Genomic DNA, 144,179 nt, shown 5'->3' on the forward strand with positions numbered 1-144,179 from the left:
ATGTGTCAATGATGGGCAGGTCATTTATGGTTATCACAAGATCTCCACAAATTCTTAACAATCCATTTGGTTTCTCAGCCGTCACTATTGTGGTGGCCCACTGACTGTAATGGGGGTTAGGATCCCCTGTCCCTATAAGAACTGCAGCTCGAGATGAAGCTTGTCATGTAGAGGTAAGGGAAAGTTTTGTGTCTTAAAAATCCTGAGTGTTGCCAAATACTATAAAGAGATGTGAGCTTCGAAATTGGAGATACCAGTTGATGGATGCAAGAACATGAGACGTATTTTGAGCAAATTTCCTGCAGGCAGGAACTTAGAATGCATGATTCTACATCTACATCTACATTCATACTCTGCAAATCACACTTAAGCACGTGACAGAGGGTTCACATAACAATACAATACAATACAATAATTCTCTATTATTAAGTTCTCAAACAGCGTGGATAAAAGGAACACCTCCATCTTTGGTGTGAGCTCGATTTCCCATATTTTTTAATGTTGTTCGTTTCTCCCTTTGTAGATCGGCGTCAACAGGATATTTTCACTTTTGGAGGAGAAGGTTGGTGATTGAAATGTCGTGAGAATATCCGTCACAACGAGAAACGCTTTTATTTTAATGACGTCCACTTCAAATCCTGTATAATGTCAGTTACACACTCTCCACTAATTCTCGATTACACCAAATGTGCTGCCCTTCTTTGAACTTTCTCGATATACTACAATAATCTTATTTGGTAAGGACCCCACGCTACACAATATTCCTCCATAACAGCACAGACAAACGAATTGTCTCTTTACCAGATGTGGTCCATCTTCTAAGTGTTCTGCCAGTAAAACGCACTTTTTTTGCCTTCCCACAACATTTTGTATGTGTTCTGTCTAATTTGTCTGTAATTGTAAATCCTAGGCATTTTGTTTAATTTACAGCTTTTAAATTTGACTGATTTATAGTGTAATCGAAGTTTAACGGATTCCTTTTAGCACTCACGTGGATGACCTCACACTTTTTATTATTTACGATCAATTGGAATTTTTTCACAATGTAGATATCTTTTCTAAAGAGTTTTGTAATTGTTTTGACTTCCTGACGCTTTTTTAGACAATAAACGACAGTATCATTAGCAAACAACCTAAGATGGCTACTCAGATAGTCTTCTAATAAGGGAACAGCAGATGGCCTGTAACACAACCTAGGGGAATGTATGAAATAACTTCCATTTTACTGGATGACTTTCTGTCAGTTACTACAAACTGTGGTCTCTCTGACAAGGAATAATGAATCCAGTCACACAACAGAGTATACAATTTGATTACAAGCCGCTTATGAGGTATGGTGTGAAACGCCTTCTGGATGCTATTTGGTGAATCGTGAGATTTCAAATCTAGGGCATTGCACAAATCCAACCCAAAATGTTCATTATCGCTTTTATGTGGACCACAATGGTGTGGAATGTCATGAAGGCTGCTTGGTACTGCAACTGAGCACTGATATGGACTTTAACTTCGATACTCACATCACAATAGCTCTTCAAATGCTTTGCAAAGGACTGCAGAAGAGAGGACCCTGGATAGCAATATTTTTTCTAATTGACAGTGGTTGTTGTAGGTCCAGAGTAGTATATTCTTGCCGATTCTGAACCAAAGCATTTTGGAGAAAAAATCCAGCTTGCAAACCAAAAAAAATCTCATTTGCTTATATCAAAAACCAAATTATCATTATCTCGTTATAAAAATTTACAAATCAAATCAGTTTGATTCTTTGTAAATAAGATCCATAAAACCTCATTTGCCCATATTGGGAAAAACAAATTTTCATTTTCTACTTTTTAAAATTTACAAACCTAATAAGTTTTATTCTTTGTAAATAAGAACCATCAAAACTCATTTCCTGACATTGAAAAAAATTATTTCTCATTTTCTTGTTTAAAAAATTTACAAATATAATAAATTTATATCTTTATACATAAGAACCATCAAACCTTGAGTTCATATCATCTATTGAAATTTAAATTAAAAATTCCAGAGGTACAGGAAACATTTTGATAAAATAACAATGAAATTTCATTCTACATAAATACAACCAAAACAAAGTGGTCAACAAAGTATCTAAGAAATCTGTAGTAAAATAAAGTATGGTCTGCGTTACAGAGATTTAGAAAATTATTCGTTCAAATGAAATTAGTGAAGATCTACGAGAATTTATTGATTATTTTAACAGAAAACGAATGAAAAAGACTTGAAGAGGAAAGAACTAAAATATAAAACCATAAAAGATCTTCGATCAATTGCTAAAACAGAAAATTTGAATAATCGCTTCAAACTTAATAAAGAAAAATTAATCAATCTTATTATAAATCCTGTTGACAATATAAATAACAATGATAATGACAATGAAATGAATAAAAAATGTTTAAAAGAACTTCATCAAATCTGTAAAACATAATGATAATAAAAAATGGATACAAGAATTATTTTCAAAATTGTTTAGTAGGTAAACATCAAGAAACCAAAAAAAATTAACCAGAACAATTTACAGTCTTCAATTTTCTAGATGATGAAAATTGTTTCAAATCACCTAAACGAATTGATAAAAAAATTTCTGCTTTTAAATAAAAAATAATAATTTCCTTTATAATAGTCATGTATTATTAAGAACAACTGATTTAGAAGATTATTATCAAAAATCAATAAATCAGATATTAACTGAATTGGAAGAAATGCCAAGGAAAAATTTTGTTGGTCTTTATATATATAGTTCAGAATTAAATATTGATAAACACAACACAATTTCTGGTGCTTCTTATATCGATTTAACAAGAGTAATTTAAGATAAAAAGCCTGTAGTAAAGATAAAAAACAAAGACAAAAAATGTTTTCTTTATTCAGCCAAATCAGCTATATATCCAGCAAATGATCACGTAGTAAGAGATAGTAATTATAAAAGTATTGGATTAGATGAAATTTTTGTAAAAGAGAAAATTAATTTTGCAGTTCAGTGAACACATTTTAAAAATCTGAAAAGATATCAAATATTTCAATTAATTTTTATGCATACGAAAGCAATGAAGGAGAAGAATAAATATTACATGTACTCTTTATCATACACAAAATAAACAAGAAAAACAGGTTAACCTTTTTTTAATTTGAGAAGAAAATAAATAACATTATTGTTGGATAAAAATCTATCTAGATTAATTAGTTCACAAGCAAATAGGAATGGACACAACATTTACCTTTGTGATCGATGTTGAAGAATTTTTGCTCACAATAACAATTAGACATTCATAAAACTGACTGTAAAGAACATAGAGAAGTAGAATTATCTGTGCCACAAAATTATCTAAAAATTGAATTTAAAAATTATAACAATTTATTAACGATACCTTTTGTAATTTATGCAGATTTCGAACGTTTATTAAAAGACATTAAATCCTGCCAAACCAAACCCTGAAAAAATTGTATTAACAAATATAAAAAGCATTTACCACTTTCATTCAGTTATTATGTTAAATATTCTAATGGTGATTATATGCCTTCAGTCACTTATACTCGAAATGATGCATTAAAATTGGTTAAAATGTTAATAGAAGGATCTAGAAAAATTTCGAAATTATGTGGACAAAATATTCTGATAAAAATAACCAAAGAATATGTAATGAATTGTAAAAATTAAAAACTTGTCATATATGTGAGAAAATATTTACATGTGCTGAAAAAAGTTAAGGTCATTGCAATTAACAGGAAAATATAGAGCAGATGCTCAAGAAGGCTGCAACTAACCAAAACCCTAAATGTATCATAGTTTCTATTCATAATTAAACAAATGACAGTGTTCATTTATTTAAGAAACAATTCGCACAAGATAATTAAACTATTGATGCGATTCCAAATAAAGAATATAAATGTATTTCTTTTACTAAACATGCTGAAGATGGATTAATATTACAATTTTTAGATCCATTTAAATTTGTGGGTTTATGTATAGATAAATTGTTCTCTAATCTTAGAAACAATCATTTTAGAGAATCAGCAAAATATTTTGTGACCAATTAATTTTAATAATGAAAAAAGGAGTTCATCCTTATGAATTTATGGATTTTGAAGAACAATTGCAGGAAACTAAATTGCAAAAAAGAATGTTTATATTCGAAAATTGCAAAAAAAATTATGAAGAATATAAAAGAGAAAAATCAGTTTGGAAATAATTCAGTATTAAAAACTTAGATGAATTTACAAAATTATATAAGACACTGATGTTTTACTTGTAGCAGATTTTTCGAAAATTTGAGAGCTACATGTATTTAATCTTATTAACTTGATCGATCTGGGTGTTTTACTGGAGTGATGTTATCTTGGGATTCTATGTTATAAATAGAAAATGATATGATTAAATTTTTTGTGAAAGTAATTCAAGGTGGAATTTCTCAAATTATTCAAAATATTGCTAATAAATATGGGAAAAATTTTGAACCAAAAACGCAATGGAATTATATATCATATTTAGATGCAAATAATTTATATGGTTCAGCAATATCTCAGTTTTTACCATTTAAATATTTCAGTTGATTCAAACCAGTAAGTTTTAATTCTGAACAAATAATGAAAGTGTCATATGATTATAAATATAGTTTTATTTTAGAAGTTGATTTAGGATATCTAAAGAAATTTCATGATATACATAAAGATTTACCATCAGCTCCAGGCAGAAGGAATAATTTATTAGCAATTTTAAATAATAATGGAACATATGTGTACATTATAGAAACCAAAACATGGTTTAAATTGTGGACTAAAAATAAAGAAAATTTGTAGAATTTTATCCTTTGAATAATCAGATTGACTGAAGAAATATATTGATTTTTATAGAGAAATAAGAAAAAAGGCAACTAACAGGTTTGAAAAAGAAATGAAATCAATGGTTGATTACATTGATACAAGTGAATAACCAAAAGATAATATTTATGGACTTCTGCAAGTGAATGAGAAAGTTTTGGGAAAAAACAAACATGAAATTGTGGATAAATTATGTTAGAACATGTTAGTTTAAAATCGAAAATGTATGCATATAAAGTTAGTGATAAAGAAGAGAAAAAGCCAAATGGGTTAAGAAATCTGTTCAGAAATATGAAATTACATGCGATTATTATAAAAAGTCCTTAACTGACAAAATAATGCAAGACAGAAAATTGAATTTGAATAGACCATTTAAATATGAATTGTATACAGTCGAATGTTTTTAAATTGCATTAAGTTATGATGGTGATAAACGTCTCATATTACAAAATGGAATTTATACAGTACCATATGATCATTATAAATAAAAATAAAATATAACATTATAAAAATGATTTCTTTCAAGAATTAATCAGTTGCATAGGTTAATTAAAAAATAAAAAATTAATTAGTTTCTTATATTCTCTCATGGTATGGTAATTCTTGATGCCCTGGTATAAAAAAATTACTAACAAATTTTCCAGAAAAACAATCAACTTTTTCATATTCTCTATATTTTTTATTATTTTAACACTAATTTCTCACGTTTCGAATGTCCACAGTTGTGAATATATTTAGAGGAATTTTTAACATCTTTTTTTCGTTTTCCATCTTTAAGAAAAGATTGATTGGAAAGATTAAATAAAAAATAGTAATTTTTTAAATATAAATGTAGTGACTTGTGGGTCTAAAAATAATAAGCTTATTAAAATAAAAAAAAATTTGAATTGATTTAACAGTAATTCGAATTCTAGAAAATCTTTAATTGATAATGTTAGAAGTAAATATGTACAAAATATAAAGAATTGAAGTGTGACCAACAGCTACAATTACATTCATATACAAATTATATAAAAGCACCTGGTTTATATGCTTTAGTTAAGAAATCCAAAATACCTTTTGGAGAATATTTTCTGGATTTAGTTTATGAAGAAATTTTACCATCCATCCAAAAACATGGTGAGTATGAAGTAATGATAAATGTATAACGACTTTGTAAGGGGCAAAGATACATTTTAAAAGAACTGCATCAAATTAGGTATAATTATATACAAAAATCAGATGAACAATTTGAAAAAGCTATGTAAATCTTACAAAAAAATTACCTTAATTAAGTGATCATAAGTGAAGACCAACTTTCGTTCTTTTGGAAACATTTGATATTGTTTGTGAATACACGTGCTATGTTCTTAGAAATAGGACAAATAAATTTATGAAAACAATTATCTAAATGCGAAGATAGACATCCAAATTGTGAAACAAATTTAAAACCTAATTATGTACCAAATGCAGTAAGTTTATACCAACAAGTGAACGAAAATTGATTGCCACCTAAATTATTTCACTACTTTGGTTGGTAATTCACATGAAAAATTGTGTGAAGATGTAAATAAACTAGAAACGTTTCTTATAATATGAAACTAAAGTTCCAAGTACTTTTTCCTAATCAGATTTAAAATAACATTCATAAATTTTTTTACTTGCATCTAACAAACGATTTTTGTTAATACCATCAACTCAAATTTAAAATCGTCAACCGATTTTGACATCACATCGTTTCTGTTAACCTTTATTTGAATATCACAATATATTAATCTTCTTTTAATGAAACAATAAACATAACCCAATAAAATTCAATATCAAAAAATTTATAGTTTTGTTAACTATCTCCATTATATATAAAATATTTAACTAACATTTAAAAAAGTCATTACTTTTGTTTAATCAACTATAGTGCGAATTATCAAAGACAATTCATTAAACATATACTTGAATAGCTTTATTTTTTAAAACTTTTTCAATGAGGTAAACATCTGGAAATTTCATTCTCAATAGTTCTTGTACATAAAAATTTCCTTTCATTTGTTTACCATTTAAATCTCTCACTTTAAGTGTGATAGGATTAGAATGAATAACATCTTAAATTTCAAACATTACTGTTGACCAATATGATGTATATCCTTTTTCAAAAATTTAATTGAATTGCCTTATTATAACTTAATCACCAATTTTATATTTAGATTCAGTATCTAGCAAATTTGTTACTTAATAAGTTTTCGATATCTTTTTTGGCTTGTTTATTTACATGCTTATTAGTGCAGTTTAGTGTTATAATATTTATTACTCAATTTAGAAACAAAGTCATTACATTTATAATTTCCCTGAAGGGTAAATTTCTACCACATCTTTTCTATCAATATCCTATTTAATCATTCAACAACAGTTGCTTTTAATCCACTAAAAGTTGAGTAATGGTTAATTTTAAATTTTTTCGTTACTTCTATGGATTCTTTATTATGAAATCCTTTACCATTATCTGTTTCAATTTTCTTGATATCTGAAATAGATTATTTATTGAAACAATCAACTACATTGTTACCTCTTTTATCTTTAACTGGAATTCCCAACACAAGTTTGAATAATGTCTATAACAGTCAATATACATTTACATCCATTATTTATTTTCGGTATTCCCTTCAGTTTTCCAGAATCCATTTCAACTAAACAACATTGGCATAAATCATGAACTCCCAAAGCAATTACATTTTCTCTTTTTTAAATTCTTTCTGATTTGTTTCTATAATTCGTTGACAAATTTTTCACAAATATTTAGACCATCACACACTAATTTTTTTAATGAATTTGCTCTTTTTACTTTTACATAGCATGGAGAGCTGCATCAAACCAGTCTCAGGACTGAAGACCACAACAACAACAACAACTTTTACATACTGCAAAAATTCCCACAGTTCTCTGTTTTCCATTTTCAGTATTTAATCTATGAGGATTAAGTGTTTCAGTACACGTTTTGCACTTCAAACAGTAAATATTATAATCTTTCTCCATTTATATGGAACACAAAATAATTACATTATTTCACCAAATACAATTATTTTTATAACAATTGGAACAGAATATATTAGTGTAAAAGTTATAAAATTTAATTTTCGCATGATATTGATCGATTGCTTACCAGTTGTTCTTTTGCAAATTTTGTCAAATATTCTCATCAAAATACAAAATAATTGAATGTTAAATCTCTGTTAATGATTTAAACACCAACAACAACTATTTATGAATCAAATTATATGTATTGAAATTATAGAATAATTGGTTCACCTCCAGTCATAAAAATAAAATCAATTCTTTGTTTATAATATTATTTGCAATTAAGTTTCTTACCTCATTCAATTGTGGAGTTACATTAATTTCTGATACAACATCTTCAATATCTTTTTTGTATAGTATCTACTTATTTCTTGTTTATTAATATAGTTCAAATCTGATAGAATATTTGTAATAAGATTTGATAATTAATTCTGTGAATAATGTTTGTTCCCTACGCCTTTGGCATCTATTATATCATTTACATTTGCAGTTCTTCTACCTTTAATACCAATGTAACCACTAGTTACTTTGAAAATGTTATTCAATTCTTTTTGTAATTAATTAATTCTACGAACTATTTTAAGTCTACTGATGATTGAGTATTTTTGATTTTTCGTTCTCATGTTTGAAAATCTTTTTTTTAGTCTACTGATGACTGAATATTTTTGATTTTTAAAATTAAGTCATTATAAATTATAATTCATGCATTATAATTTCAAAACAAATAAACACAAATGTCCTCAAATTACTTAATGGATTTTTTACTTGTATCGATATTGTACTAAAGATTATTTTTCACAAATATTTAAATAGTTGTTTCAGAATATTTCCTCCATATGAATCAATAACAAATTTTACATCTTTATTTTTATAATAACATTCCAATGAGTTACACCAAATGAGAAGAATCTAAATTTACTATTTCACATTCTAAATTTTTTGGTTCATTAGGTATGTCAAAATTTGATAAAGGCTTATTAAATTTTTAAATTATTTGGTTGCAATTTTTTTACTCCACTTTCCTTCTTTTCCACTGCTAAATTAAGTCTTTTTTGTTCATATAACTCTTTATTACTTTTTTTCTTGTTTAATTCTGCATTTAGAAATGCTGCAGAACCACCAGCAAGTGAACCAATTGCTGCTAAATGACATAATGTGGCTAATAATAATAGTAAAAAACCACCAAAGTGTTTTTTTGTTCGTTAAATATTGACAGTCTTTTCCACAACAGGTTTAGTTAATAAAACAAGTTCATTTCCACCAGTTTTTTCTCTTTCTTTCTATTTTGAACATCAGTTAAAAATGATTCAATGATATTTCATTGTTCATTGTTGTGATTAAGTTTAACTTATTTTAGTTTAGTTTTGCCAATAGGTAACAAAATATCATCAATTGAAAAGTTATACATTTATATAGATTAAAAAATAGAAAACAATTTTTTATAAACCCCATTCATTTTTTTCGACATTTAAAACCATTATTTCTTTTAATTTTCCATACACTATTCATATAACAGCAGTTGCAGAATTTTTTCCTCCTAATGAGGTATCATTTGCATACATTTTTTCTTTTGCAAATAAATGAAGTTTTTTGTCTGCTTCATATGTTGTTTCTTATTCTTTATTATCTTTGCAACAATATTATGTGTTTTAAATTCTTCATCTAAGGATTAATTCCTTTATCATTCCTAGCTCATCTTTCTTCTAATTTTGTTCCTGCACATCAATAATTATAACTAAGGTAAATGCATTTCAAATGGTAATATTTTAATTAAACAATAACTAAACGTTTTCGTATTTTTCACTTTTCCCAAATGCATGCTATATGACGCTGGGTCTGGCTGCTGATGATGTCTATCTTGGAAATGTTTCTAACACCAGAATGTAGAGAGCCAGTATGGGTGACCTGCACAGTGTCAGGACTGAGTTGGGATAGTGGTTTGTTGTCAGGATTTAGTCCAGTGGTGGCTCAAGAAAACGACATTAACAGTCTCAGATATTATTGTAAAACAAGCTAAGCACTCATTGCATTGTTCCATAACAATAATGACCCATCACATGTTTACAGTGCAAGGCTGGTCGTGTAGAGGCAACACATAGCCAGGAATACTTACATTGGATGTCCACATGAGTATGTGCACCATACCGTTGCAACTCCTAAACTCAGATACAGAAGGCCACTGTGATTCTTACAGAGGAAGACAGACTCAGTGGTAGGAGTGGAGGTGTACAGCATCTGTTTTCCTGCACAAATACGGTTGGATCGACGGCTGCACTTCTCCAGTCAAAGTCGGAAGTCCCTGTGCCTGATATGAGTCTGAAGGCGGCACCAAGTACATGGGAGCGGCCTTAGACCACCAGAAGTCGGCTTGTTGCTGGTGGAGTTAAAGTCTTATGGTGGCAGCTTGCAAAACCATGTCACCCTCTCACCTGGTGTGGATGTAACCTATTCATAAGTGCTCCCAGATTGTGATGCCTTTGGCTGAAAAGATGGGTATTTATAAGGTAGTTGTCCACTTGTGCTGAGGGCTGCTTCCAGCCACATATACCAAAACAAGGTGGTGGCCAGAAGGTGTGGCAACTAGCGTGCTGTTGTCATGGTTGGCCTGTCTTTTTGCTGCATGATTGGTACTGTGAGCGTTGGCCCCTTACCTGCAGTGTGGTAACTGGCTGGTGGTATTGCTGCATCTGCTGCAGCGGTGTTTTGGTCTGTCCTGCGCCTTGTAGCGTCTGTGACCTGCTACAACATCTGTGGCAGTGAGACTATTTCGCTGTATAGCAGCGAAAAATAGTGGTAGCGCTACACGAATTTCATGTCTCTAGGATGAGCCAGGCAAGACCAATAACACTGTATTCATTTTGTTTTGTATACACTTCTGGGTCAAAACATCTCATTTTTTTACGTTCCACAAAGATTTATCCAAATTTTACTTTCATTTATGAAGCTGAGTCAAAAAGCCGATAATTCCCAATGAATATTACATCTTTCACATCACAGCTCTGCCACATGAGGATGTATTCACATTGTCTGTCATGTCATTTCACTGTAATTCACTTAGCCCAATTGAGATGATGGAAGTGATGTTACAATTTACCGTTCATGATACAAAAAGTTAGGGTATACTATCTGAATTGAGAAATTAATAATGATAAAACCAAAGCAAACTCCATAACGTATGTTCTTGATTAATTTTGTGTGGTAAAATGCTTTGAATAGAAATAGTATTATCGAACATCGACATTTAATTGCCAGCGAAAATATATACACAAAAACACATCAAACAATGTTTATAAGGGAATAATAGGGCCTGTCTGCTTTATCCATTATGTTCCCCCCTCCCTCCAATTGCATAACTAATAACTTCATTAACAACTGTAGTTTTCTTCTTCATTACAGCTGACTTTTCACTTAAAATATTATTTAATGAAAATGGCTTCATCAACTTTTTTCTTTTTTATAAACTGCGTGAACATCAGCTCTGTTTTTTATTGCAAAATTTAAATCATTTTTCGTTTTCAGGTATCTGACCTCGCCTGTGGAAGAACACTCAATGGAAAAAATATCCAAATTGTTATAGAACATTTGCAGTTTGCCACGAAAACAAAGTAAAATAATAAAATACAGATACGAAATTCACTACTATAATAAGGGTGAACACAGCAAAAATAAGTTAACTTCCGATGTTAGCAAACAATGACACTGCTAAAGCTTTCTTCCTGAAAAAAGGCCAGTTCACACTGACCATCATATCACATCACATCAAAACACTCCACGATTTCAAGTGGTGGTATTCACATGGGCCATAAACGGATCGTCATGTCATGTCACGGTTTCTCAGGAAGAAAGTTTTGATGGTGTCATCTTTTGATGGGACTTGACATTACGTGATGGACAGTGTGAACACAACCTATCATATCGGTTCAGGGATGTGGTGCGACAGCCATTGTTAATTAGCCTAAACCTTGAAGTGACATGATGAGCATGATGTCAGGTGACAATCCATTGCATGAATGTCGCCATTTGAAATGCATTGTTAAATGTTTTGATGTGACTTGATGTGCATGACAGCCAGTGTGGACTCACCATGCTCTTGTTGTTTACACAACGCCATTTTAAGTTTGAAATTAGCTAAAAAATTCAGATGCCCCAGAGCTTTTTGACACTCACTGTACAACCTGGTATAATTTTTCCTTCATTATTGGCTATATTTATGGTACTAATTGTAGGACAATATACACTGGTCATCACAGCACTGTCACATCAGGGTGTATTCACACTGCTTGTCACATCACATCACATCACATCAAAGTATGGGAGGGATGAGAGGGTGGCTGTGCATTGAGAAGAAATGTGCTTGGGGTCACTTGCTCAATAGCGGACGCTGATGTGAGTTGTCAGAACTTCATTCCCGGGAAACTTTGATGGTGCCATAACATGATGTGATGTGACAGCGAGCATGAATGCCGCCATTTGAAATGCATTCTGAAATGTTTTAATGTGTCATGATGTGATGGCAATTGTGAATTTGTCTCATTGGGTTCTAAATCACTTCATAGTTTAAAATGTGTGGTGCTGTTTGCAATACTACCCAGAGACTAAATGTCATCATATCAATTTGAAAATTTCGGGAAAGTAGATGCCAATGCACACTGGCTGTCATGTAGCGACATGTCACAGCACATTACCATTGAACAATTCATCTCCAATGGCGGCATTCCCACTGGCCGTCACGTCACGTCGCGTCATGTCGAGGCACCGTCTGGGTTCCTCGGTAACAAAGTTTTGATGGATGACGTCACAGTGTGTTGTCCAGCATGTGACCCTCATGTGCATTTCCTCCCAATACGCTACCATTATCTTATCACCGTCACTTCTTTTTGTCATGCTTTCGTTAGATCGTCATGCAAAAATCAAACAATGGAAAATCCATGATGGACTGTGACAATATTATGAAAAGGAAAGTTGCTACTCACCATAAAGCGGGCATGCTGAGCCGCAGATAGGCACAACAAATAGAGTGTCACAAATAAGCTTTCGGCCTGTATGGCCTTCGTAAAAAATAGACCACACACACACACACACACACACACACACACACACACACACACACAAGCAAACGCAACTCACACACGCACGTGACTGCAGCCTCTGACAACCGAAGGCGGCTTCAGTTGTCAGAGTCCGCAGGCGTGTGTGTATGAATTGCGTTTCCGTGCGTGTTTATCTATATCTGTCGTCTATTTTTTACGAACGCCATACTGATCGAAAGCTTATTTCTGACAGTCTTTTTCTTGTGCCCATCTGCAACTCAACGTCTTCGCTATGGGTAGCAACTTTCCTTTTCATAATATTGTTTCGTAGATCGTGGCTTTCGTGGTTGGTATCAGTTGTTCTGCATCTTGGTTATTCGTTCTTTGCTATTGATCCTTGTGACTTCTTATTACTTGTTATAGACTGAAGACAGCTGAGGACAGCCATGTGAGTTAAGATCACGTGACTTGAATTGACTTGACGTGACTTAACGTGACACAGACAGAGTGAATACAACATGACGTGACGGTGACGTGACTGAAGTCTGAATTGGCCTCCTGCTTTTTAATGGCAGAAGGTAATTGGGCTAAAGCAGTTGAATTCATGGATTCAACTCAGTGCTTCATGATAAATTCGACTTCAAAATTCTGAAAATTATAGTATATGCTTTTTCATTGAATTTGATTCACCTAGGATAAATATATCACGTTTCATTTTAAAATTATTGTATTTTTCTCGCTATTTTATCTTTACTGTAGATATTTATCAGTTGTGTTTAATAAAGTCAAATGCGATAAGTTTATTATTTAGTTAAAATTTCTTTAATACCTTACGTAATTAGTCGTAGTAAGGAATTTCAGTTTTCATTCTTTATTATGTTTTTATTTTTTTACCGAAGGTCAAAGATTCGTTGGTGCACCGAAAAGTTTGATGTCTTTCTCCATCGTTGGGAAGTATTGTGATTGATGGATTTGTGTTTGAGATGTTAGGTTCCAGCTGATGTTATTTGGAATAAGATTATTTATATTAATTCAAGTATCAGAGTGTTTTGTGCGTTGTACATATAAACAATCGCTGGTCCCGTTTTCCGCATAGTTGTGTGCCTTTTCTTATATCTTGTGTAAGTGTTACACAGCCAAACAGAATATATGGGGCTGCGTTGTTTGAGATTGTAAAATCGGATCCTTATTCGTATTTCATGATATTATATTTGTATTTCATGATATTATGTTTGTATTTCATGATATTATAAGAAAGTGCCAGAAAGATGTGGAGTGTCGAAAAGAGCGGACATCGTTATTCAGGCTTTGCATAAGAGAGTTACAGTTCCATGTCATTGTATTACACCCTTTCTATGTGTTACGAATGTATATCGATTAGTGTTGCTGTGAAAGACAGAGCTTATTACGGTCTCTAGTGTCATTACTGTCCAAGTAAAAGATAGTTACGCTAACATAGGTGAACCTCTCATCTGTCATCAGTGAAGTGCCGTATGCCGCCAAGTTATCAGTTTTCATATATTGTGTTTGGCCTGTCTTCCTGCATTGGTAGTGAATTGTTGCTAACAGATAAGTGTGTTACATTTTTATAGTTATGTTGTGGATATTATAACAACAGCAGCTGTTGATTGTACGTTTATTTTATCGTAATCGTATTCCAGAATTTCATTTTGGAAGAAGAAAGTGGCACCTGCGGCTTTTTTTAGAGGAGACTGCTCGACTCAATGCTGCCGTTTCACCCTAACCACTTAATTTTGACATGAATTTTGCGTAAGAAACAGTGCCGAGAGATCATACAAGGTAATGTGTGAAATCGTATTTGTGCCGTATTAGTGATGTAGGTGTATTATATCCACGGGTTATAAGTAGTTTAGTAAGCTGTGCAAATTATTTATCTCATCATTACCTAGTCAACATATTTTGATTATGCTTCCAGTTTGCTAACTAGGTACACATGCGATTAAGTAACATGTCTGTGAAGAAATGTAATATTCTAGCCACTGAATGAAATGTTAATACGTATACTCATGAAATCAGTTGCAGCACAATAAGTTTTCATGAAGAACCATTTGTTGTTATACTATATATCGATGGCTGCTTGGATAAAAAGGCTGTACCTTCAGTTCCCAATAAACCAGGATATAAAATATAAATTCATCAGTGTTGATATTACTTAGAGACAGAAAATAAAAAAAATACAAGTCAAAGGAGGCTATTGTTTGTGAGTGGGTGTGTTCTTGTGTTTATGCACAGTGAAAATAACTTGAATGAGAAAACAAGCACGTTCTGGAAATGTATGGACATCATTAGTTCTTTATGTGTGCCACATAGACCGAAAACTAAAAAAAAACTAACTTTTGTGCATAAGTTCATTCATTTTGTCTAGAAGAGTAGTGATTTGAGGCATTCTTATGTTAAGGGTACAAAGTACTAATTGCACAATGTTGCTAAATATGTTATTAAGTAGGCTACATATCACAATTAAAAGGCAAATAATGGAAAGCATAATTTTAAATGTAGGACTAATCATTAACTCCATTTTTCATAACGTAATAATGATGTATAGAAAGAAAGATATTCTGGCATGAAGTGTAATGGTAGCCCACTTGGCTGTAAAATAATGTGAAGTCTCGGTGAGGTTCAGATGTTACAGTTTGATCATGAGTTCCTGAAACAAACTGATTTGAGTGGGAAATATGCATTAAAACATTGATTATACAAGGTCTGTATTTATTATTAGTGTGTGACGTTATGACAACATCAAAGGGGGCCATTTCTAGTTTGGAAATAACTTATTTTTCCTGCATTACTTGACAAAACGTGACAGTTATATTACGTAGGAAATACTCCTAGTATTCTACAAAATATTATTTATTCGATAATGAATCAGATTTAGGCTATCTAGCCCATCAACAGGTGTCACCTTTGTTACACAGTACAGAATGTCTGACACTAATTTGACTTCTTGGCATTCTGCTGGAACATCTTAATACAAATAAAAAATGTAAGTCCAGATCATAGTAATTTTAATTTTACAAGTGGTTACCAGTTTCGGTTATGCAACAACCAAATCATTTTCAGATGTTTTTCTGAAGTAAATTACCCAAAATCAGTCAATCATAACAAAATAAAATAACCTTTTACTGCAGTGTCTCGTACCTTTATTATTTGTTTATTTATTCACCCAGGGATCATCTTACCAAAGATACTCATTTTGTCATCATAATATAGTGAGAAGAAACATCTCAAAAAATGTACATACACACGGAATATATACACTGGGGTGACAAACCATGGGATAGGGAAATGCACATATACTGATGGCGATAGTATTGCTTACACAAGGTATAAAAGGGCAGTAACTTGGTGGAGCTGTCATTTGTACTCAGGTGCTTCGTGAGAGATTATGAGCACACAGTGGGAATTAAGACTTTGAACATGGAATGGTAGTGGGAGCTAAATGCATGGGACACTCTTTTTTGAAAATTTTTAGAGAATTCAGTATTCACAGATCTGCAAAGCCAAGAGCGTGCTGAGAAAACCAAATTTCAGGCATTACCTCTCACCACAGACAATGCAGTGGCTGACACCCTTCACGTAACAGCTGAGAGTAGTGGCATTAACAGACTGGCAACACTGTAAAATAACCACAGATGTCAATGTGGGATGTATGAAGAATGTATCCATTAAGACATTGCAGCGAAATTTGGCGTTAATGAGCTGTGGCAGTAGATGACCCACACAAGTACCTTTGCTAATAGCACGACATTACCTGAAGTGCCTCTCCTTGAACATGACCACAGTGGTTGGACTTAGATGACTGGAAAACTGTGGCCTGGTCAGATGAGTCATGATTTTGTTTGGTAAGAGCTGATGGTAGGGTTTAAGTGTGGTGCAGCCCCCATGAAGCAATGGACCCAAGCTGTAAACAAGGCGCTGTACAAGCTGTTGGTGACTCCATAATGGTGTACATGAAATGGGCTGGGTCCTGTAGTCCAACTGAACCCATCATTGACTGGAAATCATTGTTTTCTGCCACTTGGAGACCATTGCCAGCCATTCACGGACTTCATGGTCCCAAACAAAGATGAAAATTTTATGGTGACAGTGATCCATATCACCAGGCCACAATTGTTCACGATTGGTTTGAAGATCATTCTGGTCAATGTGGCCACCCAGATTGCCCGACAGGAATCCCATCGAATGTTTATGGAACATAATTGTGAGGTCAGTTCGTGCACAAAATCCTGCAGCAGCAACACTTTTCACAATTATGGATGTTATAGAGGCAGCATGGTTCAATATTTACGTAGGGGACTTCCATTGACCTGTTGAGTACATGCCATGTCGAATTATTGTACTATGCCTGGCAAAAGGAGTTCTGATGTGATGTTAGGAGGCACCCCATTACTTTGGTCACCTCAGTGTATGTATTCTTTATGAGGACGGTTGGCTGTGACCTTGATGAAGGAACTGTCCTGCAACTTGGTTGAAGTGTTGTAGGAACACCACAGGAAACCTAAACCAGGCTGACAGGACAGGGCAAACTCCATTCTTCCAAATGTGAGGTAAATATCCTAACAACTGCAATGTCTCATGCAGGTGGTCCATGTTGTGCAGTGTTCTTTGATATTAACAATTTTTCCCTTCATCACTGCACACCCACTGGTGGCTCCAGAGCCATGAGCTGCTATACACCTTGCACTAATTTGTCTGATTGGAAAACTGACTCCATGCCCAAACGCATGCAGTATTTGTCATGCATGTCTTCATGTTCTCTCCTCAGTCCATCTGAAAAACTGCATCAGCATCCCCCATGATGAGTGAGATCTTGAACCCAGGAGAATGACAAGACATTTGTACCTTGCACTATACATGTTGGCACATGATTTTCTTGCAAAAGGGTCATTCCATTTCAGTTCAACCAGAGGCTCCAGCTCGTAGTCTCAGATTTGACTGAAATTCAGTACACTAATTCTACCATGTGTGGAACACTCGTGTACAAAGTATTAGTTTCCCCTGCCAATTAGTTCCAGAATTATGACTTGTGAAAGAAGGTGGCGTGACCCGGAAATTGCAACTCACATCTGGCAATCTATCTTCAGACCCAACTTCAGGTCTTAATAACTTTGGAACTATTCCACACAGTCCAGTGAAATATTTACAACCCAGTAACATCCATTTAGAGAACACACTCCATGCATCGAAACACCAACATATTTCTGAGGGAAAATAAAAAATTCCAAAATGTGATTAAAAAAATGTAATTCGTTAAAAGGTACATATTGTAGGTGCCCTCTATGCCAAATATAATTCACTCAAAAACGGTATAACTTTTTTTGTGGTAAGCTTAATGTGGCCTTACACACACAGAACTCCTCATGCCCATATCAGTCACAAAAACTGAGTTACATGCACATGAAAATACAAAAATTTGAAAAATTACCTGAAAACCATAGATTTTCTAAGTGTGGTAGCACAAAAGGGACAAGTGGTATCCGAGCTAATTTTCACACACGGCATAAGTAGACCATAATGATATATATCTCAAAATTTCAGCTTGTTATTGCAAGACATTTGTGTACAATGGAAATTAACAGATGTATTTGGTGATGTGGCCATTGTTCCACAACACAATTTTGTAAAAAGATATCGTAAACTGTTCTGCCTCTTCTTATCCTCTCTCACAACTGTTTAATCATTAAGCAACAATGTATAGACAGATTAACACAACCTATCATTAACGTTTACTGTACCTTAACTGCTAAAAACCAGTCGATTGTGCTTCGAACAGAAGTTCTGCCACACTTTAGCCACTGTACTCTGTATATTGAGTGTCAAATTGTACTGTCTTCCTGACACTGTGGTAGGAGCTGGAACTGTCTTAAGAATATGTTCAAAAGGAATCCAACACCTGTCTGCCAAATGTGGCCAATGAAATGATCTTGCTAGTGCCATGAAGTTCACAAATAAATCACCTTCTGCTTCACAGCACTCTGCAACACACCCTAAGTACCATTTGTCATTATAAACAGCAATAACATAGCAACCTGGTTGTATGTTGCTGCTTTTGCTTCTGAATCCTGAGTCACACACTCTGTGAAGACACATGGGGTCTTGTGTAGCAGGGGATACAACCCGTCGGCTTTGAACAATGACGTCATTCCTTAGTCGTAGATAGTAATGTCTTCACTTCGAGGCATAGATAATAAAGCAGTTCTGTGTTCTAATAAGCCCTATCATTAAAATAATTGAATGTGAATCTAAAAGCGATCATTTATCTATATTTCACTATTTTACCATATTTCACTTTCTTATTCCACCAATATGCTTCAGTAGCTGATAAGTGTTTTTTGGCTTATTAAAAAAAAATCTCACGAGATAGAATAAACTGATCCTACTTTATTAAGCAATCAATAAAAAACTAAACTAAAACATAGCAGCAAAAGCTGTTTTTTTAATTGATTGCTTAATAAAGTAGGATCAATTTATTCTATCTCGTGAGATTTTTTTTTTTTTTTTTTTTTTTTTTTTTTTTTTTTTTTTTTTTTTTTTTTTTTAAGGCCAAAAAACACTTATCAGCTACTGAAGGGAGCTACAACACTAAGACGAATCGCTTCTCGGCTTTTGACAAGATCAATGTTTATCTCTCTCGCATTCCTTTGTTTCTCAACATTCTCCTCAGCTCTTTCATCTTTGTAATACATGCTCTCTGGCGACTTGTGATGTCATTGTTCAAAGCCGACGGGTTGTATCCCCTGCTACACTAGACCCGACACATGTTGTGCATGAACCTATAGTTATAACCGGACAGTCTGCTCATCTGCACATTGTCAGAGTCCGCTGGAGAGAAGTGTTGATGGCTCCTTGTGCCTGCAACAGTTTTAACATGTTCAAGTCTGCTTTTTAGCAACTCTAATGATTCCCAACAATTGCTGCAGCTTTATCTGAAACAAGCTGTCTGCATCATCACTATTACTTGCTAAATCATGTTAAAGGAAACGTAACCAAATACATCTGTCAACTTTTATTGTACACAAATGCCTTGCAATAACAAGTTGAAATTTTGCCACATATTATATTATGGTCTACTTATGCAGTGTTTGAAATTTGGCTTGGATATCACTTGTCTCTCTTGTGCTACCACACTTAGAAAATCCATGTTTTTCAGGTAATTTTTCAAATTTTTATATTTTCGTGTGCATGTAACTCAGTTTTTGTGACTGATATGGGCATGATGAGTTCCGTGTGTGTTTAGGCCACATTAAGCTTACCACAAAAAATGTATACCCTTTTTGAGTGAATTATATTTGGCATAGAGAGCACCTACAATATGTACCTTTTAATGTATTACGTTTCTTTAATCACATTTTGGAGTTTTTTATTTTCCCTCAGTTATAAGTTGTTGGTGTTGGATTCATAGAGTGTGTTCTCTAAGTGGATGTTACTGGGTTGTAGAAATTTCACTGGACTGTGTGGAATAGTTCCAAAGTTAATAAGACCTGAATTTGGGTCTGAAGATAGATTGCCAGATGCGGGTTGCAATTTCTGGGTCACGCTACCTTCTTTCACAAGTCATAATTCTAAACAAATTGGCAGGGGAAACTAATACTTTGTACACGAGTGTTCCACCCATGGTAGAATTAGTGTACTGAATTTCAGTCAAATCTGAGACTATGAGCTGGAGCCCCTGGTTGAACTGACATGGAATGACCCAAAAGCATTACAGTTTTGTAGTGTGGAAATATTACCCCTTTTCATTATGGACCACTAATCTGAATTCTCTAGACAATTATTATGAGTGTTTTAGCTGCCTTTTTAAACAGATTTACTGTAGTAATCATTTTTCTCCTAAGACAATTTATTATACAGTTTTATTCCTTAAGAGAGAATGCTGTTTTGAGTTTCTTTGTTTGTTTTTCCGTGATAAATGTGAGTCCAGGCAGGCTCTTGTTCCATGATCATTGTGTATAGAACTACTAGTGAAGTACATTTCCCTGATATGTAAAACAGGTTAGTGGATATCCTCACTTTGCGCAGTAAAGACACCCAATTTTTTTAAACAGCTGTTTATAATAAGCCCTACTAATGCTTCTCATTATTGTTCTAATGGACCTTTTTGCCATTTAAAAAGTATGCCCTTGTATTGTGTCTTTGATCCCCAGAAAAGAATCCCATAGCTGAGAATTTAGTGTATGTAGAAATAGTATGTTACTGCAAGACATTAGCTGTTACAAACTGATGGCTGGACCCTGCTAGCAAAACGTGCTGATGACATTCTTCTTGCGAGCATCTTTGTGTTTTCATTCCATCTTAAATAACACCCAATACTCACCCCTAAAAATGTGGTGTTTGTTACACTGTTTATGAACTCTGCTTAATGTGACATAATTGTGTTTCCTCCTATTATGCTGAAATGTGTACTGTTTGTATTCTCTATGTTTAGTATTAATTTATTACAAACTGCCCAAAAATAAACAACCTTGAGGGTTTCATTTACTTTGTCTAATAGGAGATCTGGTGATTTATCAGTGACAGTGATGTTGCTGTTATTGGCAAAGATAACTTTTTCTCCAAGTCTTATACTGTCTGGGGAATGGTATTAGACCCAATACACTATCCTGAGGAACACCTATGTTTATATGTTTCTTGTCTGACAAATTTATCAGCAGGAGATGTGTGAACTCGTATCTTCTGCACCTTGTCTTCCAAGTAAGACTGGAACCACAGATTTGCTATTCCTCTTACACATGGTGCTTATAACATGTTTAGTAGTATTTTATGGTGAACAGCATCAAAAGACTTTGGCGAGTCTAAGAATATACCTATAACAGAGTCATTGTTGTTAAGGCCTTAAAATACCAATTTTTGTGAACTCAGTAATGGCCAGTGTACTTCTCCTACTTGGGAAACCAAAATTTGCTTCATTAAAAATGTTGTGTGTATTTATGTAATTTATTAGTCTACCTTTCATTATTAATTCATTTAATTTTTGAGAATGCAGGCAGTGGTGAAGTTTACAGTTCTCCCCAAATGACCTTTCTTTAGTAAGAGCACAATTCGTTCATACTTTAGATACTCCGGAAAGATTGCAGTAAGTTCACCATCAAAAGATGATCGGCTATGAGGACCAACGTGTTTTTCTTGTACAGTTGCTATCCGATTTCCTCTGTGCAATTGTTGGAAACTGACAGCATCTGTATACTGTTTCACATAGTGAATGTGAACTTAAAGTGAAGTCTGTTGTGTCTGGGCATACATGCATAGGATTTGTTTGTTTATTCTTGTAAATAATGTGATTGGAGACCCTAATTGATTACACAATGGTAATTTTAGATGCGAATTGACTCATTCCACATTATAGTGAGGTACTTCTGCATTTGGGTAGTGTTACAAAGCAGGCAGCCATAATCACTTTTGCAGTGGCAATGTGGTTCTTAAATTTGTATATGCACAGGGTTGCCACAAGTTCTGGAAATCCGGAAAATATCAGGGAAATTTGAAAAAAAGAGCTGGAAATATCTCATTTTTATCTCAGTAGATGAAATGGTTTGTTTACTGAGATGTCATGCATCGTTGCTGTCTGGATGCGGCTGAGTACATCCACTGCTTTCCTACTCCCTCATTCTTAACCCTAGGATGGCTAAGGGGGGGTGAGGGGGGTTCGTTGAACCCACAATTTTTTTTATGTCCCCTGCTTTTGCCCAAGTAACTTTCATACTACATATTCCCTTTGAGTTATTGTTTGTTGGCTATTTTATGAAACATTAGTGTCACTATATTTTATAGAAAATTCTTGCTTTGAAAGAAAAAATAAAGAAACTTATTATGGGTCCAACAAACCTCCCCTCCCCCCCCCCCCCCGCGCCCCGCCCCCCCCCCCCCCCCCCCCTTAGGCTTCCATGCTATAGAAAATTTCCCTTAGTAGGATTTTGCATTTCTCATCTCTACAACAATGCAAGTTAGTTTCTCATTGGTTGGTATTCTTGATATTCACAACAATCGGTTTACTTTCAGAGGAAGTGATTGTTGATGTCAGTCAGCTGTTATTTATCTTGTAAACTTGCAGTGAGTTAGTGCAGTTCCCAACACGTAAGCCTCCAGTAACTTTGGTGTCCTACACAGCAAAAATGAAACCAAGTAAAAACTTACTGATGTTTGGCAACAGTGCACCAAGATAAAGGCACTGTTGGAGGAGAGAAGAATAAAACAGAGATAAATGCATATTATAATTCTACTAAAGGGGAATTGATACCATTGATCAAATGGCGCGTATGTACACCTGCAAGAGGGGAACAAAGAGATGACCTCTGTCTATATTTTACTCTCTCATCGACATTTGTGCTATCAATGCAACCACCATATACACCCCGCAACATCCAAGATGGAATGAAAAGAAACACAACAAATGGAAACTTTATCTTCTGCAAGCTGGGATGGAACTAGTGAAATTGCAGGTAGAAGAAAGAAGTGCCAATGCAAGAGGGTTATCTAACCAAATTGTTCAATCAATGGAGACTACTCTACAAAAGAAAATCAAAGAAGTGACAACAGAAGCACGTCAGCCTCCTGCAGGGAAATATCGGTGCCATATTTGTGTAAGAAAAGCTAAAACAAAGAAGCAGAAGTACAACAATCTAAGTAAACCAAAACAGTATTGTGGACAGTGTCATAAACATGTGTGTACACACATTGAGAAAAAATTGTGAAGTGTGTCTCTTGCCTTGAAGTTGAGGACTCAGAGTAGTCTATTGTATATGAACACATCTGTATTTTGTATTTGCAATATGCCAATTTTTTATTCACTCAATCTAATATTTACAACAATTAACAACATTTATAAACTGATGCCTTAGTTAAAATACATAAACCATTTTGAAAGTTGTAATTTTTTGTCAGTAAACTTATTTAATACCTGTGGGCTCACTGAACTCCCCCTTAGGCATCCAAGTTAGAAAAAAAGGCTTGGGCATCCTAGGGTTAATGCTTCTCCCTTTCCTACCATTCGCCTAAGCTTGCAGTCAGTGCTGCCATCACTTCTTGTCACTAGCCTAGCAGTTGCCTATGAGAGGCAGGGAGGCGTGATGAAAGGTTTGTTTGGATCTAATTCTCAGAGACTATTGATGCAGTGGCCAGAGACAGTGGTCATTTGTGCATGAGTTATGTCTTAGTGATTATATGAAAATATGTGTGCTCTCGTTTTCTGACAAAGGTTGTGGCTGAAAATTTAGTTGCGAGAGTGTGATTGTCTTTTCTAAGCACCTGTCTGCAGGTCAGTGATCACCATCGCGGTGAGTTGTTGCCTATCTCCATTAGTATTTATTCTCAGAGTATTCGTGCAAGTTATCTGTTGCATGGATTGATCACCATGGTCTCATTTCATCAACGTCGTGTCTGTGACTTGTGAATACCTGTAGCTGGCCGCATGAGGGGACTTCCACGACAGGCGAAAACTGCAGGCCATTTCTGCAGGTATCTCTAACGGATCAGGATTGCTGATCTGAAGCCCATTGTTTTCCAGTAACGTGCAGGCTCTGCTGTCGGATCTAGTCTCACTGAACTGCTTGTTTATATGTGGTATAAAGCAGCGGATTTTAATGCTTTATCCATGGACCCAGGACTGCAGTGCTCCTCGGCAGGCCAGAGGCCACGGACAGTGGATTTCAGGAATTGTGACTGTCTCACAGGAAGCACATTGTACAGTGCAGCGTTTTATAGACATTTTATTTATTGTACTACATTTTGGCACTTTGAAAGTATTTCATATATTAGAAAGTATGGGTGATAAGAAGTAGCAAATAGTGGCAGTCACTGGCAGTTAGTATGCTATTCACCCAATATCTATAAGAGGAATGACATTGATGGCAGGGAGGACACATCTGGGGAAGTTTGGCTGCCAGGTTGCAAGTCTTTGTTTAGGTGAAGCCACATTGGGCGACTTGCTTGTCGGGGATCATGAATTGATGAGGAGGACGACACAACACGTAGTCCATGAGTGGAGAAAATGTTGAATCTGGGCCCACTCCATGGTAGGTGTACATTACCACTCAGCTAAGCAGGCGGACACACAATAGCTCTAAAATAATAGGCATAACATAGTGGGTAGTACCTGACAATAACAAACTTGCTAGAACCAACATTTCACTAGCAGTTACCTATTGTGTTGGTTTACACAACTCTTTCCCACCTTATGCACTTCTTTCAAGGGGCTTACTTCTTTCTGTCTAAAGTGGTTATTTATGAAATAAGTGAGCTATTTTAAATCTGTCTTGCGACTCCGAGGAAATGCGTATTTTTGTCACCATATGTCTTTTGTTTTATTGAAATAAAATAACATCAGTGGTCTTAATGAAACATGTGTACCATTTAACTTGCTTTCTCCGTCTAAAAACAGTTCATTACAAAATATCTTGATGTTAGTACTTAAGATTTTTGCTCACACATTTGGAAATACATAAGTCCTTAAATTTTTTTGTGAGCTTATTTCTTTACTCACCCTTGAGATCTTAAAATTTGTCAGGGAAAAATGCTAAAACTTGTCTGGAAATCGGGGAAGTATCGGGGAATTTCACTTGGGGAAACTTGTGGCAACCATGATGCATCTATGGAGTAGAAGGGAAAATGGAAAAAAAGTAGTTTTCGTCAGCAAAGTCAAACATGGTCACTGCATTTTTAACAAATACTTTAAACCTTCATATCCTGGCAACCACTTCCCTGACTGACACAGGGGTTGTGTTGATGAGACCATGAATCTGCTTCAAAACTCTGATCTCATTAATGTCAACCAGATTCAAATGTATCCTGCCACTGTGAATGAGACTGACAAATTAATCAGAGAAATCAGAAATAAAAACAACACTAGAATTGCTGAAATATCCATCAGAATACTTAAGTTCTGTTACAGCGTAGTGTTTGACCTTGTGCCCTTTGAATCTACCTCCTGACACACTCCTTAGAAATTCTAAGGAGTTACTAGATGTTTCACAAGTTCTCCGTTGACTTGCCACATCAAATTTAGATAAAACCTCAAGCTTTCAATGAATGACAACTTCCATAATCCTCATAAGGGGCTAGGTGTGATGTGGAACTAACATTATTCTCATTTTTATTCCCAGAGGACAGAATTGCTAGCATACATCGTCATAACACAAAGATGATAACAAATAACAACATTCATATGTGATGGTAATTACAATATGTATTCCTCTATCCTCCATACATCCTGGGAAATAATTTATGAAGAGTGTGTGGAATCAGCAATATCGTGAACAAAACAGCATAACATTGAAAGGATGAAATGATAAATGACCCAAAAGAAGTGCTTGAGAAATTCAAATGAAGTACATGGCTGGGCACCCAATTTTGATTTTAAACAATGGAAAAGCCAGGTTGGAATATCAACAACTACAAAAAAGATAGATTGCTACTCACTGTAAAATGACACATTGAGTTGCAAACAGGCACAATGGAAGGACGGTTACTCACTAAGCTTTTGTGCAAAGCCTTCTTCAGAAAAGAAGGGATATCACACGTGCATTCATGCAAGCAGGTACACCTCACGCAGACATGACTGCCATCTCTGGCCACTTTAACCAGGCTTAAACTGTTCTGTAGAATGAAAGCATCAGTTGGAAGAAGGGCAGGGGCAGCAGTGTGCGGGTGGGGAACAAAAGAGTGCTGTCTAGTGGAACGTGCACAAACTACTCTAGAAGGTGGCAGGGCAAGGCGTTGAGAGGCTACGGAGGAGGGAAGAGGGGGGGGGGGGGGGGACTGGAAGCAGAAAAGCAGAGGAGGAGAGAGGGGAGAAGAGGTGTGTGTGTGTGTGTGTGTGAGAGAGAGAGAGAGAGAGAGAGAGAGAGAGAGAGAGAGAGAGAGAGAGAGAGAGAGAGACACAGACACAGACAGAGCGCGCGAGCAACGAGGGTGAGGGGCATGAATTGTAGTAAGTTACAGGGCAGAGGGGCAGAAACTATTTGGTGGAGGGTGTGGGGACAATAGAATCATACGATAACCTACTGTCCCCACACCCTCCACCCAGTGGTTTACCCTCTCTGTTTGCAGGGTGTTCAGAAATTCCTGTTACAAACTTTAGGACTTGAGGACATACAGAGGTGAGTGAACATGTAGTACTTTGAATAGGAACCCATGTGTGAAAACTTACCATTTCCATTCTGTGACGGTTTCAGTTCAGGTGGTTAACTCATCAACATCTGCTTGAGGAACTGAATTAGGCATGATGCAGTACAGTTATCAGGCAACAATTTGAAAGGAAACGTAATGAAACATCCATTTATGCGAGGCAAATTTGTTTGTGTTAGCACTTAAACATTGTCTGTTTACATTATTCCAAAGCAAAAATGAACCCAGCATACTGTATGTGTAGAACAGTACTGAAGCATTACAACAGTGGTTTAATATGGCGACCATGAATGTTGTTACAGATATTATACCTACAAAGTGTGTTCCGGTATGTTCTCTCCATCCCACTTGGTGTCTCTTCAATTTCAAGTGCAGCAAGCAGAACTCGTGCCAGCAGATTTTCCTCTGGCTTTACAGGAGTCTTGTAAATTTAACTTCAAGTACCACCTCACATCAAGTGACCTGATGTAGTACACGTCATCCTGTCTACCCTATTGCATATCAGGACAAGCAACTCTATCCAGTGTCATGGATAATTTCCTGACCATTTGAAAATCACTGAAATTCTGCCGGTGAATAGGAAATGAATAATAGCTGACACAAAAAACAGCAGACTAGTATCGTTAACTTCAGAACTTGACAATTTTTTAGAGAAAGTAATATAAAATCAAGGCATATTTCATCAAACAGAATCTATTCAACAATCTACAGCATAGTTTTAGAAAACAAAAGTGTAAGGTAACACAGTAGCAAGTTTTAATACTTGATATATTAAACAAGATAATAGACACCTTTCTGGTTATGAGTAAAACTTTTGATACTATTTTATTGCGTAAATTATAAGATTGCAGGATGAGAGAAATAGCCTTGAAACAACGTACCTCCTATTTAAAAGGCAGGAAACAGCACACTAAGCTAACTCATAAAAGGAATGGACAGTTGCTAAAAACTAACCTACAGGATACTTCATATGGTGTGCCTAAAGGAAATATATTAGGGCCTTTTTTGTCCTTGTGACTGTGAATGAATTAACAGAATCCCAAAACTGCTAAGTTATTAAGCTGTGTGGATGACATGTCCTTTGTCAGCTGGTGCAGTGATATGCAAACTACTGCCAACAGTAGTGAAATCAGTTACAACATTCTTTCAGCTTTATGTAAGATTCTTATGAATAAATAGAAGACAGTTACAATGCAGTTCTTCCTTAGTTATAACCTAAGTATAAATGCTACTCAATTTATGAGTAAGTGCTCAAGCACGTACAGTGCAAGCCGTTATTGATTTGTTTGACTGATGGGGCTGCTAAGTGCTATACCACCTACTGCACTCCCTGACTTGCCCTCGTGAGTTCAAATTGATTTCTAAACTGAAGGAAACACTTCACGGCATTCGCTTCAGAACTGCTACAAATTCGTCGGGCAATAGACCGCGCCGCTCGAACTGTCAACACAACTGGCATTGCTAAGAGTATCCTAAGACTTCCACATCACTGGCAACGGGCCATACACAATGCTGGTGACTACTTTGAAGGTCAGTAAAACTTTAAAACACGTATCTGTTTTGGACAAACAGTAATTAAATAGTTGCCACTACTAAAGTTCCAACCCTTACTAAATTGGGTCTCAGACTTCCTGGACCATGTTTCCTTGAGGTAAATATATTCTGAATTGATACATCTGAATATAAAGTATGCTGTGGAGATCTGGGATGGGGCACCAGCAGTCTATGCAGACAAGTTTTTCAGACTACAAAAATGGCGGTAAGAGTGGTAGCTGAGGTAAATAAGGGAGATCTCTTGTAGAGGAATTTTCAGAAAACATAAAATAATTACCAACTGCACTATGTACATCATACATCCTGCTGAACATTATACAGTGAACAGTTGTGCACATAACTACACGGGGAAAGGAAAAAGATTGCAGGCTGCAGTCCAGGTACAATAGGAACAATTTCTTTTTAGAATAGACTACCGTCTGTAATTAATAAGCTAGCTAATTTAAATATCTTAAAGAATAACCTGAAACATTTATTAATATAGAAATGCTTTTATTTAGCAGATGATTTCAAATTGTAATGTTTCCTTGTAAAACTGTTTGAGTGTGTAGCCATAAACTTGTCTTCGTTACAGAAATCGGGCAATTTCTGATATTCACTTTTTATGTCAATGTATGCATTTATCTTTACTGGTAAGAGCAATTAATACAACTTTGTATCTTAATGTATTTATGAACTAAAGCTATGAAAGCTTCTGAAAACTAAGTTTTTTGTGGACAGCAAATGAATAAAAAGATAAATTGACCGGTGTCTACTTCTACGATTTGCAGAGTTCATAACTGGTGTCTCAATTACTGTTTTTTTTTGCACAGTATCAATTTCAATTGTGTTCTTAGTAACAGAGCTATAGTAGTTTGAGAGATGAATCAGAATCCTTGTATGTTGAAATATAAACTTTTATCATGAGATTGCCCAGCCACTGTTGGTTTTTCAAAATTTCTGTGCATCACATTGAGTGTTCAACACAGAGATCAGCAAAAGTCTGTGTTGACTATGCCATGTAATTACTGCAATTTGGTCTCTCAGGTGAGATTCATTGACAGGTTTTAACAATTTTTAATTTTTCCAGCTTGCTAGGAGGCAAGTCTCATTCCTTATTTGTTTGAGACTCTCCCTGTCTTATTCATTATGTAACCATAAAATTGAAGACATGCTACATATTGGTCCCCCTGGGTTGATTGAATGGTATCACATCTTGGGTTTTAGACATAGCTTGCTGAATTTCACAGACTAATGTCATCAGGTGGTTCATACTGTGAAAAAGACTGTTCTGGTGTTGAGTATTAGGGTGTTGAGCACAGTTCCCTCCTGATCAGTATAATGATAGCAATGCCCACTGATATACAGATCCATTCACATCCGATTTCAGTACACAGAATGAGCAAGCCGTCCAGTTGCTTTCCATTGAGCAAACATGAAAGACAGTTTCCCATGGATTTTCATCAGAAGGTTGGTTTAAACTCCACAGTTCTTTGCTAGGCATTCTCCTATTTGGGATAAGGGGGTGTATGCACTTGCCTATGTCCAGCATTTTAGTTGACTTAACCAAATCACTTACCAGGGAAACGACAGTTCAAAATTGTCTAAAAACTATAGTGCATCTTGGCAATTTACAAACTGACAAATCATTGGCAGGGGTGAAATAAGTGACAAGTGACGGAAAAAGAATTTTTAGTCTGGCACTTACCTACTGAGCTACACATCTATGTACAAATATGGAAAAAAAAAAAAAAAAAGATTAACTTTGGTTTTTAATGTGTCTGTTTAAAATAAGTAAGGGTACAGGCAGTGAGAGGCAGTCAGCAATAGAGTTCAAGTCTAGTCTAGACCCCCAGTTATGTCATTTCATCTCTTTCATTATATGATGTTTCATTCTTTCTTTCTGTCTTAATCTCTCTTCCTGTTATTTCCTTTCCTTCACTTCAAAACTGAAATCAGTAGCCCCGTGTGAGTTATACTTGTCGCGTGTGTGTGTGTGTGTGTGTGTGTGTGTGTGTCTGGCACATGCGCACATTTAAAAACTTGTATTTCATTATTAAGTGTTAATGATATTGTTTATTTGTGAGGAATAAGTTTTATTTAAATTATTAAATTTTCGACAATATTAGTTATGAATTATATAACTAAATCTATTATTTTTGAAATAGGATGGACAGGGAAACTTGCAGTACCCCACTAACTGTTCATGGAACAGTTAGTCCAAAGTCACCTTCACGCTCGCTCACAGGAAGTCCAGTGGATGACAAGACTTCTGTGTTAACACCTGTTGACCGTGCTTCACCGGAACCAAACTGTGCAATCTGTCTGGGAAAACTACAAAATAAATCCTTCACAAATAGTTGTTTGCACCAATACTGCTTCACGTGTCTACTGGAGTGGTCAAAGGTATTTATATTTACATTTCAGCCGGGATTTAAATTGGCCCAGTTTGGGCGCTTTATTTACATATGTTAATCTTAAGACGCCTTATGATTCGATTTGCATTGAGAGGTTATGAACTGGGCTTGGCTACTCTTGATCTACTGGCTGCTACTCAGAACTGTACATTACAATTTCTTACTGTACTCTTATTTGCTTATTACTTTTAAGTTTGTAATTGAGCCAGGAGCTCCACTGTAATAGGCCTTACTGAGGTGTACCTTATGTCTGAAATAGTGTGTGTGTCTTCAAATTGCGAGTCCTGTTACTCTTAAACTCTAAAATGCTGCCTCTTGAAATACTGCTCAGACAAGAGATGTAATTATTTCTTGACATGGATTACTTCACGTCTGCAGCATCTCTGTGCTGAAATCTGTAAACTTTTATCACATCCCAGCTTTCTATTAAAGGATAGAAACTATTTCTCCTGATAACAGTTATGTCTACTGGTACAATCGACGATGTAAGGGAACACCATATTTACAATGAATGTTTATATATTCGACCTAATGACCATTGTCATCAAGCCTTGGAGATGTGGCTTCCATTTGGCCAGTGTACATGCACAAACAACTACTACTTCTGAACAGTTCACAGTTCTAAACTAGCCAATAACAAATACTTTCACTATTGCCAACATATTTTCGGTGATTGAGTAGAGTTTGGGTAATATGTCGATTTACCAGAAGTAATACATTATAGCGCATTATACCGCAAATCTCCACCCTTGAGTGAGTGGTGTGATCACACCTCTATTAAATAAATAACTAATTTGTTAGTTATAAACACCCTTTAGCATTGTAAAATTAAAATAGTAACATTTTGTCTCTCTTTATTTTATCAACTTTAAAATTCTTAAACTGGAAACTATTGGCGCATAGCATTTGTACGGAGTACCATTTTCATATAATTCAACTTGAATTAAGTCCAAAAGTATGACAAAGTCATAATGTGACATAACCAAAACCTATTTATACATTCTCACTTTATTTGTACCTAGGACTAACCACAAAGAGAGCTGGTAAACCAGTTGCACATCTAATTTATACTTCAATTCTTTAGTTAAATGAGGATAAGAAATCATTATTTAACTAGGTTCATTGGACATCAAGTAAGTATCATTTCATATTACTATGTTAATGTTGCCTAACTTCATCCTGGAGCTACTTGTACGTGCACCACTACTCTGGCAATCTTATGAAAACAGGATTAAACATCCAGATAATGTGACCATTTCTGCAATGGAAGCTATTGAATGAATGTTACGCCACCCTCTACCCCAACGATCCTCCCTGGGAGGTACTTCACTGGTTGCACCATAGGATAAAGATATGTGCCAATCCTACAGAACAGACACGACTGGCTTCACCTCCTCGGGCTCACGACATTTTTGTGAGTACTTGTGTGGCGAGCATGGGATTCCAAGCTGTTGCGGCATGTGACGTCCATTGCTTCGTCTACCATTGACGCAGAACTACAGATGTCTCCGTCACCAATGGTGTGATGACAGACGGATGTGGACGGCAGAATGGAATGACGTCTTTACTGACGAGGCACGCTTCTGTCTGCAGCACCACGATGGTCGGATTCGAGTGTGGAGACACCGTGGAGAGAGGATGCTGGACAGCTGCATTATGCACCGCCACACTGGTCTTGCACCGGGTATTATGGTATGGGGCGGTATTGGATATTACTCTCGCACTCCTCTAGTACTCATTGCTGGTACTTTAAATAGCCGGCGCTACATATCCGAGGTGCTGGAGCCAGTTGTCCTTCCTTACCTTCAGGCCTCGGCCACAGCCATATTTCAACAGGATAATGCGCGACCACACATGGCACGCATTGTCCAAAGGTTCTTCGTCAATAACCAGATTGAATTGCTTCCCTGGCCGGCTCGCTCTCCGGATCTTTCGCCGATAGAAAACATGTGGTCCATGGTTGCTCAACGAGTGACCCAGATTACATCCCCAGCTGCCACACCAGATGATCTTTGGCAACGCGTGGAAGCTGCTTGGGCTGCTGTACCCCCAGGAACACATCCAACGTCTCTTTGACTCAATGCCGAGACGTGTGGCAGCGGTGATCTCCAACAATGGCGGATACTCTGGCTACTGATTCTGGCAGGAACCACATGTCACAGACGTCTGTAAACGTAATCATTTGATACTTGGTCAACATGTTATCTACAAAATAAATTTTGTTGTGCTACCTCTTGTCTTTCTTGGTGTTGCATTTACGGTGGACAGCAGTGTATTAAATTACACCAGAAGTGACTGTTATGATCTGGCCATCTCATCAGACAGGTATAGAAATTTCAGTGCGAATAATTATAACTCTACTGCTTTTCTTGTCATGGTTACCCCGTGGGAAGAGGAACAAGCCAGTTATCTACAGGGTGTATAGGACTTGGGACAACCGGGAGATCCGGGAAAAACCCGGGAATTTTTTCATCCGGGAGAAAACCGGGAAAAACCCGGGATATTTTTAGAATTCCGGGAATTTTTCATTGTTTTAGTTTTCGGTTAAATTTTTGTAATTTTGACTGGTAAGAACCGATACTCTAACAAAGGATATTACTGTATCCCGCTATTGCAGACTAATACTTCGACAATAAAACATAAACGAGAGAGAAAAAAACGAAGATAAGTTAAATTGTAAAGGAAATGAGCCATATACAACAACGACACAGTGCTCATGCAAGTGTCTGCCAATTGAAAACGTGTCAAAGGCTTTATGAACACTATGCAGTGCTTCACAACAACAAATTGCCTCCAATGAGCGTGAAATCGCAACTGTTTACAGTCGATTTGCTTTAGCAGTTACACACGGGCTCATGCGCAGTTGAGTCATGTTTGAGTAGTAGATTCTCCCGCTTCTGGCAACAGGAATGTGGCTGTTGGCTATGCAAGGAGTCTCAGCAAGTAGCTAGATGCTACTGGGAAAAGGGGGCGCCAAATTCATATTCTTGAGGGAAAAAAACTTGTTTCACAAAGCACCTAGCACCCAGCGCACATTTGCCTATCGATTATTCATATGATTTTGAAACGCTTTTCTGTTGGTTTTTGACCAGTTTTGAACACATTTAAAGTTGATTTTTGAATGACTAGTGAGTTGACTTTTGAATGCATGCATATTGTACGTGAAGCCTCTGTCAGGAGAATCCTCGTCGCATCTAGAAATAAACTTTCCACAGACAAAAGGGAACGGGGCTATACAAGCTGAGGGAGTAAAACCTAACGGATGAATGCCAATCGCTGTCTGATTATGTGGTTGATTGGGTTTGCGAATGATCAGCATTGTTATAATTATTAGCGAAATCCATAGATTCAGACCACCAGAATGGAAATAAACAACTGACAGGAATAACAGGTGAGAAAGATTACGTATTATCTTCTCGATGTATCCAAGAAAATGAAATTTTGACAAAGATTTTGACCAGATTGCTACACTTGTAAGGACCAGTAGTACAGTTCCCGGCTAGCAGCCGTGTAAGTTCTATTCTGGAAGTAACGTGGAAAACGTGTTGTTCGAACACGTAATAACGCCTAACCGAAAAATAATCGCGGAACAACTAAACCTGTGATTCTGGCAGGGTTAGTGAAGTTAATCGGCGAACAAATTTTGACAATGGCAGGAATAGCTACAGATTTGGTGATGACAAGATCGTTTGTTAGAACGAGGAAGGAGAAGAAACGGGGACATCACACAAATTATGGAAGAATAAAACGATCCCAAATTTATATAAAAATTTCGTAATACTACTTTTCAGTCTCATGCTAGAGAAGCTGGTGCATATGAATGAAATGTGAAACTATTTCCTAACATAAAGCTTTTTGCTTTAGTAGGCCTAATGGGCATTTGATATTGGTACTTACTGGATTATATTCTGTCGTCTTATAAAAATGGCTATTTGTGCAAAAACAGTCTCGTTTATTTGGTGTGTTACAAAATTGCTGCCATATTAGAAAGGCCTATTTTGTTTTATTTAGCAGACAGTAACAAAATAGACGTAATCAGATCGAGAAAACACACCAGTCTTAGCTATTATTTGTATTAACAGCTTTTTCAGTATTAGATAGCAACATTTCGATTTTTCCTGTAGCAAACTGTTCGACGAACTTTTATGAGGTAATAGATTCTTTCGCAGAAAAGAAAGCACACCATGTAAAGTTGTAGCAAGATTAGAAAGAAAAAAATGCTAGGAGCTAAGGTTTGAAGAAATGTGTAATTTCTTGCTTATCTCTTGTCAGTATTGGTTTTAAATATATCCTTTATTTAATTTTAAGTCATACAAAACAGAAAGTTATTAACTAATAGGCAATAAAGAGTTCAGATTTTCTGAAGAGTTCTTGTTCTCTCGATTACAAATAATTCCATCCACTATTAATTGCGAGATTTTTTTTTAAAGAGGGGCAGGCTGTCAAACCAACCGACTGGGAGCAGGAGAGGCACCACAGGACATTTCAATTTCCACTCTCCTGAATAGACAAGATGAATTCAATTTTTTTTTTTTTTTTTTTTTTTTTTTTTTTTTTTTTTTTTTTTTTTTTTTTTTTTTTTTTTTTTTTGTAATGACCCGGTTCGCAAACATCGTAGATTCGGGACTGATGCGCAGAGCAGTTGTAGTGGGTAGTCTCCACGTGACCTGTGTTTACATTAGTGATTTTGCTGTTTCCACTTCGTTTACTCTGGCGTCAAATGAAAACAAAACGGATATCTGTGGCCGGGAGCTATCAAGTGAATTAAAACACATCACATAATTACGGAATGCTGAAATATGTCATTAGTTTCAGATTTGATTTTATTCCCACCTTTCTGACAGTCAAGCATTAATCGCCTTGCAGAACAATCAAGCTATTTTTGTCTGTTTGCTAGAGAAATTTGACTTTTGTTAACCTTTTCCGCAGAAGCAGTCAATGTATTTGAAACGGAATGTTTAATTCCACAGTACTGGCTAGTTTCAACTGTTTGCTGCATTTCAAGTGCACGTTTTCATTTTCTAGCACATATGGCATTATGCCATAATAAAGAATCAAACATGATGTAATACAGTACTGGTGCACCAAGAAAATTTACATCCCGAAAACAACACTGAATAGCTTAATATCAGGTCGAGGTCTACTTCATTGGGAATCTGGACATACGAATGTGCCCTTTAAGTATGCACTTTAAATGTGCACGTTTTAATACGGTTCACGAAATTCTGATGCTCTTGCAGTATCCTCTTATGTCTTCTTTCTTTTATGACATAATGTATGATCTTTCAGTGTTTTACACGGACGTACATAAGGGCTTCCTACGTCATGGTAGCTACCCAAGCGCAGTGTCGCCTGTTATCTGCGCTCTCTGGCAACTGCTGAAACGAATCTATTTCTAACAGGTCGTGGGAAAATATTGTGAATGGTGGTTTGAGAAGCGTTACTTTCAAAGTAAATATCCTTCTACGTAAGTTGAGCTATGTGCAAGAATGTACCATGAATTTATTAAATCACACAGTGTTTGACTATCTTTTAAAAATCTACTCTTTGACGACGAGCCATTTAGAAGAATTTCGAACCCTGAAGATCAGACATTTATGTCATTATTAAAAATTTTACAGGCACATTAGTGTGATATGTCTTAAAGCGTAACACGCGCAAAAAAGATCAACAGTATATGCGAAAGCTTAGCTTCTCTTGCAGCTTGAGACCAATATTATATGTGAAATCTTTGCTTTTCTTGTAGCAACACTATGTATATTAATTTAAACTATGAACTTTCCCTGTTTGTGTGTTCGTGCTACTTAAGAGTGATGTTGCTGTTGGCTGACTACACCACGTGTCCTATGCTCTGAATATTCGCTGTCATCGGCTGGCGAGATCACGTGACATGAGCTATGAACGGCTTACAAAAGCGCATCGAAATCTCGATTTCAATGATTCGGAAAGTAACAAGCGGTGTTTGGTGGAATTCCAATGTATGCTTTCGTAATACGAAAATACGCAGTGTAAATGTTGCTGCACATCAAAGATATTTCCAAAATGTGTCTTTTTCCCTGAGTTTCGTTTTCTAAAGTGCCGGGAAATTGTACACTCGTGTATAAAACCATAACCATTCAAAGGATTGATAAGGGAAAATATACTGTCACCCGGGAGAAAGTGTATTTTTAACCGGGAAATCCGGGAAAAATCCGGGAATTTCTTTTCCTTGTCCACATATACACCCTGTATCTAGGAGCAAAACAATTAACACAATACTTTATACTCGAACTGATGGGGATACTTTCACTGTGACAAAGCCTTTATTTTTTGTGGAACATATTGAAGGCAAATTAGGAGAAGTTGAGTCATTAGCCCTGCAGCGCTTCTAATGCTTACACTTTGGTCATATGTCCTTCCACTGCATGGTGGACCCAAAATGCAGTTACTGTTGATGATCACTCTACCAAGATAGTCCTTCTGAGTTCAATCACCTCTGTGTGTCATTTGTGTGGAACATCATCCTCCTCATCCACTGGTTTGTTCGGTATTCAAGAAAGAAAAGAAAATAGAGGAATATAAATTTATTGATCGCCTATTGTATACTCAGTCAAGTAAAAAATACAAATGCTTACATTCTGCTGATATAATGGCCAATTACACGAAAGCCACACCCATCTCTCCCACTATGTCAATTTTTTCGAAATGTATGAAGAAGCTGCTGGACTACCTTTGCCCTACCGCCATGACTTTCTCGTCAGCAGATATGCATGCCATTTGTCATGCATGGCTACCCATCTGATGCCTCCTTCTTCGATGATTCCTTTGATCGCAAGTATGGGATGCGTCCTTCTTCTCTGTTACCACCTGGAGTTTGCTTTCGGCTCTTGCTCTGGCAGCTAAACTTCACACTCCCTGCCACTTTCCCAATGGACATGAACCCTTCACCACCTTGGCCTCATGTGGCGGCCCGTGTTAACCTTGGCCTTCATTCACTTCCTAAGGACTCAACTCCTGCCTTGCTCTATGACCTTCAGTTTCAAGATCTGCACACGAAATGTCACGATAGTACCTTTGCGTACACTGATGGTTCTTGGACTGACCATGGTGTCGGGTGTGCCTGTGTCATTGATATCAATGTTTTTCAGTATCAGCTTCCGGAACACTGCTCAGTATTTACAGCAGAGCTCTTCACCCTGTATCATGCCACGCAGTACATCCTACAACACAGGCTTTTCAATTGCGTCATCTGCTCCTACTTTCTCAGTGCCCTTCAAAGCCTCTTTGTACTGTACATTACCCATCCCTTAATGTAGCAGGTCCAGGAAAGCTGTCACTTGCTCACTCTGGATGGAGCCACTGATGTTTATATGGGCTCCTAGTCATGTGGGTCCAACAGGAAACGAGCCTACTGAGGCTGCTGCCAAGGCTGCAGTCCTCGTACCTCAGCCCGCTAGTTCTTACAGTCCCTCCGATGATCTCTGTGTTGCTGTCTGTCAGCAGGTAGTGTCACTTTGGCATCACCATGGTCCTCCCTTCATGAGAACAAGTTCCTGGTTATTAAGCCTCTCCCAGTGGCTTGGATGACCACCCCTCGGCCTCTTCACCAAGAGGAGACCATTTTAACTAGGTTGCGTATCAGGCACTGTTCTTGTAGCCATCACCATTTGCTCCCCCACCACTTTGTGCTCATTGCCCTCAACCTTTGATGGTCCACCATTTCCTGACAAAATGCCATTTTTTAATCACTTCTGTTCTCATTTGTGTTTGCCATCTGAGTTATCGGCCATTTTAGCAAACGGCGCATAGCCGGTCGCCCATGTTTTAATTTTATCCGTCGTAGGAATAGGGTGAAGGACATTTAATCTGTAGTTTTAACCTTCGTTTCTCTATGCCGTATTTTATAGACCTTTCTCCGCGTCCCTGTTTTTAGCTGTCTTCTCTTCCGTCGATTGGGATTGACGTTATTTTTAACTCCTCTCATTGTCTTGGTGTTCTGCAGTCTTGATGAGGGTGCATATGGGTCTACCGTATTTACTCAAATCTAAGCGCACTTTTTTTCTGGTTTATGTAATCCAAAAAACCGCCTGCAGCTTAGAATTGAATGCGAAGCAAGTGGAAGTTCTGAAAAATGTTGGTACATGCAGCCACAACTAACCTCTGCCATCGAATATATGTAGCGCTACACAGGCTTGCTTTGCAGGCACAAAGATAAATACTGGCGCCAAAACCTCTGCGTCAGTAAATTTAAAAAAAAGGTGGAAGATGAGCTTTTTTCTCTGCCCCGAGTTTCGACCGCTGCATTTTCATACATTATCTAACGAAGTAAATACAAATTCTGTATAGTTCATCTTTAAATGTAGCAGCATTTCAATGTACTATGAAAATCCGACTGGCAAGTCTGTTTGGGATGTTTGTCAATATGGCCAACTCTACGTTCTGAATTTTTTCCTACCTGTGAGAAGAGATGGTTGCTAATAGGAACTTTTATGAATTGTGAATCACATGCAGTATTCTCTTCACTATAAGAATAATATGAATGTAAACATTTTGCCATGTGTTGTTTTGTGTTTGCTGCTATCTCATTTAAATCCTGTCTGCCTAATAAACTACAACACTAAAGTGAGACAACAGTAAACACGGAAGAATATACATATCATGTCATGTTTATATTCGTTGTAGTGTTTCCTTTCCTCAGGGTTCTGCCGTGAAAATGCAAAATAGAAAATCTTATTGGGTTTTGAATTTTGATGGAATAAGTTATGGATAAGGCGGACTTCGTATTATTGATTGAGATAGTGCTGTAATTTGACCGTGCATGGCAGACCGGGTCGGCAACACTACAAAAAGCGACTGTATGGAAATAGCATCAGAAACTAGTTGAAATTTACCTTATTATCTTGTTAGAAATGCAGTACTAATTACAATATAGTCTTCATGGCTGTCATCCTAATTCTCTTGTAGGACGACCTGTCTTTCACTTTTCTCTGTCTGTTGAAAACTCCTTCAAGTTGTCACTGTCAGGATCAATTTACAAATTCGGCGATAACCATTTCGAATCACAATTGAAACAACTTCGTTTCGTAATATAATTTTAATTTCCACCCAAAAGAATATTTAACACAGCGCCGAAAATACACATCTTGAACATATGAAGACAAGAGAGAGAGTAATCAATTAGTTGTTAAAAAACAAACACCTACGCAAAAGTAAAAAGAAGAACAAAATTATTTATAAAAATCGGTCGCAGGCGCAGCGCTCTTCTGCGTGCGCGATTGTAAATTATATCTTTGTGTTGGTGGAGGCGCGGTAGTCAATGTACCGTTACATCGTATTATTCTTATGCCTAATAGTGATACAGTCAGAAATGAAGCACGGCAATTGACTAGATTTTTAAATTTAAGATAATTCTAATTTCTGTACAGATTGTAATGTACTAAAGAGGCGCCTGCAAAGATGTTCAAACGGAGAAAATTTTTCGCTAAACTCTCATTGAGAACATCTTCTATCATACACAGTCTATTATTTGGTTCTTGTTGATCATTATCAAAGAAAGCAGCAGTGTAAGTAACAACAAATAGCAGTCTCTTGCCATTGTTTCGCTAATGAGACGATTCCTCTCTCTCTTTTTTGTAGTTGTAAGCGACGGTAGCACGCACAAAAGAAAGCCATGCCGCGAGCGGCAACAGGTTGTAAACACTCATAATCAGAATGCGACAAACAATGCATGACACAGTACAGTAACGCATTTTCAGCTTCGAGTGACGTAAACACCTATAACAAAGAGAACAGCACTTATCAGATCAAAGAAAAATAAGCAATCAGCTCAAACCAAATGAAGCACGTGAAAAAGGAAGGGTACCCGTATAAATATGGACGGAGCACCTGACGCATAGCAATGGCTACGTGGTAAAGCTTAACTGCTAAGCTTGTGACTCGAACCAAACTACTGTAGCTGGATCGTCATTCATTCGACCTAAATTGTGTCTTATATTACAATGGACCAACTTTGTTTCGATTTGGAGGTGCGGCCTAAAACTCTTCTCTCCCCTTGAATTTCTAGTCTCAAATTTCAGGTGCGGCTTAGATTCGGGAAAATTTTTTTTCCTTGATTTCGAGTCTCATTTTTCAGGTGCGGCTTAGATTCGAGTGCGGCTTAGATTCGAGTAAATACGGTAGTTGTTTTAGTGCTCCAAAAACAAAACAAACGAAAAGTCTAAAGGACGTGAAGTTACACTTCCTAGCCAGTATGCCTTGATATGTGAAGATGTGAGAAGAAAGCTTCTATCTTACCAAAGTCTTATGTAGATTACTCCTTTTTCACGAACTATGCAGAGAGAAGTTTGTGACTTTATGACTCACATTAGGCCTGAAAGAGCTGCAAGGAATGAGCCAACAGTTATGGACCGCATGGCGATACACTACCATCCAAACAGTATTATTTACTCTCAAGTGCACTTAATGAAGTGTGGTAAAAAATACCAAGATGTCAGAGAAAGATTTCTGGAAAAGTTTTCTTCCCAAAACTATAAAAATTAAGACTGAAAATCAAGAAAGCCAAATGGGTTCATTGTCAACAACTTACAGCCATTATCCCTAAGGATTATCATTGCTGTTATGACAACATCCCACGCGAATGATCATAATCTTGGACGTTACTGTTTCAACAGTAATAGTGCGGTGTAGTTCTTTGTTCAGCAGTTTGTTCTTGAAGAAATCTACAGTCATTAGCCGATATATGTGAACCATGTGTATGTTTGAAGTTTTTCCATGAAGTATTTCAATAAAGTCTTTCCAAAATGATGTTACTGTTTTCTCAGCACCAAAAATAACATAAAAGTGATAAGTCATACAGGAGACTGACAAGCAAATACCGCGTAAGTAACATTCCTGATGCATAAATCCCTCATATCAGCAATAATTAAGCTTTCTAAAGAGTATTTTGTTTGTTTCGCTTTTTGTTACAATGCAGAACATCATTGTAGTGCAAAAATACAAATTTTGTGTCCTTGTGAAATGTATCAGGTATTCTAGACGGTTCTCCTGTACAATTCATGTTTTGCTACTTATATGGTATTGCTTCTTCATCGATGATTTGCAGCATGAACATACCTCCAGGCATGTCACTTACTTACCTTGAGTTGACCATCTTAATCTCACAAATTTCCCCCTCCCACTCCCACCCTTACTGCCCCCACCCCCAATCCTACTTCAACGTGGGGATTTCAACGTGGGGATTTCAGTTTTCACCATCCCTTGTGATGAAGTACCACTTCATTTGGTAGTGGCCTTTAGATTGATTAGCTTCTTACCAACCGTGATCTGTGTCTTCTCAGTGGTGGTTCCCCTGTCTAGTTTAGTGCTGTCCACAGCACCTTTTCAGCTGTTTACCTAATGCTCACTTCCCATCATCTCTTAGATTTGCTGCATTGCTCAGTGCATGATGGTCTGTGTGACTGAGACCATTCTCCTGAGATTATGTCACTTCCGTCCCACTGCCAGATGGATTGACTATCATATTGAGTGCCTCGAAGAGCCAGTTGGCAGTTGCATGTGTCTGCTGTTACGTCCCCCCCTCCCCCCCCCCCTCCCCCATTGGACAGCATCAGTCAAGTTGTGCAGGACATTTCTGATACAATCACCCATATCACTGGAATTGCTATTCCTCTTCCTGCAGTTTCCCTTCTCCACCAACTGTTGCCATGGTGGATCAAAGATGTTGCAGTAGCTGTTAAGGATCGCCAAAGAGCTCTGCAATATTTCGAGCAACATCCTTCTCAGGCCAGCCTTTCCATTTTTAAGTGACTTCATGCTAAGGCCCACTACCTAATTGAACACAGTAAGAAGGAATGTCAGGAGCACTGGTCTCATCCCTGGGAACGTAAGCCTTTGCATCCCAGATGTAAAGTAAACTATATAGTCTTCTAGGCCACCACTGATATACAGCTATTCCATGACTTATTCTTCAGGGTGATCTTTGTACTGTAGTGTTGATTCTTGCTTGAACACCGTGTGACCCACTTTGTGACAGCAGCATCTTACCTTTCTACTGCAGAAACAAGAAATTAAAGACATCTCCGCCATGTTTCACAGTCCGGCCTCCCAACCCACCCGCACCAAGCCGAATCAGATAATGAACCTTTCACTGACTGGGAACTACTAAAGCTCTGTGCCTCTTCTCATGATAAGGTCCCAGGCCCGGACTGTGAATTTATAATCAGATGGTACAACACCTAAATGTAGCTCAAAGGTAGTGTCTACTCAGGGTCTTTGGCTATATTTGACTCCAAGGTATCTTCCTTTTGCAGTGGTGGTATAGTACCGTTGTCCCAATCCTTAAGCCAGGCAAAAAGCCAACATCTTTCGTTAGCTACCAACTGATTAGTGTCACCAACATACCCTGCAAACTGCTTGAAAAGAACTCTACATTGGTACCCAGTGCATGGACTTTGTTGCACAATCCCATAGTCTCCTTTTGAAGGAAAGGAAGAAAAAAGCTGACTTGGCTGCCTCATATTCACCAAGTAAAGACTAGCTGCATGTGGAAGCTTAACACTGTCTGCTTCCTATCCCAAGTCTCATGGGGTGCAGAGTGTGTTACTCTTCTCAAAGTTTTCAAAGTCGCCTTGTCCTGACTGGACTGTGGTTTCCAGGTTTATGGCTCGGCAGTGCCTTCTGGACTAGTCCCACAGACAGTCTTCTTGCCAAAGCAGGAATCGTCCCTCTTCAGTTCTAACGATACCAGCTATTGGTCTCTAAGCAATTCAACAGTCCTCTGATCATTCAATATATCTTTTTTTTTTTTTTTTTTTTTTTTTTTTTTTTTTTTTTTTTTTTTTTTCCATACGAAGGTTGCTGACATCCTAATACCAGCTCTCAGGTGACATTACTAATTGGAGTGCATGTTGCAGCCCTTTGCAGGATCTCTGCCTCTTCTCTGTGGATTGACGTGCTCTTCATGTTCTGTCATGCCCCCCCCCCCCCCCCCCCCCCTCCCTCTTACCTGCTGCCCTTGTTTGGTGCCCAAGTCCTAAATTAGGACAGACCTACTTCATGATCCTTAAGTCTGTCGCACCTGTGGTCTTTTGGAATGTGTTACATTCATTTCATTCTTCAGGGGTTTTACACTGACAGCTCTTAAACCATGCGTAAGGTGAGATATGCTTTTACATCCATTGCAGATCAGGAACACCATGCCATGAGCATGTAGTTTTATAGTTGTTGTGGTGGAGATAATAGCTGTTAACAGAGCCCTCCACTTTGTAAACGGGCCTCCCTTACCGTGTTGTAATATCTAGTGACTCAGTGAGCAGTGTTCGGGACTTCGACTGATGTTACTCTTGTCATGCTGTGTCCTCTGCTATTTGTGACCCCCTCACTGACCTTAATCATACTGGTTGGCCGACTGTCTTTTTCTGGGTCCCAAGTGATGTGGATATCCCAGGGAAGGAAATGGCCAGATGTGTGGCTAGAGGAATGATTACTTGACACCCCCCCCCCCCCCCCCCCCCCCCATTCACTTTGACAATCCTAGATATTGATTTGCAACTGCAAATATGACCTCTACTCACCTAAAGATGGAGTGATATCCCCTTTCGTTCCTCCTGGAAGGATTCCACCATCATACGTCACCACTGCATTCATCATACCAGGCTAATCCATAGTTTTATTTTATGTAACAAGCAACTCCCATATTGCGGGTGTGGAGCCTTACAGGCTGGTCATATACCGGTGGAATGCCCCCTCCTTTTGCCCCCCCCCCCCCCCCCCCCCCCCATGCTAAGCGTGGCCTTCTGAATACTCTGCCTCCAGTATTGGCAGATGATTCTTATGACAGTTGAATTGGTTCTGTGTTTTCTCTTGAAAGTGGTTTTTATGCTCAGATATAATGTTTTAAACTCCTTTGAGAGCAGGGTCAGTGTGGTTGGAATTGCACTGATCCGATCCATGTACTTTAACTTCTGCTTCAGATATTTCTCAGCTCCGGCATCAGTATCCATTCAGTGCCTTGACTTTTCCAGTCCTATGTACTTAGATAATTCAGTCAAATTTCTGGCAGAAATCACCAACTCCAGAAGAACTATCTCTTGGCCGAAGATTTGATGACCTTCCTTTTTAGTCCCTTAACCTGCTAACCAACCACAGAAGTATCGTCAGTCCTTTCCAAAGACCTCACCTTTTGCCGCAGTCCCAAATTCAATGATGCTGTACTAGTTAGAGACTGCCTGCAGTGCCTGTCCACTGCTCAACTCCTCTTCTATATGTTTTCTATAGTAAAATGCTCCCTGTTTGGGAAAAAAAAGTTTCTTTTCTGTGAAATCATCATATTTCTTCTTTCAGGGATATATGTAGACATAACTTTCTGGGAATAATTGTATTGCACTTGTTTTCTATTTGGTTACTAAGTTCAACTATCTCGTGTTACATACCATCCAATCACATAAATATGACCACCTGTCAGAAACCTGAATAACCACCGTTTGGCAAACCAAACACTACAAGATGTGCAGGAAGAGTGTCAGTGTGGTCTTGGATATAACTAACAGGGATGTAGAGACATGCTGACTACAGTGCCGTGGCCAGCTGTACTATCTTTGTCGTTGAGGTTCCGTGGTGAAAACAGCCTAATCGAGATGGTCCCACAGATTCTGGGTTGGGTTTGAATCCAAGGAGTTTAGTGGCAAGGGGGTTAGGGTAACCTCATCCTGGTGCAATTCAAACCATACACTTACAGTACGAGTGGATTGACACATTGCATTGTCCTGCTGGTAGATGCCATTGCGCCGAGGAAAAACCAGCTGCAAGTAGGTGTGGACATGATCCCCAATGATAAATGCATACTTGCGTTGATCCATTGTGCCTTCCAGAAGATGAGAGACTCTGGGAATATCACAAAAAAATATTCCCGAGATGATAACGCTCACTTGTTCAGCCGGAACTCTTCCGACGGTTATTGCAAGTATTTGCTTTCAGACATTTCATGCCATAAATGCCAATAACCATCTGTCCGATGCAGCATATACACTCCTGGAAATGGAAAAAAGAACACGTTGACACCGGTGTGTCAGACCCACCATACTTGCTCCGGACACTGCGAGAGGGCTGTACAAGCAATGATCACACGCACGGCACAGCGGACACACCAGGAACCGCGGTGTTGGCCGTCGAATGGCGCTAGCTGCGCAGCATTTGTGCACCGCCGCCATCAGTGTCAGCCAGTTTGCCGTGGCATACGGAGCTCCATCGCAGTCTTTAACACTGGTAGCATGCCGCGACAGCGTGGACGTGAACCATATGTGCAGTTGACGGACTTTGAGCGAGGGCGTATAATGGGCATGCGGGAGGCCAGGTGGACGTACTGCCGAATTGCTCAACACGTGGGGCGTGAGGTCTCCACAGTACATCGATGTTGTCGCCAGTGGTCGGCGGAAGGTGCACGTGCCCGTCGACCTGGGACCGGACCGCAGCGACGCACGGATGCACGCCAAGACCGTAGGATCCTACGCAGTGCCGTAGGGGACCGCACCGCCACTTCCCAGCAAATTAGGGACACTGTTGCTCCTGGGGTATCGGCGAGGACCATTCGCAACCGTCTCCATGAAGCTGGGCTACGGTCCCGCACACCGTTAGGCCGTCTTCCGCTCACGCCCCAACATCGTGCAGCCCGCCTCCAGTGGTGTCGCAACAGGCGTGAATGGAGGGACGAATGGAGACGTGTCGTCTTCAGCGATGAGAGTCGCTTCTGCCTTGGTGCCAATGATGGTCGTATGCGTGTTTGGCGCCGTGCAGGTGAGCGCCACAATCAGGACTGCATACGACCGAGGCACACAGGGCCAACACCCGGCATCATGGTGTGGGGAGCGATCTCCTACACTGGCCGTACACCACTGGTGATCGTCGAGGGGACACTGAATAGTGCACGGTACATCCAAACCGTCATCGAACCCATCGTTCTACCATTCCTAGACCGGCAAGGGAACTTGCTGTTCCAACAGGACAATGCACGTCCGCATGTATCCCGTGCCACCCAACGTGCTCTAGAAGGTGTAAGTCAACTACCCTGGCCAGCAAGATCTCCGGATCTGTCCCCCATTGAGCATGTTTGGGACTGGATGAAGCGTCGTCTCACGCGGTCTGCACGTCCAGCACGAACGCTGGTCCAACTGAGGCGCCAGATGGAAATGGCATGGCAAGCCGTTCCACAGGACTACATCCAGCATCTCTACGATCGTCTCCATGGGAGAATAGCAGCCTGCATTGCTGCGAAAGGTGGATATACACTGTACTAGTGCCGACATTGTGCAAGCTCTGTTGCCTGTGTCTATGTGCCTGTGGTTCTGTCAGTGTGATCATGTGATGTATCTGACCCCAGGAATGTGTCAATAAAGTTTCCCCTTCCTGGGACAATGAATTCACGGTGTTCTTATTTCAATTTCCAGGAGTGTAGTTTGATTCCTCTTCCAAAGCCGCCTGTCACCACTCAGTGGACACCCAGTTGCATCACTGGTGTGCAAATTCCAGTGACAGGACTGTGTATATGTTAAGAACATTGACTCGTCAGTCCTGGTCTTCTAGATGGGTGTTTCTTTGCACCCTTCATGAAAGCAGTGAGTTGGTCAAGGAGAGCATCACAGTTGCTTAGAAGATTGGTAGTTAGGAGAATTTGTGCAGTACACCTGAATTTGAACTAATTTGTCTTCTCTTGTAATTCCATTGCATTAAAAAATAAAAATTAATTCTTCACTTTTGTATTCACTTGTTTCGTATTTAAGCTTCTTAAAAAGTAATTTCATTTCATTGAAGTATTTGCTGCTCAGTGTTGAAGCACAGTGAAGAGAGAGGTGTCTGGGACTGTCATAGCCAATCACAGCCCTTTCACCTGATCCAGCATAGTTATTTTCTGTTAAATAGCAACAAGTTCACCCAGTAGCAGCTAAATATTGAAAAGCTCCATTTCAAGTAAATTATATGATAGTCTTATTTCTTATTTTCTTATTTACCAGTTTGTGTAGCATGACTAAGGATTGAGTTTTGTTTTCCCATTGAGTTTGTTTCATCCGTTTTCAGTGGCGCATTGAAAATAGTACTGTATTGTAGTTCAAATGTGGTGAACAGACAGATTTGAAAGATATGTTAGAAATGTTTCTATCAACAGAAAGCAACAAATTAAAATTAATTTTTTTGTCTGCTTATGTTCTGAATTCTCTGCTTCAAGAATTGTTGCTGTTACACTACTGAAAATTAACAAGTTCTCAGACTCGGTTAACATTTTTAGCTGTCACAAAACAGTCACATGTATATAAACCTCTTCTCATTACAAATGAAAGAAAATGCTCTTTTTTAGTTTTTATGTAAGATGAGCTTTTTATGATTGTCTTGACGTTTTAAGTTGCTGTGTTCATATATGCTGGTGATAGCACAACAATAAATTTTATTCATTTATTACAATAAGTGCAACCTATTCCTCCCATTTTTAGGGTACAATGTCTCAATGTATAAACACCAAACCATTACAGGATAGCTTTTTTTGTACATCTGTCTGCCTGTCTGTCAAGAACCCTTTCTCTCAGGAACAGGTTAAGATATGATGTTCAGATGTATGTCCTGTATTAAGGTATGTGGTCCCTTAGAAGATGTAAATGTCTTCAGCTCCTAAGTCAATGCATTCAAAAGATTCTGTCATTTATGTCATATATTTTGATACTTGCAAACTCACTCATCAAAAGCTATAGGGTACTTCCCCTGGTCTTAGAATCATGAAATTCAGCAGGAACCAAGGTTTCATAGTACAAGTAAAGTAAAACAATCTGAAACGTATTGAATTGTAATTATATGACTTTAAAAAATATCTCATGTCATTTGAACTACGTTTTATCCATCATCCGGCAAAAGTGTTACAGTCGAACATTACTGCTAGCAAACAAATAATGTAAGTTATACTCATGTTTTAGTAAGTAAATAAAAAATGTATTATTGATTCTCTCTCTCTCTCTCTCTCTCTCTCTCTCTCTCTCTCTCTCTCTCTCTCTCTGCTGAAGTTGCCTGCTTGCTTCTTTTTGTATGTCTGGGGGACTACCGTAGAGATTTTGACCCAGTCTTGGAATTCCTGAGGCCAATATCATTGAGATCCTCAATTCCCAAGATGAATTATATATAGTGGTGTAAAAATCCCGGGAATTTAAAAAGGAAGAAATATTCCCAGGGAATATTGCTGGCAATATTCCCAAAATTCATAAATTCCTGGGAATTTATGACTAATTAGCAAGATAACTCAAAAAACCGTTAATTAATAGGTAAAAGCAGTAATTTTATGGTTAAATCCAACTCAAAAACTGAAATATAGTTATAAGTTAAAATTATAATTATGTAAAATTCGGGGAATTTGTAATTTTAAAAATGAAATCGCTCAAATTAATAGGTCATTGTGGCAATTGTGTGATTAAAAAAAATACAAACACTTTTATGTGTTCAAAAAAATATTATAATTTAGAAAAAACATCAAAAAAATAATAGGAATGTAAAATGTTATTAAAATCAAATTAAAACTATTAAAAGGCAAAAGGTTTAGTACAGCATCTTTACATTTCATATTCAGTCTTTTTTAAGTCACTGTCACTCTCAATGTCCATTATATCATCTGGACCCTTTTCTTCTTCTGCATTTCCAAATCCAAAAAAATCATCGTCATTGTTGTAGTTACTTGATTCGATCTCGTCATCTTCTTCAATCTCGAGGATTTATTCGTCTTCTTCCTGTCCTCAGAAGGAAGATGGTTTCTTTTCTTGAAATGCAACCAAGAAAATGTACTAATCTCCACTCTGTGGCAGCCGAAGCTACTTGTGGCCCCAATGTTCTTATGGCTACATCTGCCAAGTCACAAGTACCTCCCAATCCCCTCCACCATGCCAGACGCCTGATAATTTTATCCTTATCGTCCATCCCATCCCAAAGAAACTTTCTTGAGAATAAGCCTTCCTTGTCTCTGTAGTTACCTAAACTTTCTCTTACTTTTAAGACATCCAAACCCATATGCTGAGCACAATCACGAACAAAACCTATGGCGCCTAGTAGTTCTGTAGGGTCGAGAAAACGTCCCTGCACTTTAGGATCCAGCATAAATTCTACGAGATGGATTGGTCCAGTGCTAAAATTTTTGCTCTCGATTGTCTTCTCCATGACTGTCTTTTCTTTGAATTTTTGCATGGGTGATGTTGGTAAGTTTTCCTCCATACTTTTCTCTAGTTTATTTAATTTCCTGACCACTCTTATGTATTTGTGGGTCATTTGATTCAGTGGGTGTGATAAGATCAATTGGTTTCAGCAGATTTATCATTTTTTTTCTATTCTAAACCGAAACACAGCATTGTCTAGTAGTTTCCTTTTAGTAGATGGGTCTAGATCAGCCATTTCATTGATGGCTAATGTTTTGAAAACCACTTTGTTCGATTGCAAGCTCTCCAAACAAAAAAGGTGGCTGCCCCATCTGGTCTGCCCAGGCAACTTCAGATAATTATATTCAATCTTCAATCCTTTTCTCGGAAGAAATTTCATTGAACGAAGCTTTCAGTAGGTGACTGTTTTTGATAGTCTTTACAATAGTTTTCACCTCTGCAAAGAACCTTTGAACGGTCTGTAATCCTAAGATGTCAGCATACAGTAAATGGAGAAGGTGATACTTTTCTTTCAACAATGTTAAGGGTGCCTTCATGTTCGGAGCATTGTCAGCAATAACCACCAAAAATTTATCAGGACCATACTTCTCGATGACAGATCTAATTATCTCTGCCAGGTATTCGGTATTATGTCAGCAATAACCACCAAAAATTTATCAGGACCATATTTCTCGATGACAGATCTAATTATCTCTGCCAGGTATTCGGTATTATGTCTCTTGGTTTTTGTCATTTTGAAATCTACAAAAAAGGTTCTGGCTTTAAAACCACGAAATTAATTGTAGAATTGTTCCTGATATTACTCCAGCCATGGTATTGAAGATTTAAATTTTTTGTTTCCTGAATTATTTTTGTTATTTCTTCGTTCATGTATGTATACTGAGGCTCAAGATAAGTTGTGGACATCAGAAATCTTGACGGTAACTTGTATGCACATTTCAATTTTTGGAAAAAATTTATCCATGGTGGGTGCTCTACCGAAGACAATGGGGTTCCGCTTACAAAAGGCGGTTTAGCTAAGGATTGGTTCAGCATTTCATGCATAAAAAAATTATCGTCAGTGATTATGAACCATTTAATAAAGGCGCAACAAAGAATAATAACTATTAACTTGTGTCACCTAAAAAGTTATTATTGCTTTTGAGAAATGAGATAAAAAAAAACACTTATAACTTTATTCCCAATTCCAAGTAAAAATTGTTAAAAAAATAATCGATATATGACAGGTACACCTACAGTGTACAGAATTAAAATATTTCTAGTCTACAAAAATCAAACAATGGAAAATCTAGGATGGAATGTAACAAAATTAGAGAAGGAAAGTTGCTACTCACCGTATAGCAGAGACGCTGACTCACGATGGGCACAACAAAAAGATTCACACAATTATAGCTTTCGGACATTAAGGCCTTTGCCAACAATAGACACACATACACACCCGCACACACACACTCACTCACGCAAACGCAAGTTTCACACATGTCTGCAGTCTCAGACAACTGAAACCACAGTGCTAGTAGCAGCACCATTGCATGATGGGAGGGGTGACTGGGTGGGGGTAAGGAAGAGGCTGGGGCGGGGAGGAGGAGGAGGAGGAGGAGGGATAGTATGGTGGGGGGTGGCGGACAGTGAAGTGCTGCAGTTTAGACGGAGGGCAGGAGAGAAGGTGTGGAGGGGGGAGGAGTAAGTAGCGTAAAGGAAAGAAATTAAAAGATTGGGTGTGGCGATGAAATGACAGCTGTGTAGTGCTGGAATGGGAATGGGGAGGGGACTGGATGGGTAAGGACAGCGACTAACGAAAGTTGAGGCCCGGAGGGTTACGGGAATGTAGGCTGTATTACAGGGAAAGTTCCCACCTGTGCAATTCAGAAAAGCTGGTGTTGGTGGGAAGGATCTATATGGCACAGGCTGTGAAGCAGTAATTGAGATGAGGAAAGTCATGTTTTGACGTGTTCAGCAACGGGTGGTCCACTAGAAGAATGTTCAGATAGGGGTCTTGCCAAGGCTTTGGTGGAGGTGGTGTAGGTGACTTGAAATGAGATGTAGCTCGTCTTAAACCAGCCAATGTTAAAAAAAAAAAAAAAGCGTGACCTTGGGTTGTCTGGCCTACATTTGAATGTGCATCCACTGTCAATGGTTGGTTGATACTCTTTGTGGTTGATGGTCTAGGTGTTGGTTTACTGAGAGTGAGAATATGCTTCAATCCTGCAAGGCATTAGATACGTTTTTTATGTGCTTTTCCGTTTTAACTGAATTACCTTGCTTGTATTCTTGAGTACAGGGCTTATAAGCAACACCCTATGCTTTTGCAACAAAGAATGAAAACACAACAATGAACAAAACAGGAAGCAGGCCTACTCAAAGTTATTTGATTCACTTGCCACTTAAATGTTACAATTGCACACTCCCATCTCGCACAGAGTTCTAATGAAACTGGTTCTTTAACATGCAAACACAACTATCAACTGAAAAAAAAACAATATGGCTGTCTCTCTGAAAGCTGCACTGATGCAGTTTTCAAGGGGGAAGGGGAAAATTCCATCTTTTGTCTTGTAAGAATTAAATTTCCCCATTACAGCTCATTGTAATTAAATTACCGTTAAGACCTAAACCATGGTTACAATCAACTTAATTAGCTTTTTTTTATTTTAATTATCCTACTTTCTATTTTAAATTATAAATAAAACATTTGGTTAGGTTTTATGGTTAGGTTTATATGGATCTGGACTTAACCTAGTTGTTTGAACTAAACACATCTTTTCGTTTTCAATGTTTTAAGTATCAAAGAATTAGCCCTAGAACTGCCAAGTGTTGAAATTTATGACTCTTACTTTTCCTAGAACTGCCAACGTCGTCCAAACAAACAGGGAGAGGAAACTATAGTAGGTGGCGGTTTGCTATGTGAACATACTTAGTACATGAATGTTTGTGGGACTGAGCCATGATCAAAATAAAGAGGTATTCCTATGGAGCATGATATGACAATGTAAGCCACTTTTTCGTGGACTACAAGAAATTAAACTATGGTTTGAGGAATGAGGAGTAGCTGTTTTTATGAATTGAAGAAGGTATCTGATATTGAGTGGTCAAGATATGTCAGTGACAAAATTTACGTACCAGAATCCTTCTGCTTCAACCCCACATGAAACATGTCATTCAACTATTTGCTCAGCAATGACATACACAATTATTTTTTTGAAAGATAGGTAACATGTTCCAGAAGGCAATCAAGTTGGTCATCAGATGCTCATAATAATTTCTTGAAATCATTTAGGTACCTATTACTGAGTTCCATGTCAAAGAAATTGTATGGTCCTGATATCCTATTTAGACCTCACTTCATAACCTACCATTGTTATTTCTTCTGGTGTTCTTTTAGTTTATTTATCCTCTGACCAAAAGTAACAACAAAAACTATACTCACAGCGGCACTACTTTCTTTGAGGGGCTTGTTCCTAGTTGCCTTTGCGCGATCAACTTATTTATGTCTTTGTAGATACTTCAAACAATGGAAAATCCAGGATGGAATAATGACAATATTATGAAAAACATAGATTGCTACTAGCCATATAGCAGAGATGTTGAGTCGCAGATAGGCACAAGAAGAAGACTGTAAAACATAAGCTTTCGGCCAAAAAGGTATTCATCAGAATTAGCCAAAAAACACACACACAGCCACAGTCTATGGCCTCGGCAGCTAGAAACTGGTTATTTTGAGCAGCTTTAACAGTCAGGTTGAAATGACATGGAAAAAAACTGAAATAATCGAAAACCAGTTTCTTCAGTGATAACTGCCATCCCTAGAGTAAAATTCAAGCTGAAAGATCTTGATAAAGCTACTAATTGCTCAGGTATCCAAATTCCTAGGAACCACAGAGAAAGATGTTTGTAGATAGACCAGACACACTATGTGTAGCACAAGTCTCAACATATTCAGTTGTCAGCTGCTTTTCTAATAATCCAGAGATCCACCATGAGCAGGCAGTCAAAAGTATATTTGGATATCTGAAAGGTACCAAGAGTAGGAAGCTACTGTTTCCTAAACCAGAGGACTGCCACATAATAGATTACTGTGGTGCAAAATGAGCTGAAAATTCCTTCAACACCTAAAGTGGGTGTGACATATGTTTAAATATCTAGGAACGGTGGTATCTGAAAAAAGTAAGAAACAGTGAACAGTAATCGTATAAAAAACTGAAGCAAAATTTATATGCATTACCTCAGCATGTCAGGAAGCATTATGGCTGGGTCATCCATATATATTACTATGAAGTGTGTTGGTTCAGTCATGGCATGTGGCTGGAAGAACTTTACAATAAATGTTGAATTTCTGAAGGGAAATGAAAAACAGGAACAAAAATTAGAAAGTATGGAATGATTTGCAGACCTTCCATTTTACATGGATTTTACTGCCCACAGTAAGGCATTGCAAGGTAAGAAGCAACTAATTTCTGATTTCATGAGGATCCATCTTTTTTTTAAAAAAAAAAAAAAATGCGCTTAAAAACAACAACTGCCGACAAAAAGTAGTGTCCACTTTCCTAAGCTCACTGGCGTTACAGAAAACACGGATTTTGAAGACTTCATTGTGGCATAGAGAAAATTACAAGAAAAGTTTTTTTTAACCAATTTGATGACACTGTCAGTTTTTGAACTTTTTTTGAGACCATTTGCCATTTTAATTGGGAGGGCCCTTTCGCATGTGTAAATGAAACTGACTGATCTGCAGTGTACTTTCGGTTTAAAAGACAAATCGTTCTACATTAAAACTGTGTGGGAGTTCTAAGCTGTTTTCCTTGGAAAGAGTTTGCAATTGTGATACAACGTTTCAATCAATATGTGCGGATGAAAAGCCTTTTTGAATAATGAAACAAATAAGTGACAACTACGTAGCTACCTGAGTGATGAAAATGTGCAAAATTGTGTGCAACTGTCCATATATGCTGACAGTTTGTATCAGATATAATCAGATATAAATTTTTATTAGACAATGGGTAATCCACTCCAGCAGTATACAGCCTTCTATTCCACATATGCACCAACAATCTTTTTACTTCCCTCGTTTCCCATTCCTCCCCTCTGTGTAACCTCCTGACTGCACGTAGCTGTCCTACCCTCTCCCCACCTTGCCCCTGTGTGCTCCCACAAGCAGCACTTTACTATTCTCCACCACTACCATGATATCCCTCCTCCTTACCCCCACCTGAGCCTCCTCCTTACCCCCACCACCCAGATAGCTTCTCTCATGATGGGCTGTTGCTCACGGTCTGGCCCCAGCAGCCAGGGACAGTGGTCCTATGTGTGTGTGTGTGTGTGTGTGTGTGTGTGTGTGTGTGTGTGTTTTTACTTATTCAGCTGTCTTTTTGTTGTACCTATCTCCATCTCAGTATTGCCATAAAGTTTTATTATGTATTCAGTACACCAAAAGTAATTAAATAATTATGAAAATATGTTTTGTAGAGAAACCTGAAATATGAAACTAAGTCACATCCAAACCATTCAGGTTCCTTGCAAGACTTGTTTTCTATGTGGAGCTCTGTTTCTCCTCGTCCCCTATTCGCACATAGACATGTGGTGTGACAGGGGAGAAATGTGCAAATGTGCAACAGTGATCTGTTAGCACACAAGAGGGGTGTGTGTGTGGGGGGGGGGGGGGGGGGGGGGGGGGTGCACGCGTGTGCACAGAATTCTTGGTCATCCCTACTCTATGGCCTCAAAGGTTAATCAGCAAAATATCTCCACACCCCAAGAAGGATCCTATTAAACTATTGTGTGACAAGACAAAAACTGACATGTCTGACTAGTAACTACAAGAGTAGAATAAATTCTTTTTTGCAGTGAACACATGGTGTGTCATGGGGGCGATCACTCTGTTTTTAAATAATTGAAAAGCCACGATCGCTTCAATCGTTTATTAGATGACCGGTTTCAGCACTCTGAAGGTGCCATCATCAGATCTGTGAAGGTATAACATTACAGGTTTGAGGAAGGGCTTACGTGAGTTAACTATATACATTACAATTATTATAGAAGCATATACCTGAAATGTGGATTAACATTTATAAAACCATATGGACATCATGGCATATGAGGCAGACCATTTGATAAAATCACTGTCACAACCAATAAAAAATAATAAAAAAACTGCTCTCATGGTCGTTCTTTCCATAATATATAAAACTGAAGTCATCAGATAAAACTACCACTGCTCGCCTAACACCGGTCAGCATCATCACTGCCCTTTTCCACGCAGGCTTACCTGCTGCGATTCTAGTGGTTCACAACCGGCCACCAGATAGTGCTGTCCAAGCAGCGCATACACAGTCCCACGGTAAACCACTCATTACTACTAAAACTTTACTATAACTGCTTGTCACATACCCATGCAAAGGCCACATTTGCGCATACATTTCCGGTACATACTACAATCACTATAAAGTATGTCAATTACAAAGTAAAAGCATCTGAGGCACAGACACTATCCATCAGCGCCTTACAAAACTACATATTATAATTTACCTTTATTCATATAAGGACGTCAGGAATATGCACACAGAAAACTGTTCATAACATGACTTAGGTACAATGTGACGAGCGATAAAAACCTGTATGCTGGGCTTTACCTGTCTAGGCACTATGGTCTTAGGTATTGTAAGCGCTAAAAAAGAACATATTCACTTGCTATAAAGTATCGCACCATCTATACATTCGTTATGAGCCAGGCACGAATCAACTACGAAAACCTGCATAGGCACGTGCAATTAAGGAGTGCCAGGTCAGAAGCAAACTGAAGGGCACAAGAAGAGGGAGGAAATGACAGGCGGATCAAGATGCACCGTGACTCCAAGTACGCTCCCATCGGCATGGCACTCATTTCGTCCATGGGCCTCACCGAATGGGGAATAATGACAAACTATGTTACTATGATACCAAAACCACAAGCGTTCTAGCTTCATACACAAATATATCTGTACAATATAAAAATAAATAAAATAAGAAGGTAACGAAGACATGCTTGGCAGGCAATGGTAATCACTGAGTAAAGTTTTACTAGCGAAGCTGGCCAACTACTCTGCAAGCTTTATAACAAGTATTTACTTTACCAAGGTAGGCCCTCCTAAAAAACAACATTAGCAGTATTCTAAAGGTGGCTTTCCGAGCATAATAGATACACAGCACGCATCACAGTGTGTGAATAGGTCGCACAGGGTCTCTAGAGCACCGCATCAGATATGTCAAAGAAATTATGATCTGCCGATTCTAACTGGTCGTTCAACAATTTTCTCGGAAACCTCTTTCTGTTTTTGTAAATTTCAATGTTTTCCAAAACATTGAGATTGCTTCCTTTTGGTGCTTTATGCAAGATTTTCATACCTTGCTGCATATCAGTAATTTTATGATTCAAATCCCGCAGATGGTCACCCAAAGTGGATTTATTGTGGGTACTCGTGTGCTCACGAAAACGCGTAAAAAACGATCTCCCTGTCTGACCCACATAAAAGCCTTCACCCCCGCCACATTATAATCTGTGTACCCCTGTGTTTCTAAATTTATCAATGCTTTCTTCAATCATGTGCCTAAGTTTCGAACGCAAACTTATTTTTCGTGCTAAATGCCAGGGCCACGCCGGACTTAGGAAACTGTCGGTCTATTTTGTCAGACAGCGGCCCTTGGTATGTCATTGGAACATACTTTTTATCCCTACTGTTGTTAGATGGCCTTCCTTCTTATCCTTGCTGTTTTTAATTTTTGTGTACAACTTGTCCAACATGGCTGCATTATACCCATTGCTACAGGCTATATCTTTGAGAACCTCTATCTCTTGCCTAACGCTACTCCATTGCAGCGGCAACTTTAAGAGTCTATGTATCATTGAGCAAAAGTAGGACTTAGATGGATGATTGGATTGGGCATGAGTAAATAGGTTTGTAGCTACTGGTTTCCTGTAAATACTAAATGTATGATGGCCGGCTGCTCTAGTAATAGTGAGGTCTAAATAGTTGATACTATTATTACTTTCAACTTCTACTGTAAATATGATCTGCTTATGCATAGCATTCAGCGCATTTAAATACTCATTGATAAAATGTGGCCAAGAAAAAAGTGGACCACCCTGTTGCTGAGCATGCAGCCAAACGTGACATCTGTAATTTCAGTGACTGCTTCACAGCTTGTACCATATGGATCCATTCCACCGACACCAGCTTTTTTGAATTGGGGAGGTTGTAACTTTCTCTGCAATACATCCTAAATTCCCATAAACCTCCTGGCCTCAACTTTATTAGTCTTTGTCCTCACCCGTCCAGCCTCTTCCCTGTTCCCATTCCAGCACTACACAGTCGTCATTCCACCATTGCACCCAGTCTTTTTAGTTTTCTCCTTTTCCGCTCCTCTCTCTCCCCCTCTCCATCTCACTCCTGCCCTTCGTCTAACCTGCACCACCACACTGTCCGCCACCTCTACCCTACCATCCCTCCACATCCCTGCTCCAGCCTCCTCCTTACCCCCACCCAGTCACCAGTCCCACCATGCACTGGTACTACTGCTCGCAGTGTGGCTACAGTTGCCTGTGACTGCAATCGTGTGTGTGTGTGTGTGTGTGTGTGTGTGTGTGTGTGTGTGTGTGTGTGTTTTGTCTGTTTTTAATGTAAGCCTACTGGCCGAAAGCTTTATTTGTGACAGTCTTTTTGTTGTGCTTATCTGCGACTCAGCATCTCCACTATATTGTGAGTGGCAACTTTCCTTTTCGTAATACTGGTAAACGGTCAAAGATTTTTATGACTGAATAACTGACTTAATTTTTTCATACAGTCATCAGTTGATAAATTACATAAGTGAATAAATACACTGTGAGAGTCTTTTCTAAAGCTGCCCATGTAAGTTTATAGAGTGGACACTACTTTGTATTACATTTATTACCCTCTTTTATGCGAAAATTTCTTTCTCCTTTCTTGAGAGTTGACCCCTGACTATAATGCCAAAGACATTAGTGAATAAAAATAGGAAAAATTAAGTCTTATTTTTAATATTTTCATATACAAAGTCTGCTATTATCCATAAGTTGCAGACATACATCTGTAACATGTGATATCAACTTAAGATTCTTATCAAGGTAAATATTTAATAAGGTAGAATATTCTGTGCTATTTATAGACCTTTCTCCATTTATTATTTCGTACATTACGGCCAGGCCTTGCTTGGCATGAGCCAGATGATATATGGCATCATCAGCAATGTTTCTGGTTCTATTTTGGAGATTATCAATAACCATTTTCTTCGCTTTTCTTTGTTTGCAAAAGTTATTGCAGTGTTGTGCCGTTTGGGACACTTGCCTTGTTCATTGTTTTCATGGTCCTCTTGTAAGCATTTGTATCATTTGTAAATATTTGTTTCAGCCGCAGAAGATTCATCAAAGGCACGATTCAGTGTTTCCAAAGTGGTATTTCATTTTTTCCAGTCTTGCACCTAAATTTAGACCAAATTCTGGTGTCCTAGTTTTTTCATGAGACAGTAATCACCAAACATTCAAAACATGTCTAACTTTTGGACAGTAATAGTAACTCAAGTGTAACAAACCAGTTAGTGTATTTCTCATATTGCAGTAATTCACATATATACAAAATGGGTAAATTCACAAATGATATACTTGAAATGGCTGTCTAGATTTAGCTGTGTGACTGCAACTGCTACCTTGAACTATGTTTGCCTTACGTGAAGTTGCACAGTATGCGGAGTTACTTAGTACTGGACTGTATTTGTGTTTAGATGTGGGACTTCCTTGCAGATAGAACACAACACATCATTCTTAAGAGAACAAAATGAACAGATTTAAGGGTAATTTTAAGAGTACCTCGGGGAAGTGTTATAGAATCCTTACTCTTTACAATCTATATTAACCCTTTCACTGCGCATTTACTCTCAGCGGGTCCCGCTCTGTGCGTGTTATTTTCACCCGGTGCATATATATACGACTGTAGCATTCTACCGTTATTATTGAAATAAAAATGAGATGCAAAATCCAGTGTTGTCGGTGTAAATCGTTTTCTTCTTTTTTAATCTTTGTTCAGAAAGTTTTATTTTGTTCAAGAAAGGTACTTTATTAGGATAAAAAAATACAAAACATATTACATTAGTAATACTTCAAAGTGCGATATCTCTCAAAACAAAAATTCAAACATAAAGGCACATTACATTTTACACAAATGTATCTTGTGTCACTTCGTTTATCATGTTTTGCGCATACAATACACCTCTGGGCGGCCTGCTTCTTTGAAGTTCCTGGGATTAGCGAGATAAAGTGGCACTCGGTTAGGCGTAAGGGTTTGTCACCATTAGCCGGTCTCCTTCCACGACGTCCCTCTGTTTGCGGTTGGTGGTGAATCTCTAAGATCTCCTTGATAAGTTTCTGTTGAAAACCAGGTACTGAAATATTTCGTCCCGTTTGAGTTTTATATAATGCATGCGCATTGAGCAGAGACAGATCCACCAAATAAAAAGTTACTTTTTTATACCATTTTACAGTTTTTCGTACACATTCTACTGGACGTAGGATCATGTCGCTCCTGTCGACGGCCCCCATATTTTCAGTGTAGCTTATGATGCAAGCTGGTTTTGTTTTTGGTTCATTCATGGTTCTGTCAATTTTGTCAGTTGCTGCAATTTCGCTTGTATGAAGAGTTGAAAGCATCCTCACTTCCCGCTTGTCCTGCCACTTCAGAGCAAGAAGTTTATCTGTTGATATAAACTCGATCTCGCCTTTTCTAAGTTTTTTTGATACAGCAGGCATGCCTTTGCGGTTTGTTCTCACAGTTCCACAGGCATTAGTCACTCTGTTACGCAAATAAGAAAATAACGTTCGGCTAATGGTCAACATATAGTGTGTGACCTTTACCAAGGTAACGTTCAAGTAAAGTGAGAACAATTCTTCCAGGTATTCCAACATTTGCACCAAAGTCAGTTTCTTTTTTTACGCCTGTTGCTGCACCCACCTAAATAATAAAGTCAAGAATATAACCAGTTTCACAATCACATAACACAAGAAATTTTACACGAAATCTGTGGCGTTTGGAAGGAATGTACTGCTTGAAGAAGACACGACCTTTGAAGAGAACTAAACTTTCGTCCTTTTAAAAGGATAGAAAGCACCTGGAAATACTTTTCTTAAGTGATCCACAATTCGACGTAATTTCCGGATTTTGTCATCTCCAGGGTCCCTTAGTGTTATCAGCAAAATCTAACATTCTAAGTAACAGAAGATATCTATCTCTCGGCATGATTTGCGCAAACATTGGAGTAGACAGTAACTGATCATTGGTCCAATAACTGTTTATTTCATTTTTTCTCACTTGAGCCATCAGAAAATTTACAGCAAGGAAACAGTAAACTTCGTCACTGTTTGTTTTTCTCCAACGTCGCAGTCTTCATTTTTCACTGGCATCATTGCAATGGTGTTCGTAATATAAATTACATTGCTCATCTATGTAGCTCACAATTTCTTGGCTAAAAAAACTTGGAAGCAGTCGTATACAGCACATAAATCACCTAAATTGACGATTTTGCAACCGGAACCACTGTTATCGAAATTATACACTTTGGGGTCCAAATCAGAGTCTTTCCATCTAAAACCAACTGTTTTGTGTCTCTTAGGAGATTTTTATGGCATACGCTCAGGCTCTTCTTCGGAATCGGAGAAAGAATCGACGATAACATCAAAATCTGGATCTGCATTTACTGGTTCAACATTTGGTGGTTCACAAATATTTTTTGTATTTGTGTTGACAGATTTATCTGCCAGCTCATCGTTGTCATTATCTGTCCACCCAAAATCAGCTGGATTGGGCATGATGATGTCCTCGTTGTCACTTTGGGTCCAAATCAGAGTCTTTCCATCTAAAATCAACTGTTTTGTGTCTCTGAGGAGATTTTTATGGCATACGCTCAGGCTCTTCTTCGGAATCGGAGAAAGAATCGACGATAACATCAAAATCTGGATCTGCATTTACTGGTTCAACGTTTGGTGGTTCACAAATATTTTTTGTATTTGTGTTGACAGATTTATCTGCCAGCTCACCGTTGTCATTATCTGTCCACCCAAAATCAGCTGGATTGGGCATGATGATGTCCTCGTTGTCACTTTGGTTTAGAATACTCAGCAGCTCATCGTCTGTAAATGGACGGTAACGTCGCGTCATTTTATTCGGTAACGCGGAAACGGCCGCACTCAAACTAGGTAATATAGAGATACGAATGAACTCAGCAGAAAGAGAATTCAGTATTCAGTAGTCGTTCAGGTATTTCCTAGTATTCCAACAATTAAACTACATACTTGCGCAACAATTACCTCCGACTCGCTGGCCCGATTGTCGGCGTTATAAGTAACTAAACGATTGTAACAGGGAACCGCTGTAAGTATTTTTTTATAGCAAATAGTATATATACGTCTGGAGCACTGAAACGATTAGCGAATATTTACGTCTGGAGCAGTGAAAGGGTTAATGATCAAGTGGATAATGTTGTAGATTCTATGAAGCTATTCCTGGACAGCGATGATGATGATGCTGATGATGATGTCTATAGGAAGGTTGCTGTGCCAGAAGAGGAGTGAAATGCAGCAAGATATGCTGAGGACAATTGGTGCAGGGAGTGGCAGCTGACTCTGTATTGCATATTAAACTGAAGAAATCCACTACTGTGTCATAACACTATTGCTGACAAATCGCTGGAAACAGTAACTACCACAAAATACATACGAGTAACTGTCCAGAGTGACCTAAAGTGGAATGGCCACATAAAGCAAATAGTAGGAAAAGGAGATGTCAGGCTGAGATCATTATGAGAATCATAAAGAAATGTAAATCATTTGTGGAAGAAGTGTCTTACAAAACACTTGTCCGACAATTCTTTTGTGCTGTTCGTCTCCTACTCTTACTAAGTAGGACTAATGGAAGAGAGAGAAAAATCCAACAAAGAGTGGTGCATTTAGTTATGAGATCATATACTTGGTATAAGGGTGTTAGCCAGATGCTCAGTAAACTGTTGTGGCAGACCCTACAATAGAGGCATAGTGAAGGACAGGGAAGTTTGCTGTTTAAATTGTGAGAGCATACATTCCAAGAAGAGTTTACAACATATAAATTCCACCCCATCCCCTCCACCCAATTCGTACATTTCATTACAAGAAAATCAGAGGTCTTAGAGCACATATGGAACTCGTCAGACAGTTATTCTTCCCATGTGTCAGCTGTGATAGGAACAGGAAAGGGGGGGAGATTTAGGGGTTCTGGATGTACTCCCTGCCACAGACTGTAAGGTAGTTTGTGGTATATGGATGTAGACCTAGAAGCACTTAGGTATGAGAGAATGGTTCCAGTAATTAGGAGGAGGTCCATCTAGCCAAAAGTACTATAATAACTAAAGGAAAGTCTTCTAGCAGTAAAGGCAATTATTATTTGAAACATGTGGGTGCTCTTGCCCATCCTCATAGATATCGACAGCAATGGGTTCCAAAAACTTCATTCAACAAAAGTCATCAAATAATGATTGGAAAACAAAATTAAAACTTGATATATCTGACGTGTGTATTGTAATCTTCACTTTATGGCTAACAGTATTCATTGAACACAATTAAACTTGCATAAAAACAAATTAAAATTGAGAATTGATGCACAAAAAAGGACTGTAATAGTTCTTGGTGGAAGTCCAGACTAACCAAAATAGGAATTCATTATAAGATAGTCCTTGATTGAATATGGATGAAATCCAAGCACTACTTAGCGATGCATGCTTTTATTAAGTGTGAGAATAAACGAAGTTTCATTAAGTCTGCTGGTGCCACACATTTATAAGTCAAAACACTATGAACACAGATTTAAATCATTCTCAGTAAACAGTCGTGAAGGTTGGAGATCATTGGTAGGGACGAATCAGGCACAGCAACTGAGGATGAGACCATTGCTGGATGGCCTAAATTTCACATAACTGGCTAGCTGTATTGGTTGTGCTCTCATTGCAGGTGCCCCCACTGTAAGTGGGCAATGTTACACTTGCCAGTATGTTCATATCTTTTCTTTTTCATGTCCAGTGCTATTAAAATGTGAGACTGGATTTTCAGAGAGCATGAATGAATATATTGTGAATTACCAATTAACACAGCTTCAGCGTTCAGTACTAACACTAGAATCATTTTGAGATTTATTTAAACTTTTCAGAAAAACCAGTAGATCTGAGGTTTGCCTTATGAGGTGCAGTTCTTAAGTTGTATGCAAGACATTGGTCACATGAAAAATTAGGTATAGGCCCATGTAAGTATGAACTTACTGCAAATTAATAGTAGCAATAAACATATATGAATCAAATTATGCGTGATATTATTAAATGTTTCTCAATCTAAGCTGAAGATTTAGACAGAAGCTTTTTTGGCACTTTTTTCATTGGTGAGTCTTTCACCAAACAAAAACTTGTAAAGACACTTAGAAAAATGAGAGATCTGCTGATTTGAGTTTAGTGAACTTTTTATAGGGTGACATGTGATTGCTGCATTATCAATCTTACTACCAAGGTAAATTTTCATTTCTGTTAACCTTTTCATGGGCTGTGGGAGATATATTTCCCACTAACTGTATTTCTTTACTACTTTATGAGAATACGTCGTACGGCCTATGTACGCTCCAGGCGTCTTGAAATATAGCTTTTGGGGCCAAGGGGAGTATACATCCTATCAAATAATGATGTTTTAAATGCTCTTTGAAAGTATACTTACCACCAAAGCAGTTTCTCACAGCAACTTGGAGAGTTTAATTACAGCAAAATTAATATATCTTTTCTGGTCACCAAACCAAGAAAATCCCAAAATGTTTTGTAGCATGTCTTACCACCACTGCATGCGCCTGACATCTTGTATTATGCTACACCAGGAGTTTAAAAGCTGCCTGTTTGTTGTAGGATCACTACTGTTGTCAGAACACATGGCTTCATGTCTGCAGGATACATTATTGTAACTTGTATTAACTAATGTCTTTATTATGTGATAAATGACTTTTCTAAGATTGTTTTCAAATTATGGTAAGTAAACATCAATATCAGTAATAAATGCAATTTGAAAATTAGGTCATTATTTATTGTTTGTCTCACAATGTTTCGTTACCTTTTGTAGCAAAAATGTCCAAGAGGCAAGTCTGCACAAAGAAATACATGTCAGAAGCACCACTGGAATTGCTGTTTTCACTACCTACTGATCCTGAGGATTCTTAAACTGAAAGTGATGTGAAGTTACAGAAGGTGAATTAGTTTCAGACATGTGTGAGGACCCTGATCCATGTTTGCTTCCACAATCTGAAATCAAAAGTAGTGCAAACGGTTCCTATGCTATGGACATTGAGATTTCAAGTGATGGTACCAAAAGTACAGAAGAGCCATTGGCAGAAGAGGACTGATCAGGTGACACTGCTGTCTTTGACTGCTTGCTATTGATATGTAAGGAGAACCATACTCAGCCCAGAGACAGAGAGAGACTACTTCCGTCATTTCTGTATCTACAACTGAGATGTTGGATCATGTGGTTCAGCAGACAAATCTGTGTTCAGAGCAGTTGAAACAAAAACAGCAGTCTGATCAGACTGAGGTGACAAATAACTGGAGGAGTTTATCTGTATACGAATTACAGACCTGGATTGGTATGAATATCTGTATGGACAGTGCTGTATTGCCAAGAGAAGGCAACAGTGAAGTTTGAATCTGCCCCAGGTCAGCCTTATATATTGAAGTCCATGACACGCAAATGTGTAAAAAAGGTATGCGAAACTGTGCACATAAATGACAATAGGCTAAATTCTCCAAGAGGGTACCTCTTATAGCCTTTCTCAACAGCAGATTGTAAGCTATACACTGCCAGTAAGGCACGGACTGTGGATGAAAGCATGACACCTCACCTTTCAAGGAATGGGCATCAACTGATATACGCCTTTAAAGCCAATCAAATGTAGATACAAGGTGTGGTATTCAACAGACTCAGACAGGCCATGTCACAAAATTTGATGTTTATGCAGGAAAATCGGACAATGGATCTGCAGAAAATACTCTCAGAGAGCATGTAGTCATTAGACTGACCCATAGTGACAGTATGGTAGCATTTGACAACTTCTTTGCCACTTTGAATCTAATGCAAATGCTGTTGACATTGGTATCTATTCTGTAGGCATTGCGAGAGCAAACCAGAAAGGACTTCCTTCAGTGGTGAAAGAAAAATGTACCTTGAAAAGAGGAGAATTTCAGTTCCAGTGCAAATGTGCTAATGCAGCTGTAGAATGGATGGACAACAAACCTGTCACTATTTTGATAACTTCAGACAACTCAAGAGACACTACATTTGTCTCGAGGAAGAGCAAGAATGGTACTACCATCAGTTTTACTTTTCCAACAGCTATAGCAACATATAATAATATAATGGGAGGCATAGATCACTTGGAATAACTTGGAGAACATGCAGTAGGCCGATGTTCTTGTAAGTTATGACATTGGATTCTGTGCTTCCTACCAGACATTTAAATTGTTAATGCCACCGTATTGAACAGAACGAATAAAGGACAAGAACTTTAGATTGTAACTCACAAAACAATTAATAGGTGGCTTCATGTACTCCACAAATAGACTGTCCAGTAACCATTGTAACCAAAAACAATTCTGTACTAATCATGGTTGACTGGCAAAAGTGGATCATATGCCAGGTTTGGAAAAGACAGTAGACAGTACTACAAAAGCTCAATATGAGAACAAAATACATGTGCTGCAGCTGCAGAGTACCACTGTGTATCGAAATATGCTTCCACCAGTTTTTTTTGTGGTCTTCAGTCCTGAGACTGGTTTGATGCAGCTCTACATGCTACTCTATCCTGTGCAAGCTTCTTCATCTCCCAGTACCTACTGCAGCCTACATCCTTCTGAACCTGCTTAGTGTATTCATCTCTTGGTCTCCCTCTATGATTTTTACCCTCCACGCTGCCCTCCAATACTAAATTGGTGATCCCTTGATGCCTCAGAACATGTCCTACCAAACGATCCCTTCTTCTACTTGTTTATAGGCACCAAATTGTTAACATTTAATATAAAACGTTGGTAAACATGAAAGATAAATATTTGTAAATAAAGTAAATTAAAAAACAAAACATTGTTTTATTTTTTATGTGTAATAGCAACATACAGTGCTTGTAAAAGGGAAGTGTAAAATCCATTTATCACCATTGTTTAACAGCTCACAGAGATGCCGTGGTGGTGTGTATACCACCTTAGTTTTTGGTTCTAAATCACAAAAATTATGTTATAAAAAGAAGTAAATGTAGTCAGTCGATCACAATTCCAATACAATAGCAAAAAAAAAAAATATCTTTGCTGAGCTGCTACAAAAAATTTTCTCACGAAGGTGTTACACAGTCAGTGTCACTTAACTAGATTATTTTTTAAAAATACACTTCATTCAGTAGAATACAGCGAACAGCCATGTCACTAGTTTCCGAATACACACAGTGCCAGACCACAGCCTCTTTCCTTTCTTTATATGTGTGCAGTATCCATTTAGAGCAACAGGAGGGAGCAGAAGCGGTGAGTGGTAAAAAATAAATTATTGTCAAATGTCACATCCCAGCAGCTGTTCACACACATTGTATGTACAAAATATGATATACTTTGCAGCCAGATGACTACAGCAGAAATAATTTATAGAAGATTCAGTTACTAAAGTAATGTAACCTAACTGCTAAGCTTTTGCTAAGGTCTTCAGAGTTTTGATGCCGTTTGTCCTAGGGATCTTGGAAGACAACTAGCATGTGTAAAACTAGCTCTGTTCCCAGCCTGTTTTTGTTGGATGGCGAACTGCTATTTCCCGTAAAATTCCAAAGTCAAGTACATCTTTAGTATGTTATACACCTATGTGCAGAGTATTTATTTTCCAGTCACCTACATACTGTAATTCATTGCTGGCACATGTTGTAAGGCATATGTTTTGCCTACTTTGTAATCTAAACTAGTCTGTTGAGATGCTGTGGCCGACCAAGTTTGTATTTGGATTCCTGTCTCACTGGTATTAAATTATATGCACAGCGACTGAAGCACATATCGTCAGTCTCATTTCAAACATTGGTAATTTCGGCATGAAGTAGGTAATTTTGTAGATACAGAACATACTTATTACACGAGGCTTGTCGTCCAATGACTACAAAAGATCTATATTTGAGGAATAGATACTGGGAAGAAGTGCTTAGGTATTCTTAGAAAACACTTTGATGAATATTGACAAGGAACTCCTTGAGTGCCAGGTTGCAAGTTCAGTCTTTAGTAAGGCTCGTTTGAAAGTATTGTGTTAACAATTCTGACAGGAAAAATATTAGCTGCTAATGACTCACAATGTGCACCTGGAGGGCACAGAAAAAGTGTGGGAGGTGCAGAGCTCAACCTTCAGTGGCATGTATGCAAAAACTTGACATTGTCAACATTCAAGAAATGTTCAAAACAAACCATTAACTTGCACCATGAACACAGAGGGGAAAAATGGTGCACCACAGTGATCACAAATGTTTGCACCATCAAGATCGAAGGTGACCTTCTTGGGAGTTACAAACTGTGCAGGACATTCAGCTAGGTAATCCATTCTGAAAGAATGCATGTGGAATCACATTAGAGTAACAGGGTGATGAGAACTAATGGAATGTGATGGCATGCAACCGAATGCTAAACAGTGTGTCGCGAAGCTTATCGTGAAATTGGCTATCCTGTAATGCATCGCTTCGTATAGTGCGATAATATGTTTTATAGGCATGGAAGGAACAAACATCCAGTGGCTGAATTTGTGTAGGTGGTATGAATTGCAATGTCATACATTTTTCAGGACAGATAGTTTGCTTTTAAGGAGTAAGACTTTTATACAAGGACCAGGAATTAAGCCAAAGCAAGTTCTTTTGACCAGCTATTGGCCAAAAACAGTGCTTGTACATTAATGTTAGTTCTCTTATGCCCGTTTTCCCACTCCTGCTTGTACACAAGAAAGAATCATAGGTGGCAGAGCACCTTCAACTTGTCGCAGTGCAATGAATAACTTTCCAGTCAATTTACCATGCAGATTAACAGTCAGCATAATTGTATATAAGTGTGTTAAGGCATTGATGTTAGTTGATCTTGATGCCACTCTCTGGGTACCTCTAATTTCCAAGGTTTCTTTCATATGCACTTCCACTTCAAATCCTGATTGGTCTGAGATGAAAACAAGTTCCTAAGTTTGTTTATCTCTTCTTCAAATTTTCAGGCTGATTCTGCAGTTTGCTGTGCATCATTAAGTTGACGCTTTGTTTGAAATTCGTTATCTTACATCCTCCAATACTGTAGCACTGTTTGAAGTTAAGCAAACATTCACTGCTTCCTGTGAAATCACTATAATCTATGTCATGCACAGTTTGATGTGCATAATGTAGAAGATCATTATCATGCACATCCTTTAAATTGTAATGAGCATCCTGCACAAACACCTGTTTTTTTAACCAGTTTGCTGTGTCCTCCATTGAATATCCATAGTTTCTCTTATGCGCTACTAGTTATCTTTAGTGTCCTCTCTTTCGACAAAAATTGCTCTTTATTATGTTTCACCAGAGACAGGATTTGTGGCCCCCTGTTCTTCAAGGATGATGAACTACATGGCTCAGTACGGGTTTCAGTATAGCTTTCACTTGTAAAGCATATATCGTCGTCATTGTATTTCTCACATACATTGTCCACACAGTCGAGCTTATAAGACACAACACATTCCACCGACTCGCCCTGCAGAAACACAAATGTTTCATCTACCATTTCTTTCTCACACTCTGAAATTCCTTGGATTCCTCTATGGTGAAATATAAACTTTGGCAAGTGTTGTTGTAGGTATATTGCAATGCAATGTTTGCTTTGTTTATCATTGACATTGCCATTGCTCTGCTTTGTATCGACATCTGTAGCACTGTTGTAAGTTAGTTGGCGACTAAGCAGTTTGACTACAATGTGTAAACTCATGCTGTGCTCACCATTGGATACCTCGAGTTCCACCCCTGTTGCCATTAGCAGCCAAAGTTGTTGCATGTTAGACAATGTATGGGGCGTTGAATGCCATAAACATCATTGGCCTTTTGCTGCCTCCCACTCAATGGGTTCCTTGTGAAAAGAATTACCTTAGTAAGTTCAGAGGTACGTTTTATCTCATTGTTACCTACAAATTTTTGTAACTTATGGTGCTTTGTTTATTGTATATAAGCATAAAGTGTTTAAAAAAATCACATGAAATGAAGACAAATACTATTGCTCAGTGTAAGTCATTAGACTATGTGCTCTTCTATCACTAAAATGGCTGAATATATTACTGTTTTATTCAAAATAGAAATTCCAGCAAGAGGTTTTCTTTTTTTGGGGGGGGGGGATTCATAAGAGGACTGTGAACTCCGTCTGAAACATTATTGCTGATGAAGATACTGTTATATTAGGTGACCAAATGGGCCTTCCCAGTAAAATAATTTATTGTATTATTCTTGGTTTTGCTGCCAGATTGTAAAGTCAACTGGATATAACATTTGAGTGGTCTACCTGTGCGTGGTATGAAGATAAAGGATTTATGTAAGATGTAGTTATTGTGATAAGTAACAGTTTCGGACAGTTCCTGGGGTATCAAGAGATCGCCAGTTTGGTATTGGAGGGAAGTTTGGAAGTGAAACTAGTAGAGGGAGGGAGGAGGCCAAGGCTCAAATTGAGTAAGTAGGTTGAAATGGATGTAGGCTGCAGTCATTTTGCAAAGATGAAGAGACTTGTACAGGATAGACTAGCACAAAAGGCTGCATCGAACCAGTCTGTTTTTGTTTTGGATAAACGTCAGCCAAGGTCTTTCCTGTGATGGAAGAATCTTGCTTATAAATGTTTGTCATGAGAAGGGAACTTCGTTGACACTGAAAATGTGGATCAGGCTAGCCAAATGGTGAGGTTATTGCCTCGTGATAAGTAAGAAATCCAGTTTTGACTCCTGACCTTGGTAATGATTTTTAGTTGGCTCTTTCGATGCAAGTCTGTTTGATGCTGTCTTTGCTATCAACACCTGAAGAAAACTATCAATTGTAGGTTCTCCGATGTTGGATGTGTATCTTGAAATAGCATATCTTCCAGTAACAGGATTAGGATGTATTGCAAGCCATACCCATATCTTTGTAAAGTTAGTACTCTCTTAAAGAAGTGTGTGTGGGTAGGAGAGTGGGGGTGCGCATGCGCGCAGCCCCTCCCATCCGCCCACCCGCACTTTATTGTGGCTCACTAACTAGCCAACCAGTAAGAACTTTGTGGTATCTGCTGAGCAGTAATGTTTTCAAGTATATTTTCACAATTTGTCAAACTAGCTTTCTCGAAAAACTATAATCTCTTTCTATGAAAGCCAGATGGCATTAGGCAATTTTCATCTCTGCACACTTTTAGTAAACCAATTGACAGGTAATGTTTGCAATTAGGGGTAATATGTTGCTTTAATGTTAATTACCCTTGTTGTTTGTTGGGAACTGAAATGATGATTTAGTTACACAGCTGTTGTAATTATTACTTGTGCTTATTTCTTTGGAATGCCTTTACTGATTTTTGGTGAGGAGAGCAAAGTTTGCCATGATCCTTAGACTTTGTCCAGTTGTGTGGTGATAAAGGGAATCAGTTGTGTGTGTATCAGTCAGTGTTCTGACATTTATGTTCATTGCTTGTCACACAGTTTGCTGATATTCAGTGCAATAAGACACTGTGCAAGAAGTGTGTTGCACATAAAATAAAAAATATGGATTAACACATTATACATGTGAAAGAATAACAGCTTATGGCCGATATAAAACAAAATGACTGTACAGTCAGTGTCAAATAGTGAATCCTTTCTCCTCTTTCATAGCTTGCTGCTTAGTACAAACACTTCAAATTTTAAATGTATTCAGATTGCGTAACCTATCCTTTCTTATACTTTTTAAAGACAAGGTTATATTTTGGAATTTTTGTACATAATACATGTGTGTGCTGTGCCATGATTCATTTAGTTTTATAATCTAATAAAAAAGTATGTTACTATTATAGGTATAAGTGTGTTTGTTAGTTGTAGAACAGCAGTTGAAAATTTGTAACAGCTTTATAATTTTTGCTTCCAGGATTGAAATTGCTGAAAGGTCAGGAAGTCTGAAAGCTAATTTCATTTGAGATTTACATCAACAAATAAAATTTAAATCAAGATACACAAATTAGTCTTTCCAAATCTGATTACACTGGTTAAGCCAGTGATGGAGGCGGGAAAATATCATCCAAGTTGTTATGCCAGCGATGCATACAGTTGTTGCCAACAGTGAATGAATAAATCCTGAAAATAAATTGAAAACAAATAATGCTGGGAGGATAAGTTGACTGAAATTACACTTATAAGCATTACAGATAGAAAGCTGTTCAAAACTAGTGGAAGATAGATTGTCTCATTCAGTTATTTATCATTTGTGCTCAATGCTAAAAATGAAACGAATGAGTGTTTTTGTTGTTTGCAGCAGTATTGATAGCTATATGGATCCTTTGTCCCTACCACTGTCAGTTCGTCCTGGTTGTGAAGGCAGGAAGGAAAATGAAAGAGTTTAATGTCGCATCAACACCAAGGTCATTAGGGATGGAGCACAATCTCGGATTATGAATGGATGGAGAAGGAATTTGGCCATGCCTGTCTCAAAGGAACCATCCCAGCATTGACTTGGAATGACTTAGGGAAATCATTGAGAATCTAAATCTGGATGGTTGGATGCAGATTTAAACTTAATCCTTCGGAATGCGAGTTCAGTGTGCCAATCACTGTGCCCCTTCACTTAGTTTCCAGTTGCAAGAACTGCAGCTGATTGTAGCATGTGTCTTGTTTGCCCATGTTGCAGCTGCCGTTGAACAAATTTATTGTTTCATAAAACTTTCACACTAAGCAACTGATTGTATTTATAACCATTAACGTATCCGATACTGATTATCTGTCAAACATTACTTGAAGAGTATTCCCACTGAGTGGCAGTTAGCATTCTATTTTATATAATCATTATGTTAAAGTTGCTGTATAATATGGTACTTAAAAGTATATGTTTAAAATAGTTACATAGATAGAAATTCAATAATAAACTTTAAATGGTTTTGTGTACTGATTCTTTATTTAATTCAAAGTAAAAAATATGTTCATATCTGAATTTGCTTTTTTGCTGTTGTGTTAAAAATTAGTTTTAAAAATACAATGTTTTGAAAAGTGTATTCATTGAAGCAAAATCTGAACACTAAACAAAACACAAAATGTTGTCTGAAATGCTTATTTTTCTGAAAAAACCCAAAAAAATTTGGATTTCAAGCGGCAAGGAGTAACATGTAGTTTTATAACTGAAGAAAAACAAATATTAAAAAAAATACATGCTTTTGGCTTTGTATTAAAGCCTCATTACATTTTATATTCATTCCATGGTCTTATCTCTAAACAATGTCACAAACTTTCATCTTAAAAGATGCACCCAAACTGTGATATGCCATTGTCTGCTCAGTTTCACAAGTGAATTAAAATGTTGATGACTGATGATGCAGAGTTCCTTGTAGTCCTGAATGAACTGTACCCTGTTGACCCAGACAGTACTGAGTGAAAGTATGCTGACAAACTCTCCTTCAGATCAACACGAGATGACTGATGGTTCTGTACATTTTTGACTCTAAAAAATATTAAGAATATGGAAGTCATCACTGCTCCACTAAGTGTCAAGCTCTGGCTTTGGCTTCTAGTTCACTACAAAATGGAAATTGTTGAACAACTGCATGAACATGATTTTGTTCAATGTAGAATATTTTGTTGCCTGAAAATTGTATGTTGTTGCCGACTGATGAGGCACCCTTCGACATGTATGGTAATAACAGTATGCAAGTCAGTGGTAAGTCTTCATCTACTTGGTTGCCTTCCTCTTTGTTGCATTTACTCTCATTCCTAAACCACGCTTTGCAAGTTTGTTTTTCCGTGTCTAAAAAGTAATAAGATGTAATAGTATCAAAAGGAGAAGTCAGTTGGCAAGACTAAAATTCCGAGAAGGCAGAATAGTTGGCTAATTCTTACCATCATGAGCCTAAAATCCGTGTACTTTCCAATGGAAACTTTACGTAGTTCGTGACACTTGTAATGACTTCCTCAAGGAGGAAAGAATTACAGGTTGGAAAGGAGGAGCAGATGATTCAGATCATCAAGATGCACTAATAATGACTAGAGGTTTACAAAGGGTGCAGTAGTAAATAATCAGTAGGTGATGCTACAAGGAAACATTTTGGTTTGGGAAGGAAATTCCCATTTATGCCGGTCATATGATTTGCACAGATGGCTTATGGAAGACAGATGTTTGTTTTGCAAGTTTCTACTTGTTACATGATTGTGACCTCCTTTTAAGTATTTGTTTGAAACCCAACAATTATTCCAGAACGAATTTCCATTCTGCAGTGGAGTGTGTGCTCGTTACTGCAAATAAAATTTGTCTCTGTCTTTTACTTAGGCTGCAAATTTAAGAATAATCCTCCATCTTCGAGCATGTTACTGTGGGTAGTTACAGCCATACGACGTAGTATGGATTATCAGTCTCCAGTTAAAGAACTGTGGCTAGAGCGAAAGGATTATGAACCCTATGTGGTGTGTGCTGTGCAACATCCAGTTCCATGTGGCTGAAACTGTCTGTAGTCAAATGATTGAAGACCATTGGTTAATCTTTCAAAACTGCTACCCTTCAATAAAAGTGACTGTATCAAGGGCTGATTTTTCGTACTGTAACTACTACCTACTTTGTACAGGCATCAAATGGATAAGCTTGTGATGAATTTACCCAGCTGATTAAAACGTGACATATGGAAATATCTGAGCAGCAGAGTTAAAAGACGTTGCACTGCACGTGTGGTGTATGGTCTCATAAAGTTTTTATTGGTAGTATGACCCATATAATTCAAGGCTGGTAATCCCATTCTATGCCATCTGGCTATAATTATCCATAGTCAAATACGAACCAGCAGCCTTAGCTACATACGTTATAGTGAGAGCAAATTTTATTCAAATTAATTATTAATAGCTGTGAATGGGGGTCACAGATTGATCATTATTGTTTTATATTATTTGTAGACATATATTATTGTTTATTATCCACTTAACCATATGTCTTTGTAACACTCTCTATAGTATGTGATTATTGCTTTGCACTTAGAGAAATTTGTTGATCATTATGTAGCTATGGTTAAAGGTTTCGCTGAGGTTCAGGGTTTCTGAATTTTAATTTTGTTTATTTTACTTTTCTGGACACAACCTGAGAAAATTTCAGATAATGAACATGACTAATTGTGGAAAATTTTGTTGCAGTGATTGCCAAGAACAGCAACTGCAAAAAATAGGTGAATGTAAGTACTATGTGTTAATTTCTCTATTTTGATAAGACACTGTAATTTCAGGTAAAGGCAGAATGCCCTCTATGCAAACAAAGTTTCCAGTCCATAATACACAATGTCAGATCTATTGAGGACTATGATCAGTATGATTTATTACCAAATGAAACTGCTGCAGCACCCACTGCTACAACCACTGTATCAGTCACTGCTTCATACCATTGGACACTGCGCGACATGCCAAGATTTCGATACAGGTGAGATAAAGTAACATTAGAGCATGCTCATGTAGACAACAGAAGGGGTCAATAGAAGAAAGTGCTAACCCTCACTTTCACTGTCACTAGTCTGATCAGGGTTGTCAGTAACTACTAGTTCTATTTGTACCATCAGAAAGAACTGTCTACTAAGTATATTGATTTGTCTAACTGTATTTACTTTCTTGTCTTTGAATTTAACCAATATATAACGTACAATAACTCAAAATGAAGCTCTTGTGGCCTAGTACTTCTGTCAACCTCTTCAGTTCTTTGCCTTACAAAGAATGCTCCAGGGAAGCCCTGTGGTTTTAAAATAGGTTTCAATTCTTTTTTTTGGGAAGGGGGGGGGGGGGGGGAGAAGACAGGTTTCTACTTGACCACCTGTGCATTGTTTTCGTTTGTGATCATAGAATATGCTTTTATTACCTCTAGATGTGTGGAAATGATAGAAGTGTGTGTGTGTGTGTGGGGGGGGGTCATTGTTTCCGGTAAGTCTAAGTAGATAGTCAAATTAAAAGCTTTTAATGGTTAAAAGTTAAGTAAGAGAATATAGGGTATGCCTATATCATAAAACCTCATCTCAAATTTTTTTGACTTGTTCCGTATGTTTCTAGGAGATCTTAGAGTGATGAATTGTGAACAACACTACCCCTTTGCATGTAGTAATATAATCTCTGCCTTCTGAAAAGAGATTTTTTATGTTGCTTGGAGGTTAGTCAATTTGAAATGACCTCTTCTGAGAGTAAGAAGAAGAGCACAATTTGTGGTGCTGTCTACTTCGTATCCGTTGGTGGCAGCATGTGTTAGATGTCCATGCCCAGCGAAGTCTTTCAAGGAAATTATTGTTTGTTCAAAGTGTTATAAGAACTATATGCAAATATTTATGTGGCCAGCTCCTCTTATGGCTGACATTGTGTGAAATTGAAGCATGTTATTCTCAGTATACTGGCTTCAACCAGGACTAATTTATGAACATGAGTTTCACTCAGTAATAAGAACTTATTGGAACATAGTCCTCAGGAAAACATTGATCAATGAAAATGTATTGAAATTGTTTCAGTGTCCAGATGAGGCATTAAATTCTCCATCTAACTCTAGAGCTTCATGAAAATATGTAGCTTTTTCAATACACATCACATCTGAAACAGAACTCTTCTGCGCATTTGTGGCTAAACCACTGCAAAAGAGCAGCATCTAATTCATCAGATTTAGATCTTTCCATGTTTTTTCAGTCCAGATGGTCCAGAACTAGAATTTCATTTCTCGACAAAAGCCTTTATTTTCTGCTTGTTCTTTTTATTGTGCCAAACAAGTCAGCATTCCAGTACCGTAATCAGCTCTTAATTTTGCAGCAGTTTCCCCCTTCTCAAATCTTTCAGTTAATTCTAATTTTTGTTTTAATGTAAACTTATGTTTCTTTCCTTTCTCAATCATCCCTTTTACACATTCCTTTTAACTTGCTTAATTGAAAATGCTAATTAACATCAGAAAACTGAGTTTGTTTTTTATTCATATGGAAAAGGCTGATAGATGCAATGTAAATGGTACTCTTTTCTCACAGGGCTGTCATTTCAACAATGGAAATGGCACTTGTTATCACATGGTGGGTTGTTTATTGCTGTTTGCTAGAGAAAAATATTGCACATATTTTTTAGATGCACGAATAATCTGCAAACGGAATAATCCACACATCAATAATCGAGAGTACATTGTAATTTGTCTGGTTATTGGTTTTGGTCTTTTAGTGGGCCATTTTTTACCCCTAGGTGACAGCAGGCTGTTCAACGTGCCTCCTGAGTGGTCTGCTCCACATTACCAGCTCCTGCTGTCACCAATGAGTAAAAAGTTGTTTAATAAAAGACTGAAACTGATCACCAAATGAAGTATATACAAGTTAAATGTTATCTAGAATGTTTTATTGAAATAATTTTAATATCATTCGGCGGTGTTCCACCACTGTAGCTTTAAGTATCACAGTGGATTGTAAAACCATAGTACTATGTGTGTGCTACAGAAAAGATGTCTGCTACCCAAATCACAGCATTTGCCTGTTTTATGCTTCTGTTTCTTGGTACTAAGCAATAAAATGGCCACTACCGTTGCTCAGTAATAAATTACAGCTTTCGAATAGTGTTCTGAATTATGAATATACGCACTACTGCCAGCTAGAGGATAATTTTGATACCATTTCTAACTTGTGGGTGGATATGTCTCTTAATTATATTTTTTATTTGACTATTTCTGTTTGGCTCACACTCATTGACTTATTATTGTTATTATATAAATGACACATACATACAATTTGAGTACACATTAGTTGGCTTAAGGGGTATTAGTTATAGATGACATTGATGCAATGCATGATCTATTGTGCATGTTCTGCTCAATTTCCCCCTCTCGTTTCCTATGAAATAATGTAATGTGTGCAACTTCATTGATCACTTACATTCTAATTTTCAGTCCTCTATTTCTAGGCACAGCCAACCAGTAGTCATGAACTCCTTGTGTCACTAGTAATTTGTTTTCTAGTTAGAGCAACAATGCCATACCTCAACCTTTCCTTTTTCATTTATTTCCCATCCCATCAGTTAAGATTTCAGTAACACATTTCTGCAGTCTGGAGTCAATATGTAATATAGTCTGGGGTACTTCATAACATTAATTATTTGTTCTCACACCCTGCTACAAGTCAACGCCAATGAAATGGATCTATAACTCAGTAGATTATGTTTATTTTCTCTCATATGTATTGCTGTGGTCTGTGCAACTTTTCATTCTTCTCTCTCACCATATATACTAGAATACTCCTCATGACATTGTAAGAAAAGTAATTAAGCTGCAGCATTGTTTACGTACAAGGTACACTCCTAAATTGTTAGCACACACAAAAAAGACATTGCCTGTAGAAACATAATCGTCCTGCTACGACTGTGGTTGGGTCATGACAACATAGTGGAACATTTGTGGTGACACTGTGATAGTTTGCTGGAATGACAGAGAATTATCTTGCAAGTCTCACGATTTATTTGTGGTACACTAATCAAAGATTTTCAATGGATTTTCCTTTGGTGTGTCATTGACTTACCAAACATATGTTTACAGAAAGGGAGATCACTTTCACGCAACAACTACAACTAATCTCGTTGTCTACATTGCGTATTATTTGTATCAGCTATCACAAGGGCAATGAGGAGGCAGTGAATGCAGCAGTTGGTCACTTGCGCCGTGAAAATGTCAACGCACTGTAACGAGTAACTCTCAGTTTGAAACTGGCATGAGAGTAACATTTTACCTGCTCTGTGACAGAGCCACAGACAGCTAAATTGATCTCAGAAGGACATCTTCAGAAATTTTGTCATCATAAGATATCTCACTACATTCAGTAACCAGTAAATCTAGAAGTAAGGAACATAAAATGCTGCAGAACTGCTACTGAAAATCTGCAAATGATATCTTATCACTGGATACTCTGTTAATGGTGTTTCATTCAACTACTACTCTCTAACAGCCACATTGTTATATATCTACATCTACATCCATACTCCACAAGCCACCTGACAGTGTGTGGCGGAGGGTACCTTGAGTACCTCTATCGGTTCTCCCTTCTGTTCCAGTCTCGTATTGTTTCTGGAAAGAAATATTGTCGGTCTGCATCTCTGTGGGCTCTAATCTCTCTGGTCTTATCCTCATGGTCTCTTTGCGAGATATACGTAGGAGGGAGCAATATACTGCTTGACTCCTCGGTGAAGGTATGTACTCGAAACTTCAACAAAAGCTCGTACCGAGCTACTGAGCGTCTCTCTTGCAGAGTCTTCCACTGGAGTTTATCTGTCATCTCCGTAACGCTTTTGCAATTACTAAATGATCCTGTAACGAAGTGCGCTACTCTCCGTTGGATCTTCTCTCTCTCTTCTATCAACCCTATCTGGTACGGATCCCACACTGGTGAGCAGTATTCAAACAGTGGGCGAACAAGTGTACTGTAACCTACTTCCTTTGTTTTCGGACTGCATTTCCATAGGATTCTTCCAATGAATCTCAGTCTGGCATCTGCTTTACTGACGATTAATTTTATCTGGTCATTCCATTTTAAATCACTCCTAATGCGTACTCCCACATAATTTATGGAATTAACTGCTTCCAGTTGCTGACCTGCTACATTGTAGCTAAATGATAAAGGATCTTTCTTTCTATGTATTCGCAGCACATTACACTTGTCTACATTGAGATTCAATTGCCATTCCCTGCACCATGCGTCAGTTCGTTGCAGGTCCTCGTGCATTTCAGTACAATTTTCCATTGTTAAAACCCCTTGATATACTACAGCATCATCCACAAAAAGCCTCAGTGAACTTCTGATGTTATCCACAAGGTCATTTATATATATTGTGAGTAGCAACGGTCCTACGACACTCCCCTGCAGCACACCTGAAATCACTCTTACTTCGGAAGGCTTCTCTCCATTGAGAATGACATGCTGCGTTCTGTTATCTAGAAACTCTTCAATCCAATCACACAACTGGTCTGTTAGTCCATGTGCTCTTACTTTGTTCATTAAACGACTGTGGGGAACTGTATCAAACGCCTTTGCGGAAGTCAAGAAACACAGCATCTACCTGGGAACCCGTGTCTATGGCCCTCTGAGTCTCATGAATGAATAGCGCGAGTTGGGTTTCACACAATTGTCGTTTTTGAAACCCATGCTGATTCCTACAGAGTAGATTTCTAGTCTCCAGAAAAGTCATTATACTCTAACATAATATGTGTTCCAAAATTCTACAACTGATCGACGTTAGAGATATGGATATATAGTGCTGCACATCCGTTCGACATCCCTTCTTGAAAACGGGGATGACCTGTACCCTTTTCCAATCTTTTGGAACGCTACGCTCTTCTAGAGACCTACGGTACACAGCTGCAAGAAGGGAGTCAAGTTCCTTCACGTACTCAGTGTAAAATCGAACTGGTATCCCATCACGTCCAACGGCCTTTCCTCTTTTGAGCAATTTTAATTGTTTTTATATCCCTCTGTCATCTATTTCGATATCTACCATTTTGTCATCTGTGTGACACTCTAGAAAAGGAACTGCAGTGCAGTCTTCCTCTGTGAACCAGCTACTTGAGTATGACAAAAGACTTCATGTTTAATTAAGATAGCCATTTGATGTATTGTATTATTATGAGACACCAGTTGCATTAGAGTAGTGCATATTAATAGTTTTTCCCATGAGGGTACTGAACAAAATAGACACAAAAATCAGAGAACCTGTCAACAAGATATTCCACGTTGTTATCGAAACCCATCTGCTGATGCACAGGTAGTTGCTCTGTCCCAAGTTTGTAAGGACTCACTGACTCTGAGTTAAGCCATGTTTAAAGTGCAGTCACCAAAACAAAACAGACAAAGGAAATAAAGAACCAACTTTCTTGGTGGTTGATTGATAAGAGGTGAGAAAAGTAAACACATGCAATTACCAGATTAAAAGACGTGAGGTAGATATGTTTACCAGCCAAGCTCCTTGGTGGTGTCTTCCAGGTTGCATTCGGTGGCAACAATTGTCAGCTGTGAAGGACACGTTCCTATGAAGCAGTTCATAACACAAAATACCTTTTTTGTGCCACCAGTTGTATATCAATAACAATACATTTTGTGGATGTACACAGGCATTTGAGCTAGTGTTTGTTATGGCTTACTCACTGTTTTCTCCCTATGAAGTTACATATAGTACTTTGCCATCAGACTGCACTGATTTAGGTTTACAGTGACTTTCTTAAATCTACTACGGCAAACGTAGCTTTGAAAGTGCACAGACGACTTCCTTCTCCAACCTTTCCAGTTAGAGATTTTGCTTCACTTCTAATCTTGTTTTTGATGAGACGCTGTACCGTAATCCTCCTTCCTTTCTTTTAATCTCAGGTTAATGGGTTTCACACTTGCTTGCCAGTTATTGGAAACATGGTCATTGACCATAGTAGTAAATCACAGAAACGTCCCTCATCAATGCGTGTTTGTCTTCCTGAATGTGGTGATTAATTTATCTGAAAACGATTGTGTTTGAAATTATGCAACTTTACTTTCTCGATATCACTCATTTCTTACAAGGCCTCCACTGCTTTCACACTTCTATTAAACATGAACAGAACCCAATGTCTCAAATATTAAACTTTACTCCATTTTCTAATGCATAAACAATGCTCCTCAGAGTGACAAACACGAGAAATATTCAAGTTGTCATGGCACGAGCTATACTGCAGACTTGAACAAAATAAGACCATATTTAAATATACTTATAGCAACATGTCGTACAAAATTGCCACAGAGCGTGTTGAAACATAGTATTATATCATGCACAATGTTACATGATGTTATACTTGCTATTCAAGCACAGAAAAGTCCGCTGGAGATCATAGGCTCTATGCTTGATGCATCATGATCACTTGGGCAGACACCGATCTGAATCAAGCAGCCACTGGGAGACAGAGCTGAAATTGGTCTTACCATGACTGATGCCCCCCAAGCCCTTTCCCAAACATGTTTTCATAAGATTTTTCCCTTACTGGTGTTTAGAAAACGAACGAAAATGCCTCGGAATTTCTGTTAGACTGATGCTCGTAGCAGACAGAATACTGCTTAAGAAAGAAAGGAAAGGATGGGTTTGATATCATGGCTTTGCATTTACACTACATGATATTGATTACTGGACTAAGAGTAAATTATATGCAACAACAACTCAAGTGGAAGTCAACACTTCTCATACTGTGTGCTGCATACCCCATTGTGACAAAAACATGATGCTAACACATGTGAAATTCAATTGATTGGTTGGACTGAGGCTAGCTTCTAATGGCTAAGATGTGGGTTTGATTCCCATTCGGGTACCAGTTTTTAACAGCCACAAACATAACCTCTACACCTTCAGAAATACCACGTAAAGAATGCTGGACTGTGCCATGGTTCCAAATCAACATAATATGTGTCCATTCGCTACTGACTGGAACAGAGTTGGATTACCTTTGGCTACCAGAGGCAGACGTCACTCCTTGCAGAAACTCTATCTCTAGTAAGCTTTCTTACACTATTAATGTTGTTTTAGTTTGTGAACCAATTGTCATGTAAGGTCATAGGTCTTCATTTCTTACTTTAAGTGACCTTGAGATTATGAAAATATTGGCACTGGACTGGGATTTGAGTTCCAATTCTAATTTTTCTCTGGATTTGAATCCTTAAGTATGATATTGTCCCATCATTTCGTTGTTTCCTCATGATGCCAAACTCCTCCAGATCTCTACGAAAGGTGTGATCCTAACTAATAGGAAAAGGGAATTTGATAGTTGATATCTGTTTGTTTGGGGTCAACAGTGTTGCTGCGCACTGGGTTGGAGTCACAGGCAGCACAGAACTATTTGTTACATTACCTCTAGCTGAACATGTGCAAAGTCCCATGCAGCACAGAATTATTCATTGCATTGCCTCTAGGTGAACATGTGCGCATCTCACTACTGGTGAAGAAACAGTAAATATTTCATGTCTATTCATAGCTGTAAGACAGTATCAAAATTTACCAGTTTCGAGTCCCTGCCAGGCAAAAAACATTTATATTGTTGTTTCAGGTTCCAATTTCATGCTGTTGGTGAACACCTTTAATATCTGATATCTGATTGTGATTAGTTAACAATTCATATAGGTACTGGGGTCTACTCCCCGTCCATCACTACAACTTTAGTTCAGGCGTTTCACATTTGTACGTTCCGCTTTATTATTACATAATTTCGTGGTTACTTCTCAGGGGCAATATAAGCTTAATGGGGTTGCCGATGCAGTGCTGAACAAATTGTCATTTATTTCCAGTTTCGGACAGTCGGCCTTGTAAACTCATAGTGGTGAAAACTTTGATATTTTACATCTATTTATGTCGAGGCGAGTCTTGATCAGGCATGCAAGCTCTGGTTAACAGTGGATTCAAATTCGGGTCACGGACAACAACTTGACATGCAATGTCAAGTGATAAGACTATTGTAATGAAGTTTAATTTACAAGTGTTAAGGACTGTCCCAATAATGTTTTTTCTAATATTTGTTGTATGATGATATTGGTTTACATCTGGACTGACTGCCATAAAGAGTAGTGTTCTCTAGTAGCCTCTTGTGTTACCCATTGTGTATAGTCAAACGACTGTGCTGCAGAGGATTTAGATGACCTGCAACTCAGCTATGCCCTGTTGGTTGCGTACAGTCAGATGCAGCCTACCCATTGGAATTCAGGGGTGACCCACATTTTGTGCTGTCGAGTGTAAATATCTGGATTTTCTGCCTTAGACATTTCAAAGTTCTTCTTAAATTTCTTCAGCATGTTTTCAGTTTTCTCCAACTCTTTTCCAATGATTCCTTCATCAATATGTGTAGTCATGTACATTTCTTGAGTTTCATGTTCAAGTATGCATGGATGTGAAATCAGCTGAATTAGCCCATCAGGTTTTAAGAAATCTGTCAGCATTTTATTCCATCTGAATGATGCTTGCCTAAGTCCGTTCACAGTGAAAGGACATCTGCCACTGGTCTGAATAAGTTCTTGAAATCTGTATCCATTTCTAGTTGACAGCCTCTGACAACCAGCCTGTCCTCATATCGACTATCTTGTTGTTCTTTAAAGATTCCTTTTGCTTCACCAACTTCCATGTATCATTCCATTCAAATGATATTTTTTCTTCTTCAAATGCCTTCAGCCAGTTTTGTTTATCTGGATCATTGATACATTCTCTAGGTGAAATTAATGTTTCGCAATCTCCATAGCTTAAAAATTTCTTCACATTGGCTGTATCCCTAAAACTGTATTTTATTTTTTCTTCATTGCTTCCTCATCCACTTTGATTGTCTTCTTCATTTTCATAGTGTTGAATTTAATTTATTCAGTTGGTAGCATCATTTTCTTCGCTGATAACAAGATTTTTCTTTACAGTGTCTTTCGTCATTTTTGTTCAAATTCAACTTCTCTTGACACAACAACAACACTATTTCTTCCTTCTGCATTAACTGTCTGTAGATATTTGGAGAACAGCCAACAGACATTTATGGGTTATTTCTTTCATCTAGTTTCTTCGGATGTCCTAGATTTTTAGAAAAATTCTTGACTAAAAGTTTGAAGTATTGACAGATCTAATGTTCTCCCAGATCACTTTTTCTGCCAGTGTATCATGATTTTGATTGATAATTGGGCTTATCATAGCTCTTGCTGTGTTATTCATTATTGTCAGGTTTAGCCCCTCTGCTTTCCTATTAAGCTAAGGGCTGTAGGCAATACTATAGTCTATCACAGTTCCTTTGCCTTCACACCTATTCTTAAATTCATGACTATTCTTTATCACGTCTTGTTTTTGAATCTTTCAGATTGAACTAATTTTTACTTTTCCAACACAAAAGGAGTGTTCCAACCTTTGACTGTACATCATAAAAAAACAGGCTAAACGAAATTGAGTGAATCATCTAATGGTTATGTAATATCTGCATCCATTAAATGTTGGGGAATTTACCTCTCCACAGCCGGCCGGAGTGGCCGTGCGGTTCTAGGCGCTACAGTCTGAAGCCGAGCGACCGCTACAGTCGCTGGTTCGAATCCTGCCTCGGGCATGGATGTGTGTGATGTCCTTAGGTTAGTTAGGTTTAATTAGTTCTAAGTTCTAGGCGACTAATGACCTCAGAAGTTAAGTCGTATAGTGCTCAGAGCCATTTGAACCATTTTACCTCTCCACATACATCAGTTTGTATTATTTTAATAATATTGTTGGTCTTTCTTCACAGTAGAAAAGGAATTTTGTGCTAACTGAACTCTCACACAAACTTCACACTTTTTTTGTGTTGAATGTAAACTGTTTACGCATTTTCCATTACACATTTTCTTGGTCGCTCAAGTGCAACCTGTGCATGGATAACACAGTCTCTTATGCTGTTCATATTTTTCTTCTTCTTGTCGGAAGCAGATGTATTTCTGATTTAATTGTCACTACATCTAATCAATTTCTTGTTTGTGGTCCTAAACCGAGCATTTTATTTTAAAAATCAGCCAAAACATGCGTTAAACACAACTGCGCAGTCTTTTTCAGTAATAGCTTTCACAGTCATCAGATTTACACTCTGTTCTGGAATGAACAGAATATCTGTGAGAATACAGTTTCCATCCACAAAATGTCCTGTTGCTACTGTCTTCATTAACCCACATTGTTTCGCAACTTTTACAATGCTGTCGTAATGTTCCAAGTTTGTTAACTTTTCCATTTCAGTACACATGTCCTGCACATACACTATCAACAAACCCTGACCATTTCTTCTTTCTTTGTTGCATTCACATGCAATAAATACAGTATCAGCCTTACTGCTTTCTTTCTTTCTTTCTTTCTTTCTTTCCTTTTATTTATTCCTTCTTTCTTGTTCTGTTCATTCATAACTTATCTCTTCTCATCTTTAGTGTTGACTTCTTTCTTCTTCTCTTTAGATGTGTCTTTGTTGTGACTCGCCGATCTTTCAAAGTGCCGCCGCGCAGTTACGCGCATCCTCTACATGCGGTGCTGTCTGCCAGCTATGCAGCGGTGCTGTCTGCCAGCTATGCAGCAGCAGCGCCACCTAAGCGGCCAGCCAGCCAGTGGCCGCTAGACTTGGACTCAGTTATGATTTGACTGTTAAGGTGTACACACGTCTTACTCTGTTTATTTGATCTGTGACTTTCATGTATTGCATCTTCCTTGAAATATATTTGTTCAACTTGAAGTTATTACAGTCTTCTTTTTTGTTTCCATGAGTGATGTCTTCTTCCTTGTGTTCATCAGTGACTGAATCTGTTTTGATACTTTTTCTTAGCTGAAAACTGTTATGTTTGTGTTGTTTTTGTCTTTAAAATAACAGTCTTCCTTTGTGTAGTTTTCATTTTCCAGTGACGACAGAACTTGAAAAGTCTCGTTTTTGGTTCTTGAATTTTATTTTTGTTTTAAAGTACCAATCCCTTTGTCCGTGATTATTTTTCTTGCAAAATACACAGTGTCGTGGGCATGAACATAGAGCCAGACATTTTTATTGACTGGGGACAGTTTAGTCCAAATGCTACATTCTGTAGAGTACTTATATTACTAAACATGACTCTAGCTTTATCATATTTGGAACAGTAAAATTCTTGAAGTGACTGCTAAGTTTGTTGAGACATGTCTCTTCCATATATTTCTTCAAGTTTGTCGTACGTAACCTTGGAAGTTTCACAGCATAACACATGTGGCTTTAGCCTTTTGTCAATTGTGCTCACTATATAACGTTTTGCTTTGCTGTCCCATTGTTGCTATTTCCTCCCTTTTTCTTCTATCGCTGTTTTCAAGTGATTCAGTTCTGTTCACGTCATGACACACACCTTGCAAAGGAAACAAAGCTCTGTTTTCAACCTTCCACACTGGAAAAATATTGCTGGCCTTGAGAACTTGTAGAGCATGAAATTCTTCATTTTATTAATTTATACATTATAAAGCTTTTTCTTCATTTCAACATATTTTTGGGTCATCTTACAATGTTTCCTAATTGAGTTTGTGACAGTTTTACATTACACACGTGCATTTTTTGTTCGTAGCTCTAGGCCTCTAACTGGTCGTGTTTTATTCAGTTGTGTAGTGAAACCTTTTTATTAGTAGTATTCACTTCATAGGAATGTTACATGATTTTAACTGCACATTCATTACTTAGAGGGCATTATGATATTTTATTAAGTTTTTATTTCTTGTACGCACTGTAATAGTTACCACATAGAACTCTGCTTCTGCATTGTTTTCTTGTCGACAATCTTTGAATCATGCACCAAACTTTGTATTTAAACAACTGTTCCAACATGCAGCACACAGGTGTCGGCAGGTGGCACATGTAAACACATTTAGAGTTGCTGGGGACAGGAGCAGCGTAGCAAATGTGCACATTTCATACAAAGACACTTCCATGTTTCACCTTTGCTATATTATGATGACAGTTATTTATTTTCTCACTGTCAGCGATTGGGCATTTTCATGTGCTTACTCTGAAACCAACATATAGATTACGTTCATCATACAATACTATATGCTTATTTGTAGGCCAGTCCTTATTCCTTATATCTGCATGTCATTTGATTTGCTTATTGTCTTCCATGTCCTTCTATTTACACGGTTATCCTGTGTGTGTGTGTGTGTGTGTGTGTGTGTGTGTGTGTGTGTGTTGTGGCGGGGGGGGGGGGGGGGGGGGGCGGGGGGGTGCGCATGGGCGATGTATGTTTGTGATATTTATATATACACACATTGTATTCACCCATACAGGGTGACTGTAAAGTACAAGGATATGGAGACACACATTGAAAATTATGTTGAATGTGCATATAATTAATATGGTCAGTACACACTGATGTAATTTTGGTTGATGACACATACATAAGTTCCCCAGTCATACTGTAATCAATCAGTTGGGAGAATAACAATTCGGTTAGTGGTGGGCGTGATGACATCCCATGAAATATGACTAAATGCCATCTCCGAAAACTGTCTAGAACACACAGTTAGGAACCCCACCCTTGTTGGAAATGTATTGGATCTAATGGCAAGAAAAAGATCTGACAGCTAAAACAAGCAGAAAGATGTATATGTTCAGTAAACTAGATGAAAACTCAGTAGCATCATATCTCAGTGAGGAACTTAAAACTTTCAGCACAGGGCAGAAGCATGTAGAGGACAATGACTCAAATTTAAATGAATAATTGGTCATCCTCTGGATAGATAGTACCCAAGGAAATAGTTCATAATGAGAGGGAACCTCCATGGTTTACCGTAACTGTAAAGAAACCTCTAAAGAAACTGAGATTGCTGCACAGTAAGTGTAGAACAAAGCAAAGGGCTATAGATAGAGAGATGCTGAATGAAACCTGTTTGGCTTTCAAGAGAGCAATGTGTGATGCCTTCAATGACTACTGTAGCAGAATATTGTCAAAAGATATTCCACAAAACCCAAATTAATTCTGATTGTATGTAAAGGCTGTTAGTGGCACCAAAGTTAGTGCCCAGTCCCTAGAAAATGAGACTGGAACTGAAATTGAGGGTAGGAAAGCAAAAGCTGGAATACTTAAATCGATTTTCAAATGTTCCTTTACCAAGGAAAAGCCAGGAGAATTGCCGCAATTTAATCCTCATATCACTGAAAAGATGAACAGAATAAGTATTAGTGTCAGTGGTTTTGAGAAACAGCTGAAATCGTTAAAATTGAACAAAGCTCCAAGGCCCAATGGAATCCCTGTCAGATTCTATATTGAATATGCAGCTGATTTAGGCCCATTTCTTGGGAAAAACCACAGGTCTAGTAGAATTGATCCACAAAACTACCATCCAGTATCCTTGATGTCGATCTGTTCTAGAACTTTAGAACATATTCTGAACTCAAACATAATGAGGTATCTTGAACAGAATGATCTCCTCAATCTCAACCAGCCTGGATTCTGAAAATGTTGATCATGTGCCCATCTCGCACTTTTCTCACACGGCATACTGAAAGCTTTGGGTCAAGGCAACCAGGTAGAGGTAGTATTTCTTGATTTTCGAAAAGCATTTAACTCAGTACCACACCTACACTTATTGTCAAAATTACAATCATATGGAGCACCAAGTGAAATTTATGATTGGATTGAGGACACAGCGTATTATCTTGGATGGAGCATTGTCGTCAGATTTTGAAGTAACTTCATGTGTGCCCCAGTGAAGTGTATTGGAACCCTTGCTGTTCATGTTGTATATTAGTGACCTTGCAGACAATATCAACAATAACCACATACTTTTTGCATATGATGCAGTCATCAATAATGAAGTGCTGTCTGAAAGAAGCTGCATAAATATTCAGTCAGATCTTTATAAGATTTCAAAGTGGTGCAAAGATAGGCAACTTGCTTTAAATGTTAGGAATGTAAAATTTTGTACTTCACAAAATGAAAAAAAATAGTATCCTGTGGTTATATCAATGAGTCATTGTTGGAATCAGCCAACTCACATAAATACCTGGCTGTTAATACTTTGTAGGAATATGAAATGGAAATATCACATAGGCTCAGTCATTGGTAAATCAGGTGATAGACTTTGGTTTATTGATAGAACATGGGGAAGTGCAGTCTGTCTACAAAGGAAATTGCTACAAAAACACTCATGTGATTGGGTCTTGAATATTGCTCCAGTATGTGGGACCCATATCAAGTTGGACTAATTGGGGACATTAAACATATAGAGAGAAGGGCAGCTCAAATGGTCACAGGTTTGTTTGATCCATGGGAGAGTGTTACAGAGATACTGAAGGAACTGAATTGGATGATGGATGTAAGCTATCCTGAGAAAGTCTATTAACAAAGTTTCAAATTGATGACTCTAGAATTTACTTCAGTCCCCTACTTACCACTCACACAGGGATCATGTGGATAAGATTAGAATTATTACTGCACACACAGAGGCATTCAAACACTCTTTCTTCTCACACTCCATACATGAAAGGAATGTGAAGAAACCATAATAACTGGTAAAATGGGACATGCCCTCTTCCATGCATCTCACGGTGGTTTGCAGAGTATAGATGTAGATATAAATGTAATTAATACACATTTTGTTGTATCCTTTAATAATCCACATGTTTTTTAAAATATTAATTAACCAGGTTGCATGTTTTTGGAATGGAATTTAAGCAGTATTTGTTATTGTTCTCTTTTGTGTAAGCAATGAAATCTTTAAAAAATAACTTCTGAATTATTGCATGTTACATAAAGTCATACACATTTTTATAATCTGTGAACTTAGTACTTTAAATCAGTGTAGGCCAATGTTTCAGCAAAACAATTTTTATAAGAGTAGAAATTTTTAGAGCACATGGTTCCTTGAGGTTTTAAACATCAAATATCAAACAGTCCTGCAAAATAAAAAATCTTCAGCATAACAAACTATATTTTAAGCAGAATGAGATTTTCACTCTGCAGTGGAGTGTGCTCTGATATGAAACTTCCTGGCAGATTAAAACTGTGTGCCAGGCCGAGACTCGAACTCGGGACCTTTGCCTTTCGCGGGCAAGTGCTCTACCAACTGAGCTAGCCAAGCATGACTCACGCCCCGTACTGGCAGAAGTAAAGCTGTGAGGATGAGGTGTGAGCCGTGCTTGGGTAGCTCAGCTGGTAGAGCACTTGCCCGCGAAAGGCAAAGGTTCCGAGTTCGAGTCTCGGCCCAGCACACACTTTTAATCTGCCAGGAAGTTTTATATTTTAAGCGTCAGTAAAACTTATACTACTGTGTGAATAATAGGAAATTTTAAAAAATGACCTCTGAAGTAAACAAATTGCATGTAGCATATTTTTCATTGTAGGAGTGATTTCACTGCAAGTAGGTATCATCCACTCTGATTCAACAGACAATAATTATTTCAGGTTGGTATTTCAAAATAATAACCGTATTGTAACTGAGTGTGACAGAATAGTCAAAAAGTTTGCTTTTTTGTGATTATGGGTGCATTACCAGATATTGATGAAGTATCTCATAGTTATGTGGATGGAAACGTACTTTGTATTTTTTATGACAGCAAAGTAACCTATACAATGACTTTATTTTGTGAAACAAGTTGGGAAGTAACAAAACACCAGGTGAAGACAATGAAGGTGCATTACCTAGAATTCAGGCATAAAAATTGTCCAGAAGAAACTGTTATCAATGCAATGTACACTGGAGGGGGAAAAAAAGACTCTTGTCATGGAGGTGGCATCATACAGCGTTTAACTACCGCTTACTGTGAAATTTTCTTTTGCTTCAGTTTGGTTGATTTTTGATAATCCCAAGCTGTGGCATTCTGTAACAATACTGCTGGTGATAGTAAACTGATGTTATTTCGGTGTTATTAATCAGATAAGCTCTGTTATGCTTCAGTTATTGCTATTGGTCCTCTTTTATACAAACTGTCCTATTGTAGCAACTGTTTATAATGTTTCTAGTTCTATTTCCAGTGTCCATATATTGTGAAATGCACAAAATTATACCAGCAATAAGATTAGTACATAGTTTCATAAAGAATATTTTTCCTTTATCTTTCTTTTTCCTGAAGGACAACAATGACTGGAAATAATGGCAGATTTCGTATAGAAGAAGTGAATCCTGTAGTTCTGCAGCCACTCCCACCAGCGAGACGACCTCAGCGTGCACCCTGGACTCGGTCTCGTAGACAGATTGCTACTGCAGAATTCAGACGCTCAATATACGAGAGAAATTTGTGGGTTATGCCATTACATGACATTACAGGAAGATACAGGGAATCTTCTCCAGAATTTTACAGGTATTTTCTAATGCAATCCCTTATTTTTAAACACTGTGCAGCAAATCGCCATCAGTTTCGTCCCGTAGTCTGTTTACATCAAAAGGGTAATTATTACTTTCATAAATTAGATTGTGAGTTGTTCCCTATATCTGAAATAGTGTTACTCTCAAACACTGAACTGAACTATTTCCTTCTGAAAAAATATACACATAAATGTGTAGTTATTACTTCATATGGACAACTTCACTGCTGCAGATATTCTTGTGCTGCAATCTGTAAAATGTTACCAAATCTCAACTCTCTACCGAATCAGAGAAAATATTTCTTCCAGTAACAGTTATATTACGTCTTCTGTTACAATTTTTGATATAAGGGGATGCCACATTTATAACGAATGTTCATACTTTGTCTGATGTTAAACACTCTTAATCTGACTGTACTAGTGGCAGTTCTTTACGAATCTGACAAAGAGAATGAATCTTCTCTCTCTCTCTCTCTCTCTCTCTCTCTCTCTCTCTCTCTCTGTGACATAAGTACCATTGTCATCACTCGTGCATTTTGTCAGTACCGTGTCCTACCTCTGTGAGACAGGACATCATGGCATGGAGTAACTACCCAGCAAGTAAGTACCACAGTGTAGCGAACTGCCATCCTGTCCTGCCTCGGAGACGTGCGACATTCGTCTGGGCTAGTGTACATGCACAAACAACAACAAATTCCAAAGAGTTTACAATTATAAACTAATTAACTAATAACAAATAGTTTCACTATAGCAATCATAGTTCTTCAGTTAGCTACATTTTGGGTAATCCATCATTTGCCAAAAGTGGTATGTTACACCACATATCATTGCCCATAGATAAAGGTCATTGTCACAACCCTATAAAATAATGAATAATATATTTATTTCCAAATATTCTTTAGTATTATAAAATTAAAATAGTAAGAGTTTGTCTTTTTTATTGTATCAACTTTATACTTATTGAAATGGAAGCTATTCACACAAAGCATTTCCTGTGTATTCATTGTCTTGCTTTATTTGTACTTGTAGATTAACCACAAAGAGGGCTGTTAAACCACCTCTGATTCATCCTCTAATGTTTGTAAGTGAATTCATGACTTTCTTTTACTGCGCTGATGTAGAAATCGAGTAATTATCAGCTTCTGTTACTATCCTGATGTTGTCAAACTTCATTTGGGAGGTACTTGTACATGTGCTACTCCTGTGGCAACCCTGTGAAAGTATTTAGATAAGAGAATAGTTTCCGCAGTGTAAGCTGTTGAGTGAATATGGAAGGAGGAGGCCACATGTGGTATTCCAGGTGGAGAAGAAATAAAGGAAAGAAAATACTGGAAATGTTAGAACCGAAGGAAGAACAATCCCCCCCCCCCCCCACACACACACACACACACGCACACGCACACACCCCAAAAAAGGAAGAAGAAATATCGCTCCCTGGGTAGTACTTTCCGGTGAGCCAGAGGACAAAAATGTTCTCTTAAATAACAGAAATCACCAGTTTTACTTTCACAGGTGCTGAAAGTTGGTTCTAACACCCTAGTATTACCGGTGTACGTAGAGAGTAGCAACACAGATAGTAATCTACAGGTGTTTAATTAACTAAAGCACCAAAACTAAAGCAATGCTTCATTTGAGTTAGACAGGGTAGGCAAATAGTAACCCTTGTTACTATCACTAATTTTAAAGGTGTACAAAACCTGTAAAGAATGTACTAAGGAATACTTACATAATATGCATTTGAGTATGACACACACAGTGGTTATGGTTACTACAAGCCACAAGTTGGGAAACAGGGCCAAATTTCTAGTAGTGTACTGTCGAGTTGAGATTTTCACACACAAATGTTTTATTCATATCTTACAGAAACTAGCAATAAGCCAATAAACAGCCTTTTAAACACACCTCTAACGGCAATCAAGTAATTTATAGCAATACAACAGTTTAAAAAAAATTTAAAGAACATTAGTAAACAGGCTATTAAAGTAAATAAGGTATGGTGAGGTAGTGAAGCTACCAACACCGCCATTAAAAAAAAAAAAGGTCTCAGCAAACACACGATTAATGGCAATAAAGGAATGGAGGAATTTAAAACGTTTTTAAACAAAAGTATCCTGGAATATCATTAGAACATAACAGATATGACGGACCCGTGTAAGGCGGCCACACATCACCCACTCAGGGATGCTCAGGCTAGGTAGAATACTGACAAATTTAAATACGCCCGTAAACACAATTGCCACTCTCAGGCTGGTCACTGCACTGACTTTTAGCCAGCAAAAACTTGTAATAAGATGGCTTAACTTGCTGACAGAATTAGAGTTAACCTCGTGCAAGGAAACATTACACCGCACAGTCCTGAATGAGCGACCACATGATCAACCAACAGGAAGCATGAATTTACTCATAACACACGACAGAATAGCGAAACAATTAAACTGCCAAAACTACACCTCCCATCGGGCAGTAACGAGAGGAGGAGGAGGAGGAGGAGGAAAGATCACTGTCTTCAATTACACCGGTGCCTGGGACAGGAAACCTGATCGCCGGAGGCCACAGGGCAGAAGAGACGCTGGTTACGCAAACTTATTACTTAATGATTAAACCTTCCACTAACTTAACTTGCAATTATGCTCGAACAGGCAGTACATGACCTCCGAAGGCAAAGATCCACACATCCGACCGCTCACGCATCGCCAGTGTACCCAACATGCTACGGTCACGCGGCAACACGCTCACTGCAGTTCACGTCTTCTCTGCAACGTTGATGGGTAGTGACTGCTCCTTCATGTTAGGTGTCTCCTTTTTTAAACTCCAGCGTTGAAACGGAGGACGTAAGGAAGCTTATTAACGTCCCACCAAGGTGAAATGAACAGCAACTACTTGTGGGGCGATTCTGTATACAACCAACCCACGGGGAGCTCTTCTGTCAACTCAACCCGCTCATTACACACAACCGACAAACATCACGTGGCGACTCGGTACAACCGACCACGCTGGTGAGCCACGCTGCCCTCCCATATCTACCAGACTGAGCGCACAATGCCCCTACTTCGCTGCCACCACACGAGGTTACAACCGGTCAAAGACCTCATTTCCTCCATAGTAGTTTCAGCAAACGCAGATATCGATAGCAGAGGGAAAAGACAACCAAGCAGCCACTTAATGACAGACAACATATCAAACAAACATGTCAGGGGAAGAAAAGGAAAACCAATGCAATCTAAATACAAGGTGTGGCACGAATCGATAAATGGCTCAGAAATTCCCAACCATATTTATGTTAATCACATTTCTCAATAGACATTTCATATTTCTCCTGTATGTATTTGGAACAACGGGCAGTCTTTTGTTGCCTTGCCTAACTCTTTACTCCATATTACTTACATTAGGAACAGCACAGAAAGGTCACACTTATTTTGCTGTCATTGTTTTATAAAATTAGTACATCAATCAGATCACTATAAGATGGTAGTCCCCCTATTTCTCAACTTTGGAGTGAGCCTCAAAACCAACAGTGTGCTATTTCTGTAGAAACTACTCGAGACACTTCTTCATCAGGAGGCCATTTCCTAACCACCATCAAATTTTCACAAAGATGGTATCAACACATATCCCTGTTATCACCCTTTAGGGGTAGGTCCGCCTTTCTTTGGTACACCTACCCTCTATGTTACGCAATTTTCAAATAAGGGTGCTGTATCCTGTTTAATATTATAAACTACTCTTCTCTGTATTACTGTGCTTTGAGATAACTTACTCCTATTTCATCTAGAATCCTTACCTGATTACTGAGTTTCCTCATCTGCTGTCTCTTAATTATACTCTTCTGCATTCCATTTTATGTAACCAAACTTATTTTCATTCATTGTGGATGTATTACTTTGCTTTGGCTCTGAATGTTCCTATGTAGATTTCATCTGGATGTCAGCTCTTTATTGAACTGCTATCTATGGGTACATTGCCCCTTCCTACTTTTGCCCTCGACAATGTGATGGTGCTAATATCCTGCACCTTTACAGATAAACTCGTAAAAGCATTCTTATTTAAGTAATGCGTCTTCTCTGTGGCTGCATAATAGCCTTAAACATATACAGTGATTTGAGATATTCCCCAGAAAATTTTCATTCATAAATATCTCATAGTGAAATCCTAGTTAATCTAAGATACTCTAACATAAACATGCGTAGTAATCCAAACATTTATTATCTCAAACATTCAACCTTTATGTGACGTTGTTAATGAATCTTGGACTAGGGAGACATGAAATATGTGTGCCAAAATGACAGACAGTCTAGGTATATCAAAAATGTACATTCCGTTTGTATGAATTGTTTGCAGGAAGCATTTGCGAGAGAGACGTCTATACTTACCTCAGCATTTGTATTTAAGTTACATGTTCAGATGAACTTTCCATTTTATTGTAATTTGACGTCATCTATAGCCAGAAAGTAGCATTTATTTTCACCACAAAACATGTACGATTTTTCATTTCTTATTACAGTAGAGCATTGATTACCCGAACTAATTGGGGGTCTTGGGTGTTCAGAGAATCAGTTTATTCAGATAATTGAATTGTATACACTAATTTACCCAAAAAGCTACATAATTATATTTATAATAATTTGAATCTCTTTTATAATTACAAAGACAGTAGGAATGTATGTAATACAGCCTAGTAAATAAAAAATAGGATATACATATGCACTTTGCTCGTACATTACGTATGAATAGAATTAACTGCTTAAAAAATCCTTAATTTTGGTCTGTCTAAACAAGCCTACCTGCTTACGAGCAGCTACGTCACATATTTTTTTCAGTGCAGATATTTGATACTGGGCACTTTCATCTTGAGCTACAAATCATTGCAAGACAGTATCTACACATGTAAATTCCTGAGAAGCAACCATTATATATTCAGCTTTGTTTTCTGGACCACAAGTTGATAATATGCTGGCTACGTCAGCTTTATCAGTGATGAGGTTTACAATTCCACTATCTTGTATAATTTGGTGCCCTAGACATGCATTGTCAACAGTCATCCATTCTTGCATGTTTTCTTCCTCACGTTGCGGTCAGTTGAGCTCTTTTAGCATGTTGAACAATTCAGGCACATCATTCTGTTCATTATTTGCAATTCGACATTGAGAGCTTTCCACCATACCCACAATTTTATTACAGCCTTTTTTTCAAATTCTGTTCCTTCACACTATTCCATGCTACTTTGATCATGTAGGATGCGTCTTGCAAATCTGTAGTATTTTTATGATTTCCTAACAAACGTTCCTCTTCTCCCTTCTCTTCTCATCTCTTCTCTTTCTAACACTAACTTGTGGAATAATTCTTATCTCTAATACGATTTGAAAGTCTCAATAACATCTTGACTCTTGGACTGTAATGAAGAGGTTACATTATGTGGAAAAAAAACGTTACTTTTATGAACTCATCTTTTTCATGTTGGATATATCAGGAGGGGTGAGTTGCTACATTATCAAGTTGCAGTAATGTTTTCTTCCTTTTGCCATTCTTTAACTGAAGATCTTTTAAAGAGGGTACAACAACTCCCATTACCCATTCCATGAAAATTGTACTGTCCTACTGTGTGCTCTTCTGTGAGGTGTAAACAACAGGCATTGCAGACTTACTAATGTGTTTGGAACACTGCAGCAGTTTCTTACCTTTATCAGTGACGAGTGTAGGCAATTGGTGGCTACCAGTAGCATTGGCACAAGCTAAAGCAGAGTTGGAGGCATGTCATGTCCATCTGGGCCAGTGTACAAGCATATACAGTAACAGCCTTGTTTCGACTCAGGTCTTTCAGTGCTCTGTCAAACTCTTCACGCAGTATTGTATCTCCCATTTCGTTTTCATCTGCATTCTCTTCCATTTCCATAATATTGTCCTCAAGTACATTGCCCTTGTATAGACCCTCTATATACTCCTTCCACCTTTCTGCTTTCCCTTCTTTGCTTAGAACTGGGTTTCCATCTGAGCTCTTGATATTCAAGTGGTTCTCTTTTCTCCAAAGGTCTCTTTAATTTTCCTGTAGGCAGTATCTATCTTACTCCTTGTGAGATAAGCCTCTACATCCTTACATTTGTCCTCTAGCCATCCCTGCTTAGCCATTTTGCACTTCCTGTCGAGCTCATTTTTGAGACGTTTGTATTCATTTTTGCCTGCTTCACATACTGCATTTTTGTATTTTCTCCTTTCATCAATTAAATTCAGTATCTCTTCTGTTACCCAAGGATTTCTACTAGCCCTCGTCTTTTTACCTACTTGATCCTCTGCTGCCTTCACTATTTCATTCCTCAATGCTACCCATTCTTCTTCTACTGTATTTGTTTCCCCCGTTCCTGTCAATTGTTCCCATATGCTCTCCCTGAAACTCTGTACAACCTCTGGTTCTTTCAGTTTACCGAGCGAGGTAGCGCAGTGGTTAGATACTGGACTCACATTCGGGAGGACGATGGTTCAATCCCGCGTCCAGCCATCCTGATTTAGGTTTTCCGTGATTTCCCTAAATCACTCCAGGCAAATGCCGGGATGGTTCCTTTCAAAGGGCATGGCCGACTTCCTTCCCTGTCCTTCCCTAATCTGATGAGACCGATGACCTCGCTGTCTGGTCTCCTTCCCCAAAACAACCCAACCCCTCTTTCAGTTTATCCAAGTCCCATCTCCTTAAATTCTCACCTTTTTGCAGTTTCTTCAGTTTTAATCTACATTTCATAACCAATAGATTGTGGTCAGAGTCCACATCTGCCCCTGGAAGTGTCTTACAATTTAAAACCTGGTTCCTAAATCTCTGTCTTACCATTATATAATCTATCTGAAACCTTTTAGTATCTCCAGGATTCTTCCATTACGTTTCCTTCCCTTCCTTTTCCTACTGTCGAATTCCAGTCACCCCTGACTATTAAATTTTCGTCTCCCTTCACTACCTGAATAATTTCTTCAATTTCTTCGTCATCTGCACAGCTAGTTGGCATATAAACTTGTACTACTGTAGTAGGCATGGGCTTCGTGTCTATCTTGGCCACAATAATGCATTCAATATGCTGTTTGTAGTAGCTTACCCGCACTCCTTTGTTTTTATTCATTTTTAAACCTACTCCTGCATTACCCCTATTTGATTTTGTATTAATAACCTTGTATTCACCTGACCAGAAGTATTGTTCATCCTGCCACTGAACTTCACTAATTCCCACTATATCTAACTTTAACCTATCCATTTCCCTTTTTAAATTTTCTAACCTACCTGCCCAATTAAGGGATCTGACATTCCACCCTCTGATCCGTAGAACGCCAGTTTTCTTTCTCCTGATAACAACGTCCTCTTGAGTAGTCCCCGCCCGGAGATCTGAATGGGGGACTATTTTACCTCCGGAAAGGATGCCATCATCATTTAATCGTACAGTAAAGCTGCATGCCCTCGGGAAAAATTACGGCTGTAGTTTCCCCCTTGCTTTCAGCCATTCGCAGTACCAGCACAGCAAGTCCGTTTTGGTTAGTGTTACAAGGCCAGATCAGTTAATCATCCAGACTGTTGCCCCTGCAACTACTGAAAAGGCTGCTGCCCCTCTTCAGGAACCATACGTTTGTCTGGCCTCTCAACAGATACCCCTCCGTTGTGGTTGCACCTACGGTATGGCTATCTGTGTCGTTGAGGCACGCAAGCCTCCCCACCAATGGCAAGGTCCATGGTTCGTGGGGGGGGGGAGGTTGTTTTTCATATGACCCAGATAAGTTTCAACACCTCTGTGCTGTCATCAGTGCACTTTCTTTATTAAAGTCTTTAAAATGTGAACATATTTTTTAAGTGATAACTAATATATGATAATTAGACCTAAAGATTTACTTATGTTTTGTTTTGTCAGATCCTCTGTCATTTGTGTTCTCATGAGTTATTCGGAACCACACACAGATACTACACATATATTGTAACAGGCACTTCTCACTTTGTTAAAACACAAATGGTGTTATTGTGAATCCCATCCCAAGTGATGTTCACCTGTTCTCAAGTGAGTTTGGCACCATCTACCCCTCCTGTATCTCTCTCACTCCCTCTGTCTCTCTCGCTGTGTGTGTGTGTGTGTGTGTGTGTGTGTGTGTGTGTGTGTGTGTGTGTGTGTGTTTGTGGGGGGGGGGGGGGCAGGAAGGCATGCGTGCACACGTGCATTTGCATGCATACACTTTTGAGCTGTTTGTGTCATCTTTCTGCAAGGTTCCCTTAATGTTTTAAATAATGTGAAGTTTATACATACATGGGTTTATGCACCCCCCCCCCCCCCTCCCTACACACACACACACACACACACACACACACACACACACACACACACACACACACGCATAAACAAAGAGAGAGAGAGGGGAGAGTTTTGCCAGAGCAAGAAGTGTTTATCACAAACAAAATTCTGCAGATTACGTCTAGTAAAGGATGACAATTATTTGTGAAATAAAATTGTCATAACTTCTGAATGGTTTGCATTAGAACGTTCAAAGTGCATGGTTTTCCGTGGGGCATGATGGGAATTAGTATGTGCATGCATGGTTTGGTGATCAAAAAGTCTCTTCACCCTTGACAGGTGACTGTGTGATGTGCCACGTCCAGTCATGGAATAATCACTGTGATATTCCTTGATGACACAGTGACTACCAAATGGTAGGTGAAGATTTTGGAAGATGATTTCACCTCCATTATCCAAAGTGACCCTGATTTCCACAAGATGTAGTTCATGCAAGATGGATCACAAAGCAGGAGAGTGTTTGATGTCCTGGAAGAGCACTTTGGGGACTGCATTCTTGCTCTGGGGTACCTGTAGACCATTGGCATGGGCGTCGATTGGCTGCCATATTCTCTGAATCTGAACACATGCGACTCCTTTTTGTGGGGGTGTATTAAAGACAAAGTGTATAGCAATAATCCCAAAACTATTGCTGAGCTGAAAACAACCATTCAGGAGGTCATCAATGTTCCAACACTTCAGCAGGTCACGCAAAATTTCACTGTTCATCTGCACCACATCGTTGACAATGACAGCAGGCGTATTGAACATGTCATAACATAAATCCAAATATCTGTAGTGATCTTTACATTTTGAATAAAGTGTGTGCACGCTACAGTTTGTAACTAATTTACGTTTATTTATAATTTTTTTCATATAGTTCAATAATTTTCACCCTGTATTTGTGTGTGAAATGCTCAGAGAAACTCATGAGCATGCAAATCAAAATGATCTGACAAAGCAAAACGAACTCCCCAACCAAGTTCACATTTACATCATTTGCTTGCAGATGACAAGCTTCCAGTATGTGAGAACGTGCAAATCATGCTGCGTAACCATATAATATAAAATTAAGGTAATGGCAAAAACAAAAAATAACTATCTTTAGGCCTAATTTTCATAGATTAGTTATCAGTTAAAAATTCACAGATTTGAATAAAGAAAACCTACTGATGCTAACACAGAGGTGCTGGTATCTATTTGGGTCATAAGAAAAAAACAGTGTTTTGCATAACAGGCAATCCAATAAATCCAATAAACAACCAGGGAGCTTATATCAGGAGCTAAATACAAAAAGCAAAAGATCATCTACAGCTTGTGTAGAAACCAAACTACAGTTCTAAGAGATGAAGCACACAGAAAGGATGTAGTAATTGAGAAGATAGTATGACAGGATTAGTTGTGGCTTATGCCCTATGTTAGTCAATCTACACATTACATTATCAGTAAAGGAAAGTAGGAAAAATTTTTGAAGGGAATTATAGATACTATCTTGAAAACAGTTTGTAAGATGAACACCCACAAAAATAAAACAAGTTTAACTAAGACAAGTGATGCTGGCAGAATCAGGAAATAAGATGGTGAAAACGGTAGATAAGTTTGATATTTAGACAGCAAAATAAATGGTAGCAGAAACAAAAACGGTGTAAAAATGTCCTAAAAGGACTTGTCCTATGTCCGCACACTTCCTCTGTCTGCCTACATGGTATACTGCACATGCCACTGTACCCTGCGTTGTGTAGGTGTAGAGATAGAGATAGTGTGTACTTCATGCTTTGTACCATTATAATCTATTTTATGTGATACTCTACTTGCATATCGAGGAAGGAAATGAATGTTTAGAAATGAGTATGGCAGATGTCACTGTTTTATATCCAGGTTAGAGCAAAAGGTTAACATCTCCATAGCCTCAGTATTAAATCTACACTATGTGATCAAAAGTATCCGGACACCCCCAAAAACATACGTTTTTCATATTAGGTGCATTGTGCTGCCACCTACTGCCAGGACTCCATATCAGCGACCTCAGTAGTCATTAGATATCGTGAGACAGCAGAATCGGGCGCACCGCGTAACTCACGGACTTCGAACGTGGTCAGTTGATTGGGTGTCACTTGTGTCATACGTCTGTACCCAAGATTTCCACACTCCTAAATATCTCTAGGTGCATGTTTCCAATGTAATAGTGAAGTGGAAATGTGAAGTGCACAGGCCAACCTCGCCTGTTGACTGACAGAGACCGCCGACAGTTGAAGGGGGGCAGTCACAATGTGTAATAGGCAGACATCTATCCAGACCATCACACAGGAATTCCAAACTGCATCAGGATCCACTGCAAGAAGTATCACAGTTAGGCGGGAGGTGAGAAAACATGGATTTCGTGGTCAAGCGGTTGCTCATAAGTCACATATCAAGCCGATGTATGCCAAATGACCCCTAGCTTGGTGTAAGAAGCATAAACATTGGACAATTGAACAGTAGTAAAAAGTTGTATGAAGTGACGAATCACGGTACACAATGTGGCGATCTGATGGCAGGGTGTGGATATGGTGAATGCCTGGTGAACGTCATCTGCCAGCATGTGTAGTGCCAGCAGTGAAATTTGGAGGTGGTGGTGTTATCCTGTGGTCATGCTTTTTATGGAGGGGGGGCTTGCACGCCTTGTTGTTTTGTATGGCACTGTCACAGCACAGGCCAATATTCATGTTTTAAGCACCTTATTGCTTCCCACTGTTGAATAACAATTCGGGGATTGTGATTGCATCTTTCAACACGATCGAGTACTTGTTAATAATGCATGGCCTGTGGCAGAGTGGTTAGATGACAAAAGCAGCCCTCTAATGGACTGGCCTGCACAGAGTTCTGACCTGAATCCTATAGAATACCTCTGGGATGTTTTGGAACACCGACTTCGTGCCAGGCCTCACCGACCGACATCGATACCTCTCCTCAGTGCAGTACTCCATGAAGAATGGGTTGCCATTCCCCAAGAAACCTTCCAGCACCTGATTGAATGTATGCATGTGAGAGTGGAAGCCGTCATCAAGGTTAAGGGTGGGCCAACGCCATATTGAATTCCAGTATTATCGATGGAGGGCGCCACGAACTTGTAAGTCATTTTCAGCCAGGGGTTCGGATACTTTGATCACATAGTATAGCTCACCTTTTAGGGGAGGCACTTTGAATGTAGTTTTTTAAGTTGTCATTTTACAGTATTTTATTACAATGTCCATGAATGAGTCTTAAGCAAGGGACACATTTAGCTGCACTGTACTTTCCCCTTGTCACATCATCAGATTTTACCTATGAGTAGTACTCGCTCGTAAATAACACAGTAAGCACAACTGAGGGAAGAATTTTCTCATATGGTTCAATATTTTTACTATCCTTTTAATAGGGAAATGAGCAAGTTATACATGCCAGGTAAAGAAGTCTGTTACGGTTCTATTATAATGTAATGTGCTGTCTCCTGGCAAGAAATTATGTTACCATTGAATAAAAATTGTGTGCTATGGGAAGGAAGAGTGACTAGACATAAAGAACAGTGAACGGCAGCCAGTGAAATCAATCACCCTTATGTGTCATTTCTCATTCTGGTCAGAGGAGAGTAACAAAATGTCACTGTCTCACCTCTACCTATAGAATTGTCCTTAGTCCCTTGATAAAATATTCTGGTGAGAGAATGCATCAGTTTGTGGTGCCTGTGACGTACACGTTCCAGTACACCACGTTTTTCATGGTGTATACAGTAGAGCGTCTATTATACAAACTAATTGGGGGACTTGGGTGTTCAGAAAACCGGTTTATTTGGATAATCAAAGTGTGTACTTCTATTTATCAATAAAAATTATGTATATTGATAATGACACAGATCTCTTTTATTATTACAAAGGCAAGTGCAGTAGGAATACATGTAATACAGCCTAGTGAACAAAAAAATATTGTAATACGTATGCATTTTCCATGTACATTACATATGCATAGAATTAACACTAACAGAATTCTTAATTTTGCTCTGCCTGAGCGAGCCCTTTTTGCAGGGCTGGTATCTGATACTGGTTGCTTTCATCTCGAGCTTCAGGCTATCGCAAGGCCATATTTAGACATGTAAATACTTAATTCAGACATATCATTCTGTTCATCATTTTTAATTAGACTTTGAGAACTTTCTGACATACCCACCATTTTATTATAGGCTTTTTTCAAATTCTGTTCCTGTATCTTCTCCCTCCTTATTCTAGCAGTAACTTATGTAACAATCCTTTTCTGTAATACCATTTGAAAGTCTCAATAATGTCTCGATCCATGAGCTGTAATAAGGAGGTGATGTTAGGTGGAAAATCCATCACTTCCATGAACTCATCCTTTTTCGTTTAGGATACCATATGTTGGATGAATTAGTGTGTTGGCAAGGATCAGTAATGTTTTCTTCCCTTTTGCCATTCTTTAACTGATGATTTCAGAGGGCACAAAAACTGTCTTAAACAATTCCGCGCAAGCGAGTAACAGTTCAGTTACTTGGTTGTTCGGTTATGTGGTTGTTTAGTGGACAGACATTTGGATAATCGATGCTGTACTGCATTTTATTTTCTGACAAGAGGTCAGTTGTAAATTTAACATGATATGGACAGAGGACTATATTCTATTTCAACTGATATCAACACACATCTCGAAAGTTTGTATATTATCCAGGTCATAAAACTGGAACACCATCATCTCTAAGTACAGGGTGTACATAAAGTCCAGGAACACTTTCAATTATTTATTGCACAAGAACTAAACATTATACAGATGTCATACATATTGCATTTTGAAGAGAAACTGAAAGGTTTTTTTACAAACATTTGATATGCGAACCATGAGTAACCTGGCAGATGTCAATACAGTAATCGAATTCTTGCCATACCCGTCCCGGCATGGCATCGTCAACTGAGGCAGTCGCTTCCTGTATTATCTCCCGGAGCTCTGCTACATCACGTGGTAGAGGTGGTAGATGCACCAGATCTTTAATGTGCCCCCACAGAAAAAAGTCACATGGATTGAGATCTGGTGACCGGGGAGGCCATTTCATGAAACAGTGAACTCCAACACAGACAAAGTTCGCTCCACACCTGAACTCGTCATGTTTGCAACTAGTGGTGACAATCAGCTAATTACCAAACTATGCTGATGTGGCATACATGAAAAAAAAACTTTCAGGGTTTCTCTTCTAAATGACATAAGTGTGATATCTGTACAATTTTTAGTTCTTGTGCAATAAATAATTGAAAGTGTTCCCGGACTTTATGTACACTCTGTATTTTTCCCTTTTTTTCCTACCTCAAGTGACTTTATATTCCTCAACTCACATTACATGTGGAACATTATAATTTTCATTACTAATATTATTATTCTGATTCATGTGTGCAGTATATAAACATTTGAAGATATCTTGAAATGCTTGAATATCTTTTTCACTGTTATTATTTGCTGTGGCATCAGCTATCTTGACAGAAAACAATGTGTTGTCTATTTTACACATGTTTCTGCGTATTGTTTTCTTTATACTTTTGTTGTTCTCATTTTATTCTGTAACCAAATTTTCGTTGTATCTTCTTATATATACTTTGAGATATTTGTGAATAGTTTTGTTTAATTCAGCATATTCTGACATGTTCTTTTATCTTTTTGTTTAAAATTATGGCTTCTCGTTAATAATTACCTTATTCTATTTGTATTTTTTCTCTAGTTTTCTACATACTAGCTATAACTTTTGCTGTTTACTTAATTGGCTTTGTTAACTAATTACCCTTTGGCCCAACTTTCGAAAGATGTTTTATACTTCATACATTCATCTGTTAATTAGAACATCTCAAATATTTTGGCATTTCTGGCTTTGCTATTCCTTTTTAAAACAAAATGAAGAACTGATATGTGTTATTGGTAATAGTCATTAAGTCGCATATACATAAAACATTGGTGTCAACAAGTTTTTTTTGTGATGTATAGTAACAATAACACTTAAGTTCCATTGAAAAAGTGGTTACATAGTTCATAGTTAACATTTCTTTAAAATAGACCCAGATGAGAGTTTGAGTATTTATGAATTTAATTTTTTTTTTAATGCTGCCAATTTTTTCAATGGTTTTTATCTTTTTTTTTTTTTTTTTTTTTTTTTTCTTCTTCCAGAAACAATCCAGCACAGCTGCATAGATTGCTTCCTTGGCTTTCTCGTGAGTTGTCGGTGCTTATAGAGAATCAGTCACGGTTGGCTTTAGTTTTGGACTGCATTCTAAATATGCTGCAGTACCATTCAGTTAACAGCAGCAGTATAAGAAATTATCTTCGAAACAATATCAACCCTAGGCATGTTGACCATTTTATCCATGAACTGTGGACATTTGCACGTTCTCCGTATGACATGATTGGTTTTGACGAGACAGCTGAGTATGGTTCATATGAAGCTCATACAATAGAGCTTCCACCTTCACCCCATTCAGTACGTGATGATGATAGTGATGTGGTTGTGATATCATCAGATGACTCAGTTGACTCATCACATGAAACTGTTGCAAATGAGGATGATAATGACATTGATGTTGAAGGTGTTGGTGAAGCTTCCCATCTATCTTCCATTAGCAGTCGTTCTGGGAGACATGGGAATACTTCACGCCATACTTCTCAGAGAGTGCAAGCAGGTGAAAGTTTGCAAGATCATTTGTATACAGCAAATATAAGATCACAGGCATCAGATGTTGTTTCATCAAGTGATTCTGAAGACTGTGTTATAGTTGGCTATGTTAAACCATTGCATGAAAGAACTCCAGAAATTGTTGCACTCGATACAGATGAAGATGTTATAGAAGAGCAAGAACCTTCTTGTGAAACAACTGCAAACTCTAATAGTAATAAGATAAATGACAATAACTCAAATAAGCTGCACAGCTCAGGTAAGAGTGGGTCACTCTTTGTATTCCTTGGATATATATTTATGTACACTTTGTAATTATAATAATTTTTTTACTGTCTGCTGACAAATTTGGTTCTTACATTGCAGATACAGTGAGTCCTGTTGCCTCTACCTCAGGATCTCAGCGAGAAATGCCTGATTCCACTGCTGGCTGCTCTAACTACATTCCGGATTCAGTAAAAAGTTCCCGTGTGCACCAGCACAAAGAAAAGAAAGTTCGTTCCAGCAGAAGTAGAGTCAAGATTAACAAGAAGCCAACAAGAGCGAAAAGTTCACAAAGCAGTAGTTCATCCCCTTTTTCACCAGTTGGTCTAAACCGTTCAAAACAACTTATCTACAGTAGTTCAGACACACTGAGTAGCAGTCCCATCAGGCGTCGCAGATCTAAAGGGAAGCGACTGAAGAAATTACCTTATAGCTCTGATTCATCGAGTGGAAGTTCTCACAGGTGCCGCAAAGCTAGAGTGAGTAATTTAAGCAAATTGTCGTGTAGCTCCGATTCATTGAGCAAGAGTCCTGTGAGGCATCACATTTCTAAGGAAAGAGAAAGTTCAAGGTATGCTTATAATTCTGGGAGATCGTCATTAGATGATTATAGTTATCCACTTGCTTCAAGGATTTCTGTATATAGCTCACCATATTCTTCTGATGATGAAAGTATTTTTGGCACTGAACATAAACCAAAACTGCGAAGCATTGTTATTCCAAAACAAACCAGTACTTCAAATACTAAAGGTGTGTCATATCCCTCAACATCATCGACATCATCTAGTTCAGTTCGTCAGCATGAGCCTTCATTGAATCCGTGGAATCTATCTAGCCGTGGCAGTAAATCAAAGCATAAGTCAAGGAGGCATGACAGGAAAAAGCGGCGAAGAAAGGAGCGATATACTTCTTCCTCATCTTCAGAAGATTTTGTTGTTCGTCATACCAAACGGAGGTCTGAAAATGCCGTAATTTATTCAGACTCTGACTAAGGGCTTAAGAGCCACGTGCATTTTCCTTTTATTGTAAATAATATATATACTGGTGTTCAGTTCAAAGTATTTCAGTAAGTTAAGCAGTAATTGTGTAAATGTTACTGAAGTTGTGCTGCTTTTTTTTTTTTTTTTTTTTTTTTTTTTTTTTTTTTTTTTTTTTTTTTTTTTTTTTTTTTTTTTTTTTTTACGTAGTGCGGTGAACATAATAATGTGACAGATTGCAATGCAGGAAGACTACAAGAGCCGTACAACAGTGCTTGTAGTGTTTGTAAATACAGTGCTAACTGCGATAATAGAAGTTCGTCATAAATCATCCAGATGTGTCCTTATTTATTTTTTGCGCTGTTTTCTTTTCCACTTGGCCGTGTGAAAGCATTATGGGTTGCTGCTGGTTAGAGTAAAGACCATTTAAAGGTGCTTTGTACTTAAAATCATGATTGCATTGTATATTACTTTGAGAGAACGTCAAATATTGTAAATCTTAACAAATTGCATAAATTTGTGGATAGGAAGCACATTGTTATGCTTTGTCTGTCTCTTGAATGTGTACAATTTCAACAATTACTGTGTAGTTACTGTCTGACCCATTAAACTGTATATATTTTTACACTGCAAAACGCGTGAGTCACTTTGATCGTGGGATGGTATGAATAGTTTTGCTGTGTATAAGAAGAGAATGCTGTGTTTCAGGCGTCTCTTACTTGAGTAGTATAATTGGGTGTTCAGTCATCTTTATTGTAAAAGTTACTTGATAATGCAGATGACCTGTATCTTTGATTTATTGTGTTACTTGTTTTGACTTGTGTTACAACTTCAAATTATGTTCAGTGAACTTAATTTGCTGTAGTTTGATCACTAAAGCCGGGAAGCAACAACTTTGTGTGACAGATACTATTTTATTATTGTGGTCAAAATTTTTTGAAAAATATGAGGAACTAGTGGAAAAATTCTTCCATAAATGTTGAAGGATAGAAACAAGTAGCTATTGTGATAAAAGGTGGAAATTTCTGTTTCTTTGTATAATGAAAACAAATATTTCAATTCAAGTATCTTTACAAAACTTGTATATACTTACATTCTATTTTTAAGCTATCATGATTTTATGAAATACATTTGAGCAAAAATTTTGGGTATTCCGAATTATACAGAATTCATTTCAAAGAAGGCAATTTTTCTGACATAATGACGAATTTTGATGCATTGATTTTGTTCATGTTGCTCAGACTCATTTTTTGGTGAATTAACAAGTCATTATCATTCTGCGTTCAGTGCAGACCTATGTATCAAAAACTGTTTTAGCCATTTGTGCCAATTTTCCTATTTAATTTAGAATGTAGGAAATTCAACAGGGGAAAGTTCTAATCCCTTACACATGACTGTTGACATTAATGACTTTAGTAAATGAAGTGCTTTGTCTATTGTCAGCATACATTTTTCTTCCTCTTTCCCCACACTGCACTGTAGAAACATCCTCTGGAGCTTGAGTGTTATAATCAAGTTAAGTATTGTTAGATGCATATTTGCAATCTTTTGTGTTCCATATTTTGCATTGTATCTTGAAAAATAAATAATAAATCAGTGTGTGTTGTATAATCATTTAGTAAATGTTATCTGACAACAAGACACAAATAATACATTTAAAAATATTAATGATATAGAGGAGATGTTGAGTTGCAGACAGGCACAACAAAAAGACTGCTGTACAGTTAAGCTTTCAGCCAAAAAGCTTTGTTCCGAAATGTCCCCCCCCCCCCCCACACACACACCCACACACACACACACACACACACACACACGTGCGCGCAGTGTCTCTGGCCTTGTGACGAGACATGACTGCGACTGTGCCTGATGGGGGCAGTGGTCTGGTGTGGGGGGGTGGGGATATTGATGTGGCATGGATCACAGTGGGGATGCAAGTGGGAAGGGGGCAGGGGTAGCAGGGTGGGGGTAGAGGAAGATGTAGAGCTGCTTGTGGGAGAGTGCAGAGATGTGATGGGGACATGGTTGGGCTGCTAGGTTAGATGAAAGGTTTGGGGGGGGGGGGGGGTGAAAATGGAGGTGAGTTGGAAAGGAAGAAAGTTGGGGGGGGGTGAGGAAAAGGATTAGCAGATGTGTTGGTGGAAAAGAAGGCTGCGTAGTGCTGGAGTGGGAGCGAGGAAGACCAGGTTGAGACCAGGGTGGTTAATGGAACATGGGTTATATTTCAGGGAGAGTTCCCACTTGCACAATTCAGAAAATGCTGGTGTTAGGAAGAATTCATATGGAGCAGCCTGTGAAACAGTCACTGAAGTGAAGGACATTGTGTTCAGCAACTGGATGGTCCAGTTGTCTCTTAGCCACAATTTGTAGGTGGACATTCATGTAGACAGACATCTTATTAGTTGTCATGCCCATGTAAAAAGTAGCACAGTGATGCAGCTTAGTTTGTATGTCACAGGGCAATTTTCGCAGCTGCCTTTAGATGTGTAGGAGATGGCTGTGAGCAGGCTGTAATAGGTGTTTGCATAGGTTCAGTGATCAGCAGAATACCACTGTGGGAGGAGTAGAAAGGATATTCCTCATTTCATGGCATGACGAGAGGTAGTCAAAACCCTGGTGGAGAATGTGATTCAGTTTCTCCAGTCCTGGATGGTGCTGGTGCTTCCTTGTGGCCGGTCGGTGGGTATGTGGGAGTTGGTAGGTGACTGGAGAGACAAGGCACAGGAGGTTTGTTCTTTCAGAAGGTTGAGAGGGTAATTCCAGTCTCTGAAAGTGTCAGTGCGACCCCTGGTGTATGTTGTTGTTATTCCATCCTGGACTTTATGGTGTTTGACTTTACATTTTAAAATATGTCACTCATCACACAAGAAATGCTCTTAAAGCTTTATAAAAATCTAGTATATGACATAGTGCAAATGTCTGTTAGACTTGTGTCTAGATTAAACCCACCAACAATACCTGCATTTCGACAGCTGTCAACCCTTTCATACCAAAAAAACCCTACCTTACAGCCTGGCCACCCAGGGATGGCATATCTGCAGTGACAAGCCCAACTCCCTTGCTCAGTATGCTGAAGGTCTCAGCAAGGCCTTCACAGACAGGCATTATCCCCCAGACCTATTCTGCAAACAGATCTCCTGTGCCATTTCCCTTCACACCTCCAATCCTCCCACCAACTAAAAGAAGTAGCCACAAAGGAGTGCCCCTCTCATCACCCTGTACCACCCCAGACTGGAACAACTGAACCACATCCTTTGCCAGGGCTTTGATTACATATCACCATGCCCAGGAATGAAGGCTATCCTACTCGAGATACTTCGCACCCCTTCTAAAGTAGTGTTCTGTTGCCCACCCAACTTCCACAACATCCCAGTCTGTCCCTATGCCATTCCCAATCCACCTACCGAACACTTCCTATTCCAGTCCTGTCACAGGCTTACCCTACCCCATCAGACCCAGGCCATCTGTGAAAGCAGTCATGTCATTTGCCAGCTCTGCTGCTATCATTGCACAGCTTTTAATATGGTATGACTACCAACCACCTGTACACCAGGATGAACAGCCACTGCCAACCTGTGGCCAAGAGCAAAGTAGACCACCCTGTAGCACAATATGCAGCTGAACATAATATACTTGATTTCAATGGCTGCTTCACTACCTGAACCATCTGGATCCTTCCCTCCACCACCAGCTTTTATCAACTGCGTTGGGAGTTATCTTTACAACACATTCTCCACTCCTGTAATTATCCCAGCCTCAACCTATGGTAACATACTGTGCCCACCCCCTCCACTTAACACTCCCCCCCCCCCACTCATCCTATCATCTGCTCTCGTGTCTCGCACTGTTTGTCACCCTCTGCCAATGTATCCATCCATCTTTTCCTGCTCCTCTCCTTTTTCGCTCCTTTCGTCCCCACTTCCCTGGCCCACAACCTCCTGATTCTACACCTGTCAGCATTCTATTCCCTGCACACTCCACCAGACAGTGTTTGTCTCTCATCTCACCTGCTCACTAGTATCCCTTCCCAGCCCTCTCAGATTGTTGCTTGTATCCCACATGATAATTACATTCCAGCCCGAGGTATTGGAATTGGCGACCATGTGTGCTTGCTTATGTGTGAATGGCGTGCGTTAATCTTTTGCTGATGAAGGCTGTGGTGAAAGTATTATATAAGTGTCTTATGATTGTGACTGTCTGCAGCTTAACATATCTTCTTTACGGTAAGTAGCAGTCTGTCTTTTCATACTTTTTTGATATGTCTATCTGGAGTTTCCATTCTTTGTTTTTTAATTTTGTTATTGGTTGCTAGATGCATATTATTATAAAACACGTCTGAGAATCCTAAGCCACACAAATTCTTTACTACACACAAATCCACGAATCGGTCTGCACTTTCACAACCATCGGTTTAGAGGGTTGAAGTTTTTTAGCTTACTCCCTAACAAAAATACATTGAGACTATTGGAACAGAGTTTGTTGGGATGACGTTCTTGTGTAAACTCTTCTCGGTCTTTTTCGATATGTCAAATTATGGTTGAAACTGATGATTGTCTCTCATTTTTGTTACAAGATGATGGAGGTAGTCACCAAAAGTTTGCATTTTGGAGTGATCATTTGAAGCAGCTAGAAAAACTAATAAACATTTTATATAATAATGAGAGTATACTCACCCACAGCCTTTTATTCAACTGACTACAAATGGTAGTTCAGTGACATTGATTTTCTCTTGTTTATATAAACAAACATAGTTTTAACCCCTAATTGACAAATTCTTTGCAGTATGACAAATTTGAACATTAAAACAATGGGAAATCCAGGATCTTACGTGCACACACATTCATCCAAATGCAACTCATACAGACATAAGCATGGTCTCTGGCTGTCAAGGATAAATATATCATGAACAGTTAGGCATTTTTATGAAAAATATTACTGGGATTCCATAAGACCAGTTATTTGGAACAAAAAATGTTATCAGCTGTATATGCTTCTTACTAACAGATGCTGAAGAACAGGAAATGTCATGTGATGAACATAACTGCACTAAATAGTGAGGTCACAATTTAAAGTGCCTAGAAATAGCCACCCAACTACATCAATACTTACTTCAAAAAATTACAAGAGAACTGCAGTTCAATCAGTTTTTTAACATATTTAGTGAGAACCATTTCCAATCGGAATCGGTGAAGTCATTAATACATAGGTTTGATGATTTCAGGATAGAGAGTGGAATGATAGCATATTCTCAGTCATCCTTAAGTTAGAGGCGGTAGACCTCAGCTTGTTGGTAGGCTACTGGGAAAATCAAATCAGTTACAAAGACTGCTTACAAATCAGTTGTGTAACACTCCTACAACATTGCAGAGGTGTGGGATACCTAGCAAATAGAACTAACCAAGACGCTGAACATGAATAAGAAGGGCAGCACCAATAGTGTCAGATATGTTCAACTATGACTAAGTCATGGTGGTGCTGGGAAGCATGAACTAGCAAACAGTTCAGGATAGCTATTGCTGTTAATAGTATTATGTCTGTTGTGAAAAGTCCTGTGCAGTGTTCCTTGTTTGTGGACGATTTCTCTGTATTTTGCTCTTCTTCAAGCCTTGCAACGACGACTCGTCAGTTGCAACTCGCTCTGCGACGTTTGGATGAATGGGCACAGAAGAGTGGTTTTCAACTGATAAGTCGGTGTGTGTTCTTTTTAACCGTTCTCGTTCCATTTTTGACTTGCCTGAGTTGAGGATGAGGGACACTGTTCTGAATTTTAAAGGCACGGTGAAGTTTCTGGGCTTCACTTTTGATTCTAAGCTTACGTGGCTGCCACACATTAAGGAACTGAAAAAACGGTCTCTTAAGGCGCTGTCTATTTTAAAATGTCTTGGTCACCACACATGGGGAGCAGACAGGACATGTCTGCTCCGGTTTTACAGAGCCTTCGTGCAGTCCCGGCTTGATTATGGATGCACGGTGTATGGGTCTGCAAGACCCACTTATTTCAAGCTGTTGGATGTGGTGCACCATGAGGGGATTCGGTTGGCCACTGGGGCGTTCAGAACGAGCCCCATACCGAGCCTCCGTGCAGAGGCAGGTGAACCGCCGCTTCACCTCCGGCGTCGTCTACTAATGGTGCGCCAGGCCTATCAAACATTATCCACACCATACACACCTGCATACCACACTGTTGCTCGGCCTCCACTGGAAAGGCTTTTTTGCAACCGCCAACGAGCAACAAGGCCCTATGGGATTCGTGCAAAGGATTGCATTTTAGAGATGGGTGTAGCCAGTTTTAATGTTTCACGTCGAGGTTGGAGCAGATATCCACCTTGGCTCCTCCAGAGGCCCACACTGATTTTAGATTTGGCAAATTTTAAGAAAGACAGTACATCAGATTTTACTTTCAAATCTTTGTTTTTTAACATTTTAGATAGGCATCATGATTTTACAGTAGTCTACACTGATGGATCCCAACAGGGGGATGTTCTTGGCTGCTCAGTAGTGTTCCCCGAACGTGTCATCAGGATTCGCCTTCCCCAGGAATACACTGTTTTTTCCGCAGAACTTCACGCGATCCTGAACGCATTGGAGCAGATACGGTGTACTCAGGGCAAACACTTCCTAATTTGCTCTGACTCATTGAGCGCATTACAGTCACTGCAGAACCTGTACCCAGCGGAGAAGTTGGAACAGCTGATTTACGACCAACTGTACATCCTCCAACGACAGGGCAAGCAAGTGTCCTTTTGCTGGGTGCCAGGGCATGTGGGCATACGGGAAAATGAACAAGCTGATAGAGCTGCCAAGGACGCCTGCCGATTACCGGAGGTGGCACAATGTTCTATTCCTTTGCGAGGTGTCGTTTCTGTGCTGCGGCGGAAGTATATGCAATTGTGGGAGGAGGAACGGCTGGCGGTGAGGGAAAATAAGCTGCGGTTGGTGAAACCCACCATCCAGCCGTGGTGTTCCTCCTGCCGGTCACCTAGGCGTGATGAAGTGACCCTCACACGTCTTCGCATAGGGCACTGTCCTCTTACGCATACCTTCTTGCTACGGTGAGAGGAACACCCACTGTGTGATGCCTGTGGCGTACGAATCACTGTACGCCACATTTTAGTTGAGTGTGATTTATATCGTTCTGTCAGGACGGAAGTTAATATTAGTGGGGATCTGCCCTCGATTTTAGCCGATGACGAGGCGAGTGTCAAGAAAGTTTTAAGGTACTGTGATGTTTCTGGGCTTCAGCCTAAAATTTTAGGTTGGAATTTTTAGTGTGTTGCCGAGTGGCTGACCACTCCTTTTTATTCTTGTAATAGGCCAGTTCCAAATGTGTGCTGTGTGTTTCATTTTAACCCCTTCCCCTACGTTCTCTTGCAGTTCTCCTCTTTATGTGCTGCTTTCCACTTTGCTACTGTTGACGTGCACACTGCCCATGTAGACTGTCACCTTTAATTTTAGTCCTATTTTAGCACTTGCTGCATTTTAGTGACACTCGTCAGTTGTTGTTTCCGTTCGGGCGCTAAAGACTACACTGTTGAGTGCCCATAACACCATATCCATCCATCCTCCAGTTCAGGATAGATAGCAAGTACCACATGAAAGTCTACTTACAAATTTTCAAAAACCAGTCTTAAGTGTGTTGTGTCTCACCTGTGATAGCCTTGTTCCTCAGTAACTGTGGTGCTGGTGGCTTGTTAGCTCCCTGTAATTTGAGTTGATGATTAGACTGACCCTTTTTTACATTTTTGGCACAAGTATTAGACAATGATCAGCTTGTCTAAGATTATTTACACAGTTTATACAACAGAAATGAGCGTCTGTATCCTCTTACAAAATATTTGACAGTGGCTACAGTTTCTCAGTCCACTTTCTCTACATAGCTCTGATGCAAAGCTGATATGAAGAAAAGTCCATTTGGCTATTCACTGCGCAACAAAGTTACCAAAATGAATTATTGTAACAGAGAGATCTGCTCTTGTCAAATAGCAATTGCAGACAAACATACCATAAATCAGTAGTTACATTAATTTTGAGTAACGGAAATTTGTCAGATGAATGCTAACCATGAACTGCTTTATTAGTGGCTCAGAGATTTTAATGAAATGGGTACTAAATACAGACTAATTAAAATTGATCACAGACATGTTGATGGAATGAATGTAACCATGGGCTTCCTTGGATCAGAGTCCTTGTTTGTACTTATAGGAGTGCGTATGAATAATTATTGAAATTTGTAATTATGTTTTGGTTTATTATGAGCAAGAGAACAAAATCAGTGGACTCTGAATTAAAGTGCATGAAGAAGTAATCTGCTTTATCTATATAATGGTTAATGGGAAAATTGATGAAATTATGTGGGCTATAATGTTAATACCATGTATACTCTCACAGGGGTTCCTCTCCCACTAAATTGGCTAATTTATGTAATTTTCAAGATTGAATAAGTAGCAAACTAACATGTCTTCCTAGTAAAAGTGAGCATTTTTGTAATCGGAAAAATTAGTGCTACAAAACTACAACTTGGTCGATAGGTGACAACAATGGTATGTAGTGGTCAAAAGAAACAGATCGCAGACATCAGGCAATTAGCTTGGACTTCGGCCAACTTAACCTCATTCAAACATTAGTCGATTTGTGTCTGCATCATAAAGTTGTTCTTGATTGAAAATGTCAGCTTACAAACCTAATTCTCGTCATTTGCGGGAGGTGTTACTGTTTTGTTTCAATATGAAGAAAACAGCGGCTGAGTCCCAGCGAATGCTCTCAGGTACATATGGTAAGGATGGTATTAGTGAAAGAACATGTCGTGAGTGGTTTCAACGCTTCAAGAACAGTGATTTTAACGTCATAGACTGGCATAGTGGTGGAAAAGAGAATGTTTTCGAAGATGCAGAATTGGAGACATTGCTGAGTGAAGACTCGCATCAAACTCAAGGAGGATTGGCACGATTAGTGGGAGTGACACAGCAAGCCATTTCAAAACATCTCAAGGCTATGTGCATGATTCAGAAAGAAGGAACTTGGGTCCCATGTGAGCTGAAACCAAGAGACGTTGAACGGTGTTTGTGAACAGTTGCTTCAGAGGCAAAAACGGAAGGGATTTCTCCATCGCATTGCGACCAGGGACAAAAAATAGGTTCGTTACGATAACCCTAAATGCAAAAAATCATGGGGATACCCCGGCCACGCTTCCATGTCAAAGGCCGAACCAAATGTTCACGGCTCCAAGATCATGCTCTGCATTTGGTGGGACCAGCTCGGTGTCATGTGCTATTAGGTGTTAAAACCAAGTGAAATAATACAGGTGCTTGTTATAGAACGCAATTAATGCATTTGAGCAGAACATTAAAAGACAAATGGCTGCAATACAGCGAGAGGCACAATAAAGTGATTTTGCAGCAGACCAACGCTCGAGCGCACGTTGCAAAAGAGGTCAAAATGTACTTGGAAATGTTGAAGTGGGAAGTCCTACCCCACCCGCCATATTCTCCAGACATTGCTCGCTCTGACTATCACCTGATTAGATCAATGGCGCATGGCCTGGCTGACCAACACTTCCGATCTCATGAAGAAGTCACAAATTGGATCAATTCACGGATCGCTTCAAAAGATGAACAATTTTTTCGATGCGGGAAAATATGGGAGAAAGTAGTGGGCAATGGTGGGAAATACTTTGAATGATACATGTGTAACCAATTTGTTTCATTAAAGCCTCAAATGTTGGGGACAAAAACAGCGGAAGCAAAGTTGTACACCTTGTAGGTAACTCATTTTTGTAAATAAACTCTAGTTAAAATGTAATTATAGAAGTAAAAAAGTTTTAATTATGAATAACATTTGAAATGAGAGATTTTTGTAAAAGGTAAAAGGCTTACTGGAAAAAGGAACCGAAGGTCTTTCGGATGAGGTATGTCATTACGGTTTGAGTTACTTATTAGCTCACTCCAAACGTTTTTGTGAAATATCTTAAACAGCAGAAATCTTTCTATGAAAATTGTTTCCTGGTAAAATTATTAACCTGTTGTCATAATTAATTGGAAAATTCTTGTATAATTAATAAAATTTTATGGATTGTGGCTGGAATAATGAAGGAACCATTTTATGTGATTATTTTATACCTATCATTGAGAACTCCAGATAAAATAAGGAAAAAATTATATTACTATTATAAGAATGGGATAAGAACAAGTGGATGGTTCCAGCACTCAGTTATGTCACCACCTATTGGGTTAGACAGATAAACATCGATAAATATTTAACTGGATAATCCAGTGCAACTAACCAGTAATTAAATCTCTATATTTTATGGTCAGCATTTACGACACATTTTGAAATTAAGAACATACAAAAGACTTCTTATAATACAAAAGACTTCTTATAATACAAATAAATTTAAATTAATGATATCAATATAATAGAAGGAAACATTCCACGTGGGAAAAATTATATATAAAATCAAAGATGAGGTGACTTACCGAACGAAAGCGCTGGCAGGTCGATAGACACACAAACAAACACAAACGTACACACAAAATTCAAGCTTTCGCAACAAACTGTTGCCTCATCAGGAAAGAGGGAAGGAGAGGGGAAGACGAAAGGAAGTGGGTTTTAAGGGAGAGGGTAAGGAGTCATTCCAATCCCGGGATTGGAATGACTCCTTACCCTCTCCCTTAAAACCCACTTCCTTTCGTCTTCCCCTCTCCTTCCCTCTTTCCTGATGAGGCAACAGTTTGTTGCGAAAGCTTGAATTTTGTGTGTATGTTTGTGTTTGTTTGTGTGTCTATCGACCTGCCAGCGCTTTCGTTCGGTAAGTCACCTCATCTCTGATTTTATATATAAATAAATTTAAATATTGCAAGTAAGAATGATCATAACTGACTGACACACGAGTACAAAATTTGAAAAAATACAAATTTCGGCGTGTAAGTTACAAAATTATACAAAGAATTTCAAATTTTTATCCGAGTCTTTATACACATGAAGGGTATGGGAAAAGACAATGGTAACCCTCAAATCTGAATTTTTCAAACCAAGTACAATAAGACAATGGTAAGCCCGATCTACACTAGGTGGCATAATGAGTTCCATCTTATTGATGAGAGGTGACAGCACAATGTTGATTTGTTTCTGTGAGAACCCACACATGCTGGTGAGAATCAATGGTAACCCACAAATTCAAAATGAAGGCAGCAGCAGATTGCTGCAGGGGAAATTGTGATATTTTTGTAATTTTAAGTGAATTGTGTGGTGACTTCAGTGATTCTGACTGTTTTGATGATGATGTTAATGGTCCATATTTAAATTTAAAGGAGGAGATGGAAGATTCTACTTATATTAATTCTACTGCAAGTCAAGTAAGTTTTGTTTCCCACATCATGTTGTTGTTTGCTGGTTACAGTTATCTTTTGCTAGCTAGTTAGGCTACATGTTTTATTTCCATGTTCAACTTTTTTACGAGATTATGATATGAAGGTAGGTTACCATTTTATTGGTTAACAGCACTTCTTTAATATTACACTACCCATACAAAAATATTTTTTTAATAGAATAAAGAGGATCACAACAAAACTGACCCTGGTAATAAAGACGTCACAATGAAAACATTGACAAAAAGAAAAAAAGCTAATGAACAAATAACAACAGAAGAAACTTGCAAGGAGAAATTTAGTTGGAGCTTCCCGTAAATGTTCTAACAAGTGTTTTGAACAGATTGGAGAGAAGCTTATACAGAACATAAACAAGTCATTCTGGACCATTGGTGACTTCAGTAGGCAAAATGCTTATTTGTTTGGTTCCATGCAGCTAGAACCCATAAAAAGAAGATATACAGGCAATGAAATTAACAGGCATAACAACACTGTATGATACAGTGTTATAAAAGATGCAGACTCACTGATGTCCGTAAAGTTGCATTTTTAAGCATCCACAGTTTGCAGCACAACAGAGGTAGAGTAGAAAACACAATCCAAAATGTGAACAAGGGCTGCTACTCTACCAGAAAATAGAAGAAGCAAACCCAAGAACAGACACATGCCTACTCAGGGGAAGATGTGCAATTAGTCAAAAAACATATAGAAGGTATTCCAAAATACAAAAGTCATACAGTAGAAAAGATAATGGTGAAAAATTGTATGTGTTGATGGAATATTCCATAGAGAGTTGCTACGACCATTATAAAGATGAATACTGTCCTGATATCAAAGCAAAACCTGTATCTTTTCATAAGTATCATTGCATTTTCATTTAAGATTTCAATATTTCATTGAAACTGCCAAAATCAGATACTTGCCCACATGCGATTCAAATGAAATTCAACTGATAGAAGCAAAAAACGACCTGGAAAAATTAAGAGAAATAAATATACAGAAGGAGCTACATCTCAGAAAAGCCCAGGCAGGTCAAGATAATATAAAAGTGCAAACAGAGAAGGCAGTTTTTGGTAAAGACATTCATGTAATAACTTTCGATCTACAACAAGCATTGCCCACTCCTAAACTTTCTACAGGTCCAATGTTCTATAAGAGGAAACTGTAGACTCATAACTTCAGCATTCATCCCTGTAATTTGTCACCAGGTAATTTCTTTGTTTGGGATGAAACGGTAGCATTAAGGGGTTCAGAGGAAGTAGGGAGCCGCTTACTGAAGTATTTTGAAGATCACAATATACGAGGGAATGAGTTGATTGCAATTTCAGACACTTGCTGTGGGCAAAACAAAAAATGTAACATGGTGTTTGTTTGGATGCTGCTTTTAGCAAAAGTAAAATTTTCCACCGTTGAGCACCACTTCCCACTTCCTGGACAGTCCACGTTGCCAAGCGATCGAGATTTTGCTGTTGTGGAGCAGTATGTTCGCTGACATTTGCAGTTTGTGCATGCCCCACAAGTCTGGATGGACGACCTAAAGAAGTGTGGCCAAAAGCGACGATTTTCTGTCCATGTTATGTTATCTGAATATTTCGTATGCATCAGTGACATGAGGTCTACATTTAGCCAAAAGAATATCTCAGTAGAAAGGCATAAGGTGTTATTGCGAGATGCTGTGTGGCTCCTCCTCGATGCAGATGACCCAATAATCTTGTTTGTATGAAATACATTTTATGGGGAAGACAGGCAGAAAGTCAGTTTACACAAATGAGGTTGCCCTAAAACCTTAGAAGTAACCAGTCTTCAAAAGTATTCTGGGTCAGTTCCAGTTGGCTCAAAGAAGAAACAAGACCTCATATCTGCACTGAACTGGATACCACCTATTTATCTTAAATTCGTCAAAGCTAAGAAGACATCCACAAATGAGGATGAGTATGTAGATGCATCTGCAGATGTAATGTGAAAATTTTTAGCTGTCCTGTATTTGTTGCAGGAAAACAACAGTATGTCACATATGTTCGCCACAGCTAGGAAAAGACAGAGTTTAGGACATTAACTCAAAGTTTGTATTTTTTCCATTTATTTGTGCACTTAAGATGTTGCACAGTGACTGCCAGTTGCATAAATAATAAAATATTAGTAACTTATGTATGAAATATTTTTTAAAACTTTTCCAATTGAATATCTCCATTCATAGCTAATGTGCATTACCATTATATTTCCCCATACCCTTCAAATATCTTGAAATAACTTTTAAATTGTCCACAATGTTTAAATGAGGTAGAATATTTCAGATAAATTTCAATCAGTATTTGCACTAGCCTCCAGCTCTTTGTTCTTTCTCTATCAAAAGTACACACACAGACTCCCAAACACGCACAGCTGCAGCAAGGCATGGAGAGGGGGGGAGGGAGGAGTAAGTGGAAGGAGATGAAGAGGGAAATAGGAAGGTGAGAATGGTGGGAAAAGGGCGGGGGGGGGGGGGGGGGGAGGTTGAGAAGATTTCTCTCTCTCTCTCTATCTCTATCTCCTTCCCTCCCTCCCACCACATCTCTCCCCACTCCACCCTCACTCTGCCCCTTTTCCATCCCCTCTCCCTTTCTCTCTTCTCTCCCTGCCTCCCTCTTCATCTGTGCCTTCCCAGTCGTCAGTCTTATTGTGACCGAGAGGATTTGTGTGTGTGTGTGGGGGGGGGGGGGGGGGGGGGCGCACACATGCATGATGCGTGCGCCATGCATGTTCTTTTGCTAGAGAAAGAGCAAGAACTTGAAAGTTAATATGAATACTGTTTAATGTTACATGCTATTTCATCCAGGAATTTCCATTGTTATCACATAAACATTGATTAGTCGTTTGTCCAATCATTAACTCACTTTGTACTTACTGACTTGCAGAGTTCTGACAAAAGTGACTCAATTTCTTTCCTTGACTCCTGGCCTCCATTAGCTCTTATAAAGGTTGTTTCTGATCCTTTTTGATACTGGTTTTACATTACTCCATTTCAATGTGAGTGGGTACATGAAAGAATGGACAAGTAAATATACATTAGCAGTTAATATCCTAATTTTACAATATTACTGAAAAAGAATTAAAGTTCCTGCCATACACCGTAGTTGTTACAATTTTTCAGATTTTGGATGGAAGCTGTACTAAAAACCCTAGTGGTGTCATTTTCAATTACTCCAATATTACTAAAATATGTTGTTACTTTCTGTGGGAATTTTTCTTATCTGTTCAGATTAATTACTCAAAAACACAATTCCCATAGCACATTATCACACAAAAGCATTAGTAAAAAATATATTAATCACAGTAACACATCGTAAAGGAGTTAAACGAGCAAGTTTCCAGAAAAAAGATTACGCTATATATGCCTAATGAATTGTTAGGCAGATGTCATCCAGCATTTTAAAATAACTCTTATACATACTGTCAACATTACCATGACTTCCATGAAAGTATTAAACTGTTTTTAACCACAGTGGCGTAACTTTCACCTAGATTATGGAACTGTTGTCTCAAATCTCATCATGTTGAACTACAGCAAAGATCATTTCTTGTACACACTTGTATTTTACCATTTACTAACGTCTGTTATGCCACGTATTTCTTTACTTGCAACTCGTTAACTGAGGAAGTGCAGCTGCAGAATAAACCACTGCAAAGACATACTCCCTTACCCTCAATACTTCGTGACACTTCTCATATTTTCCATTTTTATGTTCTGAACCTCATCCTTCATATCATCTCATTAATACTTTATTGTTTCTTACTTCTCATTATATCTCATTGATTCATTAAATACATTGCCATTATAACATACTTAAGCATCAGTTCCCTTTGTTACCTCACAAAAAAGACTTTATATAGAATTACACTTCACAGCAACAAACCACAATACTACTAATAAAACTTTATACTCCCTCACATAAGGAACAAAACACCATTTACAGTGTACTCTCAGTTCAAATGGCTGGCTCTGAGCACTATGGGACTTAACATCTGTGGTCATCAGTCCCCTAGAACTTAGAACTACTTAAACCTAACTAACCTAAGGACATCACACACATCCATGCCCGAGGCAGGATTCGAACCTGCGACCGTAGCAGTCGCGCGGTTCTGGACTGAGTGCCTTAACCGCGAGTACTCTCAGTTATTCGTATGTGGGCTATCCAGTTTGTGAATTATTCGTGCATCTAACAAAAAAATTTCTATACTCCAAGTGGCAGCAGGAGAATATGCACACAGAAGAACTTAACTTTTACATGCTTTTGGAGCCAGTGGCTTCTCCTCCTGGTAGAAGAGTTGAAGGGGAAGGAAGAGTGGTGAAGGAAAAGGACTGCAGAGGTTTAGGAAAAGGGATACAATTCAGAAAAGTCATGCAGAACCCTGGGTCAGGGGAGACCTACCGGATGGGATGAGAAGGAAAGACTGATTGTTGGGGACTGCACCGGACGAGATTTGAAAACCTGAGAGATTAAAGGTGGAAGACAGGGTAATATGCAAAATGGAGATTACTACTAAAACATTGTGCACGAGTTAATAAGAATGAAAAGCTAAGTCATTATATGTAACAGAGATGTGAGGGAGGGCAGCAAAAACTAGACAAATCAGAAAATAAAAGACCTAGAAAACTAAAATGGAGTGAAGAAAGGAGTAGTTACTGTGAATAAATGCTGAGATAGAGGGAATTAATATACGTGATGTCAGCTCTACTTTCCTTTACATGTAATGTCGACTCTACTTTTTTTTTTTTTTACTTGTAATGTCAACTACAACAGTACAGTGTTCTCAACCTCTCGTCCAAAGCAAATCCCCCCCTCCTGAATTATCTGTATTATCCAGGAGTCTCACTTTTAGCCCTAAACCCGTGTTTAGCTATGGTACTTTGGTGAAGGACCTACTTTCCCTTACACATAATGTCAACTGGAAATATCACTTTGCAACCCAATCCCAAAACCTTTACAACAACAAACCTGACATTGACACCTGCCTCGAACAGTTCTGACCATGATCCTAACTTGATCCACCATCACTACCTTAGAATCATCCCTTAAAAGCCTCCCAAGAATTCCTCACATCCAGCATTGTTTCCCAACCTTTCCTCAGGTCCCTGAAACATGACCCTAACATGTCCTCTGCAGAGTTCCAGGCTCTACATTCCCTAAAGCTGATGACTCCATCATTATCCTCCCAGCAGACAAAGGATCTACCACTGTGGTACTTGAACAACTGGAGTACGATAGTGAATGGTTCCGACATCTCTACATACTGCAGATCCCATCCCTGTGATTCGAACTGACCTGCAGTCCCTCCTAAAAACCTCAGGCCCCTCACAAGGACTTACACCTCAATCCATAGAACCTCTTGCCCCACCCAAACCACGCACCCTCACCTTTTACCTTCTTCCTAAGATCCACAAACCTAATCATCCTGGCCATCCTATAGTTGCTAGCTTCAAAGCACCCACCGAATGTATATCTGCCTTTGTTGATCAACACCTGCAACCCATAGTACAAAGACTTCCCTCCTATATTAAAGATACCAACCATTTCCTAGATCGTCTGAATCCGTGCCCATCCCATTTGCACCTCACACTTTGCTTGTCACCATTGATGTCATCTCCCTCTATAGTAACATCCCCAAGTACATGATCTATCTGCTGCTGAACATTTCCTCAGTCAATGCCCACCTTATTCCAAGCCTATGACATCCTTCTTGCTCACCATAATGAACTTTATACATACCAACAATTACTTCACCTTTGAGGCGCAGACATACAAACAGACCAGGGATACGGCCATGGGAATCAGGATGGCTCTTTCCTATGCCAACTTTCTCGTGAGTTGCTTGGAGGGGGCTTTCCTGGGATCCATTAGCCTTCAACCCTTGGTTTGGTTTAGATACATTAATGACATCTTTGTTGTATGAACTCGTGGTGAGGCTGACCTGTTAAAATTGCTGGGATCTCTAAATACCTTCTCCCAATTAAATTTTGCATGTTCCTATTCTGAATCCTATGCCACTTTCCTTAGAGTTGATCTACTCACCGAAGGCCAGCTACGCACTTCCATTCCCATCAAACCTACTAACAAACAATAGTACTTACATTTTGACAGTTGCCATCTTTTCCATGTCAAATGTTCCCTCCCATACAACCTTGGCATTTGAGGCAAACATATTTGTTTGGATGCAGACTCTTCACAGCAATACACCACCACTCTCACTTCAGCCTTCACTAGACAGAATTATCCCAACAGCCTAGTTTAAAAGCAGATTTCCTGGGCCATCACATCCAATCCTGGCACTGCGGATCCCTCCAAAAAACAGCTTCGGAACACGTCATTGGTGACTCAGTATTATCCTGGTCTTCAACATATCAGTCATCAACTTCGACAAGGGCATGACTACTCCTAGAATAGCTTTCCATTGCCCTCCCAATCTCCGCTATATCCTTGTCAGATCCTATGCTGTTCCTACATCCATCTCCTCCCTATCCTATGGCTCCTACCCGTGACCGACCCCGCTACAAGACTTGCCATATGCACCGTGTTCTGCCTTTTACATCAGCATGACTACTGCCCCGTTAGCAGTCAGGATGAATGGGCATAGACAGAGGGTGTATACAGGCAACACACAATATGCTGTTGCAGACCATGCTGTACAGCATGACAGTCATGATTTCAGTGCCTGTTTCACCACGTGCACCATCTGGATTCTTCCCCCAGACACCAGTTCCTCAGAACTCGGCAGTTTCATTTTCTGACTTATTCTATTTTTTGCTGTGCACCCTCTCACCTCTGTTCCATACAATGCACTTAGCTTTTTAATCTTATTAACTCTTGCATGATACTTTAGTAGTAATCTCTGTCTTGCATGTTAACTGTTTCCACCTTTAAGCTCTCAGGTTTTCAAATGTCATCCATTTCCTCCCTACCCTATGGCTCCTACCCTTGTGACCATCACCACTGCAAGACTTGCCATATGCAATATACCGAGGGTCTCACTGAAACCTTGATAGACTGTAATTATCCTCCCAACCTTGTACAAAAATTAATCTCCCGTGCCTTATCTTACCAGTCTCCCACCACCTACCAAAGTCCCACTGTCTGGCAACAGAGGAACATTCCCCTCATAACTCAGTACCACCCAGGACTGGAGCATGACAATCAACAAGCTGTCTGTCTCCATGAATGGCCACCGACAAACTGTGGCCAAGAAACAAGTGGACCACCCTGTTGCAGAACACGCTGCCAAACATGACAGCCATCATTTCAATGACTGCTTCACAGGCTGTGCAATATGGATGCTTCCCACCAACATCAGCTTCTCTGAATTGCGAAGGTGGTGAACTTTCCCTGCAATGCTCCAGTCCTGGGTGGTACTGAGTTATGAGAGGAATGTTCCTCTGTGGCCAGACGGTGGGACTTTGGAAGGTGGTGGGAGACTGGTAAGATAAGACACGAGAGATTAATTTTTGTAAAAGGTTGGGAGGATAATTACAGTCTATCAAGGGTTCAGTGAGACGCTCGGTATATTTCGAGAGGGACTGCTCGTCACTGCAGATGCAACGACATCATCTGTTTAAATTGAAAATAAACTCTGTTTTCTGATGTTAGTCCATGTGTGTAAACGAAGGAAGTTAAAAGAAATTTGTAAAATGGATAAAGGAAAGAGAAATTTGCTGACATTAGAACAGAAATTTGAATTGACTGAAAGAACTAAGTGCTATTATGGTATTGGAATACAGACTATTTGGAACATTAGAAAGAAAAAGCAGAAAACTCAATATTTAGTCAGGAAATATGATTCTAGTTCTGGACAATTTGCACAAAAAGGCATGAAGGGAAGTGGAAAAGAAGAGAAGTAAAAAGATAGGGTGTGATGATGGAATGAAGGCTGTGTAGTGCTGGAATGGGAACAGGGGACAGGCTGGATTGGTGAGGACAGTGATTAATGAACGTTGAGGCCAGGAGGGTTAAGGGAATGTAGGATGTATTGCAGGGAAAGTTCCCAGGTATGCAATTCAGAGAAGCTGGTGTTTGTGGGAAGGATCTGTATGGCAATGGTTGTGAAGCAGTCGTTGAAATGAAGGCTGTCATGTTTGGTAACATGTTCAGTAACATGGTGGTCCACTTGTTTCTTGGCCACAGTTTGTCGGTGGCCATTCATGCGGATAGACGGCTTGTTGGTAGTCATTCCCACATAGAATGCAGCACAGTGGTTGCAGCTTAGCTTGTAGATCACATGACTGGTTTCACTGGTAGCCCTGCCTTTGATATGATATGTGATGTTGGTGACTGGATTGGAGTAGGTGGTGGTGAGAGGCTGTATGGGACAAGTCCTGCACCTAGGTCTGTTACAGGGTATGAGCCATGAGGTAAAGGGTTGAGAGCACTGTTGTGTAGGAATGGATGAGTATATTGTGTAGGTTCAGTGGATGCCAGAATAGCAGTGTGGGAGGGGTGGGAAGGATAGGGGGCAGGACATTTCTCATTTTAGGGCATGACAAGAGGTAGTTGAAAACCTGGCGGAGAATGTAATTCAGTTTGCTCCAGTCCTGGGTGGTACTGAGTTATGAGGGGAATGTTCCTCTGTTGCCAGACAGTGGGACTTTGGGAGGTGGTGGGAGACTGGTAAGATAAGGCATGGGAGATTAATTTTTGTGCAAGGTTGAGAGGATAATTACAGTCTATCAAGGTTTCAGTGAGACCCTCGGTATATTTCGAGAGGGACCGCTCGTCACTGCAGATGCAACGACCATGGGTGGCTTGGCTGTATGGAAGGGACTATGTATTATGGAATGGGTGAAATCTGTCAAAGTGGAGTTATTGCTGGTGGTCAGTAGGTTCGATGTGGATGGAGGTACTAATATAGCCATCTTTGAGGTCGAGGTGAACATCTAGGAAGGTGGCTTGTTGGGTTGAGTAGGACCAGGTGAAGCAAATGGGTGAGAAGTTGCTGAGGTTTTGGAGGAATGAGGATAGTGTGTCCTCACCCTCAATCCAGATTTGCTAAGATGTCATCAGTGAATCTGGACCAGATGAGCGGTTTAGGATTCTGGGTGTTTAGGAAGGATTCCTCTAGATGGCCCATGGGCATTAGGGGAGGTGGCATCAATAGTGACAAGCAGGGCATTGTGTGGTAAATGGACAGGAACTGTGGAGAATGGTGGAGGAAATGCTTGGTATCTTTTATATAGGTGGGCAGGTCCCGAGTAATAGGTTGGATGTGTTGGCCTACGAGAGCAGAGATTCTCTCAGTGGGGGCATAGTAACTGGCCACTATGGGGCATCCTGGATGGTTGGGTTTATGGACTTTAGGAAGCATGTAGACGGTAGGAGAGTGGGGAGCTATGGACTCTGGGAAGAGGTTCTGGGATGGACCTAAATATTTGGGGAGTTTCTGGAGATCCTGTTGGTAAGTTTTTTAGATGGAAGTATCTGGCAGCTGGTAGAGTCCTTCTGCCAGGTAATCCTTGCAGTTGGAAACAAGAGTGGTGAAACCTTTGTCTGCAGGTAGGATAATAAGGTCGGGATCAGTTTTTAGATGGTGGACTGCAGTTATTTCTGCAGATATAAGGTTACTTTGCATGTTGAGGGATTTGGGGAACGATGGTGAGGCAACATTCAAGATTAAGAAATTCTGGAAAGTTAACTATCTATGTGCATATGACAACCAACAAGCTGTCTGTCTGCATGAATGGCCACCGACAAACTGTGGCCAAGAAACAAGTGGACCACCCAGTTGCAGAATACGCTGCCAAACATGACAGCCTTCATTTCAATGACTGCTTCACAGCCTGTGCAAAATGGATGCTTCCCACCAACATCAGCTTTTCTAAATTGCACAGGTGGGGAACTTTCCCTGCAATACATCCTACGTTACTGTAACCTCCTGGCCTCAATGTTTCTTAGTCACTGTCCTCATCCATCCAGCCTCTTCCCTGTTCCCATTCCAGCACTACACAGCCCTGATTCCACCATCACACCCTTTCTTTTTACTTCTCACCTTTTCCTCTAACCCCACCACCCTCCCCACCTCTCTCCTGCCCTTCGTCTAACCTGCAGCACTTCACTGTCTGCCACACCTACCCTGCTATCCCTCCCCCTCTCTGCCCCAGCCTTCTCCTTATCCTCACCCAGTCACCACTTCCATAATGCAATGGTGCTGTTGCTTGTAGTGTGATTCCAGCTGCCTGAGACTGCAGTCGTGTGTGTGAATCGTGTGCGCGGGCGTGTTTCATCTATTTTTGGTGAAGACCTTACAGACTGATACCTTTATTTGTGACTCTTTTTGCATGCCTATCTGCGACTCGGCATCTCTGCTATATGGTGAGTGGCAACTTTCCTTTTCATAGTCTGTCACAATAAGGGGAATGGATGGATAGTGAAACTTCCAAAAACTTGTTCCACACACATTTTGTACTACAAGTTTGGCAATTCGCACAGAAGACTGTTCTATTGCCTGATAATGCCCCTTCACATCCCAATGAGAGTATTCTCATATTTGATGATGGTATCATCTTAACTAAGCTATTAACTCCTAACATGACTATCATAATACAGCCAATGGACAAAGGCATAATTGGGTCGGTAAAATGGCACTACTAGGCTGGCCTACTGAGAGTGTTTGTTGATGATAATTTGGTGGCTTTCTGGAAGAAGTTGACAATTCTAGATGACACACATTCGATTTCTGATCCTAGCAGGAAATCAAGTGACATACACTAGTTCAATCATGTAGGAAAATTCTTCCAGATATAAAAGAAAGTGATTTTCAGGGTTTCACCCTGATGAGGAAATAACTGCATGAATAATGAATCTGGCAATGGGTTTAAATGGTTTTGAAGATGTCAATGAAGAAAACTTGAATGAGTGGCTAAAATCGATGCATGTGAACTTGGCTTCCAGTACATGAGTGATGTTGAAATTGTGACTGCTTCTTCCCAACAAAACAAAGAAGACTGAATGTGAAAATGGGGTTGAAGACAATGGCCTCGTCAGACATTGTACCACACTGCAGTGTCTTGATACTCTTCTAGATTATATGGGCCAGAGGGGGTTTCAGTACCATGACATTAGTGTTGCAAGAAAAATTTGAAATGCTGTGCAAAAAAAGTCAACTCTTCTCATTGCAGACTATTCTAGAAAAAAATAGGCCTACAGTACATATGTATAGAGTTTGGATAAACTTTTGAGCAAAGAATACCTATTTGAAAATACCTTGATTGTTCATGTTTTTCAATTATTTGTGCATCTTCTCCTCCACGTTACCCCACATAATCTGGAATGTACTGTAATTTGAACATTACTTCACTTTAAACAATATATTTTTCTTTATTTCAGTCTGAAGGGCTACACTTTGACAAAACTTTCTCCTCATAAACATTATTACGGGCAACATAACTTACTTCATTTTAATATTCCTTACGTTGATCTGAAGGGTTACACATTTTATTGAGAATACGTAGTCATATATGAAACTGAATCCAGTCTTACTTTAAATTAAACATTTGAATTGAACATAGTACAAGTTACTTTCATTCCCTCAGGAGCTACAGGCACTACACTAGAAGGATGTGAACCAGGAAATGAAATATGGATTCACCCAGCTGTGGAGACACTATTCAGTGATAGTATTTTCACTGAAGAGCAGTGAAGCCCAATACCAATGTGAGAGGGCCAAAAGTCATGAAGGCTGTTTCAAGCACACCACAGAAATTTAGTCAGGAAGTCCTTATACACCCTCCTTACAGTCCTGATCTCTGGAGCCCTGAAGAAAGATATGAAGAGGTGCATGGTTGGGTATAATGGCACCCGCAACCATATTTCCATGAAGGCTACTGTCTTGTCTCACAGTGGGATAAATGTATTAACAGTAAAGATGATTACTCCTGAAATAATAAACAGTTACTTACTTTTTTCCATCTTGTTTTCTATTTGGCTGCCCTCTATAACAACAACAAAATCTAGTATTTTACATCAGAAATCATTTTGCTCCTATCGTAATTAAAACAAGTATGCACTACTTCTGTTACCTCGGTCTATCAGGAGTGAAAAAATCTCTTCTATCTAATTATTACACTCACTTTCAGTTTCTCTTCCTCTCTAAACCATTATCATTGTCAATGGCCGTGCCCAGGTGGATATACTGTTTCCTGTCAGATCACTTAAATCAGTCACTGTCAGGCCTGGCCAGTATTTGGATAGGTGACTGTCTGGGTGCGTCACGTACTTTTGACAATCTTCCTTTCATCTTTACAGCGGGGGGGACAGGAGAGGTGGTGGCGTAAAGTTCCTGATTACCACTCTTTGTGTTAATGTCCTCAATTCAATTCCGAAACCTCTACTCAGCGTCATGATGTGAAGGCATGTGACACTGTTGATGGTGATCCAGCCATCTGATCACTAACAGTTTATTGCAGATTAATTTGTATACTGAAATCAAAGTTCACTTTCTCTTTTTATGTTTGAGGTTTTATGGATTACTGAGGATTTCATTTGCTTGATTTTGTACAAGTTTTGTCTTGGTATGTATTAATTATTGGAATGTTGGATATTTTATTTGTTGCTGCCCAAAAGCCTAATTCCTGTGGTTTTCAAGTTAGTTTCACGTTATTTGTCATGTTAAATATATTTCATATTATTTTTGTCTGTTCTCATCTTTAATGTATGATGTCATGGTTGTCATGTCGTATAAGGTTGAAACAGTTGTGTCTACCATCTTGTTGTTATGGTCTAAAGCTGAAGAGCAATATATGACATTTCAGTGGTTCCTAGAACAATCAAATTTTATAATTTCACAATTAATTAAGTTGATTCAAGCAAACAATGAAACAACTTGACTAGTTAATAGTACTTGTTCAATGATATGTTTATAGTTGGGCCAAGAATTTAAATGTTACAAGTAAAGTTTGCGTTGTATTGTGCATCTGTAATGGCCTGGTTGTCTGTATTTTACAGTTTCCGTACGTTGCAAACTTTACCTTCTTGCACTTGTAAGTAATTGAAGAAGACCTGTGGTCTAGATACTGTGATTTCAGATTTCTTATCCTCCATTGTGATGGCTATGTCAGCCTAGAAAGCTCCTTAAGATAACAGATATTGCTGATTGATTTTGGGCTCTTCTTCTGTGCAGTATGTGTATTCATTTTCCATTACAAATCGGCACATTGCATTTTTACACTTGGGTACAGTCCTAGTCATATAAACATTTGCTATCACATTGGTGTATGCCATTCCCCACTCAGTTGGTGCAGTCTTCTAAATAATGGAGCACAAAATCTATCTTGTGAATTTTAAAATTTTTCCGGCGAATTCACTGTTCAAACAAATTTCAGGCTTGCAGCCGGTCGTCGTTCAATACTTCGCACAATATTTCAACTGGGCATGTGCCAGTCATCTTCAGGTGAGCCATTGCAGACTGGCGAAAATGTCCTCCGTTCCGCAATATATAGCGTACTGTAACTATTGTGCGCATGTGTTGAAAACTCGATAGTTGAACCACACTGCCCGCCGGCAGCACCCTTGCATCCCGCAACTACCCTCCCGACCTGGTACAGAAGCAAATAACCAGAGCCACTTCCTCATCTCCTCAAACCCAGAACCTCCCACAGAAGAACCCCAAAAGTGCCCCACTTGTGACAGGATACTTTCCGGGACTGGATCAGACTCTGAATGTAGCTCTCCAGTAGGGATACGATTTCCTCAAATCCTGCCCTGAAATGAGATCCATCCTTCATGAAATCCTCCCCACTCCACCAAGAGTGTCTTTCCACCGTCCACCTAACCTTCGTAACCTCTTGGTTCATCCCTATGAAATCCCCAAACCACCTTCCCTACCCTCTGGCTCCTACCCTTGTAACTGCCCCCGGTGTAAAACCTGTCCCATGCACCCTCCCACCACCACCTATGCCAGTCCTGTAACCCGGAAGGTGTACACGATCAAAGGCAGAGCCACGTGTGAAAGCACCAACGTGATTTACCAACTGACCTGCCTACACTGTGAAGCTTTCTATGTGGGAATGACCAGCAACAAACTGTCCATTCGCATGAATGGACACAGGCAGATAGTGTTTGTTGGTAATGAGGATCACCCTGTGGCTAAACATGCCTTGGTGCATGGCCAGCACATCTTGGCACAGTGTTACACCGTCCAGGTTATCTGGATACTTCCCACTAACACCAACCTGTCAGAACTCCAGAGATGGGAACTTGCCCTTCAGTATATCCTCTCTTCTCATTATCCACCAGGCCTCAATCTCCGCTAATTTCAATTTGCCGCCACTCATACCTCACCTGTCTTTCAACTACATCTTTGCCTCTGTACTTCTGCCTCAACTGACATCTCTGCCCAAACTCTTTGCCTTTACAAATGTCTGCTTGTATCTGTGTATGTGTGGATGGATATGTGTGTGTGTGTGTGTGTGAGTGTATACCTGTCCTTTTTTCCCCCTAAGGTAAGTCTTTCCACTCCCGGGATTGGAATGACTCCTTACCCTCTCCCTTAAAACCCACATCCTTTCGTCTTTCCCTCTCCTTCCCTCTTTCCTGATGAAGCAACCGTTTGTTGCGAAAGCTTGAATTTTGTGTGTATGTTTGTGTTTGTTTGTGTCTCTATCGACCTTACATCATTTTAATTTATTAGTTCTCATATTCACATGAAGGATTCAGGTACATATTAGCACCCCTTCTGTACTACATGTGCTGATTAAATGTGAATCATACTGATTATTCTAAAAGACAGTGCACATTCTCTTACTTTTGTTGAGATATACAAATAGGAAAACAGTATCATTTTATGCACAGGTATGAATTTGTTAAGTGACAAGTACATAATGTATAATGTACTGTGTGTTGTTGTCTGTCCTGTCAAACATTTGCAACAGAATGGGAACACTCAGTTTCATCAAAATAATCGAATGCCACAGCTGTGTGACATACATTTTGGTGTGGATGCACAAATATTGTTCAAACCCCTATGGGAATCAAGAATTTGTGAGTAGGACGTATAATGGATGAGGGATGCTGCAATGCAGTGTGTAATAAGTTGAGCATGTCTGAGTGGCTGAGATGCTAAAAGCAACTTCTCTAAGAAAGTGGAACATCCAGGTTTGAGTCCTGGTCAAGCAATTTTCAACTTTCGCCACTGCAATACTATAATGCCTTGAGAGGCTAGGAGTCATGATTTCCCATCCACCCCTTTCCTCTCTTTCCCCTTCTTCTGTTTCAAAAACTGGAGGATATTATGGTCTGTGAAATGAACTTAATGCTGCATGTTAACAGGGAATGTGAGAAGTCTGTAAAGTACATAATTCACCACTGTTGCTGCTACAGACATTGTGCACACAGATGCAGTGGCAAAGCATCACCACTCTCTCACACAATCAACTGTGCTTCATTTTCAGTCACTTTGTTATTCTGATTAAGGTATAGCAATAGATGAATTTAGTTATCATATGCCAGTGGAAATTTTGAATCATGAAAATACTGCAACAATTTTCATTGCTGTCGGAGACAGGAAAGGGGTTACATATGCCAATGCATTTTCGTGAAGTGGTATATATACTTTCTGTTAAACGCAGTCTCAGGTCATAGGGGTAGTTGAAAATGGAGTATGTATGGGGCATATAGATTGCAGCTGGCAAAGTAATATGAAGAAAGTTCATGGTGGTCAAAATAAACAAGTGCTGATATACAACATCCTGCGCGTGTTGCTGGAAGACGTAGATACTGACAAATTTAATGATCTTCCAGAGCTATTTTCTGAAAAATGATAAATATACTACAATATTTGGTGCATATTTCACTGAACATTTTGATTTCATACTACAACACTGTGCTTATTGTTGGTGCTGTATATTTGGCTTAAATACCAACATGTACCTGGAAGCAAATGCATAGAGTGCTAAAATATCATTTTAAGAATGGCAAGGTTACACAAACTGTTGATGGTAGTGATGACCCAGAAGTGCCACAAAACAATATGGTATGGACTCGACTAATGTCTGAAGTAGTGCTGGAGGGAATTGACACCATGAACCCTGCAGGGTTGTCCAAAAATCCATAAGAGTACAAGGGGGTGGAGATTGCTTCTGAACAGCATGTTGCAAGACATCCTACATATGCTCAATAATGTTCATGTCTGGGGAGTTTAGCGGCCAGCAGAAGTGTTTAAACCCAGGATATTGTTCCTGGAGTCACTCTGTAGCAATTGGGGTGTCGCATTGTCCTGCTGCAATTGCCCAAGTCGGAATGCACAATTGACATGAATGAATACAGGTGATCAGACAGGATGTTTATGTATGTGTCACCAGTCAGTCATATCTAGACACATCAGGGATCCCATATAACTCCAACTGCACTTGCCCCACTCCATTACAGAGCCTCCACCAGCTTGAACAATCCCCTGCTGACTTGCAGTGTCCATGGATTCATGAAGTTGTCTCCATAACTATACATGTCCATCCACTCGATACAATTTGAAACGAGACTCATCCGACAAAGCAACACGTTTCCAGTCATCAACAGTTCAATGTCAGGGTTTATGGGCCCAGGCAAGGTGTAAATCTTTGTGTTGTGCAGTGATCAAGGGTACACGAGTGAGCCTTCGGCTCTGAAAGCCCATATTGACGATGTTTTGTTGAATGGTTTGCACGCTGACAATTGTTGGTGGCCCAGCATTGAAATCTGCAGCAATTTATGAAAGGGTTGCACTTCTGTCACATTGAACAATTCTCTTCATTCGTTGTTGGTCCCATTTTTGCAGGATCTTTTTCCGGCTACAGCGATGTCGGAGATTTCATGTTTTACCCGATTCCTGACATTCATGGTACACTCGTGAAATGATTGTATGGGAAAATTCTCACTTCATTGCTACCTCAGGGACACTGTATACTATCATTTGTGCACCGACTATAATACCAAAGTCAAACTCACTTAAATCTTGATAACCAATCTAACGACTGCATCAGACACTTGTCTTATATAGGCATTGCTGACCGCAGTGCCGTGTTCTGCCTGTTTACGTATCTCTGTATTTGAATATGCAAGCCTATACCAGTTTCTTTGGCACTTCAGCGTATACAGCTGGTAGAATTTTTTAGTGGTGTTTGGTTAATAGTAGAAATGTTACCAGTAAAATAGCAGAGCGCATGATGTTCCAAACAGTTCTGGATTATGTCAGAGATTCCATCTGTTCTGAAGAAGTAGAGAGGTTGCATCTATTTCCTTGGCTGGTCGTCCACAACATCAATGTATTTTGGGATTGATATTAACCAACATCATAACATTGACTGCAATTCATGGAAAAACTGGGGACTGTACTACTTTACCAAAAAATATGATAGTAATGTGGACAGTTTACTGAATGAAGACATGATGATAGTGTTAATGACAGATTTACCATGTGGATATAATTTTGTATCCAATATTGTCTGTGTAGGTCAACCAAAGTTGTCAGTACCACTCATCTACTTTGACTGATGTTGTAACTGTGTTGTGATATCATGGTGGCATGGCATATTTAAATCGGATCATGTTTGCAGATGGTGTGTTGGTGCATCTGGTAGCACTCTAGTGTTGAGTGTTTACGTTTTGAAATTGTTTGTTAGGTATGTCAGTATTACATTCAACTTTTTGTTTGTTGTGTGTGAGCTTGATACTAGAAGAGTTTGTGGAAGTGTGCTAGAAGTTATTTTGGTGATATAGCTATGGCTAACAGATTCTTGTTTGTGTTTGTGTTAGTGGTGTTGCATGTTGCTTAAGATAGAGATTTCATTTCTTTTCTTTTTTTGTGTCAGTTATGGACGTGACAAGTTTACCAACAGGTCCCTCCATTTGACTGTGGAGAATGATATGTTGACAACCACCCTGTTTATTCAGTTATTTGGTCTTATTGCCGAGTATGTGAAGTTTCACATGTATGGAGAAGAAATGAGTCTTATCACAGTTGCTGCTTCTTTGACCAGGGAACAGTATATGTGGCAATGTCGGCAAGATAATGTATGGAGATATATCCTGAGGGGTCCTGGTGTGAAAATTCTCGGCTGGGCACTTGAAAGATTGTGTTAATGACTTTCCCCCCCCCCCCTCCCCCCCCCCCCCCCACCCCCTCCCCAATAACATTCACCTATTGAATTTTATGCTCCAACAGGTGACTGCAGCAATTGTACTGTGAGTTAAGTAGTAAAGGGTACAGCAACCAATCACAACTGATGTTTATTGGACATCCAGATTTCAGTCACTGTGTGGCCATCCTCAGCACAGTAAATGCAAGTTAAAACTACATACACCTTGTGATCAAAAGTATCTGGACACCCCCAAAAAATACGTTTTTCATATTAGATGCATTGTGCTGCAACATACTGCCAGGTTCTCCATATCAGCGACCTCAGTAGTCATTAGACATAGTGAGAGAACAGAATGGGGAGCTCCGTTGAACTCGGTCTTCAAACGTTGCCAGGTGATTGGGTGTCACTTGTGTCATACGTCTGTACACACTCCTAAACATTCCTAGTTCCACTGTTTCTGATGTGATAGTGAAGTGGAAATGTGAAGGGACACATACAACACAAAAGTGTGCAGGCCAACCTCGTCTGATGACTGACAGAGACCACCGACAGTTGAAGGGGGTCATAATGTGTAATAGGCAGACATCTATCCGGACCATCACACAGGAATTCCAAACTGCATCAAGATCCATTTCAAGTACGATGACAGTTAGGCAGGAGGTGAGAAAACTTGGATTTCATGGTCGAGGGCCACTCATAAGCCACACATCATGCTGGTGAATGCCAAATGACACCTCGCTTGGTGGAAGGAGTCAACAATGGACAATTGTACAGTGGAAAAATGTTGTGTGGAGTGGCAAATCATGGAACACAATGTGGCAATCCGATGGCAGGATGTGTGTATGGCGAATACCCAGTTAACGTCATCTGCCAGCGTGTGTAGTGCCAATAGTAAAATTCAGAGGCGGTGGTGTTATGGCGTGGGTGTGTTTTTCATGGAGGGGGCCTTGCACCACTTGTTGTTTTGCTTGGCACTATCATAACACAGGCCTACATGATGTTTTAAGCACCTTCTTGCTTCCCACTGTCGAAGAGCAATTCCGGGATCGTGATTGGATCTTTCAACATGATCGAGCACCTGTTCATAATGCACAGCCTGTGGCGGAGTTGTTTCATGGCAAAAACATCCTCATAATGGACTGGCCTGCACTGAGTCCTGACCTGAATCCTATAGAATACCTTTGGGATGTTTTGGAACGCTGACTTCATGCCAGGTCTCACCGGCCGACATCGATACCTCTCCTCGGTGCAGCACTCCATGAAGAATGGGCTGTCATTCCCCAAGAAACCTTCCAGCACCTGACTGAACATATGCCTGTGAGAGTGTAAGCTGTCATCAAGGATAAGGGTGGGTCAACACCATATTGAATTCCAGCATTAACGATGGAAGCCGCCACGAACTTGTTAGCCATTTTCAGTCAGGTGTCCGGATACTTTTGATCACATAATGTATATGCACATACTCAACTGGACTACTCATGCCAAAGGTTGAGATGAATAGTCCAGTTGGGACTGAAAGCATGTACGTGGTTTTAATGTTTTCTTACATTTACTGCACTGAAGACAGCCACATGACGACTGAAACCTGGTTATGCAATAAACTTTAGTTGTGACTGATGACTGTACTCTTTATTACATGAAATAAATGCTGTCACTCAGCACAAATACTTCCCAATGCAATCATATCTGTACTGTGAGTGATTTTTGTAAGTGTGTTTAGAATTTATTAATTATAATGGGGCAGTTGGGGAGGATGGTTGTAGTTTGATGAGACTTCATTTAGGAAACAAAATTTTGGGATGGATAATAGTGTTACAGCTATGTGGTAGTGTGTGTGCATGGAAAGGGGTGGGGGGTAATGTTTTGTTTCAGGGACTGGTTGTTCAGATGTAGTTTTTTGGGTGGTAGAGAAATGGAGAGGAGTGTATTGTTTTGGATGCATTTTCTTTGTAAGCGTAGTTCAGGAATGGGGTCCGCATTTATTACTATTGACTGTAAGTATTATCATACTAGGACTTGCACGTATATAACAGAGAGGTGCGGGGGCTGGGGGGGGGTCATTGAATTTGTGATAGGGAGGGGAAGAAGTGCTCTTCCACCTTATACTCTCATTTAGATGAATACTGATGAAGGAAGCGTGTTCCTGGTAATTTTTGTCCATTTCAGAGTTTATTGAGGACTATGGTATTGGAAAATGTTTAGCCCTAGGGTCATTAGCTGAATAGGTCTATGGGTGGGTGAGAAGCAGGTTTTGTTGGTGTGGTTTAAGTTGTGTTTGTGGGAGAGGCTTAGGAGTGTTTTAGGTTATTTTGTTTGGATTTTTTAAAAAATATTTAAGGTATGAATGTTGGCATTATTTGTTAAGTATTTTTTGTTGTTTAATATGGTTTTTATTATTGCATGTATGGTACATGTGTCAACATCTATAACTGAATATTTCTTATATCACAGCCATCCAGCAACTACAGACCATTGGCACATTTCCACTTTGGAGCTCACTCCTCTTTCTTTTCATGGTCAGTTGGCCTCCATAACAGCTGTTCTCCTAATACTGTGAGTGAAAGTAGCAAGAAGTCCCCATTGTGCAGTTGATGTGTGTTCAAAATGAACTGCATGATTGAAAATCCTGCTGACTGTGAGGTAAGGAGTGTTTTCTTGATTTTTGACTGCTCAAACAATGAACCCTACCAAAATTTACCATCAGCTGATAAAAGAATATGGTGATAATGTACTGAATGAGAGAAAAATGAGAAAATTGTGTGAAGCGGCCAAACAAACGTGCATAACAAAATTCAGCCTGAACGCCCATCACTCAGCACAGGAGACTGCAGTGAACAGCAGAATCTTGCAAGACAGGTGTGTAATTCTTGATGAATTGCACATTGTGTTTACAGGCATTTCTTGTTCCTTGCTTGGTGAAATAATGTCACAACATCTCAACTACAACAAAATTTGTGCACAGTGGGTTCTGCAGCAATGGAGTGACCAATATAAAACTCAGAGAATGGGCTCACCATTGACATTGTTGGGCCAATATCAAGCCATATAAACAAATGGATATGTCTCTCTTGACTGGATTGTGGCTAGTGATGAGACCTAGCTCTCACACAGCACCTCAGTGAGCAAGTGCTAACCACTTGCTTGGTATCATCCCTCACCTGGAGAAAACAAGAAAATTCAAACAGACTGTCTGAACACATACGTTCATAGCAGCCATCTTTTGGGATTGTAAAGCTTTTCTTTTGGTGGATTTCTTGCCAAAAGGCACTATGATTAATGCAAATCATTATTGTGAGACTAAGAAAACTACTGTGAGCCACCCATAACAGGAGGCAATGAATACTTTCTTGAGGAATTGTGCTTCTTCGCCACAATTTTCATGTCCCCACACCGCTGCGGCAACTTAATATAGTTTTAATCCAAAAGTACAGTGGGAACATGTACATTTGTTATCACCGCTTATAGTCCTAGATGTGTAATGAACTGGCTCTACTGCTGCACCCATGCACTATGTCCAGGGAAGAGGCTGGGTGAGAGGAACGTGATGGAAATTGATGAGAGTTGTTTTGTCAATGACATACATTCATTTCACTACACCTCACTAGATTTTACAAGCAAACTCTTATCTTTAATGTGCGTACTGGCACATTCCACTGGAAGTATGGCTTGAGCTCTGATCCTGGGGGGTACACACCGCAGTGACAAGCACATTGCATGACTGTGTGAACTGTGCAAAACAAAGATCGCATCTCTGAATGGTCGAATTTCAGCATGACCGGCAAAATGTCACATCTTTTTTGAATGGGTGAAAGACTCTGAAAAACGAACAACTGAGCAAGACTTAGTGAACATGTTTGTGAGAAGTCGCATTAGCTTGACCCATTGCATTGTCCAACACACACTGACTGACTGATTTGTCTCATGCAGGCTAGTGCACGTTGCACCATTGCCAAAATTTGGCATAACGGTAAATCTGCACGTGCATGACTATGATTGCTGCACACTGTTTGCTTGTGTCAGTTGGGACCACAGTTCTGCTGTTTGCACGTTTCTGTGGTACAGCCACTGCACAGATCCGCCCTTAGAGCAGAACTCCACAGCTATAAGAAAACATGGTGATCAGTCTGTGACGTGCCTATATTTAGAGTTTGCACACTGTGTGGTGACGTCAGTGCGATCAAGATGTTGGAGCTCCGGTCAGCAGTGGAAGGGTGGTGGCCTGTGAAGTCAGCATGCAGGGGTGGTGAAAGTGCAGAGGGCATGTCGTTGTGTGGTGAGATAGTGACAGCAGCAGCAGCAGCCAGTGAACTGCCCACAGCAATGCACGGTGTAGGCATGCAGCTGTGAGTCAATTGGAAAGACATCTTGATGGCTGATGCACTGATAGCTTAATAATGACACAGAGCATTCACTAGTGCTACAGTTAATACAGTAAAATTTAATGAAGTTCACTATTTGAACTGTTCAGAATGACATCTAGAATGAAAAATCCAAGGTTCAGAAGTTGCACTGTCACACAAGTTTGCTGCCAGACTCAGTTGTGGAAGAAGCACTGCGCTGCACTCAATCCAGCCTCAATGCTCAAGACAGCACACTACGTATAAAGTTGCATGAGTATGGTTTTGCTGCAACTCAAACACAGGTCCCAGAGCTGCGACAGACAAGCCCAGTGACACAGAGGCCGATATCTGGAGCTCAACAGGAATGGGGATACTAAAACTGCTGCAGATGCAGATCTGGCCTCAATGCCCGATGCAGCAGAGGCCCAGGGACATGAATGTGAGTTCAGGAGCTACAACGGACAAGCAGCCATTGTCACGGGATGCAGTATCCAGAGCTCAACTGGAGATACCAGCTGCAGATACAACCATCTGGAGACAGGATCTCTACAGCAGATGGTGGTTTGGGGCACATGTTGGCTGCATTGTGTGGTGTGGCATTTTTATGGTGAAGCATTAGCATTTCAAGCGTATTTAGCGGCTGGTGCCTGTGATGTAATTTGCTGGTGGGAATGACCCCTGCACCTCTGGTGGGCGCAGTGTGGGTGACACCACTGGCTGCGTAGGGGAGGTGGTAGGAGGAACATGTGGTGGCGCAGTGACAGTTGGCTGCAGGTGTGCATCACCAATAGCTACGGGTGTGGGCTCTGTCTGACTACTGGTGGAGGGAGTGTTATCTGTTGTCAGATCTTCCACTGGGTCAAAGAAGAGGTTGGGTACTGGAGAAGTCAAGATGTAAGCTGGCTTGATGCAGTCAATTGAGACTCCAGACTGCTTCCTGTTGCTCTCATTACTCAGCGTTGCCACAACAGGCAATCATGCAGTGCAGCCCAGATTAGGGCAACCAGAGAGGCAGCTGTACCGCACCAGTACACAGCATGATGCTCATGCAGTGCTGCAGGTCAGTGTGCATGAATACTTACCTAGTGCCATGCCGCATCTGTGCATCCACTCTGAGGCTGGCCATGTGAGTGCATAGATGTACTGCCAGGGTGGGGGCTGTGGCATTGTGTGCGAGTGGTGTTTCCTCTAGAAAATCTCTTGGGATTGTGCGAGGTTGTCCATAAATTTGGTCGGAGGTGACGCATTGATCTCCTCCTTCATCATTACTCACAGACTCAGCAGCACCAGTGGGAGTGACTCTGTCTAGCCAGTGTCATGGCACGTAAGGGCAGCTTTCAGAGTCCTATGGGGCTGTTCAGCCATGCCATTTAATGCCAGATGGTAGCTTGTCGTTCTGTGTAATTGGACGCCACACAGCCTATCAATGTGTGTGAACAACTCCCAGTCAAACTAGCAGCCGCAGTCTGTTGTCATGTGACTGGGACATCCAAAGTGTGCCATCCAGGTTTCGATGGTCTCAGCAGTGATGTCCGTGATGGTCATTGCCTCTGGCTAGTGAGTGAAGGGGTCCACTGTAGGTTGTAGATAATGCTTGCCTTGTGAGAGAGGGAGTGGGTTGACAGGATCCATGTGAGGATGCACCAATCAGTGTGTTGCATTGGGAAAGGCACCCAGGCGCGCATGAGTGTGCATCCTGATGTTGGTACACTGGCATGCTGTGCAACTGCATACCCCTTCACAGCATCCCTTCTGAATCCCGGGCCAGGCATGGATGTGCCTCTGGACTGGCACACTATGCAAGTGCATGCCCATTCACAGCAGTCCTTCTGAAGCCTGTGCCAGATGAAATGTGCAGCCATGACTGTTGCAGTGGTGTTGGTGTCAGAGTGTGATAGTCTGTGGTCAAAGGCGCAGCACCAGAATGTCTCTGGAAAGAACAGTCGGTGGGTGCCAGTGGAAATGTCACACCAAACCTTCCATGTAGAGCCTAGGACAGGCACTAGTTTCAGTTACAGGATGCTGGAGGTGTCATGGTAGAAACTGC

At 38.9% G+C, this 144,179-nt stretch overlaps 1 protein-coding gene across 2 annotated transcripts; it reads left to right on the top strand.

Annotated features, from left to right (window-relative positions):
- Window positions 1–13,849: 13,849 nt before the first annotated feature.
- On the top strand, window positions 13,850–109,958 carry LOC124615549 (E3 ubiquitin-protein ligase Topors). 2 transcript variants are annotated; one of them, XM_047143523.1, is made up of 8 exons: window positions 13,850–14,487; window positions 14,576–14,714; window positions 30,755–30,992; window positions 75,640–75,830; window positions 91,932–92,159; window positions 106,617–107,377; window positions 107,485–108,489; window positions 108,554–109,958. In XM_047143523.1, exons 3-7 carry the CDS (start codon window positions 30,756–30,758, stop codon window positions 108,372–108,374), a joined length of 2,307 nt encoding a protein of 768 aa, XP_046999479.1. In that variant the 5' UTR covers window positions 13,850–14,487; window positions 14,576–14,714; window position 30,755; the 3' UTR covers window positions 108,375–108,489; window positions 108,554–109,958. The 2 variants fall into 2 exon arrangements, with proteins under 2 accessions (XP_046999479.1, XP_046999480.1); XM_047143524.1 differs by having other exon boundaries at window positions 13,850–14,035.
- Window positions 109,959–144,179: the final 34,221 nt, after the last annotated feature.

The sequence above is a fragment of the Schistocerca americana genome, chromosome 5 (genome assembly GCF_021461395.2).
Source record: "Schistocerca americana isolate TAMUIC-IGC-003095 chromosome 5, iqSchAmer2.1, whole genome shotgun sequence".
Lineage (NCBI taxonomy): Eukaryota > Metazoa > Arthropoda > Insecta > Orthoptera > Acrididae > Schistocerca > Schistocerca americana.

Bases quoted from the DNA above. Each gene is read 5' to 3' on its own strand.
- LOC124615549 (XM_047143523.1), top strand. From the start codon at position 30,756: ATGGACAGGGAAACTTGCAGTACCCCACTAACTGTTCATGGAACAGTT. The intron at 30,993-75,639 runs GTATTTATATTT...CTGTAATTTCAG, and splicing joins GTCTACTGGAGTGGTCAAAG to GTAAAGGCAGAATGCCCTCT. The intron at 75,831-91,931 runs GTGAGATAAAGT...TTTTTCCTGAAG, and splicing joins ATGCCAAGATTTCGATACAG to GACAACAATGACTGGAAATA.